Source organism: Sycon ciliatum, chromosome 4 (assembly GCF_964019385.1).
Source record: "Sycon ciliatum chromosome 4, ocSycCili1.1, whole genome shotgun sequence".
Taxonomy (NCBI): domain Eukaryota; kingdom Metazoa; phylum Porifera; class Calcarea; order Leucosolenida; family Sycettidae; genus Sycon; species Sycon ciliatum.
The window spans coordinates 5,435,973-5,579,809 of NC_088646.1; the positions used below are offsets into that span (position 1 = coordinate 5,435,973).

At 46.8% G+C, this 143,837-nt stretch overlaps 6 protein-coding genes, 1 long non-coding RNA gene and 3 other non-coding genes across 12 annotated transcripts; 5 read left to right on the top strand and 5 right to left on the bottom strand.

The window, feature by feature from the left end:
• The first annotated feature begins 445 nt into the window (after positions 1-445).
• On the top strand, positions 446-19,462 carry LOC135814078 (WD repeat-containing protein 75-like). Its single transcript, XM_065327138.1, has 23 exons — positions 446-647; positions 4,642-4,774; positions 5,277-5,339; positions 6,695-6,788; positions 7,543-7,688; positions 8,510-8,580; positions 9,070-9,162; positions 9,543-9,634; positions 10,067-10,228; positions 10,475-10,537; positions 11,059-11,195; positions 11,585-11,692; positions 12,004-12,080; positions 12,905-13,134; positions 13,500-13,609; positions 13,926-14,002; positions 14,453-14,544; positions 15,326-15,430; positions 15,693-15,883; positions 16,068-16,121; positions 17,962-18,028; positions 18,438-18,487; positions 19,173-19,462. Exons 1-23 carry the CDS (start codon positions 562-564, stop codon positions 19,269-19,271), a joined length of 2,400 nt encoding a protein of 799 aa, XP_065183210.1. The 5' UTR covers positions 446-561; the 3' UTR covers positions 19,272-19,462.
• LOC135813314 (uncharacterized) lies at positions 2,794-3,821 on the bottom strand. The gene is made up of 2 exons (XM_065326415.1): positions 3,411-3,821; positions 2,794-3,274 (listed from the first exon to the last, which is right to left on the bottom strand). Exons 1-2 carry the CDS (start codon positions 3,819-3,821, stop codon positions 3,086-3,088), a joined length of 600 nt encoding a protein of 199 aa, XP_065182487.1. The 3' UTR covers positions 2,794-3,085.
• A 9,360-nt stretch (positions 19,463-28,822) lies between the features above and the next one.
• Positions 28,823-35,712, top strand: LOC135814084 (tyrosine-protein kinase SRK2-like). The gene is made up of 5 exons (XM_065327146.1): positions 28,823-29,336; positions 30,537-31,203; positions 33,309-33,462; positions 34,103-34,263; positions 34,766-35,712. The coding sequence occupies exons 1-5, from the start codon at positions 28,975-28,977 to the stop codon at positions 34,937-34,939; spliced, it is 1,518 nt and encodes a 505-aa protein (XP_065183218.1). The 5' UTR covers positions 28,823-28,974; the 3' UTR covers positions 34,940-35,712.
• A 4,033-nt stretch (positions 35,713-39,745) lies between these two features.
• Positions 39,746-54,816, top strand: LOC135814082 (MAP/microtubule affinity-regulating kinase 3-like). The gene is made up of 18 exons (XM_065327142.1): positions 39,746-40,501; positions 41,664-42,119; positions 42,411-42,709; positions 43,014-43,072; positions 43,676-43,805; positions 44,173-44,217; positions 44,786-44,886; positions 45,459-45,613; positions 45,939-46,197; positions 46,347-46,416; positions 46,727-46,778; positions 47,237-47,458; positions 47,791-48,002; positions 48,682-48,916; positions 49,901-50,003; positions 50,562-50,698; positions 52,144-52,365; positions 53,927-54,816. Exons 1-18 carry the CDS (start codon positions 40,235-40,237, stop codon positions 54,068-54,070), a joined length of 3,168 nt encoding a protein of 1,055 aa, XP_065183214.1. The 5' UTR covers positions 39,746-40,234; the 3' UTR covers positions 54,071-54,816.
• On the bottom strand, positions 51,149-51,222 carry Trnai-aau (transfer RNA isoleucine (anticodon AAU)). The gene has a single exon. It is a non-coding gene; the product is annotated as a tRNA-Ile (tRNA).
• Positions 51,618-51,691, top strand: Trnai-aau (transfer RNA isoleucine (anticodon AAU)). The gene has a single exon. It is a non-coding gene; the product is annotated as a tRNA-Ile (tRNA).
• On the top strand, positions 51,781-51,854 carry Trnai-aau (transfer RNA isoleucine (anticodon AAU)). The gene has a single exon. It is a non-coding gene; the product is annotated as a tRNA-Ile (tRNA).
• A 10,834-nt stretch (positions 54,817-65,650) lies between the features above and the next one.
• On the bottom strand, positions 65,651-67,455 carry LOC135814079 (transcription factor Sox-7-like). Its single transcript, XM_065327140.1, has one exon. The coding sequence runs from the start codon at positions 67,361-67,363 to the stop codon at positions 66,020-66,022; it is 1,344 nt and encodes a 447-aa protein (XP_065183212.1). The 5' UTR covers positions 67,364-67,455; the 3' UTR covers positions 65,651-66,019.
• Positions 67,456-84,992: 17,537 nt separating this feature from the next.
• LOC135814083 (dual specificity mitogen-activated protein kinase kinase 5-like) lies at positions 84,993-114,141 on the bottom strand. Of its 3 annotated transcripts, none has more exons than XM_065327145.1 (24): positions 113,876-114,141; positions 112,295-112,387; positions 111,113-111,197; positions 108,474-108,525; positions 107,257-107,324; positions 106,548-106,608; positions 106,183-106,229; positions 104,803-104,855; positions 104,140-104,200; positions 103,830-103,894; positions 103,037-103,082; positions 102,151-102,219; positions 101,523-101,575; positions 100,929-100,957; positions 100,238-100,299; positions 99,944-100,001; positions 97,624-97,748; positions 96,679-96,750; positions 96,244-96,273; positions 95,593-95,619; positions 94,483-94,515; positions 93,703-93,764; positions 86,295-86,340; positions 84,993-85,777 (listed from the first exon to the last, which is right to left on the bottom strand). In XM_065327145.1, exons 5-24 carry the CDS (start codon positions 107,266-107,268, stop codon positions 85,388-85,390), a joined length of 1,401 nt encoding a protein of 466 aa, XP_065183217.1. In that variant the 5' UTR covers positions 107,269-107,324; positions 108,474-108,525; positions 111,113-111,197; positions 112,295-112,387; positions 113,876-114,141; the 3' UTR covers positions 84,993-85,387. The 3 variants fall into 3 exon arrangements, with proteins under 3 accessions (XP_065183217.1, XP_065183216.1, XP_065183215.1); XM_065327144.1 differs by having other exon boundaries at positions 112,295-112,392; XM_065327143.1 differs by lacking the exons at positions 111,113-111,197; positions 112,295-112,387; positions 113,876-114,141 and adding an exon at positions 108,645-109,315.
• Positions 114,142-136,435: 22,294 nt separating this feature from the next.
• LOC135814080 (uncharacterized) lies at positions 136,436-139,323 on the bottom strand. Its single transcript, XR_010553150.1, has 2 exons — positions 139,001-139,323; positions 136,436-137,139 (listed from the first exon to the last, which is right to left on the bottom strand). It is a non-coding gene; the product is annotated as an uncharacterized LOC135814080 (long non-coding RNA).
• Positions 139,324-143,837: the final 4,514 nt, after the last annotated feature.

Below are 143,837 nucleotides of genomic sequence, written 5' to 3' on the forward strand. Positions count from 1 at the left end.
TAATAATTATGTACTCTTATCTTGACAGTCTTGTTTTTACCTCACTCAGCATAGCTACCGTTGCTACAGCCTTAGCCTAAGGGCCTAGGGTCGGGAGGGAGTACAGTGTCAGTAGTAAAAATACAGTACAGTATTTTTATACTACCGGTACATGTACTATTTTTTTACTACACAGTATACAAGCTCCATCCACGTCCTCAATAAATCTGTCAGAAATTGAAAAAATTAATATTAATTTTCATGTACTTTTGATCTTGCCTCTTCTCTTATTGATCTTGCAGTGTAGAACTGTGAAGTACGTAGACTAGAACCATGGTGATTGCGCGTGCGTGCATAGACTTGGAATGGCGTCAGAAGATCAGGGGATTTTTGGTTCTGAACTTTTGCGAAAATCAATGATTTTCCTTGAGAACAGAAAAAAAAGCTTGCACCCAGAAATCCGAGAGATATGCAGCATGTTCAACGTCCATGGGCAAAATAATTGTTCACTCCACTATTTCGAGGAGACGGTGAGCATGAACGGTGCCAAGCTGTAACGATTTAGGGGAAAGTTGCTGTGGCATGGAGGAGGAACAGCAGTTCATTGCATCGGTACGAGGCGGCCAGTCCATCACTGCGCGACCACCAGTTTTCAGTGCAAACGCTGAGTAAGTTGAATGTGTATTGTGCTTTCAACCATTGAGTACTAGTACTTGGCCTTGATATTGATAATTCCTTCACTAAAAGCTGATAACTATGTTGAACGTAGTGTGAATTCTGGGATATCCTTGTAGCGTAGCCCTAATTCAACGATCCCTGGACAGTAGCGCATTGCTATGATTGTATGTGAACCACCGCACATCATGTTACAGTTACGTCTATCATCTATCAGTATAACCTACGATTTAGGCTACGAATCGCCCATATATTACTACACCGGTGCCTATTTGATGGGTACATGTTCTGCCTGCTCTAGGCTCATATAGGAATTGTGTATACTCGCTCAGCAGTATTCATGTAATAATAGCTGAATGTGACGAAAAACCGTTAATTTGAGGGAGGTGAAAAGGGATGAATGAATGTAATGACTTGGTGAAAAGCACAGGAAATAAAGTCAACAAAGCTGCCAGACATATCGGTTTGCTCTAGCCTATACATATCACCAGCAATCCAATACTGTTACTGTAGAGCCCTCGTGCGTATATGCATGGTAATCGTTTGATTGGACAGTGGTACCGGTCCACATACCGCTACATGTCCAGACGCTTATGTGTTGTGAACACGAACAACTAGGAACATGCAACTCTGCTACTGCTTCGAAAATTTCAAAAGCTTCTCTGCGGCCATAGCATGTTGTGCAAGACGGTGTCCTAGTACCTCCGCTAGTATGGGGAGTTATTACGGACCTTTCGCTAACGATTTTCGTTAATTTTCCTTTGGTCTGGATTACGTACCGAAGTTTCGTAAATTTTTCGTTTCGCTCGCATGTCCACATTTCGTTGCGTTGTTGTCGTAGCAACATATTTCTCACCGGCGGTGCGCAGTTCATGACCTGAACTTTGCACCCTTCTATTCCCCACGCTGGTTTTTTGATTTCCTCCTATCTCCACTCCATGATCACTCAAGCTACGACCGGTCTGTAATTGTATGCTATAGCCAGGATCTGACTCAATCATCAAAAATTCAAAATGCTTTTATCTCTGTTCCTTCTTGAGCACGAGAATGGAATGTTGGATGAAGAGGAGCTCCTACTTCTCATCCATTGCATAACTGAAGATACCTGTGCGAATCTCCCTCAGCATGTGGGTAATCGATTAAACTTTGAAAAAATTGATGAGGAGACATGTTCTCGCAGATATCGCTTCACGAAAGCACAGGTTATGGAGTTGCTTGAACGGCTCAGCCTCCCAGCGAGGTTTCGTGCTCCGTCACGACACTGTTGGACAGGATTGGAAGGGCTGCTGGTGGTTTTGAGGCGTCTTTCGTATCCTAACACTCTTGGTGATATGTGCGAAGAATTTGGGAGGTCCAAACCATCACTGAGCATCGTGTTCAATATCACCCTGCAATGGATTTTCAGGAATTGGGATGGTTTGTTGACTGATCCGTTTACCCACCAGTTCCTGACACCTGCCAGATTTGCCAAGTATTGCCAGGCAGTCCGACGAAAGACAAGTGTGCCACTGGATGTATGGGGCTTCATTGATGGCACAGTTAGGAGTGTTTGCAAGCCGTCTATTCACCAGCGCATATTCTACAATGGACATAAACGGGTTCATGCCCTCAAATACCAGTCCTGTGTCACACCAGATGGCTTGATTTGCCATTTATTTGGTCCCGTTGAAGGCAGACGGCATGATTCAGGTGTTCTCTTGGAAAGTGGTTTGCTGCCTAGGCTGCAACAGTTTGCCAGGAAACCAAATGGTCAGCCATGTGCACTGTATGGAGATCCCGCATACCCACTGTCGCCGTTTCTTATGAAGGGCTATCAAGGAGCTGCGTTAACAGCTGAGCAACAGGAATTCAATACAGCTATGAATTCTGCACGTATGGTGGTGGAATGGAGCTTTGGTGATGTCGTTGCACAGTGGGCGTTCAATGATTTCAAGAAGCAGCAGAAGATCATGCTTCAGCCCGTTGCTGCCTACTACAAGGTGTCTGCACTCCTCACAAATTGCCGTACCATCTGCCGAGAAGGCAACAAGACATCAAAGTATTTCAACTTATCTCCACCTACCTTAGCAGAGTATCTACAATGATGTCAGCACTACATCATTCTGTTGCTGTGCCATCTCTCCATTTTACAACAAACACTTAGACCATGAAAGAACTGTAAACATCTTGGCTGTGGATATTCCCTCTACTTAGCAGTTTTAAAAACAGACTACGTTTAGTCATTCATTCAATTATGGAATGGTGAAGACTCTGTTATATCTGTTCAATGAAATTCCATGGTGAAATTGGTCAAAAGGCATTGATAACACTGGTTAGAATGACGTTAACATTGGAATGGTTACAGGTATACAACTGTGAAGTGCTGGGTGAAAGCGGGACTAGTGGATAAGCTACAAAGCAAGGGCTGTTCCTTCGTGAAGAAGTGAAAAAGCTATTGCATTTTTTTGACAGTGGCTGCCATTAGCTGCAGAAACATACTGCGTTCCTCGCGGTCCTGTTCTGCCTTTTGCTTGCGATCTTGACGGTCATCTTCTGCTTTCTTGCTCTCTTCTTGTTCCTTTTTCTTTTTTGACGCAAGCTCGTCCCGTTGAGCCTCTTCCTTCAGGGCCATCTCCCTCTCCTGGGTAACATGAACAGAATCACCAACAGAAATCAGAAAATTCAATAAACAAAAAAACAATTGAACACATGAACAATTTGAAGCATTTTCTCTTGAAATTTATTCTATACAGCATGAAAGTAAAAATGGGTCATACCTGCAGCGCGAGTCTTCGCTCCTCCAGTGCGACTGCATTTGCACCATGAGAAGCAGCAAACTTCTCCTCCTCCAAATACACTTTTCTCTCCTCAATCTTGAGAAGAGCATCATTTTTCTTCTCGAGGTACGTAATAATAGGATCCGCTTGATCGTACGTGCTGCTCCGCTTGGTTTTCTGGGGCCGGTCTTCCGCTGAAGATTTCTCCGAAAGGGTCCTACAAGCATCGGCTCGCATCTGCTCGGCCACAGCCTTTTCCGCATGCTTGGCTGTCACCACTGCCACTGCGGCTTGCTCCTTCTCGGCCTTCAGCTCCTGTAGCTCGGTTAGAAGCACGTCTGCTTCGGAGAAGTCCTCTACAATACCAGAGGCCGATTTGCTTTTGCTATCTTTGGATTTCTGCTTCGACATCAGCAGGTGCAGCCTATCTGAAGCGCCTTTCTATTTTAAATTGCCGAATCGCCGGTCTTGTGAGGATAGTTCATCCACGACATCATCCATTACCGACGAACCACGGACAAAAGGATTTCCTGATCCACGAATCTGTCTGAGCAGGACCAAGTCCATGCCTGAGTCCCAAACTATCCGTTGCCTATCCGGTGTAATAGGTGTCGGAGGAACAGGTGCAGGTAAATTTGAAGCCATAGTACACTGACACGTTTACGGTTAGGGATAAGAGAAAGAGTAGAGGGAAAAGTCTGAAAAATCTGAAACAAATCCCGCCAAACAAGAACGAAAGCAATATTCGTTGAAAGTGGCTTTTTCCGTCCAGATCAGACGAACTTCCGTAAGATCTTCGTAACCTCGTTCCCGCACTACGAAAATGGTGTACGAAAATCGTTAGCGAAAGGTCTCTAGTGATGCCCATGCTGCTGGTAACGATCTTGAGTGTGTGTTGAGTGCTATCGGGGCAATTAATGCTGATGAGAAGAGTGCAGGTGGGGTTGTCGAGTATAATACTGGGTAAATTGTGTACCAACTGTGTCCCAATACACACTGGACTCCTCTAGTCGAATGCCCTGCAAATAATGCTCTTTCACATGTCTTGAACTCTGATAGTGAGCTCAAGACTTATTGTCGTGTGACTGTTGTTACTGTACATGTGTAGGATATATAACTGGACTTCTTTCTTTTCATTTGAATGCAAGGCGTTACCCAACCTTGGGCGTTATCTGTGCTATGATTTCTAAGTAATTATTTCTTGTATCATGCCCATACTGCTCTGTTACAGGTTTGTGTACTGCTGTTCGGGAAATACTGTTCGCGTCTATAGCGCCAAATCTGGTCGCTTTGTTCGCTCGTTGCGTGATGGCCACACGGGCTACGTAACCGGAATCACACTCAACCCTAGGAATTGTTTTCAAGTGAGTGCAGTTCTTAAAGTGGTTTTTGGCGAGTAGTGCGGGAGACAATGTTTGACACTGTATCACCGGAGAAGAAGTTTGGTAGTTCTGCCGTTACTTTTGTTGTGATGCCTGGTTAAGCCTGTAGCGCTGGTCATGGCTGCTTGGTGTTTGAACACTAGGTGTGTCTGTTGTCTTTTCCGTTTTGGATTTCCACTATGTTTAGCTTGCTGTGCCACACCACGTTTGGGTTTGAACTAACGTGTCGTTCAAGCTTACCATGTGTTTATTCGAAACGAAAAAGGTTTTCAGTTGAGGGTGTGGATGGATTTGGAGTTTTTTCTTCATTTCGATACTAATAATTAATGTACAGTAGTTATTGACTGCGCAAAACCCCGTCCCTTATCCACTTGCCAAGCGCCCATCACGCCCCTGGTTCTGTCATTGCTGGTATTTAGGCATCTGTGCACTGTTCTGAGCTATGTAAGATTGTGTCGAATTCCTGTCATTGCACTGTGTCCAGGTAATCACATGTGGCGAAGATGGCAATGTTGTTGTTTGGGACACCGATGGCGGTATCTTAAAAGTAAGCACGACCACTCTTTGTTGTGAGCATGTGTTAGCTTAGCACAGAGTTTAGGGTGAAGAGACGCATGCCACTAATGTAGTACAGTCAACTTCGCTTATAACGACACTCGGCGGGGCATCAAAAAGGTGTCCTTATTCGCGAAGTGTCGTTATACCCGAAGTCTTATTATATGTATTACACTTGTAAGGGACTTTGCTCTGGGCATGGACATGCTGTCGTTATTCGCGAATTGTCGTTATATCCGCAGCTGTATTAGCGAAGTTGACTGTAAGTGGCTGAATCATACCATATCTCTTTCCCTGCTGCTCATACGCAACATCGAATGGGAATTTCGTCCATGTTATAACTTGTTTTCTTGGGGACCAAGATACAATCACACTCAAGATAAGAACACGCTTCAGGCTCCTAACAATCAACACCTTCAAACTATTCCACTAGTACTTAGTACTTCACACTTGGGCCCTTTGGCAGGTGGGCAACAACTCGTTAGTTGTGTCCCTTGGTTGTCTATTTTTGTCACAGTACAGCACACTTCTGTTTCGTTTCTTCACAATTGCACCTTTTATTGTCACTCCTTCTATGTGTATGAGGCTATGCATTTTACCATGTTGTTTCTGGCGACTCCTCTTTGCGCTGTTGCTATCTCATCACTACTGTATAACATGCATTGTGCTTGGTCAGGTTCTTTTTGCCTGTATTCCATTTTACGAGAGGGCAATGAAAGTATGAGTGGATGTTGATTGTGAAGAGCCTGAAGCTTGTTCTATTCTCGAGAGTTTTAGCTTGGCTGATATATTGCTGGTTTTGACAATTAAACTAACTAATTTTTAAGTGCTATGATGTGAAGTTGCAGCATTGTGTGCTTTGGAAGTTGAATCATGACATTTTTGCTCCGAAATCATGTCAGCATTGCACTGACCTTGGATATTCATGGGAAGACGGATTCAAGTCGTATCTGGGGACTTGTGTGAGCCTTCACAAAAATTTTGAGATGGATGTAAGCAAAGAAAGCAAATGGCTGCTGAGGATGCAGTCTACTGGATAGTTCCAGCGCTGGAGCTGGGCTGCAGCGCTGGCTTCGTCACATGTGTCAACTTCAGTCTAGTCTCATCCTGTTCACTTTGGATAGATTTTGCCAGGAAGCCCAAGACTGTAAAAATCGGCCAAGATATACCAATGCTGGGACTCAAATAATTCTGAACTTTGCAGCGGATGTTCCGTGTGACGATTAATTGGCCAATAGCGGGTCAGTGTCAATAATGATTCTTGGTCAGTTGTTGTGGGTTGCATCACACCCATGCTCTGTGTGTGTGTGTGTTTCTGCCTGGCGTGGCTGCTGTCTGGTGCTGTAGGTTTCAGGTTTTGGTGAGCCGCTCACCGACATCGCCCTACTCAGCTCTGAGCAACAGGATCGTGTATTCTGTCTGCAGGAGAAATCGAACAATGGTTAGTTGTTCTACTCAACGTGGCTGTGCTGATGGCAGTGCTGCTCCCAGTCCTTGTAAGAGCAGTAGGCTCCATTAAACACACTCCCTGGCCTAGTGTTGATGAGCTGGTTGGGCCTGGTGAAGCATGGGTGCTGGCCGAACTGTCCACACCGACTGCGTGCATTGGATTGCAAGGCTGCTTGCTGAATACCGTATTTTCTCTAGTAAGAGCCCGGGGTTCTTATTTTTTCAGTGACAGCTCTACCCACGCTACTATTAGAGACTGGGCTATTATTGGAGACTGGGCTCTTATTTTTTTTCAATTGTCAACTATCAAGCCGACTCCAGTCTATACAGGCATAAACTGACCATATCAAGACTGATTTTTCAACCCTTAACTTAGGAATATTGTCAAAACAGATGTTTCACAGTAGCATTGGCGCCAGGAAGGAAGCAGTAGACCGAAATCTCCTTACAAATATGTTCTTGGCAGGTTGTACTGCTGTTTTATATGCAGTCAATATACTTGTTGCATACTCCAATTGTGACACGCGCTACTATTAGAGACTGTGCTCTTATTATTTCAAACCACCCTCACCCCGGGTCATTATTGGAGACTGGGCTATTATTGGAGACCTGGGCTTTTATTAGAGAAAATACGGTATGTGACTATCAGTGACAGCACTGTTACTAGCTATACATGCACAATGTAGCTTGTCTGCGCATCAGGGCATTCTTATGTATTCTGTCTGCACTTGGCCTGTCTTTGGTAGATTATTCGCTCTTCTGGTTTGACTTGGCCTCGATGACCATGAGCGCTGCATCGCCGTCCTCGGAGAAGATCACCGATGGCCCTAAAGCCAAGCATCTGTTTGACCTGCCCGAGCCCAGGCAGCAGAGAATAGTCGTAAATAAAGCGGTGAGATGTTTTGCTTCAAGCAGTGCACTGGTTATCGCATGCAGTCTCCATTCGTATCATTCACGCCGTATATGACATGTGCTTTGAAGTATAACGTGCCATATCGTACGTGTGCTACGCCCTCGTTGGCTGTACTAACTTCTCTGTAAACCTCATTGTCTCACTTTCCGTTCTTATGTTGTGGTTGTAACATGGTGTCAAAAGTGACGTTCAAACCCATGCCTACTTATACATAGAATGGCTAAGCTCTGCGGGCTGTCAACCTTTTTTTAGCACTTTGGTAGGTGGCTTGTGATTAGTTGTATACACACACACACACACACACGCACGCACACACACACACACGCACGCACACACACACACACGCACGCACGCACACACACACACACACACACACACACATGAATGTATTTTTATTTTTATACATTATGGTATGTCTTTGTGTTTTCATGTTGGTGGTTTGGCTGCTAGTACATGTCCAGTATATGCATGAGTAACTGTGCATAGTACTACCTATCTACTGGAATTTCACAAATTTTCGGTGTACTTTTATTTTCGGTACTTTCGGTGCATCTGTTTCATACCTATAATTTCAATACACCGAACAAACACTTCAATACACCGAACAAACACTAACACACACACAATCCAATAGGGAACTGCTTCTCTGTACCGAAAATTTCTGTTCACCTAACCTGGCCTGTTGCCCTCGTACCGAAAACTTCTGAAATTCGAGTACTTCGAAGTATGGCATTTGCTGTCCTCCTTCATTTGATTGTCTAGTAAGAGTATTCTGTTGTCTGATGATTGGCTTTTTGTAGACGTCATCCGTTGTAGTGTGTTCACGGAAGAATATCTACATGTGGAGCTGTGTGCGCCATCAACTAACAAAGTAAGTACCGTAGCTAAGCTGTTACTGTCCTAGGTCCTGAGCTACTTGGACTACATAGGCGGGTATTGAGAATAATAACCCAGCTCTATTTTATTCACACGGGAACTGCTGCTGCTGCTGCTGCTGTATAGCCTCAAGTCTAAAGACTTAGCAACTTCTCGCCGGCACTTGACTCGTTCGCTACGATTCCCCTCAGTATTTCTCACCGTGCTCCCCCTTATGTTCAGGCTGTAGTAATACGTGCAACTCAGAGTTGCGACCCAGCTTCCAATCTCTCTCTTGTGTATTAGTAGAATTATGCATACAGCAGTCACAGTGTGATGAGCATGTTGCCTCTGTGTATCATGTACATGTACTATCAAGTCATTTCCTGGAGTCTTTCAGAGCTAATCGATTGGTTGTCTACACTCCTGTTTGTCTGGCGTCTACATTTCACACCGATTTCGGCTTGTCGTTGTTTTTGTCCATCTATGTTTCCACAATGTTTAGGTTGAGTTCATCGTTTGGCATTACGTGCGTTGCATCACATCCTAGCCAAGCTTGCATTGCAACTGGCTGTGCAGGTGGTCAAATCAAGCTATGGTGAGATACAAGGTTGATCAGTTTGTTGCTAGCACTATTCTGGATATCACACTATGCAGTACTTTTCAACTTGGCCATGCAGTTTTCCATGGAGATCTCTACTTGAGGGTACACTACTGAAGCATTTAAAGTGATCCAATTCTTTCAATAACTCAGTATGTCTGTTCATTTCCCGAACATTCACAGCTGCTGTGCGCTTGTGTCATAATCTGTGTGTGTGCTTGTGTGTGTGTGTGTGTATGTGTGTGTGCGCGCGTGTGTGTGTGTGTGCGTGTGTGTGTGTGTGCGGCTGCGTGCGGCTGTGTGTGTGTGTGTGTGTGTGTGTGTGTGTGTGTGTGTGTGTGTGTGTGTGTGTGTGTGTGCGGGCGTGTGTATTACAGGTATAAAATTGCAGACGGTGCTTCGCAAGTCGAGTCTGTGGACTTCCATTGGCATTCGCACGCGGTGATGGACTTGGCATTCACGCACGATGGTAAATAGAAGCGCAGAGATATGATACTAACGTGGGGTGCCTTCTTGAATAGCCAAGCGTTGCATTTTTTAAAACAGTACTGTGTATTGGGAGAAGGGTACAGCTACACCTCCTGCTCTTGTGGGTTTAACGGAAAAAATAGTGCATGTGCTGCAAATCCAGAATATTTTGTGGGCATTTTAGTTTTCTGTATTTCGTATGCTGACTTTCCGTATGAAATTATCAGTGTCATTCGCACTGATGGAACACATCCTCTCTGTATGGATATTGTTTGAACATGAATGGTTCTGGAGGCTCATTGTACGGAATGTTTCGCGTGCGAGTATTTCTGGATTTACAGGTTCTGGGGGTTATTCAGGTACTCGTAACAATAAGCTAGCGTAGGAACGGGTTCTCTAATTGAGAATCTGTTGTTGTTGTTGTCCTTTGCAGGTTCTTACCTGCTGTCTGGTGGAGAGGAGTCCGTACTGGTTGCTTGGCGCTTAGAAGACGCTGGCTCCACGAAGAAGTTCTTGCCGCGTCTTGGTGCACCGCTGAAGCACATTACGTCCTCTCCGTCGGATGATCTCAGAGCCATCTCACACGCTGACAATGGTTCGTGTAGTCCCTACATGTAGTCCTGTATTACTAGTACTAGCTCTGGTTCTAAAACAGTCGCTTTATAATGCGTTTTTTCTTGCTGTGATTTTGGCATTCAGGGCCTGTTGCTTTGTTAACGCCTCGCTTCCTTGCATGTACATGTATTCCAGCTTCAATGTGCACCGCATGGGGCTGGCTGTACTGGCAACATGTTACTGATCATGCTGTGTTGCGTTGGTGTGCTGTGTCTTTTGGCTGCAGTCATTCGCATGGTGTCTGGAAACACGTGTAGTCCAATGTATGCAATTGGAGGACTGCTCAAAGGTATGTAACCAGTGTACATGTGTGGACGAGTAGTGTATTGTATGACTTGTTCTCTCAGTTGCCATGATGTGCTGCTGGAATTGCTTTGCGCTTATCGGCATGGCATCATGTTGTTGTCAGCTTTCTGGTGTCTTGTCTTGGCTGAGTTGGACTTCGTGCACTCTGCATGTGTTCTGCTCTGCATATGCTCTGCATGCACTTTCCACTGTATGCATTTTCTGCACTGTTTATCCCTTAGATGTATTTTGCATGTATGCACTACCAGCATCCACTTCATATGTTCTCCACAAATTTGTATCCTATGGGTGTGCACGTGCAGCGCTGATCTTTGCCCCCACAGGCATTTCTCTTTGTTACTTGTATGCTTATGCATGTATGGATGTTTTGTCTGTACCTGTCTGTCTGTCTGTACCTGTCTGTCTGTCTGTCTGTGCCTGTGGGTGAGTGTGTACGTTTGTGCTTGTGGGTGTGCGGGTGGGTGTACACTCATTTGTATGTTTGTGTGTATGTTTGTTCTGTAGTGTTTACTGGCGATAGGTATGGTAATCGGCTGCCCGCTGGTCTAGTGGTGCATCACTCTCAGTCGGGCCTGGTGCTCAACGGTGCATCGGGCATGCTGCAGATATACGATCCTTTCGCTGACAAGCCTTTCTTTGATGTGAGTCACCAGGAGTTTGCACTGCTACATTGTACTTGTACATTGTACACTGTGGTAGACTTGTGATTATTTCTGAGATGTGGAGCCACCCTTGTACAGCCGTTGAGCTTGAATCAGCACTGCTTAACTCAGTTACATCAACTTCATTTGGCACAAATGCGTGTGTGTGTGTGTGTGTGTGTGTGTGTGTGTGTGTGTGTGTGTGTGTGTGTGTGTGTGTGTGTGACTGTGTGCCTAATTATTGTGATATAGCCCGTGTAGTATGCTGCATGCCGTGATGCATTGTCAAAGGTACCACATTCAACGTGTTGCACCACCCCGGTCATAACGCGTCATTGTGCATTATGCTTACGACTGTGCATGAATTTTATTGTTTTTTTTTCTCTCAGGTCGATGTCGTATGTGCAAACTACGTTGCACCATCGCTGGAAAAGATTGTGCCGTTCCCCGTTGTAAATCATGTGGCGATGAGTGACGATGGCATGTGGCTAGCAACGGTACGGGCGTTTTGTATTTCAAGGCATCCCATTTTGACTGTTGTGGATGTTGTATTGGTCCTTTTATTAAGTTTGTTACCCTGCTTATTCGATGAGATTTCGTTTGTTTTCCGTGATTCTGTGGACTTAGCTTGTATGCATTGCCCCACTAGTGTCTTGTGCGTCAGTATGGCTGTTCATATTACTGTAGGATATTGGCTGCTACAGGTGAATCTCATGTTGACAACAGTTCGTAGGATATTGGCTGTTACAGGTGCATCTCATGTTGACAACAGTTTGCTGTTTAAACATGTCCATGCTGGTGCCTACAGGTGGAACACTGGCAGAGACCTGGCTTTGCACCCAGTCAACAGCTCAAGTTCTGGCACTTCTCGCGGAAGGCTGGCCAGTAAGTGTGGGGTTACCATGAAGTAGAACTGTTGGATTTGTCTCACTGGCTTTCGGTGTGCCTGAAGAATGCAGCGTTTGAGGCATTCTTTACGTGAGAACGTTCAACCCGGGTTGAAACTCAGCACGATTCAAAGACTTTGAGATGTTTACATGAAGAGGGTGACCCGAGGAGATCTCTAATATGCTGTCCCCTTGGAGGTTGTGTTGAGATTTCAGTTCAGGTCAAGCGTAATGCTGTGTGTAAACTAGGGGTGAAAGTTGGCACTGAGATCCCGAGTTCGAGTACTCTGATTTTCTCCGATCGAATATTCGAGTATTCTTCATCTCCTAAAAAGTGCACACCAAGGGCCTTAAAATGGCATGATACAACCCTGATTGAACTGAGTGGCAGTCATTTTTCTCGGGTATGTTGGTTGGTGGGTCATTTGGGCTCTCTCTACTCGGGAACAAATGTTTGCCACACAGTCTGCACATCAATATCTGCCGACTGCTGCTCTGAAACTGCAGATTTCTGTGGTAAATGCGTGCACCATGTATGAACGAGTACTCTGATTTATTCCGAGTACGTTTATTTTGGAAAAAAACCGAGCGAGTACTCGAGTATTCGGTATGATTGTTTCACCCCTAGTGTAAACCCTCCTGTCGATCTGTGTACGCGACAGGTTTAAAAAAATGCTCATGTAAACACAGCCTGACTGTGCAGGTTTTGGTGTTCGTACACACATGTGCACATTTCCGTTTATCTGTGTGCCACATTCGATCTCCCTGTCAAGAGCCGTCTCTATTCGTGGATGAACGTCTTTTTCCTATTCTCCCGTCCAGGTTCAAGCCGATATCTCATGTTGATGAATCTCTCGCTGGTCGTATCACATCTCTTCACTTTCAACCGAGTGCGGCGCAGTTGTCCTCAGGAATCTCGCCGGAGCCCATGGAAGTTGACGATCTGGAGCGTAGCAAGGAAGTCGTCAAGCCTGCCGAAGTGCTCTGTGTGACGTCTTACGACACTGGTGTTCACAAGTGCTGGGCTTCTGTGGGCGTCAGCACCAAGCAAGGTAACTGCTACTACATCCACATGAAAACAGGCTGCACTTTATGGCGTTGAGTAGATGTAAACGTGGACCTCTTTGAAAGGATCGTAGTGTGAACTCACTGGTGATGATGTTCTTTTCATTCATCCACCCTGTGCTTGTGCTTCACAGTGATTTTAGACCATCATGCTAGTCTCTTGAGCAAGTTGACCAGATATACCACATCAGACTAAATTCCTGGTGTGTATTGTGTGGCGAAGTGCTGATGTGGAGATCAGAACGTAGCTGGGAGAGCGATGTCCGTATCAGTAGGAGCAAAGAGAGTGGAGTGTCATTTGTTGCAACTGTTCTGTTTTAATATTTTCATATCTTCTGTGCTGCCTGTGTAGGAGAAAGAGTCATCTGGAAGTGCTGGTCCTCAACACATCACCGGCCCGCACCAGTTGTGGCCACTGCTTTCACAACTGATGGTACCCTGCTGGCCGTGGCGTACGCGAAGGTGTGTGGTTGTAGTTGTAGAGCCTCCTGGTGGTTGGTCCCTTTCTCTGGATGGCTGATGTACAGCCCTCTGTGTTGGTCATGTACTATTGTGCACACTTTGGCATATTTCAAAACACGGCCAACAGTGCGGTTTGTGGTGCGAAGCGTAATGCTTTTGATTGAGTCCCGGTTCTCTTGCTCCGAGTATGTCATCTTCTCCCTGACCTAACACAGTTGTACATTGTCTGTGTTTGATTGCGGCTGTCCACTGTGTGTGTGTGTGTGTGTGTACGCGTGTGTGTCTTTGTGTGTGTCTGTGTACGTGGTGCGTGCAGCTCATCACACTGTGGGATGTGGAGAGTGGTGATCTGCGCAGCACATTGGTCTTACCCCATGCTGATGATGCTATCCGGTGAGTAGCATTGTAGTGGTTTATTAGTACTGCCAGCTGGATACCATAGACACCCTTCAGTATCTGTACACATTTCTGACTGTAGCTTTTTGCTGTGATAAGAGCATTTGGTCCGATGACTCACCTGTCATCCACGTCTGCTTGGAGTAGAGCGACTAAGGTGTGCATGGTTGACGCAATCCCCCCCCCCCCCCCCCAAACCAAAAAAACAAATGTTCACATGTTTGATTTGAAAAGCTGTTTGCATCTCCACTGTGACATTCAAGTACATATACCTATGGTCATGAGGCTAATGTTACCTTGGCTTGTGACCATCTGGATGGAATCCTCTCAACTTCATGCTGAAATACAAATAGAATTGTAGCTTTGATTCCGTTGCTCTCTAAATCTGATGTGTGTGGGTACGCGTGTACGTGCATGCATATTTTGTGTATCTGTGCGTTTGTATAGGTTACTGGTATTTGGCAGCTTGTCTTCAACACGCTATCTGTTGGCTGCCACATCTCGCTATCTGATCTGCTGGGATGTTGTCACAGGATCCAGTACGTCGATAACTTACCATGCTTGGCCTTCAGCAGTGCCCATTATTGTACTGTGTGATAATTTACCATGCTTACTCGTCAGCAGTGCCCAGTGCTGTCCGGTGTCTTCCATGACCGTAAAAGTCCGTAAATAAGTACCTGCCCTCAATAAATACCCCCTTGTCCTTTTGACTCTGTCTGTTGAAGTCAAGTTTAACTCGATAAACGTACTGCCCGAAATAAGTACCGGTATGGTTTGCTCATGCAGCGCGTAGCATGTACGTCGACACAAAAATATGACTTCTCCACTACACACAAATCAGGTCCAAAAGTTAGTTTGTGTCCGAAAGTTAGTACGGGTGTGAGCACTAAATTTGAAAGTAAAGTACGTGCTGATTTGCGCACGTTTACGGTAGTAGTGGAACAGCATAACAACGGTGTGTGTGTGTGTGTGTGTGTGTGTGTGTGTGTGTGTGTGTGTGTGTGTGTGTGTGTGTGTGTTGTAGCGCTAGTGTATTGGTAGCTAGTAAAAAGTCAGTGCTGCTCCTAGTTCACACTGATCTCTTGAATGTGACTAGTAACCCCTATGTATGAGATAAGAGAGCTCCGTTGCTACAAGGTTTCGTTGTAAACAAATGTATTGTCTCAGCATAGCTTGTGCAATATTGCTACAATCGTGACCTTCAACTTTGAGGTTTTGAAACGGCAGCTGAGCCCAAGTCTGTGCGTGTTATGTCGTATAAATTGATGTGCTCAGTATGTTATTGTTCTCGCGTTGTGTCTCCTGGTTGGTTCTGGACAGTTGTCTCGACCGTTCAAGTATCGTTGGCTGTACTGACCGCTGACAGGCATAGTCCGTACGTAGCGGCCATCACCAAGTCCACACCAGCATACCCGCATGTGTCAGGTTAGTCTCCAGGCAATCAGTATGCGTGCACTTCCGTCTTCTAGCCATAGTGCTGATTTCTACTGAGGTAGAGAGGTCCCCGTTGCCTTCCCAGCCTGTACCAGGAAAGGAAGTATGGTGTATCTCGTGCACGGTGTTAGTCGGGCCTTACAACTGTGATCATCTCTATCTCGTGTAATGATCCTTGTTCATTGCTGCTTTTCCGGCACCAGCGAGTTGTTCGTCCAGCAACTAACTTTGAGTCTTTCTCCTTGTTATACAGCGTTTATCTTCAAGCCTGGAGATACGCGCACCGTGTGCAATGTCAGTTCGTTCAGCTCACAGCCCGTGGTCGGTGCTGCGTTTGTACCGCGCCCCAGCGCCACTGACAAGAATGCCGAGGAAGAGCAGACCGGACGTACGCTCGAGCCATGGCGACGGAAAAGCGAGCTCTTCGTGATCAACCAGGACCAGGTATGGCGTTGTGTGTATGTCTACCCACCCGTCCATTGTGTCGGTTGCTCGGTCTGTCTGTCTCTCTGTCTAGGTGCGATTTCATTGTTACATTTGGTTGGTGAGCGTGTTGTGGCATACTGCTGTGCCCTGTTCGTCATTCCGTTCATTCTTTGTGCTGTACTCTGTGCTGTTCTTGCTCCAGAAACTTCTGTATTTGCGCCGCTCAGATGAAGCAGAAGTGTCACTGGAGGAAGGGGTATGTGATACACATCTTTTCGACTTCAGATTTCACTTGATCCTTGCTTGTGCGGGATATGCACCGCTGTAATTGTTTTTATTCCCGTAGCTATGCAGAAGACGTTACTTCAGTAACGTCTGGCGCTAGCCAGGGTCCACACAGCTTTAATTTGGTATTTGTTTGTTTGTGTGTTTGTTTGTTTGTTTGTGTCACGCCTGGCGCTATCCCGTATCTGTCCCGTATCTGTGACTACAAAGGCTCTACAGGATTGTACATAACAGCTGTCCACAATATTTGCGGGCTCCTGTATCTGTCCCGTACCGTACCAATATTCGTCGTATTATGCATACGACTCCCTGATGTAGAGTGGGATTTGGAAAGAAATAGGGAGACGAGGAGGAAATTAAATTAGAATAGACGCCGATAAGGTGATAGGATGCGTCAGCATAAACATACTTTGGAAGAGAGATCCCGTCGTCTCCAAAATAAGCGTGAACGAGCGATTCAGTGCCGGTCACAGGAAACGTCGGAAGAGAGATCCCGTCGACTCCAGAACGCCCGTGGTCGGTAGAGTCCGGCGGTACCAGGCAACGTCAGGACAGACATCCCGTTGAGTCCAGAACGCCCGTGATCGGCAGAGTCTAAGCCGGTCCCAGGAAACGTCAGGACAGACATCCCGTCGAGTCCAGAACGCCGTGATCGGCAGAGTCAGCGCCGGTCCCAGTAAACGTCAGGACAGACATCCCGTCGACGCGCAGAAAAACAAAATCTGCAGCCTCTTTTGCCGTCGAACAGGATACGTATTTATATAGGAGACTGTAAAGTTATGTAATGTCCAAATTTCGACGTGAGCAGCAGGTCACTCGCGTTGATTTTTTCGACGTGCGAGCCAAATAACGCGAGCTGAACTTTCACTTCGCAGACATCCCGTCGACGCGCAGAAAAACTAAATCTGCAGCCTCTTTTGCCGTCGGACAGGATACGTATTTTAGGAGACTGTAAAGTTATGTAATGTGCTCCACAGGCAACCATGCATTCGGCGTCGTCATTGGCTCAACAGGTAAATGTAGATGTATTACTACAAAAAGGCCAGAAAATCCGATTCCTGTATTAAAATCAACTTATGTTCGCTGGCGATTTAATTTCGCTGATTTCGCCGCTTGGTACCAACCGGACAAAGTAAATCGCAGGCCAACGTTTGTCATATAGGCAAATGATGCATGATTGAGCAATGGATGCATGTGAGAGCAAAAATACCGATCGATTTCAAATTTGACGTGAAACTGCGCGTCACGTCGGAAATAACGTGCATCTTAACCTCTCTAATCGAGAGGTTTCTATTTCTCATCGGCCAAAATTTGTTGATTTACAATATAAGGAGATAAAAATTAAAGAAGGAGCAAAACAAAAGTAGATGATTATTAGAGAAACAACAATCCGCAATAAATTCTGCAAATACTTTTGCCTAACTCATAATATTCAAACCGATTGAAACGTTTTTGCAATACAGTGATGTGGCCAATGAACGGAAAAAGACAATTCCATCAGTTCTTATAACATGTACGATGAGCTAGGCAAAAAAGCATAAAAGCATAGCGTAGGGCCCTGAGCTTCCAAGCTCTCTCGTTATTGAGCTGCTGTTCCTGCTCCGTGTCTGCATTCTAAAAATGTGTTCTCGGTTAGAAAAGAGGCACATTGCACTGCACCTTCAGGTCAGCCTGGATTATGAGGCACGTGGCTACCTCCGATGTCCGACTGCAGGCTTGTCTCCAAACTGTGTTTTACTTGAGTACCTGGTGTGACATTATGCCACTGTTGATTCCTATCCTTCTTCTGTATCTCCTTGCAATGGCAACAGGAGGAAGAGCAGAATCAACCAACGGCGCTCGCCAAGTTCATTGAGGAGAAGTCTGTTGACGTGAAACGTAAGCTATCGTCAACCAATGCTGCTCATGATTATTAACTTTGATCATCCAGGGTAATCGGTCGGATAAGAATGCTATTGCCGTTGCACAGCTGTTTCCTGCCTGTGCGACATCTACTGCCGGTCTGTCTATAATAGCTTTGACTGTACTACTAGTTAGTACCTAGCTTCCCTTGGGCCAGTAGTGTATCTCTACTTGCTACTGCTGGTCTCGATGTACTAGTCGTACAACCACACGTGTGGCGGCATTGGTTGCTATAAAACTCGAGGATATCGGGGAGTTCAGCTTCCGACTTGCTGGTAGCTCAGTACATTGTCGTTTTCACGACAAGTCAACATGACACAAGTATGCTCACTGTGGCGTTCAAAGGAGATTTGGCTGCTTTATATGCTTCCCTTCTGTCGTGTAGAAGCACTACCATCACTGGAGAGTGGTCAGCGACAGCACACAGCACATTTGGTAAGTGTAAACTTTTAAAACAAGCGTGACAGGGGACGGGGTTTAATGTGTGTGCTATTTAGCTCCCGTGTCATGCTGCTTTTAAATCTGGTGTCGTTCAGGTGCATTGTTTCTGTGTATGTGTGTATGTGGGTATGTGTTGGGGGTCTGTCTGTGTGTGTGTGTGGGGGGGGGGGTATGTCTTCCTTTATGTGAGCGTTGTACTGCAGCGAATGTGGTACCTCATGTGAATAGGCCCTTATGGGGTATTCACACGGCAGGCAAATCCATGTGCACCGGAAAGTTGCTATGGTATTTTACCTGTGAACGAGAAAAGTGCCTGAAAGTGGCTGAAACGTCAAAGCGAGCTGGGGGCCCACTTTCACGATAATCGTGGCGTGCACGAGTACATTTACACCAAAAAGCGCGAAGCAAGACTTGATTTTTTACGCGGCTCTTTAGAGCATGATAATTATCGTATGTGTGTTTTGAAAATTTGAAATACCCATGGCTACTGGTCGGTGAAGCATTCAAAAATGCAAACGTGCCTGTCGTCAAGTGCAGCTGTGTGAATCCACAAAGTCACTTTTCTCGTATGTCACTCCCTTCAACTTTCCCGTGCACGTGGATTTGTCTGTCGTGTGAATACCCCATTACTGACTTCACGTATAACACTCTACTACGAACCCTGTGGTTGTATGTACAGGTTCTATCTGCTCCTGCCCACACTCTGCCCACCATGTCGTCACTGTGTACAACATTCCTGGAGTCACTTCTCCTACCCAAGGCAGAAGTCGCTCAGTGAGCAGCCAGGAGGAATGGGGGAGAGTGGAAGAGAACATCAACAATACGCAGGAGCACACATCTGTGTTGCTCCAACCAGTGCAATACCGTCGGCCTACGGTTTTAATCTTCTTTGCCATGCAAGTTAGTGCTGTCAAGCATCCATATCAAGATTTAATATGGGTCGTTGAGAAGAGAACTTCATGAACCGCATTCACTAGCTCTGGTCTGGCTGTGAGTAAGTGTACATGTGTGTCTGTCTGTTTGTTTGTCTTTGCATGTGTGTGTGTGTCTGTCTGTCTGCCTGGAAGCATCCCATGCGACTGTGCATGTGATGGGTATGGTAGTGTTCTCAACCTGTATTGAGTTCACTACATGTACTGTATTCAGTGTGTTGTTGGTTGTGCAAAAGAGTGTGATCGGAGAGGAGAGCACATGCCTGGGTATGCCTGGGTATGCCTGGGTATGCCTGGGTATGCCTGGGTAGGTCTGGGTATGCCTGGGTATGTCTGGGTATGTCTGGGTATGTCTGGACTAGGTTACTAGTATGTCTCCTACTGAAGCCTGGTTTTACGGGATGGACCATCGAGACATACATGTGGCCTGTATGTTTACAGCCATGCTACTGACAGATGCCTAGGGATGTGTTTGGTTGGTACAACCATGAACAGGATCCACTTGAACAGAGTGTGTGTTACTGATCTCATTCAGACCAGGTGCGGGACTACGCCTGTACTGGAGCGTCCAGAACATGTTCTGCTTGCTCCGGCCTCAAGGCCAGAGCAGTTTCACTGTTTCACAGTGAAACCTGGCAGGAACTTGCACTCTTTGCATCGCTTCATACGAAGTGGCTCGCACACACTTGTTGACGAATGCAAATTTGTTGCGCTTCTGGACAAATGTAAGGCTGCGCCCTGTGCTCCAGCTGTTCGATCCTGTTATAGATTGTACCAATCAAATGCACTCCAGCCCTCACGCTGGCTCAGACGAGAGTATTCCTGTCATTTATACACGGCTGTGTACACATGTGGAACAGGACAGTGTACTCTTCTGTGCACCAAAACTGAGGTAGGGTCCTAGGAGTGTGCAGCTTTCAAAAGTCACATTACGCGAGCTACAGCTAGCGTTGCTACATACCACTGCGGCCAGTCGATAATCCGGAACTGCCACCGATGTTATCCTCTTACCATCGCTGGGAGCTACGGTAATCTACCACATGTACATGTATATCAGGGGGCTGTAAGTTTGGGTGATGTTCCATGTTGTACACGTAGTCTCTTGCCGCCTGCTATAAAGTAAGGGCATATCTTGGATGCTTGCGCACAACGAGAGCACTGCACTACCGTAGAATCCCACGTATAATAAGCCCATGGGCTTATCTGTTTCACAAGGACATTTCGGTGGGCTTATACAAGAACATGGGCTTATACGCGGGCATGGGCTTATACGCTGACACCAACATCGTGCTATTGAAAGTACCAAGGAAGTGAGAAGTGCATTGCTGAAAGCCACTGTGCAAACAAAAAACAACCGATGATTGTGTTGAAATGTCAAAAAAACCCTACATGTACTACCTGTACATGTACATGGTACGACCAAGAGTCCATAATTTATGGACTCTTGGTACGACTTAGGCCCATGGGCTTGTACGACGAAGCCTTGTGATGTTCGAACTTTTCCTGTGCTTATGCGCGGGCATGGGCTTATACGGTACTTGTTGAATGTTCACCATCGGCATGTTATGAACCAGGGAGTATTGTACTACTCCCTGTTATGAACTGAAGAGTAGTTGTACATGATTGTACATGTATATAGCGCCTTGATCCTTGAAGGGTGGTGGCGTTCCTAGTACGTCCTACGGATGCGGAAAACTCGGCCTCTACTCTAGCCGAGTCTCATGCGAACGGTGAAAAAGAAGAAGAAGAAGAAAGCACAACCCAGACTGGAATGCTAATCCTGGTTGACCACTACTGCAATATTTTCCTTGTTCCTCACCACTTGCACATTACAGTATCACTGGGTGGGGGAGAGGAGTTATAACTTAAGCTCCTAGAAGATAGGAGCTTATAAACTCTTGATGGTACAGGTACACTGTGCATGCAGTGCTACATGGAACACATGGAAACATGGAAACATGGAAAACGCACTGGTGTTCCTCAATCTTGCTTCCAGCCTGGCACAGTCTTTTGAAAATTTCAATGTCTTTTTGGCTGGATGTTTTTCGGTACAGTCGTCCCTCTCTAATCCGGCACCTTTTGCTACGGCGTTTTCTGCTGGATTAAGAAATCCTGCCCTCTGACCCGGCCCTACCCAATTGCATGCATGTATCATACGTCAAAACGCAGGGTTTTTCCGTTTCAACCCAAGTATTTGGTGCACGGCTTTATGTTCTCAACTGTTCTCCAGGAATATACACAGTGATAAAGTGATAAAGTAAAACAGAGAACATGTTCACATGTACTCTTGCACACACACGCACACACACACACCTACCCCTTGCTGTCAGCAAATTGTGAAAATATAGCAGTCAGGTCTGCAGTGATTGTGGCACCGCAACTCCAGTCAACTGAACTGAACTCTGAAGTGGCCCCGCGCGCGCGGCACTGACCAGACTGGCCTAGCCTGGCCTGGCAAGGAGTGCACCTGTACGGTACGCGATTTACGACCGCCGGATTATGAAATTAAACTACGTGCAGTTTGAGAAATTCGTTTCAAAAAGTCACTCTTGGAGGCGGAATTCAAGTGCCGGATTAAGATGTAGGAATCGAACGAAAAAAATCGTTTTCGTCAGAAAGTGCGCCGGTTGGCAAGGGTTCCGGATAAACAAGTGCCGGATTAGAGAGGGACGACTGTACATGTAATGAGTAATGTTACTGTATCACTATCATACATCGATTCGACGAAGCTAGTTCCTGGCCCTATTTCCGTATAAAGATCATGAGTACACATCTGCCCATATAAGGGTGATTGCCCCTATATAAAATAGCCTCCCAAAATAGTACCTTATCACTCCCTTAGTATTGACTGCCATAGATTTTTGCCATACCTAAGCAGTCAAATATTCCTGCATATTTCACTCCTTAGGGCTATATTGACCGCTTATATTTGACTCCTTTTTAGCGATTGAACACAGGCTTTGGCTAGTCGTGATAAATCTAATATTGACTTCGTACTTGGTCAGTATAGGAAATAAAAGACCTCGTAAAAGACCTCGGCTTTTATTTCCTATGTTGACCTCGTACTCAGTCAATATTAGATACGTAAAAGCCTGTGTATAGGCCCTGGGCGTATAGAATAGCAGCCTCGATTTCCTGGGCAAGGGCATGGGCGTTATTTTGGACCCGGGCGTATACTTGGAATAGGGATAGCAGTAGGTTTTGGGTATCAACTCCTGTACATGGGCTGGTGTTGGCGGCATGCCTGGGCATGGGCATGGGCGCTATTTTGAAACAAAAGTGTTGACTTCCCCTGACTGGGCGTGTACATGGAGGGTGGGCGTAATTTCGAGTGGGCGTATACAGAGGCTTTTACGGTAATAACACTACTTTCACTTTAGCTCATACATGACATGTACATGTACATGTACATCCTTCAAAGCGGTGAACCCCTTGATAGGCGACAAGCCTCTGGGTCATCCTAATAAAGATATTATTATTATTATTATTTTAGAATTGCGATCAACAGAACGAGCTGAACCGACATTTCACAAAGGCTTTTATTGTATTCAAAAAACGAATGGATACGAAGGCAGTGAAAAACATGGAAGAAAGAAAAAATGTGATATGGAGAAAATGATGAACAAAAAATCGTACTTCGAACTAGTTTTCGCACAACACTCCTCAGGAAGCTACGTTGTACTAATAAAAAACAATCCAGAAAGATACTAATAAAGAGAAATGGAGTGAGAAGAAACAACACCTATGAAAATGATAATCCTAGCACTAAGGTAATAACACTTAACAGGAAAAACTGCGAAAGCACTTAACGAACTTGTAAAGACTACTAGTATACTGTGACACAAGATATGACACCATGGCCAACCAGAGTGTTGTGCGAAAACTAGTTCGAAGTACGATTTTTTGTTCATCATTTTCTCCATATCACATTTTTTCTTTCTTCCATGTTTTTCACTGCCTTCGTATCCACTCGTTTTTTGAATACAATAAAAGCCTTTGTGAAATGTCGGTTCAGCTCGTTCTGTTGATCGCAATTCTAAAACTATTGTCGCCTCGACGCCTATTTATTTATTATTATAATTATTGTTCCCGTAGCTATGCAGAAGACGTTACTTCAGTAACGTCTGGCGCTAGCCAGAGTCCACACAGCTTTAGGCTGTGTTTACACGACAACGATTGAAAACGATTTGCGTTTACACGACAACGAAATACGACCTAAACGGAACGAAATCGTTGCGTTTACTACTATCGTCTACACGACAACGCCCAAAAACGATACCTAAACGGAACGAAATGGAAACGCACTTCAAAGTGTTTTGAAACGTTTTCAAAACGTTTCCGTTCTCGTGTAAACGGTGAAAACAGTGAAAACGATTGGAAACGGAGCGCGGTCATGGAAACCATTCCGTACTGGAGTATATTTCGCGGGAAATACCCAATCCTTGCGACCACCAGCACGTACCAACTCCAACTAACGTGTTACTTTCCGCCCTTGCGCCAAGCCAGCACGTGCTAACTCCAGCCTGATCGCCCGTTTTCCGTTTTCGTGTAAACGGTTCACAACGATTTGCCGTTCTCGTGTAAAAGGTTTGAAAACGATTCGAGGCCAGCCTGTTTTCGTTCCGTTTCGTTTCGTTTCATTTCGTCTCCGTGTAAACGCAGCCTTAATTTGGTATTTGTTTGTGTCACGCCTGGCGCTATCCCCTATCAAACACAGCTGGCCACAAAATTCAAATAGGGCTTTCAAACGCAAGATCATAACGTGAAGCAACTTGGAAGAATGAGTATGAATGTGAAGTGTATTATATAGAACCCCAAAAACTCCTCTTGTACGGGCAAAATAAACACAATTACGAGTGCAACCTCAACAGCACCGGAAGAAAAACGAGCAAAAATGGCTGTGAAAACAGTCGAGAGAGCAAAAATGGCTGTGAAAACAGTCGAGAGAGCAAAAATGGCTGTCAAACAGTCGATAGAGCAAAGTGGCTGTGAAAATAGTCTAGTATGGAGCCTCGGGAGGGAGCTTTAACCGATGCTGCTCATGGCAACCGCAAATCGGGCTGAGTCGTTTGCATCTGAGGGCACTCGGTGCCAATGGCCGAAGTGTATTATTATGGTATCGATATATCGGGGAATGAATGTAGGGCGCTTGTGCGGGCCGCGGGTTCGAATCCCAGGTTATGCCTTGAAAAAAATAGGAGAATTGAAAAATTTATAACATCCCTATGCTTTATTTTGTCTAGGTCATCAAGGCAAAAAAAGCATAGCGTAGGGCCCTGAGCTTCCAAGCTCTCTCGTTATCGACTTCGCCAGTCGACTAGTCATCAGCTGTCTTTCACTTTTCAGCTGTTGTCTTCCTTACATGGGATTTTCCTCCAGCCAGGTAACCGTTTGCTGAAAATGAATTGATGCAAACGAAGGCTAGCATGTCCTTTGGGATTGTACCGGAAGGCACTGCAGTGGAACTCCCCTTATGCAGGCTTAGCTAGCCTTTGGCGGATAATGGCAGCAGAAAACGGGCAGAATTTTGCACTTTTCTGGTACATGTATATTCCATGCGTGTTTGATACGTGCATGTGGATAGAGAAGAGGTGCTATCATACTGCTGCTGTTGTTGTTTTTGTTTTTGTTGATATGTTTATTTTACTTGGGGACCTAAATAGCAGTCTTACAGGCTGCTCCAGGAATTCAGTGCATTTACCGCCTCCCGGTGTTGTATTCTAACGTTAACGTTATTCATTGACTGAGCGTTCTTTGCTTTGTACTACACCCTGCTATCATGTTAGGCTATTTCCTACAATATTTTACTGTTTCCATTCGCTTCCTTGTAATTGGGCGACACCGCCCGTTTGGTTCTGCGAATTCAAATAAAAATGCACCTACCTACATGTTCACAGGACACAGGTGATAAAATTATTTCGAAGTAAAACTCATACATAGATGTAACACAAGCGGGCAGAGGATGGCAGCTTGTTCCATGAATCTGCAGATGAAAATGATAGACGCTTCAGACCACTAGAGCTAGTGGTAGATGTTCCACACGACTACTGGCTCTTGTTTCTACCCCCAGTGTGTGTACTCTGCAGATGATCCGGACCGTCCGGATAGCTGTGACTAGAGGCGTCTACGTAGTACAGTCAAGCCTGAATGTATGTGCCGGCCGGGGAGCCCTACAACTACGTATGTTTTTCGATTTTGACAGCATGTTAGGGCGAGGACGCGTAGTGCTCCTGACTACAACCATAACCCGGTTGGCAGAGTCCCGGTCGAAAAACATGTTAAACTACCAAGCAAGGCTTCTGTATATAACTACGTACATGTACATGTACTTCAAAAAGTATGTGTAGGGCTCCCTGCCACCCTGGTAGCCCTTGGCGGATTATGCCGGCATAATATTTGGCATAATCTTGGGATTTCGTCAAAAAATTATGTGCTATAGGGCCTAGGGGGCAAAACCAGTCCCAGAGACCCACGAATAATGGCTCTGGTCAGTGGGGGGAGAGGACGGGTAAGCGCTTGGCAACACCGAGATGAAACCCGGCTAACGGTGTGCGACTATGCAGTACACATTATGGTGGGGGCGGGCTGAGATTGGACGAATAAAAAATTAATGCATTGTTTCATGAACACATAGTACTAGTGCACCCTCGATCTCTTTTCCCGTCCCTGGCGTCCGGATATACATGTACTTGTGCATTCCAAGAGAGGAAACACCAGGGAGTTCGACTGACTTGGATAATCTGGATTACAGTGATACGATTGTGGTAATGATAAGCACTGAGGAAGTTGTGAAATACGGTTCCCTGATGATAAGGACCCACACACGTACAGTGAAAACTGTCTAAGACGACCGCTCAAAGGACCTTCAAAACGTGGTCCCTGTTACCAGGTGGTCTCCTTATCCAGGCTCATTTGACTGGACATAGCATCCCATGATCTCCTGGTTTCAGTGGTCTTCTAGGACAGGTGACCACCTTATCCGAGTGGTCGCCTTGACAGGTTTTACTGTACATGATTGTACTTGTGGAGAATCCTTCACTAAAATTAATATTATCAGAATGAGAAGGTTTTTTTTACAGAATGCACCTCCTACTGATAGACCATAACAAAGAGAGGAGAAGAAGAAGACAAAAGAAAATAATGATCGAGACAACAAAGGAGAAAGACAGACAATGTACTAGTAGGGGCTCTCAAGGAGCCTGTGCCGGTGAGGCGGGACTAGCAACGCCGACCTAGGGTCTCGGCGTTAGCGCTATCCAGCGCACCATGGACGGGATTACGAAACACATGTAAATAGATAAGTGAGGGGGAGGGAGTTGATTGTGGATATATGGGGTGTTACAGCGAGTCTGTAGCCCAATACCAGCGGCTTTGTCGTAGGTGCTGATGCACCTTGCCCTCGAACGACTGGAGGGACGTCAGGCGTGGCAGAGACTGCAGCACAGTTGGGGGCAAGTTGTTCCGCTCATCATTGATGCTGTAGGGGAAGCAGCGTCGCATGTAATCAGGAGAGGAAGCCGGGAGGACGTTCTGTAGCTGAGACTCGTGGCCGGACCGAGTTCGAGGTCATGTTCGTGGAGGAAGCTGTGGGGGGACCAGCGACGTTAGTTGCGGTGGCCCTGCCAGACACATCAGTTTATACATATAGCTGAGGGCGGCGACCAATCTCCTTGCTGCCAAACTCTGGAGGAGGACATCAGGGCCAAGAATGTGGAGGGCTCGTCTCTGCACTCGATCGAGAAGGCGCAGATGGCTTGAAGCTGCTCCCATCAATACCAATGGCGCATACTCTAGGACTGGCCTCACAAAACCTCTGTAGATGGTTCGTTTACCAGCACCATCGAGTTGATTTGCCCCGCCAAGTCTCCGGACGAAGCCGGACGGGTTCAGATGCACGATTTTCGGAACTGAACCTAGCCAGCTTCATGCATGACATCGTTGTTGACCAGCAATTATGCTTGTAATGCCAATTTTGCATGCGAAATGGTGTTATAATGCCAGCATTATGCCACCTGGAAAAAAGGGACTATAATGCCAGCCATAATGCTAGCTAGCATTACCATTACTTTTCTTCTTTTATTCACCATGGTTGGTTAACACCCACATCTCCCGTACTGGCTGATTTTCTTTTCATGCCATGAGGTGTTGTATTGGTATTGGTATTGATTTATTTGAATTCGGTATCTCAACAGTACATTGTACAACTTGGGAAGATCCGAATGACATGTGTTGTCTATAATAATAATAATTACCCGCCCATGCCTACTTGCCTCACCAGCACAGGTTCCTTCTTGGAGCCCTACGTTTCCCATTGTTGTGTTGTCCTGCAGCAGTGCTACTTCTCTCCTCTCTTCTTACCAGTATAGTAGGTTGTGTCTTCACTCTTCAGTCAATACAAAAAACAAAAAAGCAAAACAACAACGACATGACGAAGAGCGCACTTTTCGGTTGGACAGTTTCCGCGGCGGCCGGTATAAACAACGTCGTTACAAGAAATCACTTGCACTGGAGGTTCACCTGGTTCAGTGTGGTTCATGCGAGAGTCGACGGGCTTGTTGTAGACAGGGAATAACGTTAGTACACGGTATTGTACTACTCCCTGGTTGTAGATATCTACGTTGTGCCGCATTATGTGCGTGTGTGCATGTACAAAATAATCCTTTTTTTTATTTACTATGTGCACATCCCTACAAAGTAATAGGGGTAATAATTTAAAAGAGACAAAGACAACAAAGGAGTAGGAGGTGCTACAAGAGCTGTGCTGGTCAGGCGCAGTGCACTCCTCCGACCATTTCGGTCTCGGAATCGACATGGACTGTGCGGGCCAAGGGGGCATACCCCTGCCATCAAGAGTCCATAACCAACCAAACCCTCCTTGCTCGTAGTCTGTCTCATTTTGCCCTGAGATGTTTTGATGCATAGAGTCACTGATTATGAGTCTTTTATGACGCTCATCATTCGCTCCCTTGTCACTGGACAGTTCTGTCCGTTTGGTTTTAGCGAATTCAAATAAAGAAAACAACAACAACAAACCACTATTGGCCCTAGCCTAGGCCCTTGCCCTTGGGCCAAGTATTAGTTGGGGTTATGGACTCTTGCTGCCATGCATGTACGACCGCGTACCGGTCGACCTCAAATTCCCCAATGCGCCCTCGAGTGGCCTGAAGTCCTATCCTTTTATCACTCAGAATTAGAAATCAGTTAGAATAGCACGTGATGCGGAGTGCACTAGTGCTAGTGCCTAGTGGTAGATACGGCGTGACATCATCTCACAAGCATGTGATCGGGATAAACTGGTACGGGATACGGGATGGGTTGACCACACTAGTACAGTACACTGTGCTCAGGTCTTTGGCCATTCCGCGGATCCAACGGGATCATGATATGCCTAGAGAGTCTACAAGCAAGACCATTCGACAGCCGCCGCAAAGGTTTCGGTTTAGTTTTTTCGTTTGTTCTGGAGGAAAGAGATACAGCAGCCACTTTCCACTGCTGCAGTGTCATATCATGGTGTATTGGGGTTTGGCGAGATAAGTTCTGCCCGCAGTGATGGGTTGCTGCTGTAGCGCCCCGAATGAGGCCAAGAAAAAAGAAGAGTCTCGTCCTGCCGAGCCAGTCAATCAGCAACAGTCTTTCGGCAAGCCGGGCGGACCTGGTGGCCAAGGAGCTTTACCCCCTGCCCCTCGAGCAGCTGCAGCTACTCCCACACCACGACAGCAGGACATTTTTATTGCCCTGTATGATTACGATGCAAGAACAACAGAGGATCTGACTTTCAAGAAGGGTGACTCCCTTCAAGTCTTGAATAACCAGGATGGAGATTGGTGGCAAGCAAGATCGTTGGTCACAGGAACTACTGGTTACATTCCCAGCAATTATGTCGCTCCACAAGAAAGCATGGAAGCTGAAGAGTGAGTGTCTTTAGTATGTTTGGTCATGTTCCTCTTTTGCTTGTCTACACGTTCGGCATAATCCAATGAAGTCCTTCTTCATGCCATAGTTTACCCGCGCCCCGTTGTCTCGACGGTTGATTTAGTATGCATTGGTAGGCTTCCCGCTCGAGACACGCCACCATACACCATGCATGGATATGCGAGTGTTTCATGTCGTGTTTCCTGTGTCTGCTCGCTCTATGACTTTGTAATGCTGGTCTGCACGTACATTCGCAGGCGGCATTCTTCGTGTGTCGTTGGTCTGCGGGACTTCGGCATCACCTCCTGGTTGATTTCAGTGCATACTGTAAAGATATTCTCCGAACATCTGTGCTACGTCGTGCTCACAAGCCATTGCTCATGGCAATTAGGTCACAATATCAATCCACACAACACGCAAAGCCCTCCAATTGTCTGCTCGACTGCCGATGTCTGGTGCAGTTTCCAGAATTCTTCCTTTTGGCCCCACCAATTTTGGCAGATTGAGCCATATTTCGAAGATACATGTACATGCACGCGTTATGACATGCTTTGGTGTACTACAAAAGCGTAGAGTTGCTTGCTCTTGATGTAGAATTTCATGTCTCCCGAACAACAGACTTGCAATAGTAATCAGCACCCAGCTTGGTTTGATTCCATATTGTGATAATTCATTCCACATGTAGGATTGGGCACACAGGTGATGAGGTTGCCATGACTGCTTGATGCAGGCAGTGCAAAAAGATGAAAATTGGACTATAGGACAGGGGCGTCGGAAGGTATTCAACATTGGTGGGACCATGAAGATGTGGGAGCACCCCCCCCCCCCCCCCCCCCCACCAGGGAAAATGTTTAGAAAACTGGGCACAAAAGGCCCATATTTTATTGCTTCAAAAATCACAAGAATTAAAATGATGGTACGGCCAAAGGTTCCGACGTCCCTGCAGCATCACAAGAGTACAAAAGCCAGAGAGGTGGATAAAAAATCAGCGCTCAGTCCTACGTGCTGATGTTGAGCAGAATCTGATGCAGGCTGCCCGTACCAGGCTCTGAGGCGGAGAATTGACGAGTGTTCAGTTCCTTTGAGGCTGATATAGTCGATTACAGCAGCTTTATTGATGCTGAAGAAGAATGTACGTCCGTTGTTTGATGTTCCTTTTCTTCTCTGCTTCCCTCCTCCACCTCTTATTCTCCCTTTAGGTGGTTCTTTGGCAGAATCAAGCGTGCTGATGCTGAAAAGAAGCTGCTGGCACCTGGAAATCCCCACGGTACTTTCCTCGTCCGTGAGTCAGAAAGCCAGCCCGGAAACTATTCCCTCTCTATCAGAGAAGCAGATTCAGTGAAGCACTACCGCATCAGAAGTATGGACTCTGGAGAGTTCTACATTGCCAGCCGTGCCGTGTTCCGTAACCTTAAGGATCTTGTCCAGCATTACAGCAATACTGCTGATGGCCTGTGCTCGACGCTCACTAAGATCTGTCCTAAGAATGACCAGCCCACTATGCATAGTCTGTCACATAACACAAAGGATCAGTGGGAAATTTCACGGTCTTCACTGCAGCTGCGGCAGCGTCTTGGTGCGGGTCAGTTTGGAGAAGTATGGGCTGGTATTTGGAATGGCACGACAGCCGTGGCTGTCAAGACGCTCAAACCGGGCAGCATGACACCGGAGGCTTTCCTCGAAGAAGCTCAGATCATGAAAAAGCTGCGGCATGAAAAGCTTGTACAGCTTTTTGCCGTCTGTTCACAGGAAGAGCCCCTGTACATCGTAACTGAGTTGATGCCAAATGGATCACTCTTGGACTACTTGCAGAAGGGCGAGGGCCGATTCTTGAAGCTTCCCATTCTCATCGATATGGCCGCACAGGTAAGGGCACATTTGTGTCCGGGTTCTGTACATTGTAAACTGTGGGTATGGTGGCACCTGTTTTTAGCCACCTTTCACTTGACAACCTTGCATTTGGATAGTTGAAAGACCGGGCGAATCCGATGATATTCAGCAAAGATCTGTTAGGCGTGAAGTTCTGCTCTACATACGCATAACATGGAGTCACAATAGAGTCTAGTGAACTGCAAAGCATTTTATAGTGGCTCAAAACAGCAAAGTCAACTTGCCAGACTCACACAGAGCATGAAGAATGCAGATGAGGACTGCAGGAAACGTCTATGTACGTTGGACACGATAATGGACGATTACACATTCGTCATCATAGAGGGCGAGACAGCCTACGTACATGTAGGATGATTTTTTTCAGTTTTCACACTATTCTTCATTTCACAAACTGAGCAGCCTTCGAGAGACTGCGCACACTACCTACATTGGCCACAGCAATGTACTCAAATCGATCACTCCACAGCTTTTCTGCAGCTTTCTCCATAGTACCTTCACATGTACAGTTGAGGACCGTGAAAAGTTCATGTGGGAGGTATGCATCCAAGATGGCCACCGTCTTCTTGTGGGTGGGTAACATGTTCCATAGCTGGCAGGTACAGCCAGCTCTACAATTTAGAGTATGGCTGTACACATATCGTGACCCTTGGTGCAGGGCCTAGGGGGCCAGGTTACTTTCACAGTGTGTATGGTTGTACGCGATGCGAAGTCAGAGTGTGATGCAAACGCCTGAAATACCATTCACAGAAGAAGTCAAAGAAACGATAATTATCACCTTGCTGATTTGTGTCAAAGTGCAATGCAGCGGTGTTTACCTCCCTGACATTCACAAAGCTGGGTACAATCAAGAGTACATGTAGTACCTAAGCTCCCAGCAGTGTGCAACATTGCATACCCTTTCTAGAGTGGACTCCGACGGCAACACTCACATCACGTATGTAGTGTTCCCGTCGTACGTTCCCAGCCCGGTTTTTAGCGAGCAGTGGAGTTGAAACGCTCTCCTGACAGAAATCCACTCAGGTTTTGCGAGTCATCAGCAGATATTCGGACTGCGCACACACTAGCCTTCATTGTACAGGGTACAAATCGTACCTGAAACACGTGATGTGAATTTTCGCCGTCGGAGACCCTAGCTATACTCAGAGTTGCATACTTTTGGGGGCTTGTTTACTCTTAGTACAATTAGTACGAATCCACGGATTCCTGTAATAGGGAGGTTTCGCTCTACGTAATTAGTATGAAAATAACGTAAGAACTGCACATAACTTTCATACGTAAAACTTAGTGTTGAAAGGATCTCACCAGGTACTTGTTAGCTCGCTCGCCAGAAACTCGGCTCATTTGCGCGGAGAGCTTGTTTGCACCAACGAGCACTGTATACAGTACAGCATGCACTGTATACAGTCAGTGTATCTAGTGAACTCTCCGTTTGACCGATATCCACGCTTAGTCGTGTGGAAGTTTGTTCCCGCAACGTAACAAAGAACAAGGCTACTTGCAATCTTTGCAAAACGGTCTATTTTACCATGGCTGCTCAACGAAGGCGCAGGAAAGACATCTCGACAAATGAATACCCATCTGAAGTGAAGCCAGTCGAAAGCAGCAGCAACCCCAGCGCGAGCAATGAAAAACCGAGGCATTTGCCAATTTGAAAAATCAAAAAATCATCTTTGTCGCATCAGTGAAACTCGTCAACTCGCTCGTTAGTGGAGCTGTTCGCTCGTTTGTTACAGTTTGACGAAAGTTATGATGGGAGAATTCTTCCATTGATATCTGTTGTATTCTTTCGTTTTGATCTTAGTAGCAAGTACAGCACAAGTACAGCTACGCCTTCACTCCAGCATCTACTAGTACATGTACATACATACCTCTCTCTCTCTCTCTCTCTCTCTCTCCTCTCTCTCTCTCTCTCTCTCTCTCTCTCTCTCTCTCTCTCTCTCTCTCTCTCTCTCTCTCTCTCTCTCTCGCTATCTCGCTATCTCGCTATCTATCTCTATCTATCTATCTCTGTGTCAACATGCCCCGTCACTTTTCTTTTCCCTCGTGTGATGTGTTTGTGTGTCTTTGCCTCCTATTTCCAGGTTGCATGCGGCATGGCTTACCTGGAGACACAAAACTATATCCATCGTGATTTGGCTGCAAGAAACATTCTAGTCGGACATCAAAACCTTTGCAAGGTTGCTGACTTTGGTTTAGCACGTGTGATCCAGGATGATGAATATTGTGCAAGAGAAGGTAAGTCATATCTTGCAATGGGCCCTGCAGAGACCTACTGCCATTCTTTGTAACACATTCATGCCGCCTGCTCCTCATTTCCTTGTAAGAACGACTGGCTTTTGGAATCTGGGTGCGTATACAGCTATTTTGATGCTCTTGGAGACTTAGGCTTAGAGATCCCAGATCCATTGGATCCCTCGGAAATCAGAATCAATTGGTCATGTTTTGTTTGCAATCGCTACTGTGATTGTGTTGACGTAGAAAAATAACAATCTAAATGTCCCTCCAGGGTTCCTACTAGTCGTACTCACCTGCATGGTGCAACGCTTATCCACGTGTATGTGCACTCGTGCTGTGGACATTGAAATCCGGTGGAATGACTGGGGCCAGCGCCCTTACTGCTACTTTTGTACACTCACTGTAGTTCACATTCCCACCGCAACTACCTTTTACTTATGAAAATTACGTGCAGTTCCTATGTTATTTTCATACAAGTACGTAATTGCGTAGAGCTAATACATGTATTGTGCTATGCACAGAAATGCATGTTTGTGACGTCACTCTTGTGCCTTACTGTCTGCTTTGCTTCGTTGGAAATTTTATAATAAATATGGCTTATTAAAATTGTTACATTGCTTTTGTTTTGCATGCCATCCAGGTACTAAGTTCCCCATCAAGTGGACAGCGCCTGAAGCTGCTCTTTACAACAGATTCTCCATCAAGTCTGATGTTTGGTCATTCGGAATCTTCCTGACGGAGTTAGTAACGCATGGTCGTGTGCCATACCCCGGAATGACCAATGCTGAGGTTCTCAGACAGGTAGGAATTGCTCTTATCTCTGCCGTGGCCAATCTTTGTTGTATGCCGTGTATGCTCCTCACGGTTTTCCGCTGAACTGCATAATGTTGAACAATGTCAGTACGAAATAATCTCACTTGCGATCAGCCTGAGAACACCTGTGAGGCTATTACTCGTATTTGTACCTGGTTTGAAAGTTTACACCCACACTGGGTTCTATAGTCAATCAGATGTGAATTGCGTTTCTTGGCACACACCTTTTGACCTTTGGCCTTTTGAGTAAGAGAGAGAGAGAAGTTTTGACGTTTTGACTACAGCAGAAGCCATAACAACTTGTGCTGGGATGGCACCATTCAACAGCTTGCAAGGCTGAAGAATTGACCGCCACTATTGAGCCTGGTCTACACCACACAGCTATAGAAGTGGCTCACACACATACACATTCTCTCTCTCTCTCTTTCTCTTCATTGATGTGTATTAGTGAGCACACTGTTGAACCGAATTTGTTTTCTGTTTTCTTTAGGTTGACCGAGGCTATCGCATGCCAACGCCGCCAGGCTGCCCAGATCCCCTCTACCAGATCATGCTCGACTGCTGGAAGAAGGACGAGCAGGAAAGACCTACATTCGAATACCTCAAATATCGCTTGGAGGATTACTTCGTTGCTTCTGAGGCTGCTTACAAGGAGATGTGCTGAGTAACACACCAACATAACTTTTGACGACCACACAATGCATCATGCGGCCCTTATGCGGTGCTTGATGTTGCATACCAGCTACAGTCAATACAACGACATATCAATAAAATCATATAGCTCATTTATTACAGTGCTTTTATTTTGAGACGCATACTGTTCCATTCCCATTCCATAGTTTCCCAGCGGGAGTTGTAATAGTGGGGTCTCGTTCGGTCCACTTTCTTCCTCATTCTTCCTCCTATACTTTTTTCTCCTACTCCCGCTTTGCATCAGCGGGGTGTCACTAAACATATCATTAACTGGGATCAGTGTGCGTGTGCTACATAATATGCACTGTTTTTTTTTTCCTTTCTTTTTTTGCTTCTGTTTTCTGGTGTCTGTCCCCCACACAGCCTTACTAAGTTTCCCTAATCTTTTATCTATTGGGCTGATTTCCCTCCACTCTTCGCTGAACTAAAGCTAACTCAATGCAGATGCTTCTTCAGAATACAGTACCTGTTGTCATTAATTTTATGATTCAGCTCTCCATGACTATGCCACTATGTGCTGTCGTGTGTATACACATAGTGGCAAGATGGCATTGTGTGCTGCGCTTCAAAGTTTCTCATGGTATCAATATGGTAGCTGATTTTTTTTGGTTTTGTAGCTAGAAAGTGTTCCCGCTCCTCCTTCAATGTCAACAGCGTGCATATTTAAAAGTTAAAAACCCTTCATAATCAGCATGTGCGCTTGCTTCCTTGGGTTCCAGATGATATCGCTAAGCTTCAACAATGTTCGTCCATGTCCTGAGTGCAATGACGGGTGGTGGGTGGTCTTTTCAATCCGTCCCATTTCTTTACATTGGTGTGGGTTCAATGCCGCTGGTGTTTAGGCAAGTGTGTTACTTCAAGCCCGGGAATCCTAAAACACTTCCTAAAAATGTAGGCTGGACTGGCTGGTGTGTTTCTGAACCCAATTGTATAGCTGGTTGTAACGCGGATGTGCGAACTTTACTTTACATGTATGTATCACAAAAGCTGCCAGAAAACCAATGCCAACATTCTTAACTTTAGGCTGTGATGTTCTTAGTACTGTAGTTCAGACTGGATGGTCTTGGGCTCCATAATCTTTGACACGCAACTACTGTGCTAACCTTTACCAATCACTAAGGGGCCGTCCAAGGTTACCAATAATATTTTCAAAACGAAATGTTTTCGTTTGTGGGTGGGTGGGTTTGATGGAGTTTCGTTTTGAAAATAATTATTGAATGCTGATGGAGAATGCCCAGTTACTTCTGGATGTCGAAAATTGACATCAATATTTTATTGGAATTCGTTTTACCTGCAGAAAAGGTGGGTCGGTGGGTGGGGGCTGAAAAATACTAAAACTTTTCGTTTAGTAAAAACAATCGGTAACCCCGGACGGCCCCTAAGGGGCCGGTCACACTGAGGGAAAATTTGAAAAAAATCCGTGGTTACCATGGACATTTGCCGCTGTGCAGGAGATTTGAGAGATTTAATCCACTCGAGGCCTTGCTTTTCCGCCGAAGATTATAAATTTTATAATCATCTGCGGCTTCCACTGGATTTCTTTGAGTTTCCTTGTTTTTGATTGCGTTATGAAGTGGAGCGATACTATAGAGGCTGTGCTGATGCAGCTCTGGCCCAGGAGCGGGGCTGACAGACTGCCAGAAGCGAATGGTGAAAAAAATTGCTCGCGTGAGTGGGATTTTTTTCATTATGCAGTGTGGCCGTGATGAAAAGCAGAAAAAAAGTATTCCCGGTTTATAATCTGAGGATTGTTCCCTCAATGTGACCGGCCCCTATACTAATCACGGCCGCACTGCATACGCACAATGAAAAAATCTCACTCACGCGAGCAATTTTGTTGTCACCATTCCCTCCTGGCAGTCTGTCAGCCCCACTCCTGGGCCAGAGCTGCATCAGCACAGCCTCTATAGTATCGCTCCTCATAACGCAATAAAAAAACCCAAGGAAACTCAAAGAAATCCTGTGGAAGCCGCGGATGATTATAATCTTCGGCGGAAAAGCGAGGCCTCGAGCTGATTTTCATCGAGTGGATTAAATCTTTCAAATCTCCCGCACAGCGGCAAATGTCCAAGGTAACCACGGATTTTTTTTCAAATTTTCCCTCAGTGTGACCGGCCCCTCTAACCTGATAAAGCCGGTAAAGGAAAGTAGAATCCACACCATGGGGCTAATCTAATAGTTATTTTGCCAGTTTTGATTGACCGAGGTCTCTAAAACCATGCAGGGTGACCGGCCTTGCCCGTTCAACATGTTATGCTACATGCTACATGCAGCTCACAACAACACTCCGAGAAAAAAGCGTCCACGGGTGGAAAATCTCAAATTTGTGCAATTTGGCATGATTTGCATTGAATTTGGGGCCAAGCTGCTGGGAATGATTGAAGTTATTTGGCAAGTAGAGTAACAATCTACTGGGTCGTGTGCCAGATAATCCGACGGTCCTTCTTTCTCGACAAAAGAACAGGGAGTAGAAATGGAAACAAAAGCCCAGTATCTTCAGGGTATTATGCTCTTTGACAGCCAAAAGGACTGGTCAAGTTTGGTGCATGATTTGCACATTGACTACTAAACATCGTATTTCTGGAATCGCAATGTCCCCCCGGGGCCAAGCAGAACAAGATCCGGCCTATGAATAAACACAGAGAGTCTCAGCATCACTACATTGTAGAACACTGAGCTAGGCTGTGGACTCCGAGGCCAATGCACCATATGCATTACTAACACGCAACATAATTCTAAGGCTGGAACAATCCAGTCCGCTTCCAAAGAACTTGTTCGACCATACACATCCGGCTGATCGCAGAGTCTGTCCCATTGTCCTGGAAGTTCATCTCTTCTACCGACGCCTCCGTACAGCGTACGTTTTTGTAAGTTCCAGCGTTCTGATACTAGCTGTTGTAGACAACCATTTGCAAATACATTTGTACTGTACTATGCCCCGGTATGATTGTATAGGTGACAATGTGACACGTCTCCATCTCCTTACGCGGGTTTAAAAGCCTGATTTGAGTACAAGCCTGATTGGCAAGATGCACTGGCGGCACATAAGCCTGGGTTCAGTGCTGACATACATGTGACTACCTAGTTGGAATAGAAGCCTCTCTTGACCGGCTAGATACCTAGCAGTTACATCGGTTTCTACAGGAAGAAGCCTGGTTCGTGACATCGCGGTAAATTTAGGATTATTATAATAACATTACGTGCAAATACAAGGGAACTGTTACACTCAGTTAGTCACACAGCTGGACTTGAGTTGAAGCAGACATGCATGTATGGCACCGTACATGCGAAGGTGTATCATGATTCAACACGGTCTCTTTGCCTCTGACATATTGATTATTATGCAGCTGCATGTACCAGAACGCTAGTAAACAGCAATGCAGCTAGCCTACATGCGAGTGAGTAGCAAACTTCAAACCCAAATTCACACTGACTACCCGACACACACGTACTGTACCTACAGAGGTAGGCCTACATGCCTGCACTAACTTACTCGTACAAACTGGTCTACCATTCGCCCATCACCTGCTATTCCAGCGGCCATTTTGGCATACCGATGTCCCAATACTCAATGGTGCCATGTAGTATGCTCACATTATTATACTCACACTACCCTTACAATGCCATCACTGATGTATCACAAACGTAAAGAAGAACTTGCTGTTGTAACATGTGCTGTTTTATTCAGTATGGGCAACAACACGATATTGTAACTGGTCGTGTAATACGAGACACATCACCTCGCCAAATGCAAGCTGTCAGTTCAGGTACAGCAATTCCACCTCAGATCTGATTGTATGTCCAGTATAATTATGCATGCGCCTATTCCCAGTGCATGGATGTGCATGTGACTGACATGCTGGAGGTAACCTCGCAATGCAGTCCTCGCAATGCACTCCTCGCAATGCAGTCCTCGCAATGCAGTCATGCATAGGTTACTTACATTGTTCGATGACAGCGAATGACGATGGATGGCGATTCATACCCAGGAATTCCACACTTCAGTCTCTGGAGTGTTCTCCATGGTTCGCCGTGTATAGGCATCAGAATTCTCTCTCCGTAGTCATCATCGTAATGCGCAGCCATGCTACAATGGATAGTTCACGTAGCAGTCGTCAATGCTCACTGTCAAGTCCAGGGTGCACAACAGGCATAGATCTACCATGTCTACGGCTTCCAGCGGCCTGGGATTAGGATCCGATGTCGCACTTAGCCGTGAGCTAGGACCATGAGGGCTGCACCCACCCTCAGCACCTGAAGGCTACACCCCCAGTGCAGCTAGCCACTGAACAGAGTCAGTACATGACAATGAGTGTGTTCATAGCATCAGTTGCATCAGTGGCATCCACTCAGCAAAGCCATCACGATCACTGCATGGACAGGGAGATCCAACGCTAGATTCGTGTCATCTGTCCAGGTCTAGTCTGGACTTGATCCCTACCTGAGTACCTGTACTGTCCGGACACGTATTTTGTAAATGTGATTATTTTGAACGGCTCATGATGGTATCTGCACAGCCAAGTCCGTATAAGCTCAGAGGGTAAGATTCTCACGTGTTTGAAGGGATCAACAGCTTCGCGTCAGCGGCCACCGGCCAACCGCAGACCAAGCATTACCTGCCAGCGTGCCTAGCCAACCTGCTACCCTCTGGCACTGCATGTCAGACGTCGGGGTGGTCCGCTGCTTTGAAGTTACGCCACTGGAATGCCAACGGTGATTTCCTCGCAGCGCAAGACCTTTCTGCTTCTGCCCGGCTGCATCTACTTGCGTTTTAGTATTACAAGTCAGCATGAAGGCCACAGGGCCTAGGGCTGGCACTTTCCTGAGACCACCCGCACGATCTCACCAAGCCTATTCCATTCCAAAAAATGTCTCACTTTTCTCACATACCAGCCACTGGTTTTCAGTCAGACTCTGGTTTGAGTCATAATGAAAATGCCTGTGACTTGTTGATCATCATCACTCATCACCAGATCACCGTCCTCGATCTCTGCTTTGCGGCTACTGCTTCTGATATCACGGACGTCGACGCCAAGGTCATTTATCATTTAGCACCGCCAACTTATGCATGAGTCTATGCATAGAATCGGTGAGGGATTTTGTATCTTTGAAAGGAGCGTTTCCCAGGGCCAAGGTAAACAGAGAATCGCCATCAGGATTCGAGGAACGTCTTCGGCGTCCTTGTTCGGTGGTTTTAGCTTTGGAAGTCTTTCGTTTGGATAGGCGCAGGCTGTTTGGGACGAAGCGCTCTCCAAGATAAACGAGGATGATGACGGTGGATAGCGGAGATCAGTCCCGCTCGTCCAGTGTAGCCGGTCCGACTCTTACGCACCTCCAGCGGCACGGATCCACAGCGTCGGAAACTGCACGCTCCGGCTATTCGTCTTCGCTCTACAGCAGTGGCTACAGCAGCGGCAGTTGCGGAGGCAGCGCTGGACCGTACAACCAGCATCACATAGCCGCAGTAATGTCGGGTGCTGCTACGACCATCGGAGCTGGGGATGTGGATGGATTTGAACCAGTGTCAGAAGAGGTACATGAACGCCCTTGTTTCAATGCATCTGTTTGCTGTCTGAATGTATGAGTGGCTGGGTTCCACAATGACTGGATTGATGCCCGTGTACCCGGTTATTTTACTGAAGATAACTTCGAGTCACACACCAAAAGTGAAGACATCAGCTTTATAGGTGATGGGTGTTTTCACAACAGGATTGCCATCCCCTCGCATGGGCAGAAACATACCCTCCTCTCTTGCAAGAACAACCCCACCCCCACCCCGCTTTCTCATTGAAGCAGTATGACCCGAAGACCCAAGTCCTTCCAATCAAATTGCTGGCCAGTAGTTCATGACCTGGGGCTGTACATTTTATATTCCAGATCTTGTTGCTTTGCAGTGCTGGCATAGAGCCAGTCCATACAAGGAAGCATACATAACACAAATGTGGCAATATCGCCTGTACCGGCCATTATACCCGTCGAGACTTTCCTCATCAACACAACATCGCATACCAACTAATGAGAAATGACTGATGTCTTTACGATTGCTCTAGCATGCTAAGAAATGCACCGTGTTTTCCGGAGTATAAGCCGTACTGGAGTATAAGCCACACCCCCATTTTCTTGCCACGAAACACAGACATCTACCCTGTTTATCACCATTAATTTGATCATAAGCCGCACTCCCTTTTTTGGGGTGAATTTTGAGGGTTCAAAATGCGGCTTACGCTCCGGATAATACAGTAGTTTCGCTGTTTAAAGCACGTGCAATTTCGCCAGCGAGAATTCCGTAGGCATCTACTGGGGTAGAGCCGTGTACGGAACATGCCATCTTTACTTCAACTTTAGATAGAAGTACACGCAGATCTGCTGTATCCTCTTGCAGCATAGAGCATCACCCAACACATGGTCATATATAGGTTTTTTTAATGCTATACATGTGTGTGTGTGGGCTATGCTATATGCTGCAAGAGGATGCAACAGATCTGCATATTTTAAAAATACTGTAATGATGATGAAACACATTGACCGCACGCCATATTATATTGCTACTGCTCGCAGTACTATAGGCACAGATATAGAGATTGTCCTAAACCAGAATTGAATGTGCGGGCCTCGTGAAGGTTGGTCAATGTATTTTAATGTGTGTGTGTGTGTGTGTGTGTGTGTATGTACTGCATGCACTACTTATTTTCCAGCCTGCAGCATCGACACACGTACCCGAGACAACCCACGCCGCAATACATGATGATGTGGGCTTGGCTGACATTCCCACTAGCGGCAGACACACAAGCGAGCATAGTGTACGCGATTCAAAACTGCTGGATAGCGGTAGCATGGGCAACAGCAAGACACGGAGCACATCGGACGAATCCAGCGAAGCTAAGAGTATGGGCACTGACGATGCTCTGGATAAGCGGCGCTCACAGCCGGAGAAAAGCAACAACGTGTTGGATTCAGCCGCAACACCAGTTCTTGAGAAGGCAGCAGCAACGCAGTCCACTGCGCGCAGCTCTACTCCGCCGGCAACGCCACCAACACAGAGCGAACACCGAGTGAAGAGAATTGGCCGTTACCTACTGCCGGGTAAAACACTTGGCAAGGGGAACTTTGCTCGTGTCGAGGTGGCAAAGCACGCGCACATCCAAGCCAAGGTGAGCATCCCTGAAATACAGTGTAGAAAGTAGAGTTGGCTAGAGTTGAAAGGAACATGAAGCGAATAGTACACGGAACACGTCTGCTCTGCGTATTGATTCCTTGATTCCTTGTGTGTGTGTGTGGGGGGGGGGGGGGGGGGCAGATGAACCTTCCATTTGCTGCAGGTGTAGCATGGATGTACTTAAAAATTGCTTGTCAGCACATTACTAAAATCCTACATATCCTGGAGTTCCAGAGTTAAATCCCTGTTATAACTGATCCCACCATGTCATGTTTCTCTGCTGCAGGTTGCCATTAAGATCATCCAAACCGACCGAATCAAGGAAGACTATGTCAAGCGTAACTTACTGCGCGAGTCTGCCATCATGCGCCAGTTGAACCATCCCAACATCATCCGTCTCTACGAGACCATGAAGACAAGCACGCTCTACTGTATTGTCACGGAATGTGCCGAGGGCGGGGAGCTGCTGCAGTTCGTCAAGAACGAGTGTCCCAACCGGTGCATGGCCGAGCCACTGGCAAGGCATTTCATCCGCCAGCTCATCTCAGCGCTTTTCTACATGCACGAGCATGGAATTGTTCATAGGTAAGTTAGTTGAATGTGGGGAGGGGGGGGGGGGGGGGGGCACTGTACAGGGGTATGTCCTTGAAAACTGCTTCTCTGAACCTCTGCTGCTTCTGCGTTCAATGTTATCGGACTGTTCATCTGTGTTCTCTGACGCCGTCAGCGCGGCGTGTGGCAGCTGAACATTGTTTTCCATGTCATCATAGTCACCACATGACATCACGACCCCCTATTCCATGCAAGGCATTGTTGTATAGCTGTACTTGGCTAACTCAGTGAAATTGGCATGTGAATGCTTTTTCTTGTTTGTGTTGCTGATATGCAGGGACTTGAAAATGGAGAACATTTTGCTGGACAAGGAAAAGCACAATATCAAAATCATTGGTAAGGGTGATGGCGAGTGAGCAAGCAGAAAATACAGATTTTCTTCACCTATTAAAAGTACAGTCCATTTCAAAACTATAGACGCGTACCTAGGCAAAAACCGTTATGCCAGCATCTATACCACATAAAATCTGTGATCACTTTGTGCATAAATTTTTCCAAATTGGGCGTCTGTTATCCAATCCTTTAGAAACTATATGAGAGTAATTGTGGAGCGATCCTGAGCAATATTCCGAAAACTATTCTCAAAAAGGTTCAGCCAAATTTGAAATATTTCAAAAACCCTACGCGTCTATTGTTTTGAAATGCACTGTAGGTGACGCATATGGCGGTAAAGATACACCTGACAAAATGGTGGTAAATGCACGCCTCCCTCCCCCCACCCACACACACACGCACTCTTTTAGCGCCATTTCATCAGCCGGGTATGTCTTTACCACCACTTGCATCAAACATAGTGCAGCTATAGAGGAGTCTTCAACTTCATTTTCCAACTACATGTACATGTACTTGCAACACTTTGCTGTTTCCTCCTAACGTAGTTCTTGGTATTTTTAACTACCGGTAACACATCACAATGGATGCTCTTCTCCTGATCTGTAGACTTTGGTCTCAGCAATTGCCATGAGCCGGGAGAGTTCTTAGCCACGCACTGCGGATCACCAGAGTATGCTGCCCCAGAGCTGTTCGTCCCAGGACAGGTGTACGGACAAGAGGTGGATGTTTGGAGTTTGTAAGTTCAGTCAGAGAAACGCTATACCAGCTAGGGTAACTGGCTGCTGTCTGTATTATAAGCAGGGATGGCTGTGCATGGCTACATAATTGCTAAGGCTGGCCTTCGATTTAACATGTGCACGTCTTTGTCAGGCAGTGGTGTTGCACACATTCCTAATCAAAACAGTGTGCATGAAAGGCTCTTGGTGTTGTAGGACCTGCAAGCCGCTTTGAAGGAGATTGCTCATGCCAATCGCGACTTCGGGCTGTGTGTCAAGCAATGCATGGTTCAGGCATGGTTCAATTGGATTGTGGCGCTAATGTGTGTGTGTGTGTGTGTGTGTGCACGTGTGCGTGCATGTTTGTGTTTGCTATTCTGCTGGCAGGGGTGTCAACATGTTTGCCATGTTAGCAGGCAAGCTGCCATTCCGGTGAGTGCAAAGTAGAACTGCAATCGAGCACATTGGTGTGCTGTTTCCATCACTAGTTCATGTTATGATGTACGGTCAGTCATGGTACCCTGGCTAGGGCTGAAATACAGTCTGTCACATAGTGATAAAGGCATACTGAACATCCACAGGCTCTATCTTGCTGCAAATACTTGTGTTACATCTTGCAAGTCCATCTTCTCTCACCATGACCATCAGGTTGCGCCTCGCTTGCTCTATGCTCTATACAGAGCTGCACGTGGAGTCTCTGCCTAGCATACTCTAAATACCAGTCATGTGGGTATTGGGAAAGTTGCTGGACATTTTGAAGTAGTGCCAAGGAAAATGTTGAACGGTCGCTACTGGGGTGACAACCACACCATAGTGGTAGAGCATCGCTAGCTACAAGCGAGGGTCCATGGTTCCAGTCCTGGTGGTAACAGTCAATTTTTTCTTCAGACTTTTCCCGTTCGCCACTTTCCCTCAACGTAATGAATAGTGCAACATTTTTTCTGTGTTTGTATGGGCAATGAATGCTTACCACTTTTCTCTGCCGGCATGTATTGTTCAGTGTGCCCAAGCAAGGCGCAAACCGGCGCAAGCGTCTCCTGGATCAGATCACCGCTGGCATTGGGCAGCAACAGGAGGAAGAATCGGCACACTTCTCAGCCAGTAGGTCTTGCCACTGCACTCTCTACTCTCTACTCGCTACTCTATACTCTGTACTCTGTTGATGATGTGCATGATGTGCTGGAGTTCTACTTGGGATTTGAGAAATAAGTAGTTCTGTGAATACACATAGCTGCTGTATTCGGACAACCGGCCAAACACCTCCGTCGGTGACTATACACTACAGAATGCTTCATATCAAATATGGTTTGTCAAGTTTTGATCAAGTCAAGCTGGCAGGAATATGCACTTGCTCCCATGTTTAAAGTCGCTCTTGCCTTCCGTAATTTGCTTTTAAGTTAAAAAAAAAACTGAGCTGTTGCGACTTCAGCAGTAATTGTAGAAGAAGCCGCCTTCTTCTACGAGTTAAAGAAGCATGAAGAACAGATTAGCCCAGCAGGTACATGCCCTGTATATGAGGCACTTTATGTTGAGATAAAGCATGGGTAGTATTGGGTACTATGTGCACATGTATATGATGATGACAGTAGGCAGCTGCTCTTCAATTCTCCAAACAAGACAGACACACCTTGGTGCATTTGCGTTTGTTATTGCCCTGTGATGCTGTCACGCAGGTGCGATGGATCTGGTGCGGTGTCTTCTGCAACCGGATCCCAGTCAACGGTGCAATCTGCGACAGGCTATGTTGCACCCGTGGATAACGTCAGATGCTTCGCAGCCTCTCCTGCCATACCAAGCGCCGGTAGAGAATGCAGCATCAAGGGACAGGGTAAGGTGGGATGAGATGAAACTTTTCCACAAGTGTTGAAATTGATAGCTCTGTCGAAACTGCTCCCTTTCTGCTACTGCCTTTCAATCCAGACACATTTCAGTCAAACATGACAAGTGGGAAAGTATGATTTAGTACTGACTTATTTAGTGCAGTGAAGTTTCCCATGATGTAACATTACATGTCCCCGAGCAAGAAACAGTCCGGTGTACAGATATCAGTGCCAGTGCATTGGTTAGGTTGGGTGGCCACCTTAGCCGGACTAGGTTATTACTGGCAACAGATGTATTTCTAATTCTAATTAAATTATTGCCTTTGCGTCCAGATTGTCGATCTGATGTGTGCACGCCTGGACGTCCAACGCACCAATGTTGTCCGAAGCATCAAGGAAAACAAATGCGACTGGATGGCGGCCATCTTTCATTTGCTCAATGATCAGCCGGAGACGCAGACAGTGCTAAGAGATATGAATCGCACCGACGTCACCTCTTCACCACACCGTCGACGTGCCCCGCCCACCTCACCACCGTCCACTGAGAGTCAAGCCACGCCGCAGACCTCCATTACGGCCGTCATGAGACAGTGTAAGTGGTAAACCGTGGCGAGCAATCCCCCTCCCCCCCCCCCCCAAACACCACCACCGCCACCACGTACGCACATTTGATTGTGTTCCTTCAACGCATATGTACAGGTATCTTACGTAAGATTTTGCATATTCTTCTTTTGGTTGCAGTGGAGGTGGCTGCTGGAAAGCCTCTGACGCAGACGAAAGGCGTGCAACGTCACCAGTCACTAGGAACAGCGTAAGCGATCTACACATTGTTTGTAATCTGCCACTCAAGTTTGACTGGCACACTCAGAAGTCAGAACACTGGTAGTTCCTTTCCCATTCAGTACTTTGCTCTGACTGTAGTTGTAAGTGCCTTGAAACCGACGAGTTTAGGCGTGCGTTCCTCGTTGGAGCAAGCAACTTCATCACTAATGCCGCCAAAGTCGCACCTTCTAAGACCGATGAGTATGTTGCTGCCAAGCCGCTGCTTGTTGCCACCGTTTGCCTGTCCGTTATCGCTTCGATCTTTAATATTCTGTGTTGCGCCCTTGCTGACTGTACAGGGATAGAGAGTTACAGAAGAAGAAGCCAGTCGACGACTCCGTGAATGAAAAGGTGAGTTCAGCCTACAGTGGCCAGGAGAAGTCCCCGATGAGGCGACGATCAGCCAATATTGCATTCCGATTGCTGTCAAATACCTACTGTATCCAGGGCAGGCGTAGGTAAAGGCCAAGCCCCGCTAATACCAACAGGGGCGTCGCACACGGTACGGTCACCACGGTATTGACCGTACCACTATTTGCCCCAAGTACCCCGTGAATCAATAAAATGCACTGATTTGGGCTCTAAATTTCCAAATTTTTCGGCTCAGCCCACGAGTAAATTTTACTTCAGATGGCTGACCGTACCAAACTAAAATACATTCCGACGTCCCTGTACCAAGCTGGGCGTCTTGCCCTGGGTCAGCACCTTGCTATGTTGGTATTGTTTGTTGCCATGCTCGGCTTAAAGGCATCAATACTGACATGCTTGATTCTGCGTTGTTCTTCTATATTCTATCTTCTACCTGAAAGATGCCGACCCAGGCACCGCCTCGCTCTGGATTCCGCAATCGCTTCTCGCTCGCTCGCCGTAGCAATCGGCAAAAGACGAGTGTACCGACAAACCAGAAGTCCAGCTCTGTGCCCACCACACCCACGGTCGCCGCAGCGTACGCTGATGACAGGTTTGCCGATAGGAACGATTCTGGCCTTGTCGGCTCTCCCATCCGCTCTGCTCTGAACAATAGGTCAATGGTGAGAGAGTAGCTTATATGGATGAACATACGATTCAAATTATATCTGATTGAAAGAAACTTCAGTCCGAATTGGAAACAGCAAAATGCTCACAGAATAAATTGACATCACTCTGCTATAGTAATACCCAATGGGTAGATGCACTTGTACATAAGTCAACACGTTTTAATCCTCTTTCAGGAATCCTTGTCAAGCAGTCAACCTATGTGGAAGGCTGTGAAAGCATCGGAGGCAGTGCACGTTCAAGCTAAATGTGGAAATGGCATAGTGTGGCAAAATGGCTTCGGCTGAAGTTTGCACTTACCGGCTGTGTCTTGTTGTGCCCTCTGTAGTCGCAGAATTCAAGAAGCCTGTCATCAGGTGCTGTGCCATTGACCTCCCGTCACCTGCAACAGCAAGCCTTTACTGACTCAAGTGTCGCCGGAGGTGACCAGCGTCGTCATTCATCATCCATGAGTCCTGTTCGTGCACATCAAGAGGCAACGCAGCAGGATGCTGGCGAGCAGGAGACTTCCCAGAATGGTGGCACCTTCCTCAGGAAGCGGTGGGTGCAGTGGATTTAAGTGTGTGTGTGTGTGTGTGCGCGCACGTGTGTGTGTGCACGTGTAAGTAAGCGTGCGAGTGTTTTTACATTTCAGGGCCGCCGGAAGCAGTTTTGATTGGTCCGGCCATACCATAACCTTTCATACAGTTTGTGTATGATATGGCGGCAGGTACTCATGACCTCCCCAGCAGTAAACATGAGTTGTTGGCCAACAAGGTGGTCTGGTGATGACCTGACCAACCAGACCGTTTCCCTCGGGCCTCCATTTTGATGGAATTTGTCCAAAATGCCAGTCTTTCTGGAAATAATAGATTGAATATTAAATTCGGCTGTAACTTGTACCCACTGCGGGTGTTTTGCAGATCTAAAAAATACTGAATAGTGAATACACAGCCAGGTTTGGACCTATAACTTGATTATAAACTATGCTCCCGTGGGACATATCCAAGCCATCTTCTCAACTGGAGGACGCGTTCTTCCTACAGAATGGAGTGTCCTGCAGCAACGGTGCGGTCTCCGCGGTGCAAGTAGTACTGTACAAGACTAAGTCACTAAGTAGATGAACTGCGGCATTAAATTTTATATCTGCTTTATGTGCACCATGGCAAGAGGCACTTGTGGAATGTTTTTGTCTGATTTATTGTCTCTATTTTTTGTATGCTCCTTGTCTTATCTTTAGACCGGCCAGTGCAGGTTTGCAAAGGTTATCTGATGCTAAGCGTGCTCAGCAATCTGCAGAAACCAAAGCAGCCAGTGCTGCCAGCGGCGACGCGGCTGGAGCACAAGACTCGCACACGCTGAAGAAGCGGAGGAAAGGAAGTCTGTTTGGCTCACTGCGTGGCAAGGATAAGCTGTCCAAGAGCGCATCGGTCGATGACATTCCTCACTTGAAAGACACGGATACGAGCAAGAAGGTGAGAGGACATTGCCTGTATGGTTTACACGACTCCCAGCCGGACACATTCCATTGAATAACCCAGATCAAACTTAAAAAGAGAGGACCAAAGGTATTTATACAAGTTTTATTTTAATCATTGGCTCTCCATCCGAGTCTGATAACCCAGATCACAGGGCATTCATCACAGGCCCACAGCTTCGTACATGATCTCTTGCTTCTATGGTTGCCGTGACATAAATGTTAGATTTTAATTTCCTGTCCCTTTTGCGCACTTGCATAATGGGGTGCATTAGCTGCCGGGCTGCCAATTCACAAACTACCGTAATGTCGCGTGCATAAGCCGGATTTGTGCATAAGCCTGTCTCGTGTAGAAGCATGAAATCTGCAACAGCTTTTCGCGTACAAGCCTGGCGCATGCATAAGCCGGGCCAGTACACGAGACGCGCCACGTGTCGCGTGCGTAAGCCGGGCTACTACGCAAGACTGGTGAGCGCGCCTTTTACATGTTCATGTTTGCATGGTACCGTACACTTGCACACGCGGAAAACGTGGGAAGATGCGGAAATCAACACCAAAAGTCAGCAGTTTGCGCATACAAGCCTGGTCATTGAGTGGTGCTTGTCATAATTATAAGCCTGTCTCGTGTATAAGCCTGTCTTGTGTACAAGCCTGACTCCATCACCGGCTTATAGGCATATAAGCCCCGGCTAATGCACGCGACATTACGGTATGAGGCATGATGCCGGTACTAGTATTGGATGGTAGGCTTGGGTGAACAAACACATTCAGGTAGTGATGGTGGGCTTGGTAACCAAACCTATTGCAGTGATGGCGGTACCGTGACAGTCATAGGTGCCAGAGGGTGCAAGTGCTGCTTCAGCAGTGTCAATGGGGTAAATTTGTGACTTTGCTCCTGGGATATTCGTACTGGGCACACATGCCGAAGGTACTAGTATAATATTATGTGCATCGCAATGGCCGTGTTGCTCGTGCCTTACAGGGTTCCAAGGTTACCGCTGCCACACAATTGCCGGCTGCCAACACGTCATCTCTGTCGCGATCATTTGCTCTCAAACCGCACGCTATGTCAACCGACGGGGCGGGTAAGTTCTTCCACATGGTTATTAGATCTGTAACTGGACCATGTTGAAGTGTTGATACTCATGGGCAGTTTGTGTCGGCAATTGTGTCCAGAGGCTATGCCAGCCTTACTCTTGTTCTTTACCATGTCGCGAATCACAATAATCCGTACACGTGTGAATTCTATCATGGATCACTGCCATACTTCTATGTGGATATTGCATACTCTATCTGGATATGGCATACATGTATTGAGTTTTCACACTACACGAGCAAGACCCACCAGAAAACATTATAGACTACTCATTGTATACATACAGTCAACTTCGCTTATAACGACACTCTGCGGGGCATCAGAAAAGTGTCCTTATTCGCGAAGTGTCGTTATACCCGAAGTCTCATTATATGTATTACAGTTGGATGGGACTTTGCTCTGGGCATGGACATTCTGTCGTTATTCGCGAATTGTCGTTATATCCGCAGTCGTTATTAGCAAAGTTGACTGTACATCGAGCCGAGTTCTTCCCCGCTCCCTTTTCCTCATTGCCACTGGTTGTCATGCATGTTGTTTGCCCTCTCAGGCACTCCGGTTGCCCAGCATCGTCCACACACGCTGCAGCCAAGAAGCAGCAGCGACTACACGGAGAGGTTTGGACAAGCCGTGCCGCAGTATGAACTCAGCATGCCGTGGATGGGACCTGTGTTCCCCGGCTATGCTGTAAGTACCAAGCAGTAGTCACCGAGGGTCTATGCAGTTCTATGCAGTTCTATGCAGTTCCAATACCAAGAGTACATGTACATAAGGAGCGTCCATCTTGTGACTTTTCGGCATGGGTGTCTGTCACGGCGATATTCCTGGATTACATCATAGTTTTCATTAGTCTGAGGGAAATACATCATAGTTGGTGCAGATAAGCAACGGGAAGTGGGGTAGTGCATGACAATTTACAACTGAGCTGCAGGTGTACAGCAGGAGATTTGCTTGAATCCTGCTTGTATGTGCTACGTCACTAAAAATGATAATGATAATGGTAATGCGGGAATTTTGCCTTGCCAGCAACCCATTCGCCGGAGCTGCACACTGGGTTTCCTTCCCTCTTGCCAAATACGGTCCTACGAGTACACTGAAATCTAACTTCTCAAATGAAGAAACAAAAAAAAAAGAGCGTGCTCCCAGCAGGGCTCGAACCTGCGACATTCGCGTTATTAGCACGACGCTCTAACCGACTGAGCTATGGGAGCTCACAGTCATAGAGTTCGTTTGGCATCATTGGATCATGGAGTATTTGCAAAGGAAGATCCAAATCTTCACACGCTTGTTATTCGTTCAAAAAGCTGGTGACATGTTTGAGAATCACAGTACATGCTCTGTGAGCAGTGGTTATCAAAATGCCGGTGGTCAATGGACCTAATGCATGGTGTGCACGGGCAATGACAGTGACTGAATCTCACAAGGACTGTGCTCAGCTGTTGGCTAGATGCACCTGTGGTACAACTACCAAACAACACCATCAGCACTAGCCGCATACAAAACAGATGACGTAATCACGTATTCTCCATATGAATAATACACCCAGGCTTCCCAGGCTTTGCCATGTTGATGTCGAATTTCTCTCATTCGTCCCAGAGAGATATGAGCTCCCATAGCTCAGTCGGTTAGAGCGTCGTGCTAATAACGCGAATGTCGCAGGTTCGAGCCCTGCTGGGAGCACGCTCATTTTTTTACTTTTACCTTTTCTTTTTGGTAAACCCGACATCAACTCAATGCTACCACAACTCATTCGTCCCAGAGAGATATGAGCTCCCATAGCTCAGTCGGTTAGAGCGTCGTGCTAATAACGCGAATGTTGCAGGTTCGAGCCCTGCTGGGAGCACGCTCATTTTTTACTTTTACCTTTTCTTTTCGGTAAACCCGACATCAACTCAATGCTACCACAACTGTCCAGTACGAGAAGAAGCATTGAATTTCAGTGCTGCGTTTCTGTGTTTCCTTCTTGTTCTCACTTGTTGTTGAACTTGAATAAAGATATTGTGGCCAGCATTCATTCACCTCGTTTTCTCGTTATTTTCATGACGACGACAATGTCTTTACACACACAGTGCTTTTCTGGCCTGACATCACTTTAATTTCGTGTTTTGTATGTTGCTTGCTTCCCTTACCAGTCACAGGGTATGGACGGCAGCATGGGGGCATCTCCACGGCGACCAAGCAGTCGTCGCCAGTCTAGCCGTAGCCGTGGTAGCAGCATGGGCGATGCCCTCACCGGCTACACACCGGCCTACTTGCAAGCATCGCCGTTCGGTGGCGGCAACGATTACCACGACAGGTCTAGTTACTATGGTGACCTCGCACAGCCTGCCAACTTCAGTATGCTTTCAGGGCAGGTAAGATCACACTCTATGCTGTTGTTTAGTAGGGTTACATGTAGCTGATGAAGAAATTCTCTTTTTCAAACAATCTTGTTTGGGGGTGGGTTGGGAGTGGGGGGGGCATTGGCGAAAGCGATATTATAAATTGCCGGTAGGTTTTTTCAAGCAGGCGTACTAGTACTGTGTGTGCCTCTCTTGGTCTTTAGCTATCTGCACTAGTACTGTGTGTGCCTGTCTTGGTCCGACTTTAGCTATTAATCTGAGAAGCAAAACTCCTATGAATGTGTAGCCTTTTGACCATGCAGACCTTCTTCATTCTCTTTAAAAATCGTGCTTCGAAAAGTACATCAGATTTTTGACAGGATCAAGTACTGTTCAATACAGTACTGTAAATATAAAAAAATTCGGCAGCTATTTAATTTCGGCTATATTCGGCACCGACCCAAAACGCCTAAATTAAAACGCCGATGAAATTTTTCACAGCATCTGTTGCACTATACCATGCCCTCTACCCCACGCCGAAAATAAATCGCCGCCGAAATGTCAAAAATCGTGAAGTGCCGAAATTTTGTATATTTACAGTACTATCGGGCGCTGAAGAGCAGAGTGCCGAAGAACGGACAGGCTAGAATTTCACCAAGCACAGTATACTACAGTCCATTTCAAAACTATAGACGCGTGAACTCATACGTACGAGCCGTACGTACTGTAACGCACGACAGCCGTGAGTTTTGCATGAGTGTTTTCTGGTTTTCAGATGTGTTTTTCAGGTTTTTCTTCGTCGCCGCAGGAAATACAAAAGATGCAAAACACGCAAAGTCGCAAATGAAAAGGTGTGAGGAAAGTCTCAAAAGAAATGAAAGTCTCAAATGAATCTTCTTCTTGCTTGCATTTTCTGAGTGCCTGACTGTAATGGCTTCCAAGGCCCGTAAGAATCTCAGTGATGCCGAGAAAGATATGATTAGCCGTGTTCATTGTTTCTTCGAACAAGAGCTGGATTTTGATTGACGCTTGAGTATCCGAAATCCTCGTCGTCGAACTCACCTTGCAACTGGCGTGAGTGAAACCACTGTCACTCGTTTTGTCAGGCGAAGGGAACAGGGAGGCTCAAATCAAATCAAAAAGAGGAAATATAATTATCATCTCTACTGTATTTCACCCAACAAGATCCAAAACATATGCAGAAAAGAAGAGAAAAAAGGCAGGAGGCGTGATGGGATTCGAATGCCCCACACTTGTACTGGAAATCACGGATCGAAACCACGAGGCTACCAGGACCCGTACAAAAATGCACCCGCGCGCCGCGATAGTCTGGGCGCAGCACTGTCTCAGCAGGAGCAAAAATCCCGGAAACAAACTGGTCAAACCCTTAAAACAAACTGGTCAAACCCTTAAAACAAACTGGTCAAACCCTTCAAAACAGAAATTACATGTAAAACCGGAAAACCTGGCCTAAAAATAAAAGGAAAAAAAGAACGGTCTCGGCTACGAGGGCTGGTCCCCTACTTGCTCGGCGACCGACAATACTGTACTCACTGATTGACTCTATCGCTTGTGTCTGCGTCTCTGTCTGCAGCCGCGCTCTAGCCAGCGGAGAGCAAGCAGTGGTAGTGTGTCGCTTGCATCACCAGCCGCCGCTGCGACCTCTACCACAGGAAGCAAGAACAATGCGCTAGGCCTCCTGCGGCGATCGTTCCGCCGACGGAACTCGCAGGCATAACGTTAGTTTCCACGCAAATGAACGTCTTGATGCATCGTAATGAAGATATTCCCAATATTGTTGCTATGCACAGCCAGCATATTTTGTTATTTGTTTGCATTTCCCTGCGCACCGATTTCTAGCCTGAAACATGCCGTAGCTTACTCATTCCTGTCTACCATTGCTTGATTCCATTTTGTAATGGCCACTACACTGTACATCTAAATACAGACACAGATCTTGTCAGTCACCAGTCCCACGATTATATTCATGCACAGCAATTAGTATGGTAATGATGCAAACATGCAATTGACCAAGGCAGTGCATGCACTGTAGGCTCACTCCCCAGCTGGTATTGGGTGTTTTCCCATGATCTCAGCGCATGTACATGTGGCTGTGCTGACCAAAGCATTCTGTGACTTCTCTGTTCTACCATCTTGATGACCTTAGCAGCTGAACACGTTTATACAGTAGGACAGTAGTAAATATTCTTGTTTGGGACTCAGTTCTCACGTTTCTTGGAGTGTGCTCATCAGCCAATACTACAATATTTTAAAACCTATCTTATCATGTACTTTTTTTGGAAGTACATCTGTAGGTGCATAACGTGTTAGTATATCGTTTTAACACCACTTCTCTCTAGCGTACTAACTACTTTCCGCTTTCTGCTACTTCTCACTTGATAGCCAACGTTAGAGTTCAAGTTGTTGATCACGGACGTTCTGGCTTTTGCCAGGACGAACCAGCCACAGCTGCTGTGACCGCTACTCTCAGGCTGAGTTTGTGGTGTTCAGTGTAGTAGCTGATCTTTATCGGTACTGCTATGAATGGGTATGCCATCCTCTGCACAATACATGTACATGTATGTGTAGTCAATCGAGTCATTCCTGTAGTAGGTGATATCATTGGATCTCAGGGATTTTAAGTTGAAAATTTGGCCAAATGCAGACTCATAAATCAAAATGCACTTTTGGTGTGAAAAAATTCTTCATTCGGTGATTCAGATCTGTTTCTCCTAAAGCATTTTGAAATTGTTTATTGTGCTGGATATCTTTAATCTCATCTACACTCATACCTCGTTTATCTGGGAGGTCAGTGAACGGGCACTGCCCGTAACTTTGAAATGTCCGTAACTCCGAATCACATACATTTTGATGGGGAAGAGCCATAGATATGGCAAGTGACGTCACTATTTCCACAAAAATTTAATGACAAAAGAGTAGTGACATTTCCACTGAAACTCGCCCAAAGGGTGCCCGGGCCCGGCCCGGTGGACGTCTAGACCGAAGAACTACGGGGTCGGGTGAACCGAGCTAGGTATGAGTATATCTCATGTACATGCATGTATAACCAGGGAGCCCTACACATACGTAGGGCTCCCTGTGTAGGGCTCCCTGTGTATAACCAAGAGTTCATAACCCCCAAGAGTGTGCAACGGGCATAGACCCAGCGCTCGGCGAAATTCCTACATTACGTCATGCGCAGCTTGTCATCCGAGGTAAATTTGGGTTCTTTGCGATTTCTGGAAAGTACACCCTGAACCGCTCCTAACTCAAGGCTGTAGCCTCGACTTTTCGAAGCTTTTTTTGAAGACATTTCGGACGTACAAGTCGTAGATCTACATGTACGAGGTGAATTGCTAATTCTGGACATTGTACATTTCTGGACATTTCGAGTAAAATAATTTTTCGTCGCGTGCAGAGTCAAGTCAGTCAGGTTGATGTAGTTTTTTCTTGTTGTAGTTGGCAGCTGAGCTGTTGTAGTTTCTCCTTGTGTCGGTGCCTTGTTGATAGCCTTTTCTTGGGAGGCATTTCAACGAGTTTTGTGAGACTATGTCGCATGAGAATTTTGAATTTTGAGTAAAATAAGAAGTAAGGCCGAGTAAAAAAAATTACTAGATGATCGTCCTTTTTTTTGGAAAAATCGGGGAGGGCGGGAGGATTTTATTTTTATTTTTTTACTTTTTACCCTCTCATGCACACAGTGTACACAACAACATCAAGGTTTTTTTTCTCTTTTTTTCTTTTTTTTTCTTTTTTTCTTTTTCTTTCTTCAGCAGATCGATACTGACGTTGTGATAATACTAGTAGTATGTGGTCCATATAGTAAAGAAAGTATTAAACAAAGCGTGCACATGTTTCCTGCATCCGCGATCGGTAAAAAACCAACGATTTCGGCAAAAACTCACGATTTAAAAAATAAAATATTTCTTGGGGCGCTGACAAAAACTGGGGCGGACGGGGACGATCATCTAGCTTTTTTTTTTACTTGGCCTAATGGACGAATCGTTGGCTTCCCCATGTGCACTCCACTTCAGGCGCTGTACAGTCTTGGACCTGTTGGCTGGAAGTGTAAAGAGGCCAACTGCAGTCCACCAATAGAAAAAATAACAAAAATGGTGCAGTATAGGATGCCTATTGACGCTATTTTACTTTCATGTCCAGAATTCCATACAGTGAAATTTAGGCCAAAAAATTGGCCTGTCGAAAACAACCTGCTATAAAGTCTCTGGGTTCACAGCATGAGCAATTGTCACATATTTGGAAAGATGAAGGATTAGGCCATACAATAGATACAAAAGGATATGAAAAATGTAAAACACATAGCCAGTGGGCCTCTATTTTATTTTCATGTCCAGAAATTGCTATTCACCTCGTACTTTCTCAAAAACAAACTCTTTCTCAGCCAAGCATCCATGGACATCGCGACAGGAAGAAGTGAGGACGCTGTTAAAAATATTGCATTGCCGTCGAGGACAATCATTCTGATAGCTGTGTAACTCAGCCGAAAAATGCTCCTTCGACGTATTCTCTCAAGTTCCTCAACCATTTGAAATCATCTTCGAGGAAAGCACCGGAAATATGCCGATGGCCTGGGGAAGAAATTGTTCTTGAAGAGACTGAATAAAAGAAGAAGGGGATGAAGAGTCACCATTGCATCGAAAAAATAAATAGTTTTGTCTTTAGGATCGTGTGCTTTGTTTCACTTTTGCTTCTTGAGACTCAGAGTCAGACTAGAATCGATCGCAGTTTAGGCAGTTTACCCTGGGGAGCATCCTGGTTTGACTGTAAATCTTAGAAGAATTCATCGGCGTGACTCATCGCACTGCACCAAAAATGACGCAATGAAGGAATTCCGCCGAGCGGGCTTCCATACAGGGACTGATCAGGAGTTGCACACTCTTGGGGGTTATGAACTCTTGGTATAACCGTAGTCTTTTCCGACCCTGAATATGGCAAGGAAGGATTAGGTGCACTGCCCTAGCTAGGCTCAGGGCTAGCTAGTAAGTGACTGGTTTGCTTGCTCCACTTTCACATCAAGTTCAGTTTGTTGCCTGATATAATAATTATTATGATGTAGCCTAGTAGTATATCGCCAGCAACACACCGCTCTATCTATGCACAATACTATAATATACATGCTTGTAAATGTACTGTGTATAATTATGGTGACTATATACAGAGGTTGAGGGACGAACAAAGACGTATTGAGGAAGAATTGAACACGATACACTGTGGCGTGTTCTTAGAAGGAACTGGAGGAGTTGACAACATGACACTGTGCTACTTCAAAGCACAGTCATGATACTTGACGTACATGTATCACCTCAGCCATCCACATGAATGTAGAGGACTCAACAGGGGACTTGGTCGGATACTCTCTGATGCCGACATTCCCCTCGTTGCTTCTCTCAGATGCACCCCCCCCCCCCCCCCCACGAGGTGTTGTAAACCCGCGTGTGGTGACAACTACCGCACAAGGACGACGGCCAAGGCCGACCATGGTGACATGACAAGCACATAACGGGCCTGACCCTGGCCTGGACAGGCTGCTGTAGTGGGGGCTGGTGTGGTGACCCAGGCCCATGGCCATGGGCCGTGGAAAGCATCAGGGAGTCGAAAAATAGCGATATTTTAATGCATCCTGGTGAATATGGATTGTGATTGTGATGGTCAAATCTTTGTGTGTGTGTGTGTGTGTGTGTGTGTGTGTGTGTGTGTGTATGTGTGTGTGTGTGTGTGTGTGTGTGTGTGTGTGTGTGTGTGTGTGTGTGCGTGTGTGCGTGCGCGTTGTCCAACCTGTCGGAAGGCTACCATCTTGCCAAAGCATTTGGAAGTTTGGACTAGTTTCGGCTCCACAATCCAGTGTGTCGTTAATAATAGCTTTCATGGCTGAGGTTGTTGGTAGGTCTGTTGGCTCTGGGTTCCCAGTACTCAGTAGCCGAGGCTGGTTGGTAAAGTAACTCCAATTTCACTTCAAGGTACCAGTGCATCTAGTGTCTGCTTCTATCAAAGCAGCGTGCTGTAAGTGTAGGGTGTGCATAGGTAACTGTCTTGGCCGTTTTATGCCGATGTACTCCGTGTGGTGTAGACCAGGTGTGCATTGGTGGTCGATTCACATGGCTTCGCCAGTTGTGTGGATTCGACAGTTATCTGGCGCAAGTCTTGATCTGTCTCGTTCAGATCTTGTTCGCTATCGTTGCTATAAGAGAAAATCTGTGGGTGCACATCCAGTGCATTTGCAGATTTGCGTGCTTCTCTTGCGACGGGCGTATACATGGTACATGGTACATGGTGCGTGCGTGTGTGTTAGGGACCGGCGGATTCTGCTTGAAAAGGTGGCAGATTCTGCTCGAAAAGCAGTGAAATTGGCAGAACCATACAAACCTTATGGCAGGCAATTCCTCGAATTCTGCTCCATTTTTTTTATCCACATACCAAACATGCATGAAACTTACCAGAAAAAGTACCGAATTCTGCCAATTTTTCTGCCGGCAGAATCCGCCGGACCCTAGTGTGTGTGTGTGTGTGTGTGTGTGTGTGTGTGTGTGTGTGTGTGTGTGTGTGTCGTAATCGACAAGAGCTACGAGCATGAGCAGAAGTGTTTCTTCATCTTCATTGACCTGAAGAAAGCCTATGACTCAGTTCCGCGAGAGTGTCTGTGGTTAGTACTGCGAAAAGCTGGCGTCCCCGAGAAGCTGATCGCTGTTATCCGTGCATTCCATGACGGCATGACCGCAACTCTCCGTCTGTCGAATGTTGAAGCTGACCCCATCCCTGTGACGAACGGCTTGCGGCAGGGATGTTGCATGGCCCCTGTCCTATTCAACATCTTCATGTGGGCAGTGATGCATTGTTGGCGCCAGCACGTGCAGCCTATCCCTGGTGTAGGCGCAAAGGTCTTCTTCGAGCCAGATGGGAAGCTACTCCACCACCGTAGCCGCCGTGATAGATCCCTGGAGCTGACAGAGTGTCAGTTTGCTGATGATTCCGCTCTTGTGGCCGCGACACGCCAGGCCGCAGTTTCAGCCTTGGAGGTATTTGTGGATGTATGCAGCGATTTTGGCCTCACCGTCAGTGCCACCAAAACCAAGTTCATGGTCTCTGGCCCCAACATCTCTAACGACGATCTAGAGCCGCTCGCGATTCGAACTATGGAGATTGCCCATGTGTCGTCTTTTCGTTACCTTGGATCCAACATACACAGCAACGGCCGATGTCATGATGATGTCACAACCCGGATTGCACAAGCTGCCAAAGCGTTTGGCGCTCTGAAGAAATCGATATTCCACGATGTAACACTGACAATATCCATCAAACGGTCAGTGTACAATGCTTGTGTGCTGTCGACTCTGCTCTATGGGTCCGAATGCTGGGTACCGCTACAGGCTGATGTTCATGCGTTGTCTGTCTTTCATCTCCGTTGTGTCCGCACCATTCTGGGCATCAGTCGTCAAGATGTATGGAATGACAGGATAACTAATGTTGAAGTTCTGGAGCGCTGGGGAGATACCTTGGACATGGAGTGTCGTCTCAGCAGACGTCGCCTTGAGTGGCTTGGTCATGTGGCAAGGATGGAGGATGAGCGCATCCCGAAGGCTCTACTGTTCGGTTCGTTTCCAAACAAGAGACCTGCCCATGGTCCGCGGAAAAGGTGGCGAGACTGTGTTCGGAGTGACGTCAAACCACTTGACGACTGGTATGAAGTGGCCACCTCTTCTCGCTCCAAATGGCGCCAGGCTTACCGTTGTCTGCCAGACAAGCAGAACAGACCTCGACCATCACCGGTTGTGTGCCAAACTTGTCACCGCTCCTTCAGTCGTGTAAGTGACAGGAAGCGACACAAGTGTACAGCTACGCGTGCCCTACCCGTAAGCCAACAGCCAGGAAGCTGTCACTGCGATCAGTGCGACAGATGGTTCCGGAGCAAGGGTGGATTTGCCCGACACAAGTGCTCGCCAGCAACATCACCAGCAGAGGCATCTTCTGACACACTTGAGTCACCGGTTACAAACAATATGTCCTGCGAACGCTGCAGCTTCCACTGCGCCCGCTGCAACCGCTGTGTGCTATCGCGCCAAGGCATGAAACGTCACAAGTGCAGCCGTGGCTCGGCCAGAGGAACCAACACAGACCGTAGCTCCTTCTGTATCGTTTGCAATTGCGGTCGGCGTTTCAGTAGACCACAGGACCTATCCCGTCATCGCCCCTACTGTTCCGAACCTGCTCAACCCCCCATGGGGTCCGCATAGCCAGAATATGGCAGCGCGTCCAAGGTCCAAGGTGTGTGTGTGTGTGTGTGTGTGTGCGTCTGTGTGTGTGTGTGTGTGTGTGTGTGTGTGTGAAAAAAATTAGTGGCGGTCAATTCATCAGCCTTGCAAGCTGTTGAATGGTTTAATCCCAGCACAAATTGCTATGTCTAACATAGCTGTTCGCTACAGTGTCTGCTCCAGCGCCGGGTGAGCCGGGTAATCCACCCGGTTGGGCGGCGCTTGGACCCGGTTGAAAATATAGTACCGGGTCACCTGTGACCCGGTTGGTACTTTACACTTTCCGGAACTTTGAAAGGACTGACTACATGGCTTGTATGTGTCAGATTATCCGACTCAGATACTTCTTCTTCTTTCGTAATTATTTTTTCTAATTCCTGTCCTCTCTTTCTAAATGCGGCTTATCCATTCGCCTTTATATCATTGGGCCTAGTTCCCGTTTATTGTCCGAATTAAAATAAACCAACCAACCAGTTAAAGCATGTGACTCGGCTGGTGAGACAGCGCCAGGTACATGTATGCCCGGCTCCGACCCGGTTGAAATGGTTGCGCCAGGTACACGTGTACCCGGCTGTCCTACAATCCTAGAGCAGACACTGCCGCGCTATCATCGCTTCCGCGATGGGCATGCCTGAGTCTGAGTGTGTGTGTGTGTGTGTGTGTGTGTGTGTGTGTGTGTGTGTGTGTGTGTGTGTGTGTGTGTGTGTGTGTGTGTGTGTAAATTAGTGGCGGTCAATTCATCAGCCTTGTAAGCTGTTGCCGGAATAGTGCAATCCCAGCACAAGTTGCTATGTCTAACATAGCTGTTCGCTATCATCGCTTCTGCGATGGGCAGGTCTGAGGTGTGAGGTGTGTGTGTGTGTGTGTGTGTGTGTGTGTGTGTGTGTGTGTGACTGTGCGTGTGTGCGTGTGTGCGTGTGTGTATGTAGCACGCATGCGCACTTCGTGCTAGTAGTCTTATTGTTGTCGCCAAACCGGGAATCTGACCTCGCCTTGCGAAGACCCCGCCAGTTTGCATTACACATTGAATTTGTATAGGACGAGTAAGCTTGTAGTACTTTCAGCGGTGCTGTAGCAGATCTTGAGGCCGAGGGCAAGCCGGCATGATAAGCGCAGTACAAAGTATTTCGGCAAACCTTGTCCACCTAGTGCCTAGGCCCACCCGCTTCCTCCTCTGACTGCTGACTCCTCCAACCAGTGTAGCAGCAAGAGTATAATAACCCTTATACTCTTGAGTCTTGGTACCAGGCGTATGATGACTGCAGTCTGCAGGCGTATGATGACTGCAGTCTGCAGGCAGAAGAAGATGGCAAACCGTTTCGTTTTAACTCCGAGTTTCACGCACGAGGCGATCATTAGACAACAGTGCTTTGAGCAAGACAACAGTGCTGCTGGCTTATAAGTTATATATCCACAAAGTAAAGGTGTGAATCATAGCAGCGGTGAACAATTGCATTACTGTGTGAATAATATTTTCCGTTTGTAACTTTCCATCAAAACTAATGAATATTTCAAGTGACAAGCATTGGAGCAGGTTGTCTGCCACTTGATTAGGTGATGCATGTTGGTGGAACGAAGTTCCGAACCGAAGGTAGTACGTGTACTGATTCTCGTGGCGGCCTTTGACACAAGTTCTCTCCTCTTGTTGAGAGAATGGTGCTTGCGCGATTGCCAATTTTTCCGCAAGGTATACATGTAGGTTGCACCTTTGCTCTTCTTGCTGTAAGCCACTACTTTGCGGTGCACTGTCCATTGAATGCTGCATGCCTTCCCTTCACATTTCTTTGCCCAAGTGTATTGTGATAGGCGCGTGCTCTTCTGGTGTTGTCTGTTGCGCAGAGATGATTGGTGGTTATAGTAGCGTTGTTTGAATGTTGTTGCTGTTAGCCCAGTGTATTCCTTCTTCTCTGCATCTTAGCACACGAAGAGACGAAGCCAGTTGTAAATCTGCTGAGGCCTTTCGTACCATTACTTCTCAAATCCGCACATGGTGATAATGTGCCGATATGTTTCCGTCCGACTAAGTCTTTATTCTCTGTATCTGTGGTGACATATATGTGCATGTACTGACACTATAATGTACGTATGTAGGTATGTATTGTACATATCCATGCTGACATACCGGTGTGTACATTGTACAATCTACTGTCAGCATCCTCGTCCTCAGCGGCTCTTGTACCTCGAGTGTCGGCTCAGATATGCAGTGTCCTACGCTGGATGCAAACATGGCGACTTAGACCCAACCTGACTAAAACCGAAACGAGAGAGCTTGGAAGCTCAGGGCCCTACGCTATGCTTTGTTACTTAGCTCATCGTGCATGTTGTGGGAACTGATGGAAATGTTTCCTGGGAAGGCGCTGACTCTGCCGAGCACGCGCGTTCTGGAGTCGACGGGATCACTCTGGCAACGTTTCCTGTGACCGGCGCTGACTCGCCCGTTCACGCCTATTTTGGAGACGACGGGATCTCTCTTCCAAAGTATGTTTTTGCTGACGCATCCTTTCACCTATTCGGCAACTAACATCCATTCTAATTTCATTTCCTCCTCGTCTCCCTATTTCTTTCCAGAAAGTCTCTCTATACATCAGGGAGTCGTACTGTATTGGCAGCTACCCTAACGGGTCACGCCGCCCACCACCCAAGCATGGGTATGATGAGGGACAGTGGCAACAGAAACAAAAATACAGCAAGCAGGGAGAGAAAGCAAGAGAAAGACGGCGATAGTAGTACATCTGGTGTGCGACGTATAGAAAAGAGAGATGACAAGAGATGCGCACAAAATAGGAAACAATAATTATTTTTGCAGTTCCGAAACAATCAACCAGGTGATGGAGTGTGGGCACCTGAAGTCCCACCTGGACTCCACTGGAAGAACATCCCACGCAGGGATATCAGCGATAGGCCAAGCGTTGAAAAACAGCCATGAGGACACATCGTCTAGAAGTCCACCGCGCTCGAACTGAAATTGCAGGTTTAAACAATTTCCCACGCGGCGTCAGGCAGCGTAACTCTTCTCCCTGCATCACCATCCATCTCCAGCAACCGTCTCCACTCACAGCTCATGCCTCTGCCACCACTGTACTCCTCCGAGCTTCGCAGTTTGAAACCATTCGGGGGTCAGCTACACCACCGCGAATGGAGAGACGAGGACGACAACGGTCGTGACTGAAAAGACACTGCCTTGGCGACCGCGTCGCGGAACCCTCGCCCCAGCAAATTCAGAAATACGCCAGGGGCAACTCTGGTGGACCCAGAGCCACCCCCTTGGCAAGACTAGTAAGAGGAACGACTGAAAACTCAGATAAAACAGAGCTACAAAAATGCAACCGTCCCCTTCAAGCACAGTTGCAACACACAGGGAGTCGTATACATGTACATGTACATAATATTGTGGCCAGCTGTTTGTAGCCAGCTGTGTTTGATGGTACGGTACGGTACGGGACAGATACGGGAGCCAGCAAATGGCCAGCTGTGCGATACGGTACGGGACAGATACGGGATAGCGCCAGGCGTGACACAAACAAACAAACAAACACCAAATTAAAGCTGTGTGGACCCTGGCTAGCGCCAGACGTTACTGAAGTAACGTCTTCTGCATAGCTACGGGAATAATGTTCCTTCCCCCAATCTCATCCATGTCACTTTTACACCATCCTGATTTCCCAGAACCCATAAAGGTTGTTTCCAACCATAAACACCTGGGAATAATGCTTGATGATCGTCTCTCTTGGTCTTTCCATATTGATGCTCTTTGCAGCCGTTCAAGCTCTGCCCTAGGTGTTATACGTCCCCATTGCTTCCATCTTCCTTTCAAATGTAAAATTTTGTTTTACAAACTGTACATCCTGCCTCTTTTCCTGTACGCTGCTGTTAGCTGGTGTGGCTTGTCCTTGGTTCTCGCTGAGCATCTCGAAATCCACCATAGAAAACTTCTTCGTATCCTGTTTAGTCTACCCCCTCTCTACTCTTCTGCTTCCCTGTATGTCCTTGCAAATGCTTGCCCACTGTCGACCCACCGTCAAAAATTAATTTGCACTTTTACTCACAAATTTAAACTAGCTCTACATCCTCCTCATCTTAACGTGTATAACTGGTTCCGAATCACAGATGGCTCCCAGACAAGATGCTCTGTTGCCCTCCCCTTGGCTAAAACGTCCTCCCTTGTACGCTCTCCACTCTTTGTGGCTTACTCTGCTTGGCTTGCGCTGCCCGCTACTACGCGCAATGCCAGTACCCTGGACGCATTTAAATCTGCTCACTAGATTCACCATCACCTGTCCCTCCCATGCTTCTCCGTCTTGACCATTACTTTTCATCTTTTATCCACCATGGTTGGTTAACACCCACATCTCCCGTACTGGCTGATTTTCTTCTCATGCCATGAGGTGTTAATAATAATAATAATGTCATGCTTGTTTGAACATTCTAAAAAGAGACTTCAGATTCCTCAACAACAACCGTTGAAAAAGTTTCTCTACTTGTGAAACATTTCAAGAATATGTTGTTGAGGGACCTGAACTGTTTGCTCTTCTAAAGCATTATAATATCTCCGAGGACACTTTTGCATGCTTGTTTGCTAGGCAATCATCTACGCACTCGCTGTACATGTACATGATCCAACGTTTAGAATCGCGCAGAGCCCCCCCCCCCCCCTCGAACTTGAACATGACTGTACGCCGCCCAAAATACTAACTATCCATGAAATGGATGGCGGGGGCGGGGGGGGGGGGGTACAATATGATCAGATGTTATCATGATGAATATGATTGTACAGGTATGCCCACAGGGTCGAAATGTCTGGTGGCCAAAGGGGGGGGGGGGGGGGGGATCTGACCTGCTGTACCCCAACTCTTATCACAACACCATCACATGCCGTCAGCACTGGTATTACATAGCATGTAGTAGGTTTTGTTCATTTCTTTCACTGTCCGGTGCAGGCATCATTGCATCAAGCACTCTTTGACAATACCCTGTGGAAGGGAGGAGTCCTCTTGCAACACTGCTTCGTATTCACAGCGCCCACACTATATTTATATCAGGTACACAGTTCATTGGTTTTTAGGGGTGATGAACGCCATTTTTTCTCTTTCGTTGTCTTGTCCTTGTGTTGAAGATAAACATGTTTGTACATGCGCGTGAAGATAACTGTTAGTAAAGCAATTGAATAAAGCAGAAAACAGGGAGATGAGTTGAATCGTCTATGATAAACCATGCGTAAGCATAATAAGAGCAACAGCATATTTTCAGGTCTTGTTCCTTGGGTTTTTTAATATTCGAGATATGACATTATGAACTAATCCGGTTGATTGTACGGCCTAGGCTGCGTGTTGCGAGCATAATTTTGAAATTTGAAAATAGATTTGCAATAGCTACAGCAAACAATTGCTAATTGCTATGGGTCTAAATTGGTTTGGATAGGACTAAAACAGAAAGCTTGAGTCAGTGACACTTGGCCAGTAATCGTCCATGCCAGCGAAGGAAGTCGAGTCGAGCTGACCCAGGGAAGCGAAGAATTGGTCACTTGCTGCCGATGGAGTGGCTTGCCAAGTTGGCGACGCGTCGCACGATTTGCACAGTTCATCTAACCAGGACTTCTCCAGTGGACTAAGCAAGGACGTGGAGGTCATTGATGGTGTCGACGTTGATGTAGCATCGGAGTCGTAGCCCACACTCGACACGTCCGACGCTCGCTCAAACTGTAGAGGTGAGAATGAGGTGGCACCACTTCTGCCACTATCTAGAACTTGTACGTGCTCAACGGACGTCGAAAGGTCAGCCAGCAACTCGCTGCTCGTGTGAGCCGCTTGCTGGTTGAGCGTCTTCAGACTAAACAGATCGGACTTGGTCTCGCAATCGGCGAGCGAATACGGTGACAGTCGCTGACACTGTTGACCGCCCTGGGTATGGGTTGCACCAACAGCGCTAGGCAGTTCTACTTTGACATGATGTGGCGTCATTGGAGGTGTGTTGCAGGCGGAGGGAGGGGAAATCCCGGAGCGAGGACAAGGGTGACAATGCAGCGTGGCAGGTGCCGTCAACTGCTGGTGTCCTGCCGCTGTAGACGGGTCAAGCTCTAGACAGGTGGTGGTCGGACGTGTGAGAACGCGATGATTGCGAATCTGTGCACTGGCCGAATGTATGGACCTGTCCTGCAGCTCCTGACTGATTACAGTGGCTGGTACTGCTGCTGGCGACTCTTGCTCTTTCTTGACTACTGCGTCTACGGCACTTTCACCTTTGCGTGACCGTTTAGGGGTCTTGGTTTTGCGTTTCTTCTCCGCCAGTCCCACGTACTGGGTGATTTCTTGTTGAGACAGGAGCTTGAAAACACGGCTAATCTCTTCCTGCTTGATCCGCCGGCCTCGTACCCGTCTGGCGGCTGGGTCCTTCTTTCTTGGCTTGTATTTGTAGTCGGGGTGTTGCAGCCGATGCAGCTCTGCTATTCTAATTGCCTCCGCCTTGTAGGGTTGCTTCTCGCTGTCATCCATCTTGTTCCAGTTCTGCCCCAGCAGGCGACTTAGCTCAGCATTGTGAATACCAGGGTGTATTGCGGAGAGACGCGGTCGTTCCTGCTGCGCCCAGACCATAAAGGGGTTCATGGGCCTCTTCACTCTGTTGTCCAGGCTCTCGCCCGGGCTGCTAACGCCGCTGTCACTGCCCGGGCTGGCGGCGGACGATGTTGGCTGCATTGCTAATGGAGGTGAAGGTGGTGGCGAAAGTATCACGGGGGCGGAGGAAAAGTTTCTTCTCATTGGGACCTTCATCGTTACCACTTACAGTCGGAGCGTTGAGACGGGAGGATAATATTGGCAAAACGTCTCTCGGTCGAGGAAGATTGAATTGCATGGTGATGATGGAAGTCAATCCAATTTATTCATCGTCTCAAAACTGCGTATGACCTGTGAGATGAGGTACACGTCGCAACGTCGTGCATGGCTTCGACTTGTTTTCGTCTTGCGCTGTCAACTGTCAACGTGACAGAGTGTACAAGTTAGGGTGAAAACTGGAGTGGAGCTGGACTCACGTGGACGGATCTGACAGCTTGTTGAACGCTCCTACCGCGTCGTGGTGTATGAGTCTATGACTAAGCCAGCACGTGCTAGGTTGCTGGCCAGGCCAGCAGGGACAGACTTGCATGTACTGATCTACTGGACAGACATGCACAACTAGCTCATTTCGGAGGCAGGCCGTGCACGTGTTGGCCATGCTGGCGCCGGAGAGTCTCTTGTGTTGACGTTCGGTCAGTTTGTGCTCGGGGGCCCGAGACCGTTCACTCACACGGCGTCGCGGAACAGTGATGGTGCGATCCACATCGGAACAGCAGTTACTAGCAAAACCCGTTTCTTATCATTCGTCAGACGGAATGCACGTGCAGCTCAACTCTGTCCTGGCCATGCGCAGGCTCGTGTCCTAGCCGCCAAGGTCTGGACTGCTGGACTGCGCATACTTCACAATGCACAAGATCATCACAGGATGGTTGCATGCCCTCCGAATGTTGTCCTTGGCACAGAGAAGATGAAGTTGGAACTGTGCCAAGAGAAGAGACAGAATTGAGGAACATGCACAGAACTGACATTCATCCGTCGTCAGGCGACAAAACAGTCACATTCATTGTCAGTGCGTCTTTGTTTAGAACTAAATGACTTCTCAAAACAAGAACGAAAGCTCGTTGGGGTTAAAGTGTTCACACTTTCGTGCAGTGTCGATGTTGCGTCTCATCTCTGATTGTGCAACGCTTAGCTCAATCTACAAAATGTGCCTAGTACTAGTATACCGGTATCTATCCAGCAATGGTACACAGTGAACCAGTAGTGTGTATGCACGTGGATGTCTCCCTACAATCTAGACCATTTTAAATTTTCACGATTCTGAGCTGGTCTGTCCAGTTTGTCTTGTTTACAGTTGTGCAACTCTTTCTCTGGGATCATACCATATCCAAATCGGCTTCCCCAATTTACCACTAATATCTAAGTGTTCGTCACCTGATCAACCCCATACCAGTACCCTGGCATTGAACAGTCTTATCGGACGTTGATTACTCAGCTCTACTCGTGCAGATTCATCATTACCACCATGAATCGTTGTCTTTTGGGACACACTCGGGCGGAGCGTGCAGGAAGAGCACGCTGTTACAGGGATTGGCGCCTCCACAGAACCGCCGCAGCCTGTTCGATGACAATTTAGGCGCTGTTCACGAGTCGACGTTGCCGGGCTAGTCCGCTGCTCGCTTACAACACGCAGTGTTTGGTCGCACGGTTTCGGTGCAGAGTTGAGTCTGAGGTAAACTGCATGCAGTGAGTGGTCTGTCTGTCTGTCTGTACCGTGTGGATGAAGTGTCCGTACTGAGTGATAGCACGCACTTGAAGTTGAAGGCAGTCCAGTGTTGCCCGAAGGTTTTAGGGTTGACACGTCGTGGATTGACAGGTTCTGATCGATATGACACACTTACACTTTTACAGCAATCCAACTAGCTGTCACAGGTCTGTCTGCTTGGGCGGCACATCGCTCCTGCCCTACACCGGTGAAGTGCGCATGGCTGTAATGTATCTGCAGTCTGGGTGATAGTGGCTTGCTGGCTGGTTCGGGGAGGAGCAAGGTCGAATCGAAGACTGATACTGTGAATGTGATTCATGCTGATGACTACTAGTATCAACTATCACGAACGTACATATGGCAAGGGAGCAAGAGTAGTAGATCTACGTGTCGATCTATCCGCCAGCACACTATGCTGGTACCTGCTGTCCTCAACTCCAGTCAACTCACTGTCAACGACTTTGGTCACGTTGCGTTGCCCCACAAGGCCACAGCAGCCTCTTGCCCAGTCTTGGTACACAGACACGTGTATGTGCGGTAGGCAGCAAGAGCTTCATAGCAGCTGCAGCAATCAGCCTTGGCGTCCCCTTCGTGACCTTTGGAGTAGTTGTTTACTAGTAACCGACAACCAGAGGCCAACCGTGAGACTTGAGACTTGGCGATCGTGCAAGTAGCGACAGAAGTAGCAGCACACGGTCGCAGGCCTGTAGCCTGTAGGAGCAACGCCTGCTTTTATCTTGTGTCTTACGACTGGCAACAGCCAGCAGCACTCTTACGACTTTTCCGTACTGTTCGTGCCGCGGCCATTGTGCTTTTTGTGGGATTGAATGAAGGGGAAAGCCGCGAGTGTACGTGTGCCTCCTGGACAGTGCGTGGAGAACCTGCTCCAGGCGCCAGTAACTCGTCATCGGAGACTGCCAACACGAGGGCAGCAGTACACGGGCTGAAAGCATGGTCGCCATGTTCGCACATGGGTCGCACATGCATGCTTAATTGTCTCCTCATACATGTATATCCTGCTCGAAACCATTGTTCTATAATCATCTACAAGCTTCTGATGTAATTGGCGCTGACTGTTCATACTGGCAACGAAAACTAATCTCGAAGATTCAAAATCCATCGCTGTCTCCATGTTTTCCCTTTCCTCAGTCCTCACTGACTAGCCTGAAGACGCAGTATCGCTATGCATGTACATTGTACATGTACCTATATGAATCGCACCTGAGTCGTAGCACTCCTTATTATCGTCCAAATCTATTCTATGGCGCTATAGATAATATTCGCTGTAGGAACTCCTCCAATAGGACAGGAGTCTCTGTATAAAAAAGGAATCTTTGGCGGACATGCCCAAGCAGTGCACAATGCAGTCAACATAAGTGCTTGTCCTCAGGCTTCGTTCAGAGAGTCGTTGCAACGTTTTACCTGCTACAATACACGTAACATGTCGCTGTTTCAGGGTTGGTAATCATGATGACGTTGTCTTCATGACAAACTATTACTAATCAGCAATGATCTATAAATATCTGTATGAGATGGACGTAGCGCAGGACTGGCATAATACCGGAACAGCATATAAACAGACTAACACTATCGGACCACAGCACCAATACGGGTGCTAGGAGTTGAGATGGTAGACGTGATTGTATCATTTCTTTAGAGCTCGAAAAGCATTCCTTAACACGAGCGAAGGACTTGCAAGCCCCGAATAGATAGCCGCGATAACGTTGCGCACGGGCCGACAAAAGAGAGTACTTTATCTCCTCCATCCAAAGGGGGGGGGGGGGGGGGGGCATCAATCCCTTCCAGAAAGTGCACAGTCAGTGCATGTCGTTTATTGGTAGATCTACATGTACATGTTATTTTGATCAGTTGGTACTGTTTTAGATGTGGGACAGTCACACTGGACTGGAAGCAACACTGCACACTTTTTTAATCCACTGACCACGTGACGATGTTACCTGGAAAAGTATAGTAAAACTCTCCAACTTTGTTACTAAGGCTTTGTACGGCTCTGTTCATGGTGGAAGAAAGAATGAGAGTGGCTAACCTATGGCTTGTCCATCCTTACTGCACACTGCATGCCTCTGTGACAGAGCTACATGTGGAGAGTAGAGTAGAGGCGGGATCCGTCATTGTAGACAGTTCAACTCCTATTGACGTCACTCTTCTCTTCCGTTACCAAACTAACTTACCATGGACACAGGACTGAGAGTCTGTGGACACCTACATGTAGATCTACATGTACTATACAATCGTCATGTACATGTATATGGCTCGTAGATCTACGATGCATGTACAAGTGACATAATTGTTGGTTGACACCAAGCATGTTACCAGGCGGAGGACCACTGTGTTCGGAAGTAGTGGCCTAATAGTATCTACAACCAACCACGGTTGGCAGAGCCCCGGTCTTGCGACCATCTGAACCGTAGATCGGTTGAACTTCTATGGGTATTAGCCCTGGTTCTGACCCTCACTATAATAGGGAGTTGTTTGAGTCCTCCTGCCATTGCAATGTCAGCCGTGTATTCCCTTTTCGCTCCTACAAAGTTTATAAGGACTGAGCATCAAGAAGAAGACATCCAGGAGCGAACAGAGAATACACGGCTGACATTGCAATGGCAGGAGAACTCAAACAACTCCCTATTATAGTGAGGGTCACAACCAGGGCTAACACCCATACGGTTCAGATGGTCGCAAGACTGGGGCTCTGCCAACCGTGGTTGGTTGTAGAACGGTCCCTGTTTCCGAACACAGTGGTCCTCCGCCTTGTAACATGCTGTCAACCAACAACGTTGTGTTTTTAACAATACAAGGTTTATCTAAATGATTGCATGTACTTGTATACCTCACTGCATATTCACCTAAATACAAAATTAATAGCCATCTACAGACTACATAAAATAGTGAATATTGCTCAATACTCGCCGTTTATATTCACCAATGCTTTAACACCCCACCACCACCACCACCACCAAAAAAGTGATCCGTGTCCCGTCGCGAGGTGATGCGAAGTAGTGAGATCTCAGGTATGTGGTGCGAACTGGACGATCCAGAAGCAGTCACCGACCGTCGATCCGTTCACACCTCCGCGTGGCGCGTTGACCATGGCATTAGCCGGAGGAGTTGCTACCTACACTACGTACCGAACACTGTACTGTAGTACTACCCCACACCGGCTACAGTGTCAGTGGTTCAGAGGGACTAGTCATTTGCCTGTGCAAACTCTGTCTCAGTCAGTGTGCCGGTGAAGACCGAGCTCGGTTGGCCGGTGGAAAATGGCTCTGAGTCATTCCGGCCAGCTCCACTTGGCTTATCTCCAAACCTCTGCCGTGGTCCAGGAAGAAGGCTTTCTCAGCCAACGCGTCTACCGAAGGCCACGTTCTATCCGGCCTTGACGCCTCTGCAGCGGATGGGCTGGTGTGCACTCTACCCAGCCTTTCTGAGTGAAGCGAAGTCCTTGTTCCGGCTACCCGACTTCAAAATGTTGTATCGCTGTGAAGCAGAATCTCCAGGTAAGGATTTGTGGACGTGCATGAGAGACGAATGGATTTGGCATACCAGTAGTTGGGTTTGGGCAACGTTGAGGTTGTTCATGGCTTTCGCTGGTCTAGCGCAGACCACTGCTTGTGGTCGCATTCACGGTTCGCGTTCTGTATCGTGGCCTTGTGAATAGTTGCTCCTATTCATGTCCTTTCACGAAACTCGCTCTGATGGGATTTGCCAACTGGAGTATTGACAATTTCAAGTTCGAGCACACTAAAGCCGCCGTCGGAGCGCCGGTCTGGCGCTTTTTTTCCGGCCAATATGACTAGTACTATAGTATTGACTTCGTCTTGGGGATTAGGCATGGGGAGGTTGCCACACTGGGGTGGTGAGCCCGCCTTTCGTCTGGTGCTTGACCACGATCCTTTATCGGAAGTACGAGAGTATACACACAATGTATTGTCTTTGTGGTCCACTTTCACGACAATATTAGAGAGGTTTCGTTTCACGTTGTTCTGCACTACACCGTGAAATTTCACGTCGGTGTGGCAAATTTTGGCGTCGAAACTCCCGTTCATGACGTGAGCTGAGGTCAACTCACGTTCGACGTGAACGCGATCGCGCGAGTTTCACGGTGTAGTGCAGAACAACGTGCAACGAAACCTCTCTAATAACACACACACACAGAAGTCTCTGCTGCGAGCACGGTTGCTCGGCAATGGTGGCTCGCAGATTACGGTGAGCATTATTGTCAACAGGATGTGGTCTAATTATTTTTTTCTGAGCTGTTGCTTCTATTTGGGAGAACGTGAGTGGGAGCATTGAAAGTCCATAGCGGTAATGTGTCTAGCCTCCTGTTCACAGTTCACTTTCCTGAAATGATACGTTGTAGATATCTGCCTGTATTTCCAAGAACATGTAGCAGTCAGTTGTTTGTTGTGCGTGCATATGCGTGCGTGCACATGTGCACGTGTCGCGGCTGGAACCAAGGGACAAGTGGACCAACACGGCACGGCAACGGTGAAACGCTCCGGCTCCGCAACCACAATCGTCCTAGGATTGTACTGGTGAAAGGCAGGTGCACACCTCTGCTGACCTCTGCTGACCGAATGACCCTGCATCCCATAATCAGTGTGGTTGTTGGGAGTGACTGTGGGGCAATGAAACTGACAAAGTCCAAAGATAGTCCAAACCGGGGTGAACACAAAGCTTACACTGGTCAGGTGGTATCTTGGTCCAGTGATCGTGAGGCGATCTATAGCCCCTTGGCGGATTATGCTGGCATGATTTCTGGCACCTCTTCGAAATTATGCCCTGGCAAAAAAGGACTTCTCAGATCAGACGGTTGGCACAACCTTACGATGCTGGCTGAAGATTAATGCTCCAGGCATATTTAGGCATGTTGCAGGAAATAACCTGGTGAATGTTACCCCTTTTAAGCCGTGCTGTCATGGTGCCAGAGTCGTTGCAAAGTGCAACAAGAATGCAAGGGGATACTGTACTACAGTATAGCACTGAATCATTGGCACAGTGCATAACAGAAGATGACACTGATGAGCACACTGCTTGTTTTTGGACTACACAATGATACATGTAAGTAGTGGATAACCCAGCGCCTCCAAAGTTACACTCCTTTCCATCTACACTCCAGTCCTCACTACATTGATGTAAAGGAGTGTAAACTGTTACTTTGAAGGTACATGTATTTACCCTACTACTTTTAGTATACCCTAGCTAGCTGTGCAGCTAGACTGGCAATGTTGTTAGCTGCTATAGCTGTGCAGCTAGACTGGCAATGTTGTTAGCTGCTATAGCTGTGCAGCTAGACTGGCAATGTTGTTAGCTGCTATAGCTGTGCAGCTAGACTGGCAATGTTGTTAGCTGCTATAGCTGTGCAGCTAGACTGGCAATGTTGTTAGCTGCTATAGCTGTGCAGCTAGACTGGCAATGTTGTTAGCTGCTATAGCTGTGCAGCTAGACTGGCAATGTTGTTAGCTGCTATAGCTGTGCAGCTAGACTGGCAATGTTGTTAGCTGCTATAGCTGTGCAGCTAGACTGGCAATGTTGTTAGCTGCTATAGCTGTGCAGCTAGACTGGCAATGTTGTTAGCTGCTATAGCTGTGCAGCTAGACTGGCAATGTTGTTAGCTGCTATAGCTGTGCAGCTAGACTGGCAATGTTGTTAGCTGCTATAGCTGTGCAGCTAGACTGGCAATGTTGTTAGCTGCTATAGCTGTGCAGCTAGACTGGCAATGTTGTTAGCTGCTATAGCTGTGCAGCTAGACTGGCAATGTTGTTAGCTGTGCAGCTAGGGTATTACATGGTAAGCATATTACTCCGCACAAGAACTTTCGGGCATTTTATGAGCTGATCAAGAATGCTGAATTGTATTGTATAGCCAGCGTTTTCATGCAGCTCTACATGTGGTCCCTGAACCAACCTTGTGTTGGTTACTAGTACAGTCGTCCCTCTCTAATCCGGCACTTTATAATCCAGCACCCTCGATAAACCAGCACAATTTTCAGTAGCCAAAATGTCCTCTTCATGCACATTGCAGCAGTAAATCAGATTTGTTAATCCAGCACCCTCCCTAATCCAGCAGATTTTCGTGGCACAAATGGTGCCGGATTATAGAGGGACCACTGTATTCCACACTGGCAGCTTGCAATGCGTTTGAAGTAGGGCATTGGTATAGTGCTCTGTACATCGTGGAATGGGTTGAGCTTCCCCTGGAACAGCCTTGCCTTTGTGTCAGTTTCGTAACTTATGGTTTCTCTTGTGTCACGTGATTACAAAATGCTTGTGATGTGCTTCCTGTCTCCTCTAGTGCACTCCCAACAATGGCCGTCACATTGGGTACAGCTCTGAACAGTAGGTAGTGCCCCTGCACGAATACGGCAGAGTCAAGGTAGGGGTTTGATCAATATTTTAGTAATTATAAGTATTTACAGTCAAATTTTCAGTATACCCAACTCGCAACACACTAACAGTCCTTGGCTACACCACGTACAGTTGAAATATTTACAGTCAACTTCGCTTATAACGACACTCGGCAGGGCATCAGGAAAGTGTTGTTCGTATTTTCTACTCACACGCACACGAACCCTTCGAAGACTGTATATTCATGCACTCGAGTACTCATACACTCGAATCATCACACAAACTGTGGGGCTTGATCTGTCTTACAACGTTCTTGCAAGACGATACAACAACAGCTCCTGTTCTCTACAATTCCTTACACACACACACTAAAAACACTATCAACTAAAACCAGCTAATTTATGCACAGAACATATCCTGAAAAGCAGCGAAACAAAGGAAGCCAAAGCAGCAGGCATGGAAAGATCCCGTACGCACTATGAACTCTTGCACTCTAGATATGTGCAGCGTACGATACTAGTTCAGCGGCTACTAACACTAGCATGACAGACATGAATGAAACCGCAGCCAAGTGAGCGTGACACAGATTACGAAGGTAATGAAAAGAACCAGACTGTCATCGCACAACCGCCTATTGTCGGCTCACACACAGAAACCAGATAGTCTAGCAATATATGAAATGCGACGGAACATAATCCCCCTCTCACACGAAGGTTATAAGACTGAGTGTGATACCAACAGTAACGATAGAACATGAAAAGACAAAGAACTAAAAGGAAATGTGCAGGTCCATTCTATGCTGCTACTGTCACTACGGTGGGCTAAGGCACTGAATTCCTCAGCCACTATCTGCACACAATGGAACAAGCTGGTGAACACTCCGGCGCTTGATCTTGTCGGCGATCTTCACGTCCACTACCCTTACATGACCATCGGCTCCTGGATGGGTTCCTACGACTCTGCCTAGTGGCCACTGGCCACGTGTCACATCCGGACTTGAGCACAGCACCAAGTCGCCTTTCTGCAGCTCTCTTCTCTCTGCTCTCCATTTCTTCCTGAGGTTCAATAGCGGAACCAGTTCCTTCATCCAGCGGGTCCATACATGACACACATGCTGCTGTACTACTTGCCAACGCTTCCGCGGGTGGACAGCGTCAGAGGCATTCACTTCCATCTCCAAATCAAGTGGTTGCACTATGCGGCCAACGAGGAAATGATTCGGGGTCAGCACATCGGCATCCTGCGGGTCAGTGCTGAGCTGTGTGAGAGGACGGGAATTCAGGATATTCTCAACCTCGGTGAAGGCAGTGACGAGCTCCTCATCAGTCAAGCTGGCCTTGCCCAGCACATGAGTGAGTGCACGCTTTGCTGCTTTCACTACTGCTTCGAAGATACCGCCAAAGTGGGGAGAACGTGGTGGATTGAAACGCCATTTGATACCATCATCGGCGGACCGACGTTCTACCTTCTGCCAATCAATCTGCTCGGCAGCTTCACGAAGCTCTCTCTCAGCGGCAACGAAATTGGTGCCATTGTCGGATATCATGACGGATGGATTTCCCCGACGCTTTACGAATCTAGAGAACGCCATCAAGAAGCTGTCTGCGTTCAACGATGTCGCCATCTCTAGGTGACAGGCCCGGGTCTCCACACAAGTGAAGACGCACAGATAGCGTTTCTGCTGTGCCCGACTGCGGCCTTGTTTCGTGAGAAATGGGCCCGCGAAGTCGACTCCACAATTGCTGAAGGGTTTGAACGACTGAGTTGTTCGTACACTGGGCACAGGTCCCATCAGCTGTTCTGCTGGTTTAGCATTCATCCGCTGGCACCTCACACAGCTTCGGCGTGCGCGTTTTACAGCTGCAAGGCCGTTCACGATCCAGAACCTCTGCCCGAGATTCGCCAGTAGGTGTTGGGACCCTGCAGAATGGTGGCATTGTTGATCCTCTTGCATGATCAACAGCTGTGTCACCCGATGGTTTGGTGGCAGCAACATGGGCTGCTGTAGACCACGGCCGAGATGTGCCGATTCCTTTAGTCGTCCACTCAGTGTCAGTATAGGAACACCTTCAATTGCGAGCAACACCGGATTCAACCGTTGTAGCGGGTCGGATGCCGGCAGAGTCTTTCCAAGTGCAAGTCGCTGGATTGTGCCTCCATAGGTGTCGACTTGAGCCGCTCTAATCCAGTGTAGTTCCGCATTCTGCAGTTCTTGCGGCGACAACTCCTCCGTAGCGTGTTGTTCTGTGGAGTTGCTGGCTGCACTCTTTGCAGACGTCCCGTCAGTCTGTTGCAATGGTACCACTACCGCGCTGGTGGGAACCGCTCGCCCCCTCGTGATCCTTGCTCTCAGGTTGCCTAGGAATCGCAAGCACCATGCCGTGATGCGTACTAGCCGCGACCAGGACGAGTACGTAGATGGGCTTAGCCTGATCTGTTCATGTTCGACGGCGAACGTGATGGCTGGCTTCTTCTTCAGTTGTCCGGGGAGCTGAGCTGGCACAGTGAGGTTGGTTTTCGGCCATTCTGCCGGTGCCGACTGCAGAAACTGGGGTCCTCTCCACCAGGTATCGTTCCGTATGAAGTCGGCTGCGCGCTCGCCACGGGTGCCGAGGTCGGCTGGATTGACTTTGCCTGGCACATGGCGCCATTGATCGGCTGTAGTACTCTTCTGGATCTCAACAATACGAGTGGCAATGTCGCTCCGGAAGTTCTTGGCGTTGCTGCGCAGCCAGTACAGAACGTTGGTTGAGTCAGTCCAGTATACATGCTTCTCTACTGGTATGTCTAGCGCTCGAGCTACGACTTGACTCGCACGTACTCCCAGGGCTGCGCCACGAAGTTCAAGCTTCGGGATGGTGGTTGGCTTGATTGGCGCGGTCTTGGCTTTGGCGAATGCGAGCGTGACTTTCACGAAGCCATCAGGGTACTCGCAGCGCACGTATACTACTGTAGCGACTGCATGCGATGACGCATCGGTGAAGACGTGCACTGAGAGTGCCGCGGACTCTGGAGGACGACGTGCATCCTTGAAACATCGATCTGCCTTGATCTCTGCCAGCAATGGTAATTCCGCAAACCACCGCTGCCACTTAGAGCTCTGTTCATCAGACAGTGCGGCGTCCCAATCCTTCTGCTGCGTACATAGCTCTTGGAACATCAGCCGTGCACGGATAGTGAAGGGTGACAGCTGACCTCGTGGATCATAGATGGTAGCCATCTTGGACAACACTGATCGTTTCGTGAGTTGCTGCGGTGATGTTGCTTTGTAAACGAAGGTGAACACATCATCTCTCGCATTCCAAGCTACGCCGAGTGTCTTGACTGGATTGGAGATGGTGTCGTTGCTACTGAGATGCAGTAGCGAATCTGTAGCACGGTCAGCCTCGGGTATAGCCTCCAGCACTTGGCGGTCGTTGCTCCGCCATTTGCGCAGGTGGAATGAACCATGTTGCAGGAGGGACTGGACTTCCCGCTGAGTGGTGATAGCGCTATCAGTTGTAGGACAGGAGTTGAGCAGGTCGTCCACGTACAGAGACCGGTCGATAGCACTACGAGCCATGTCACTGTAGTTAGAGCCAAATCTGCTTCCAACCTCCTTGACGGCACGGCAGGCTAGATATGGCGACGCCTTGAGGCCAAATACCAATCGGTTGAATTCAAACGCTTCCATGGTAGATTGTGGGGACTCTCGCCACAAGAATCTCACATACCGCCTATCTGCGGGTTTGAGGCCGACTTGCAGGAACATCTCAGCGATGTCGCCGACGAGTGCAACAGGTTCCTGACAGAATCCTAGCAGGACCTCCACCAGGTCTTGCTGTAGTTTCGGCCCAGCATACATATGGTCATTCAGTGACTGGCCGTCGTAGGTGGCTGCAGCGTCAAAGACCATACGCACTTTCGTTGTCTCCTTGTCCTGCCGCACTATTGGAAAATGGGGCAGGAACCACTGGTCTGGCTCGGTGAGAACGTCGGCATCGCACCTCGTGATGTAACCCTTCTCTAGATGTTGAGCTACAAGCTGACGGTACTGGTCGTATACTGGTGGGCGCCGAGCTAGCGAGCGCTCCAGGTTGAATAAGCGGCTCTTGGCTGTCGCGATGTTGCTTGTCAGTTGCGGCCGACCACCGTCACTCGTCCATGGGATGCCAGTGACGATCCGAGTACCATCGTGCGTAGTCATCTCACGTACCAGACGGTCGGCTTCGATTTCAGCCTGGGTGAGGGTAGACTGTGTCACGGTCCCAACATCGTCCCACAACCAGAACTTCTCCACAATAGCGTCCAATCGCTGCTGTGGTGTCATGTCATCTGCTGGCGTGACGGCTGTGGTCATCGAGCACTGTGAGGGCGTCACTACTGGTCCAAAGCACACCCAGCCTAATGGTAGGCGACGAGCGATTGGGTCACCATCATTGCCAACGACTTCTTCCAGTGTAGTATGTGCTCCCGGCACATTCAGGCCTACTAGTAGCTCCGGAGTGCGGGTGTTGGTTGGTGGTAATGGAATATCTCTCAGGTGCTCATAACAGCATTTGATCTTGTCCCAGTTGACCGGTGCTGTGTGGGTGGTAATCTGTGGCTGGGTCCACACCTCGAGGTCCGCACTGTAGTTGCCATCCACACTTCCCATAGTGACCTCGACACACTGGTGTTGTCCTGTCACTGTCTTACCGCCCAGAACAGTTGTCTGGAGCGACTGGGGCTTGCCGACTATGCCAAGCTTACTCGCAGCGTCATCCGTCAGAAAGCTGGTAGTAGAGGCTGGGTCCAGCAATGCGGTGACGCGCTGTTGGCGACCCTCATACTCCAGCACTACTGGCACAGTCATGAAGGCAATCTGATCTCCCATCGATGCACTGGTTTGATGGTTGGTCGCTGCCTGGGGCTGTGTTCCGTCAGTGTTCGAGCCCTCTCGTGCTCCACTCGTTCCGTCAGTCGTCGAGCCCCCTCGTGCTCCACTAGTCCGCTGGGTACGCTCTTGGTGGAGCAGAGTGTGGTGCCTGGCTGGACAACGTTCGCATCCTCCCGACTGACACGCTGCCCTCCAGTGCCCGGACCTCAGGCAGCAGGTGCATAGCTTCCATTCGTATACTAATTCCCGGCGCTGTTTCACTGGCAGTGCCTTGAAGCTTCGGCACCAGGTGATGCAGTGGCTGCCGTTGCAATTCCGGCAGGACCGAACTGGTTTGTCTCGCCTGGCCTCGTTTGCAGATGAGCTGGCGGCGTGCAGTGCTGTCTGCCCGCGAGGCTTGTACGTTGTCGTTGGTTGTGCAAGGCTCTTGGCTGGCGCCACCAGCGCTGCAGCCTCAGCTCGCTCTCCCAGCCAGGACGAGAACGTGTCGAGTCCGAGCTGATCGGTCGTCAACCCTTGCGTCTTTAGATACTCTCCCCATTGCATCCGTTGAGCTGGTGGTAACTTCGTGACCAACTCGTTGCGCAATGCAGGGTTGGTCAGGTGGCCCTGGCTGTTGAGCAGCTTCATTGTCAGCACGATGTTGTTGATGGCCGTTGCCAGTCCGATCAAGCTGTCGGGGTCGTCTGCCCTCACGGGTTTGAGTGATTTGGCTTGCTCGATCAGCTCAGTGACGACGAGCTCCGGCCTGCCAAACCGTCGCTCGAGCGTCTGCACGGCCTGCTCCACATTGTCGGGCACGGAGAGCATCAGCTGTACCGCATCCCGTGCTTTGCCCTTCAGGCACGCTTGCAGGCGTTGAACGTTCTCGGCATTGCTGAATCCGCACTGCTTGGTGCTGCTCCTGTATGTGCTGATGAACGTTGGCCATTCCTCAGGTCTCCCAGAGAACGTGGGCAGCTTGGTGTTGATGGAGCTGTGTCGGGCTGCTAGCTGGTGTAGGCCAGTGTCAGAGTCAGGAGTAGTACTGTGGCTGGTGGTGGTGTTGTTGCCACTACTCCGTAGTGCTGCTGTCAAAGCACCCATAAACTCCTGTGCCATGTTGGCGATGCCTATGGTGCCCTGGCCAGTACACTGGTCTGAGTCAGCATTGCCAGCTGTACTGCTACAATCATTACTAGAGTCACTGCTGGCTGGCACAGGCACTTGACTGCTGGCCTCATCTCTGACCACTCGACTGTGACTGCCACTCATCTGACAGGCAGACAGCCCGTGCGTTACACACTTGGCACCATCACGACTGTCTGTAGAGGAGACGGCTCGATACCGGGACGTTTTGACAGCCAAATTTGTATAGACCCAAACCGATCATCAGCGTTGATTTTTCACTCGAAATATGTTTGTGGAAGGAAACTGGCATGTTGAAGTTTGCTCTGGGGCCAGAGTCAATCGAACTGAGCCACTCCTTTGTGTTGACCCATTGCCTCCAAGTTGCCCAATTTTTCGCTTCAAAAAAGTTCAAATCAGAGGTGGCTCCAAACCGGACACGTTTTAGAGTGCCCGTCAAATTCACTCTGGGTCTGAAATTAGGTAATTGCTATCGCTCCACGACGGCCAGTACAGAGTAACAATAAGCCTTGTGTGTGCTTCCATTAGTTTTGATTGGTATGCGGTGCTTTATTGTCGAGAGGCGAGCCGCTGTTTACCTGCGACAAGAAGTTGATTTTTCGAAAGTCGTAAAACTCAAGTCGCAGTGCGAAGCAACACGTCAAAAACTCACCTGCTTGATATGGCGCTTCTGATCATCGCAGAGCCATGAAATTTTGGCTCGGAGTATAACACATCGTAGTCTCACTGTGACATATGTTTTCTAATCAAAATACCAAGAGAGAAAGTGAATATTGAGTCCGTTCCGGTTTGCAACCGGTGTCCTATTTGAAACCGTCCCCTCTACTATTCACGGATTGAGGACGTGATGCAACTACAGCTGTGGACTCGTCACATACCTGGCTGTGCGCATACTGCACGCGCCGCTCCATCTCCGCGAGTTCGTGCCGCGCTTGCTCCAGCTCACTGTACATGCTCTTCTCCTTTTCGTAGCTGGTTTGCAACAGGTCTCGATTCTCCCGCTGTGCGACCCTAAGCTTGCTTTCGGCGACCTCCAGCTTCTGGACGATCGATTGAGCACGGTCTTTCACCCTTCTCGACTCCTTTCGGCACTCGTTCAACTGCTCGCCGAGGTAGCCGATTTCCTGCTGGTACCTGAGTTCCTTCAGCTGGAACTCGCGTCGGAGGTGACTTTCGGCGTCCGACTCTATCTCCTGGACGTGTCCTGCTACGTCCCCGACATCTCCTGCAACCAGTCCGACGACTACTGCGTCCGGTTGAGAGTTGTCGTGTGGCTCTCCTTGTGGTGCCTCCTCGCCTGCATCAAGCACTTCTGCGGCCTCCGCAAACACTTGTTGTTGCATCCCGAGAGACGGGGACCTCCCTGTCCCGGAGCCTGGCGAACGAACACTACTTGTCCTTACAAGAGTTTCCGCTGCCAATTCAGATTCTCGCAGTTCCAACTGCGCCTTTGCGACTCGAATCTCAGCTTCCAACACTGCTCGTCGCGAGCTACCACTGTGCTGGGCTGATGATGTCCGCGATCGAGCACTCACAGCTCGACTTCCATTGCCGGACGTCGGCACTGCTCCTTGCTGGTCACGATTACCTTCGACAGCTTCGGTTTCGAAACCCCATCGCTGAGGAGGTACACCTATCGTGGAACGGCTGCTCCTACGCATACCAGGATCCGACTCCATGCCACGATCCGGCTCGAAGGACCAGATATGTTCGTATTTTCTACTCACACGCACACGAACCCTTCGAAGACTGTATATTCATGCACTCGAGTACTCATACACTCGAATCATCACACAAACTGTGGGGCTTGATCTGTCTTACAACGTTCTTGCAAGACGATACAACAACAGCTCCTGTTCTCTACAATTCCTTACACACACACACTAAAAACACTATCAACTAAAACCAGCTAATTTATGCACAGAACATATCCTGAAAAGCAGCGAAACAAAGGAAGCCAAAGCAGCAGGCATGGAAAGATCCCGTACGCACTATGAACTCTTGCACTCTAGATATGTGCAGCGTACGATACTAGTTCAGCGGCTACTAACACTAGCATGACAGACATGAATGAAACCGCAGCCAAGTGAGCGTGACACAGATTACGAAGGTAATGAAAAGAACCAGACTGTCATCGCACAACCGCCTATTGTCGGCTCACACACAGAAACCAGATAGTCTAGCAATATATGAAATGCGACGGAACAAGTGTCCTTATTTGCGAAGTGTCGTTATACCCGAAGTCTCATTATTATGTGTTACAGTTGGATGGGATTTTGCTCTGGGCATGGAAGTTCTGTCGTTATTCGCGAATTGTCGTTATATCCGCAATCGTTATTAGCGAAGTTGACTGTACATTCTACATGATCCACCTAGCTCGAAAGCATAATATAGTTTTGAGCTAGGTGGATTTTGGAACGCAAATTGATCTAAGTACTGCAGTATGAAAAGTTCATGGAACTCCTGAGCTAAACTTTGATTACCATGTCAAATAGATGCCCTATGGTAAGAAAAGAACAGGGATTGTTTGTTGTTACCATAGCAATATGGCTAAGCTACCCTTTGCCCGGATTTTGCCAAGCTTCTCTAAGTAGTATGACTACCTTGACTAGCCTAACTCACAACTATGCGTATTCTGTACTTCAAGTGTACATGACAAAGTACATTATTGTCCTATCAAAAGGTAATGTTCTCGATTTTGAAATAATCTACGTGGAGATAATAATTTCAATAAAGCTATGAATAGGATCCGATGAAGGCCGCAGACATCACGCAACTACGTTACTTGTTTGACATGTATTACTGTGTATTTTATAACAAAAATATTATTGAAAACCCACTGTTTTCAATAATATTTTTGTTATAAAATACACAGTAATACATGTCAAACAAGTAACGTAGTTGCGTGATGTCTGCGGCCTTCATCCTATTCATAGCTTTATTCTCGATTTTCAATTGCCTTTTTTGAATATCTGGATCACTGCCGGACATTGTACGTAGGTATACTCGCACCACTTTCCAGCAATAAGAATTAACATTAATTTTGTGATATCTGAGCAAGCGTTGTAACAACATTATTTTGGCAATCACTATGACTGTGGAAGTAAGCACAACGCCTGGCTTATGCGACACAACGCACCTTCAAAACACCCCAGTGTTGCTATTAGTGTAAGACCACTAGTATTATTACTTGACTACTGGACTGCACTAGTGCATGAAGTTTTCCTTCCGAATTGCATACTCTGAGTATTCCCCGGCGTTTCAAATAGAGCAATAAAACATGATGCAAACGCAAATCGAACAGCACTGGAGATTCAGCACTGGAGATTCAGCACTGGAGATTCAGCACTGGAGATTCAGCACTGGAGATTCAGCACTGGAGATTCAGCACTGGAGATTCAGCACTGGAGATTCAGCACTGGAGATTCAGCACTGGAGATTCAGCACTGGAGATTCAGCACTGGAGATTCAGCACTGGAGATTCAGCACTGGAGATTCAGCACTGGAGATTCAGCACTGGAGATTCAGCACTGGAGATTCAGCACTGGAGATTCAGCACTGGAGATTCAGCACTGGAGATTCAGCACTGGAGATTCAGCAGAGACCCAAATACCTTGTAGTCGGATCTGCAGAGGACCGCACTTCGACCAGCAGAGGACCGCACTTCGACCAGCAACCCATCCAAATAATCAGCTGCTGCACACGTACACAAACATCTTATTGTGACTGTTGACGGTGGAGAATCTGAAACTGTGATCCGCTTGCATAATTGTTCATTAGTTTGAAACATTAAATTAAAAATAGCCTTGCAAAAATCACTGTACGTAAGTTTCGTTAGTTTCATACATCCGTCGAGTCTTCTGTCAATGCTACCTTCATTTAATTTGAATAGAGGAAGTGTGCATGTGCACAAAAAATGGAATCAAAATTTCAGTTGTTCATCTACCTCAAAAGCAGAACTATGTTTTCAAGAACTCTCAAGCTGTCATCCTACATTTCAGCTGCAAGAATTCGTAATGCACACAGGAAAAAAATAGGAAAATATATAAATAGTCCTCAACGTCGTCGGCAGCAGCACGAATATAGATACCCTTTCAAGTCTCATCATCAAGTTCACAGAACTATTACGTCATAGCCTGCTCTTCTGGCAGTGGATGTGCTTGGTTGATAGCGTCTCCCAGTGCCAAACTGTTATCCGTCGTCACCGTCCCCGCACTATCCAAAGCATCGTCGTCCGTGTCCGTTGTCGCCATAGCTATGACAGGCGTTGCGGAGCCTTGCTCTCGTCGTTGCTGTGGTGAGTACATAGGTGGAAGACCACCGTAAGGTGCCGCAGCAGCCGCAGCAGCAGCACCTCCCATTTCCATTTGTTGCTGTTGTTGCCGGTGCTCCTGTTGCTGTTGGAGTAGGTAGCGTTGGGCCATGGCCGCACCACCATACTCCTGGTGATCTCTTACAAACAAAGCAATGATCTCCGTGTTGCTATCACTCATGTTCTGCATGAAGGGATGATTCTGCACACACACCAACACCCAACATGCACACGAACACACATGCACATACGCACACATAGTATGCACTCTTGTTGTTTCTGCTTGAGGAATCTTGTTGTGTTCTTTGCTTGAGTAAAATTCTACTGGAGAAGAAAATCTAAAATTTCTAGCCATCCAAAACCCCGACCACCATCCCCTCCTGGAATGATTGCTTTTATAGCCTACCCTGACTGTGAACTTCACGCCTGAAATGATTGTTCAACAGCTCTCGGCCAATCAGAGTTCAGCAAGTGTTTTCTTGTGCACGTGCAAGCGCATGTACTGGGGTGGAGGCCCGGGTGTACACTCCCCCTGGCCACTATTCCGGGTTTACACCCCCTGGCCACTATTCTGATTCAGCACGAGGAAGGGAGGGGTTGGAAAATTGCAAAATCTGATGTGGCCCGCTGTAGATGACTTGATCACAATTGTGGTTAGGAAACAGCAGGGGTTTCATCATTCGCTACCAGCTTTCTTTCAGGCATGCATGTAAACTTACCAGAAGCTCTCCAAGGCCAATGCGCTGCTCCGGCCGCTTCCTCATACTGTGAGCACCATACAAAGAGAAATGCAGGCAAATGTGGTACATAAAATCATGTATCACACACACACACACGCACGCACGCACCTTGTCCTCACCCACTTACTGAGGTGTGGTGAGCCCATAAGTGGGATTAGCCCCATCCCTCACACAAACAAGTCAACAAAGAGGCATCTTTGGATTGAGGAGTGCTGGTTTCGAAACAACTGGTTTGAAGCTCAAAGTAGAGCTGGCGTTAGCTCAGAGCAGAGCTGCTGTTAGCTCAGAGCAGAGCTGCTGTTAGCTCAAAGTAGAGCTGCTGTTAGCTCAAAGTAGAGCTGCGGTTAGCTCAAAGTAGAGCTGCTGTTAGCTCAAAGTAGAGCTGCGGTTAGCTCAAAGTAGAGCTGCTGTTAGCTCAAAGTAGAGCTGCTGTTAGCTCAAAGTAGAGCTGCTGTTAGCTCAAGGTAGAGCTGCTGTTAGCTCAAAGTAGAGCTGCTGTTAGCTCAAAGTAGAGCTGCGGTTAGCTCAAAGTAGAGCTGCGGTTAGCTCAAAGTAGAGCTGCTGTTAGCTCAAAGTAGAGCTGCGGTTAGCTCAAAGTAGAGCTGCTGTTAGCTCAAAGTAGAGCTGCTGTTAGCTCAAAGTAGAGCTGCTGTTAGCTCAAAGTAGAGCTGCTGTTAGCTCAACGTAGAGCTGCAATGCTAAATGGATGTAATATAGCGCAAGGCAGAGCCGCAGCAAATAGCTAGATAACACCAGTTGTGAGAGTGGACCCGATTAGTGGGTACGATAATTATGATGGTGCGAATAAGTTGGATAGGGAGGGATGGCGGGAAAAGAAACACTGCTGAAGCACGATCCGTTGTCTGGAAGAGCACAACAGGGCAAGCAAGATTTGTTTTTCTTTTCGGCAAAATGGGCTGGTGCCATTTGTGATTACGCAGCAAAACAAAGCGCATGACGTCAGTCTTGAATGCAGTACAAAGCAATGCAGTGCAGTGTGTGCGCTAGTTCGGATTGTTGCTAACAAGTACTAGCACAGCTAGTACACCATTAGCCCCATCCCTCACACAAACAAGTCAACAAAGAGGCATCTTTGGATTGAGGAGTGCTGGTTTCGAAACAACTGGTTTGAAGCTCAAAGTAGAGCTGGCGTTAGCTCAGAGCAGAGCTGCTGTTAGCTCAGAGCAGAGCTGCTGTTAGCTCAAAGTAGAGCTGCTGTTAGCTCAAAGTAGAGCTGCGGTTAGCTCAAAGTAGAGCTGCTGTTAGCTCAAAGTAGAGCTGCGGTTAGCTCAAAGTAGAGCTGCTGTTAGCTCAAAGTAGAGCTGCTGTTAGCTCAAAGTAGAGCTGCTGTTAGCTCAAGGTAGAGCTGCTGTTAGCTCAAAGTAGAGCTGCTGTTAGCTCAAAGTAGAGCTGCGGTTAGCTCAAAGTAGAGCTGCGGTTAGCTCAAAGTAGAGCTGCTGTTAGCTCAAAGTAGAGCTGCGGTTAGCTCAAAGTAGAGCTGCTGTTAGCTCAAAGTAGAGCTGCTGTTAGCTCAAAGTAGAGCTGCTGTTAGCTCAAAGTAGAGCTGCTGTTAGCTCAACGTAGAGCTGCAATGCTAAATGGATGTAATATAGCGCAAGGCAGAGCCGCAGCAAATAGCTAGATAACACCAGTTGTGAGAGTGGACCCATGAAACCAGCACTCCGTTAGCTAAGCACTATTGACGCACAGCAAGGGTCAATTTATGTCAGCACAGGCAAGCATTGCGCAGCTAGAGTTCAGTAGCTCATTACTCACCCGAGTTGGGGATCATGGCATCCATGGCACGGCAGCAAGCCGGGACGATAGCTGGCGCTTAGCGCTTGTTGTAGTCCGGATGTAGCATAGACACGCATCGCTCTTTCCACTGACCTGCCACTCGGAAGAAGGAGTCGGGGCACTAGCCATAGCAGCGGTGGTGGCTGCACCAATGTAGACCGAATGCCCGGAGTAGTTCGACTGGGATGGTACACCGGCCGCAGCGACAAGAGACCATACTGTTACTGTGAATGACTGCCTGGTCAGCTGCTGTCTGTTCGAGAGTACGAACAAGAGTTGCTCTGGTCCCTCGCGACGAGTGACAAATGGGTAGCTAACAATGGCACGGACCGGGCAGTACGGCGGTACAGACGGGCCAATGTCACTAGTAACGCCTTTACCGAATGGGTCCGTCTTGGATGAAAGCAGGAAGAGTTGCAAGCGTCCGTCACCAGGGGAGCTAGTACAGCCCCGTGTGATGCCATTAGTGAATTCACCACACCGAAGAAATCCAAAGAAGCAGCATGGCGGCTTGGTAGAGCAGCTTGTCATGGCCATTCAGGATACTACTTTTCCGGCGTGCATCCGTCAGGTGTCGTAGGATTGGCATAGTTATAGGAAGGCGAGGGGTGAGTACAGCCGTACCATGGCATCGCTGGATGCCCTTCAACACCCTCTCCAGAAGCCACGCATCTACTAAGGGGCCGGCAAACCCATTCTCAAGGTGGGCTTTATGCACCGCACTCGCATACACAGATACAGTTCAGGGCACGCTGATCATAGTTCACGCATGAATGTGTGTCCAGGAACAATGACTCGGGCAGCAAAAGTGAGCTTCCCCAGGAGGGACTCGAGTTGACGCTGGCCGATGCTGAGCTCGCTGATAGTAGCCATGAGTAGCGCACGGATCTCGGACAGCTTGTCCTCTGGTAGCCGCAGTCTAGGAAAATACCAAGGTCAATGATGGTGATGGCCCTCGAGCTGGGATGGAGCAAAGAGGAGTGCCGAGATACGTGAATGCCCGGAGGGGGGTGGTGAGTTGCTGGTTGGCTGCAGCCAAACCAGTGGAGATATCGAGAAAGTCATCGAGGTAATGAAGCCGGTGATCTATAGCAAACTCGTGCTGCATGATCCAGTTGACTGCTGTGGCTACTGAGTCAAAGACGGCTGGGCTGGAGCGGAGGCCGAAAGGCAGAAAGCGCTCGTAGTAGTAGGAGCCTTCCCAGCGAAGTCCTGACGGCGGACTGGGATCTGCCGAAATGCACTGCGTACATCGAGCTTGGACAAATACACAGGCTGTGGGCATGACATGATGATGTTGATCGCGTTGTCAATGCTCGCGTAGTGCAGAGAGAGCGGCTCGGCAGGAATGCTGTCGTTCGCGCCGGTGCCTTCCGGACTAGACAGATGGTGGATCATTCGCAGCTTGCCGTTCTTTTTTGGGGATGGCACCAATACCAGAGCGGCGCATGAACTGAAATGGAGGTGACGGAAATGGGCCTGTGGTCTCGCTGCGGGCGCAGGAAGCAGCTAATTGCTCGGATATAAATGCCGAGTGAGTGAAAGCCAAGGGTAGATTATTAGAGAAAACCGAAATGTCGTGTTGGCCGGCAGATCCAAGAGTAAAGCCACGGCGCAGCCCATGGAGAACATACGCAACGCATTATTGATATGAGTGGTTACGTAACAGGCGGGCAAAGTGGTCAGCTAGCAGTGTGGTGTCTGCAGAGTGTATAGGAAAGAAGCTACGTACCGAGTCAAGCTATTCAGTAGCCATTCTGCTAGGAGCGGCAGGGTGGCCGATTGGCTCCGCGCTGCTGCTGGTTGCACATGATGCATGGGTGGTCCTTGCCACACTGGCTGCAGGTGTGGGAGAAGCGGCACGACGACGAAGAACAGCGACCTCCATTGAAGTTGCGGCAGATTTCTTGGCTGTCGCTAGTATGGTTGCGACCACTGGAGGTAAATGCTGCTGGCTTGGGGACGAAAAGGACACAAACCGCCCCTGGATGGGCCGTCTTACATTGAGCGCATTTTGGGTGTGCATGGCCTGTGACAGCTATCTGCCATAGGTTCACGTCGATGGTGTCCAACCTCTTCGTGCCTGGTTACTGGGCCACGAGCAGCCGCAGCTGGCGGTCGTACTCTACCCAGGCGCTTGGGAAGAACTGGCGGTTAGCAGTCAGGATCAACTGCTGGTACGCAATCAGTTCAGCAGTTCAGCAGTGCGGTGTAGGGCAGCAGCCGTGATAACAGACATGTATGTGGTCCATGCCTCGAGCCGGGTAGTTACATGTATAATTATCGTGAACCTTGCGACGCACCTGCTTCGCGTACGGTCATCCGACTCAACGATATTTAGCTGGCTATCGTTATTCGGGCTGTGCACCAGCCGGAATGTTGGGCCGGAAGTGTGCAAGAATTTCAGGCAACCAACTTGAAAAATCTACGAACTCCCCTCGCAAGATACGTTCTTGCACAGCCTTGGGCACAGCTGGTGCAGGTGGCTGATCGGGTGGGTTACAAGGGCTTGGCCTGGCGTAGTGGCGGCAGCAGCCGCATTGCCTTGGCCTTGGGTGAGGAGCGGCACAATGCTCTCCGATAATAATAAAATGGCGGCCGACAAAGCCGACTACACCTCGTCACGTAGATCTACGGGAGCGCAGATCCCATGTTGAGCCCGCGTCACCTGAGCTGGCGGAGGAGGCATTGGTGCAAGTCGGGCTTCTGGGCTCGCGAGCCGTGTCCGCACTGTCATGTTGCTGGTTCTCCTGGCCGGAGCAGACCTCACTACCAAGGGCTAGTTGTGCCAGCAAACGGTCCTGTAAAATACTTTTACTAAGTATTAGTTTCCTTTCGGATTCAAGCCGCGCTGAGAAGGCTCGCCGCGGGGGCTTGGCAAGGCATTGCCTTGACAGTGTCGACAGTTAGGTCAGACATACTGAAGAAATACAGTGTCGAGGTGACACTCGGGCTGGCAGCAAAGCTACGAAAGGAAAAGAAACACTGCTGAAGCACGATCCGTTGTCTGGAAGAGCACAACAGGGCAAGCAAGATTTGTTTTTCTTTTCGGCAAAATGGGCTGGTGCCATTTGTGATTACGCAGCAAAACAAAGCGCATGACGTCAGTCTTGAATGCAGTACAAAGCAATGCAGTGCAGTGTGTGCGCTAGTTCGGATTGTTGCTAACAAGTACTAGCACAGCTAGTACACCATCATTTGTGCCACCCAGAGTTTTAGGGATTTCAGGGGGTGTCGGCCGTTGGGCGGTTCGATAACCAGTTGAGTCATCTTTCCAAGATTCCTTTTGAGTCTCTCTCTCCCCTCTCCCGGCGGAGGGACTCACGTGACCAGTTTTGGCAGTGAGCAACACGTACAGTGTGTGTGTATGTGTGTGTGTGTGTGTGTGTGTGTGTGTGTGTGTGTGTGTGTGTGTGTGTGTGTGTGTGTGTGTGGCCTTGAAAAAGGATTGACGGCATCAGGGTATCCGTCCCGGGATCCAACTGCAGTTACCCCTGCCCCCAGTGAAGGTAATACTTCCTACTAGCGTGAGTGGCTAAAATCAGAGTGGATCTGATATAAGCTTCACCGTAGCACCATTGATTACAGAAGAGTTAATCTACCCAGAAGTAGTCCATGGTCCACAGGTATGCATACTTCAAATAGAAAGTATATGAACCCTGAAACCAACAAAGGTGGCAGGTACAACATTACACCTTCAAGCAGCCGAGCCTGTTGGCAACAGACCCAACACAATCAGGCATAAGTGTACCTACCAACCGAACTAGGTCACACACACTCAGACTCAGACATGCCCATCGCGGAAGCGATGATAGCGAACAGCTATGTTAGACATAGCAACTTGTGCTGGGATTACACCATTCAACAGCTTGCAAGAATGAAGTTGAAGACCCCACTGCAGCTGTACTTATGGTTGATAAATATGGCCATATTGCCAGGTGTGTCTTTACCACCATATTTATCAAACAGCTTGCAAGGCTGATGAATTGACCGCCACTAAGTTTAGCCTGGTATCCACCACACAGCTGATTGAAGTGGCTTTTGGCCAGTGAATACCTATTTTTCATTTTTTTCTTCATTTTTTCATTTTTTTCGACACACACGCCACACCACATACTCCGCATACACTGGCTGTTGGTAACCACCCAGGAGAATGAAAGAAGAGCTAGGAGAATGAGAAAGAGAAGAAAGACGTGTGCGACCATTAATCCTCGGGAATTGAACCCGCAACCTCTCGATTGGAAATTGACTGCAAATCGACACACACACACACACACACACACACACGCCCCAACAGGCTGTGTCCTCACGCCGCACCTGCTCGTGGGGTACGATGGGTCTAGGGTTCGAGCCATAGCCAGGCGCCAATGTTGCAACAGAAGGACCGTGGGCGGGATTTGAACCCACCACCCCTGTCCACCCGGAGCATCACCCTATCAAATAGGCCAGTGGTGGCGTTCCTACGGATGTAGAACCTCCGTCCGACTGGGTCTCACGAGAACCAGGAATGTTTGCTGGGACTCATATCGAGGTGGTGTGCCTATGTACCTGGGGAGGATGGAGGCTGGGAGCCTCCCTGCTTCAGCCTTAGCTAGATCTCATGAATCACTGCAGCTCAACAACGCACCCATGCACCACTGTGTGTAGTGCCGGAAACAATGGTGTACGAGCTGCAGACGCAACAGTACAAAGCCATGCTGGTGGCCTGCGTACAGATGGAGAAGGTCGACGCGACCAGTCGATCCTCCGTCACCTCTCCATTTTTCCGGAGTAAAGCACACACTGTACTTCAACCCTTGGAAGTGGAGGACGTACTGAAGTCGTCCATCGACCACATTATTCAGAAGCTGGAAGCCTGGATTCGTGAAGGATCCGGTTGGGTGGTAATCCAAGTGAAGAGCGTCCACTTGGACATTGCTCGCTACCGACCGATGCGGATCTCATCCTATCTGCCAATATCAAAAACTATAGCCGCATCGAGAGCAGTCGTCAACGTGAGGAACCATGACGATCAATGTCTGAAGTGGGCTATTCTATCAGCACTACACCCGGCAGCCGATCACGTTGATTGAGTAACCAACTATATCAGCGGAAGAAGAAGGCATGAGTTCATTTCTGCATGCGTTGCCTCTCTTCACACAACAGTGTCGAGACGCTCGAACGACACCAACAGTACTGCAAAGATGCAAAGTTTGCTGTCGTTGAAATGCCAGAGCTGGGTGAGAAATTGATGTTCAAGGATATCGTCAAGGTGATGAAAATGCCCTACGTCATCTACGCTGACACTGAATGCCTGGTGACGCCATGTTCGGCGCAGCATGGCCCACGCACCGTTCGAGATGCTGAGCATGTTCCGTGTGGCGTGTCATACGTCACAGTGAGAAGTGATGGAAGGCTGATGAACCGCTTCATGTACAGAGGTAAGATCACACCTCCAAAGAAAGACTAGTCTGACTTAGATCAATCAACAGTAATATGTTTATAAGCCTGATGATGAGCAGTTTTCTACCCCATTTTTCTTGAAAGTCCGCATACACCATGCTAACACTAGGCAGGAGCATACACACAAGGAACACAGAGCATTACTGACCATTGGGAACAGAAGTCCGAGAACAGCATCGAGAACTCAGGCACAGGCAAAGCCGGTGGATCCTGCGACACATAACAATGTATATACAAGAACACATGTGTTACATGCATATCATGTGTGCACTTGATCCAAACCAACAACTTTTTTCCCCTTCCACACTCTACCATACATACACACTGTGACATGAGCACACACACACACACACACACACACACACACACACACACACACACACACACACACACACACACACACACACACACACACACACACACGTGCACACACACACGTGCACACACACGTGCACACACCCACACACACATACACACACCCACACACACACACATGCACACACACACACATACACACACACACACACACACACACACACACACACACACACACACACACAGTGTATACTTGGTGCCATCCTGCCACAGAATGAGATGGTAATGAGATGGTATGTTGCGGGGCAAAACAAGTAAAAAAAACAGGCTCCAACTACACTAGGACAACCACTAACAGAGTTGTGACAAGTGAAATCTGGACCCGTTCATACGTGCAACATGGGAGACCACTTAGCAGTAACATCCTGAGCACTTTCTTTGGCAAGCAAACATATGAATACAGATGAGAGGCTCTGAAAGCACACCATGATCAGTTCCGGTTTGACTAGGTATAAATGTAGATCAATATGGTTAAGGGATGCCGGCATGTTCATGGTATGCCACCGTACTGATTTAGTAGTACTGACTAAGTGGCATGCAGTCTACAACTTACCTCGTACACGACCATTTGAAGAAGTTCAATAGCCTGAAATCAACGGATAGAAACATACACGCATGTTACGTGCTAGCAAGAATGCGCAACTTCCCAAAGAGTGTGTAACGCCACACATGGCTCTCCGTCGGCAAACACATCACATCATGTGATCCACATACACTGCAAGTATATTTCTTACTGCATGTACATACAACGGAGAGGAGCAAGTGCACAATCAGGATCTGCTGGCAGAGATATTGTCCACTTCCTGTCAGCGAGTACACTGTACAATTTTCAATTTTTCATTACCATTGCTTACTAAGCATACACATACGAGAATGTGGACACTGCTCTGTGTGGTGAGGCTATTCATTGTCAGCAGTGCCCACAGCAAAACCATGCAAAGTTAGGAATATCTTATCCCGGTGGGAAACTAGCACACTCAACAGAAGTTGCTGGTGGCCAGGAGTGGAAGGAGCGGGGAACCAAGCTGGATTGCTTTCCTTTGCTACAGAGTGGGGTGGGGGTAGTGGGGTGGGGCGGCGGAGGTGGTGGGGTGGGGTGGCGGGGGTAGTGGGGTGGGGTGGGGGTAGTTGGTTGTATGGGGTGCGGGGTAGCTTTGAGAAACTAGTGGATCTTTATGAGAAGCTACCCCAAAGAAGCAATTTACACAAAATTGTCTTCTACGGTGCTGAGTGTTCATTGGTCCAGGGCTACACAGCGCCTGGCGTGTACTTCCACGTATTGGACAGTCACATGACTGGCATTCACTGAGCAGCACAATGTAACTGATAGTGCATTCACTGAGCGGCACAGTGTAGCGGTTAGTGCGGCTGTACGCAGAGTACTTGATGCATGTACATGTACATGGTGTTAGTAGGACCGTACGAGTACTTAATACATGTACAAGGTACAGTGAAACCTGTCTAAGACGACCGCTCAAGGGACCTTCAAAATGTGGTCTCTGTCGGCACCAGGTGGTCGCCTTATCCAGGGTCAATTGACTGGAAATAGCACCCCTTGGTCCCGGTTGCAGTGGTCTTCTAGAACAGGTGGTCGCCTTATCCGAGTGGTCGCCCTGACAGGTTTTACTGTACAAGGTACTGGATACATGTAAAGGCTACTTACCAACACAGGTGGCTGTTCCGCACTGTTCTGTTGGCAGCAGGAAGAAAATAAACGAACAGCAAACACAGACATGTTGATACGGCGGACTATACATTCCTGAACGCAGAGTTGATGTGGCTGGCTAGTGCACATTGGTCAATACAGGCATGTTGCAGCACTGCTTCATACATGGCATGAATTTGGTATGGTATGGTATTGATTTATTTGAATTCGGTATATCAACAGTACATTGTACAACTTGGGAAGATCCGAATGACATATAATTTCACCGGCCGGGTCTGTGCATGAACATATACATCAATTTGGAGTTTAGAGGCACTGGCGACAGTCCAGCTGCGGTGTCTACTTATACATGTACACTGGTTTTGGAGCACCATGGGTGGTCACTTAGGTCCAACACAGCACTTCTCACTGGCTTTGTATTAACACGGAGGTATGGGCGCGGAGCATATTCATGGATACGTTGTACAATCTCCACAGAGCTAACGTTTTATGCAGTATGATACATCAGCAGCACACAAACTTGGTCATGGAACTGAAGGCTGACTAGAATTATAAAGGTAAGTGGTCAAATGCATGCACCTGTTAATTTTGTCATACACATTAACAGTTAGAAGTCAATCCTGAACTGCATGAACTAGCACTACTTACTGCTGGATATGGGAATCTTCCGATTGCCATCTAACCAAAAAACATCACACCCGCACACATCCGCGCACACACCCACGCACACACACACACGCATACACATACACACACACACACACACACACACACACACACGCACACACACACACACACACACACACACACACACACGCACACACACACATGCATACACACATACACCATGTACCACACACAACAACAAAACACATACGCGCACACACATGCACACACACGTGAGGCCATGGATATAGATTAGAGAACAACTTGGAGAGATGCCTAATTCTAGTAGGTATTGCACCCAATGGAGCATAGGCATGATGGCAATAAATCAGTATCACACTACAGCAAAAGTGTAACAGGTGTGATGAGGATCTAACAATGTGTACAATGATCATGGGTAGCTTTTAGTGTGTGTACCTCTACAATTGAGATTCCCAGGCTCCAAATCTCAGAGTTGATGCTGTACGGTTCACCCTGTATTCGCTCAGGCTGCAAATATCAGAAAGAGCAAGAAAAGCGACGAAAACATTGACATAGCCACGTGGTAAGTATAGACGTTGCATTTTTTCCGCAGACTGTGCGGATACAGTACTTGTGTCTGGCAACAAAGCATGCCCACGGTACTCTCGTATCCCTGGTTAGCAATCCCCGTGGGCATGGCTAAGTTCAAACACTGCACAGTGGCAGCAACAGGAACCTGCCCTGCTGTTCCATATTTCAGGAAACAACACCATTCTTAGGAAGTTGCTTGCAACGTCCAAGCTCTCAATTTTCCCGCCAACGAGACTTAATATATAGCACTTGGCCGACTCACGACCGCCATTAATAGCCGTAAACCTGCCAAAAAGCACCACTTTGGCTCAACTGGAGTGGTGCTGTCTTGCACGTCTGCTGAGTCAAAGGTTTCAGGGAGGTAGGGCACGAACGGGGGGAGGGGGGGGGGGGGGGGTCCCATCGCAAAGAGACCAGGTCCCTCTAAATAGAAGCTAACATGTATACTGCTGACATATACCTGTACTTCTCTCTCTCTCTGTACATACAGTTCGGGTGTTGCCAAAACTATAAGAGAAAGGTGAGGTCGGTGTGAAGTTGACGAACGTCACAGACGCTACTTGTCAGAGTGACCAGTGACCAGTTGTCACACTTTCTAGGTGTTCATTATCTGCACGGCTCAATTGATGGATTGTCATTCGGAACTCGTACCCACGTGTTCTTTCTTTGTACATGTCATAAAAAATATCTGGGGAAATCCCGTTTGATAACCCCAGCTACATGCCGGATACAGTTACAACAATGCGGGTTTCATGATAGCCAGGCAAAGACTGAACAGGGAAAGTCCCTAGAAAATAAATTGTAACTTACTGCCATGTAAGCGTTGGTGCCAACAAAGGTACGCGCGATGGAATTCACCAGCTGTACACTCACACCAAAGTCGCACAGCTTGACGGCACCATTGAGATTGACTAGGATATTGGAGGGCTTGATATCTGCACACAAACACGTTCGGAATGAAACGCAGGTGAGAGCCGGCAGACAGGTTTAGCTACAGATCACCGACAGCTAAGTCCATCGGATAGAATCCACTGTTTGCCATTCACAACAAGAGCTAAGGTGAACGCGCAAGGGTGCAGTTCAAGAATTGATGTTACTACTGATAGGGCAATTGGCAGTCATCCCGAACAACAGAGGCCAGTATGGCATGGATATTGCACATGACCCACAGCCCAAGTCAGTGCGGTCTATACTACAGCGGCCAAATGAATGGTGATACAGTAAAACCTGGTTTAACCCTTTGCGTGCTGAGTACGAGTTAACTCGCACTTTATGCATGACCTGATCCACTACGTACGAGTTAAAGGGGAAGTTAAGGCAAAAATTAAAATTTCAACAGTTGTAGTCTTCGGGGTGCTGACTCGAATGGTCTTGGTCCGAGAAAGCTGAGACGCTCCCTTCCTACTTGAATCCCAATCGAACTCGCGCACTTCCACCGAAACTGGGTAACTGCGCCCTACTAGATGGGGATTTGTATGCAAAATGTCACTAAAAGCGCCATTTCGTTCTTATAAAAGCACGGATGACCGCGATTGGCCCATATGTTGTAGTCTTTTGGACGCTGAGTCGATTGGTTTTGGTCCGAAAAGGCTGCGATGCAGCGTTCCTCCTTTATTCCCAATCGAACATGGTTGCACAAGCGGTCACGTGCTCCTGCGTACACCAGTCACCTGGTCACCGTGCCTGCAGGGTACAACTTACTAGCCTGTTTGACCTTTTTTGGGTGCAGTCCTGTCACTCGAGTTGAACCTTGGTGTGAAAGTTGTTGCCTGCTGGCGTGGTGACCAGGTGATTTGGGCACCCAGGAGCACGTGACCGCTTGTTCAACCATGTTCGATTGGGAATAAAGCAGGAACGCTGCATCGCAGCCTTTTCGGACCAAAACCAATCGACTCAGCGTCCAAAAGACTACAACATATGGGCCAATCGCGGTCATCCGTGCTTTTATAAGAACGAAATGGCGCTTTTAGTGACATTTTGCATACAAATCCCCATCTAGTAGGGCGCAGTCACCCAGTTTCGGTGGAAGTGCGCGAGTTCGATTGGGATTCAAGTAGGAAGGGAGCGTCTCAGCTTTCTCGGACCAAGACCATTCGACTCAGCACCCCGAAGACTACAACTGGTGAAATTTTAATTTTTGCCTTAACTTCCCCTTTAACTCGCAAAAATATCGCGCGATATATTGCAGTGCATAGACCAGTGTACAAACTTCCGTAACTTCGCCAAACATAAACGCATCGCGACAATCAATACACCGTTGGAAAGATCTTGACCTCATCTTTCAGGAGATATAAAGTTCTTTGCGATAGGATAAGAATTCATTGAGCGGCGACAAGATGAACACGGAAATCACGGCCCAGAGTGAACCCGAACTTTTTTGTTCATGACTTCTTCTTGTTGAGGAGCGTGTCAGGGGATTTCCCTTTGGCACGGCGCATGCGTGATCGACATCAAATGAAGCGCTTGGATCTGAGCTTTGCAGCGCAGTTTGAATTGTGAAAATCTGTTGAATTTGGGCAAGAAGGCGAACAAGAATGTGAACTTGAGTTGTTGTACCGTTCCGAGGCATGGTGGAGTAGTTTGGAGAGGACGTGGAAGTGGACCTGATGTGGCCATGGAGCTGATAGCTGCCAGGATGGATTTGCTTGGTCCTGATCTTTCCAACGAGCCCAGGACGATGAAAATCCATCAAGGTGGAGAAAAATGAGAATAAATTTCGTTCGGAGCTGTGCGTGCATACTCCACCAAGAGAGTCAGTGCGCTGGAAAGCCAGTGGATTGGAGAAAAGGGGCTCAGCATGCAAAGGGTTAAGCGACCACCCCACAGTGCACCACCCACACGGTGCAAGGAAAAGCGGTCGTTAAAGACAGGTGGTCTTTAGAACCACGTCCCACAGTGTGTGTGTAGAACTGTCTGTGCATGGAAAAACGGTCGTTAAGAGCAGGTGGTCGCTTAAACCACGTTTTACTGGATACTAGTATAGGGTAGATGCGTTCGTGACACAATATCTGGTTGCAGCTTAAACTCCAGAAAATACGGTATGTCGCTCAAATTAGGTAAGGTTGAACAACAGTACTGTGTCTGTGTGGATACCAACTTGTAGCAGCACTACCCACTGCCCACTACCTACCTCTGTGCATGATAGGACCATTTCCCTGGTGCCATAGATACACCATGCCCTTCACAACCTGCAGATCACACACACACGCACACACGCGCACGCACGCGCATGCGCGCGCACACACACACACACACACACACACACACACACAAACACACACACGCGCATGCACACACACAAACCACATTTAAGACAGTTGACAGTAGCGCAAGCGCCAATCAATCGGGACAACAAGGACACGCATCCCAGCAGCATATGAGAGTACACACATCTTCAGACATACCGGTATCCCAAACCATTTACCTGCACTGCAACTCTGCCCAGAACATTCTCCGGAATGGGAACATATCGATCTAAGGAACCACCTGTGCAAACACAGCATACAGTCACACGACACGACCATGCCTGTCATTACATTGATGAGAAAATTCAAGCGCAGATGACGGCTGGAGCTGGCCACGAGACAGACAGAATCGGGCGCTCACAGCTAGAATTATTATTATCACACAGTACAATTAAGTGTAGACCAGAGCTGCTCATGTGTACATCAGTGAGCCATAACATCTAGGGGGACAACACAGGTGACTGTAACGGTGATAAATAGATCATGTGGGTTTCGACCCCGGGCTGCCCGCCACAGTCGCCCCCGGGGCAAGGCTGATATATACACGCTCGTATATAGCTTGGTGTCAGCGGGCCAACGCCGCGAACGCACTCGCAAGTTGCATACGAGTAGACCACTCTTTGGGCAAATACAGACCTATTTCGGGTACTACAATCTGGTGTTGTCACCCTTGGTGCTTGATGCCCCGCGGGGGAAAGTAATCAGAGTTTTCGGCCAACAGGGTACGTTTTAGTGCTCTTCAGGCGCTCTGGGTGGACCACCCTGGACGAAAAGTGGTACGACCATGGTGATACTGGTTGTACCGTGTGTGATGCCCCTGCTACTCTGCTGTGTTAGAAAATGTGGCTATAATGCTACAAGCAGACTCACCATCCATGTACTCTGTGCATATTGATATTCTACAGAACACACACACACATACACATACACACAGCAGAGTGACAAAGAATCCAGATGGAAAATTGATCACGGCTGCTCAGGCCTGAACCATTGATGCTTTCCAGTGAGTTGCTGCACTGGTCATACCATGTCCATGTGGCGGGCAAATAGTCACACCATATACATGTAGATCCAGCAGAAGAGTCACATCCATGTGTGACAGTGATTCACATTGTACTGTTACTTTGTAATACTTGAGGGTGGTGGCGTTCCCACGGGTGCGGAAACCTCGGCCTAACTGAGTCCCACACGAGCCGTGCAATATTTCTTGAAATACAACGTTACAGAGTATAGGTAAGAATGGCCAGATGCTACTTCCTCGCAGGATTGATAGTTGATCAGCAACTCATGACAAGAGAAATAATAACCTTGTACATGTCAATGCCCACAAACATACACACACACACACACATACACACACACACACACACACACACACACACACACAAACACACACACACAAACATACACACACACACAAACATACACACACACAAACCAAGTACATTCCTAAACGCCGCTGACCTGTTTTCGGTGAAGAATGCTCCAAAGAAGTGAATGACGTACTCGCTCTTGCACTGCAGTAGGACGCGGATCAAGCAACAAAGCACAAAATCCTGTTATAAGCCTATCAGTAAGCAGCAATACTATACAGAATACCATGTACAGCACAGTGCCCCTGCATGCAGGCATTGGCCAACAACTTCTGGAGTGAAGGCCAGGCCAGCCTTGCTGCTGCGAACCACGGCATAGCCTCTATTAAATATCCAACAGAGTGGATAGGCAGCCAGTAGTACACTCTATGCTGCACTGGCGGAGAAACCACGCACGTAACAATTCCAAGCAAGGCAACAGCACAACACACACACACACACACACACACACACACACACACACACACACACACAAGCCGTCTTTGTACTCCAGCCGTTCAGCACACTACAGTACGACACACAGTAGCATATCCAGTTGCTGGCAATCGCAAAGTAAGCAGATCAAAACGAGACTTGTACCACAATCACTTCATCACATGCAAACCAAGAAGCCGCTGTCCTTTTATCGATAACCACCCACAACCCGTCCCAATAGCTATGCTCAGAACAGAAAGTGCTTATAACAGATAGTCCGTGGATATGTGAGACACAGTATGTACCTGGTGCAGAATTGCCAACTCGGACATGATCTGCTGTTGTACTTCCTCGGTCACATCCACAGGAATGAGCTGAAACAGACAATGAGGAATAGAAGGCAATGCAGAGGGCGAGGTTTACCAGAACAACAGCCACCAGCTGCCTACAGGATCGTACTGGAAGCAATGTATACCTGCACTGCTAGTCCGGCATGTACCAGGCATTGCTATTCCTATGCAGGCTACTATACTATCGTAATACTCCTTAATGAAACCCCAGGGGCGACAATTTGGAGACTAATTAAATTGCAATTGCAGTGGAAGACCTTGGTTGTGAAGGTGTTGGAGAGATAACAAGCTACTGTCCTTGCAACAATGGACTCTAGACAAAGGAAACCCGATAAGCCTGTGCTACAGTCCAGGATGCTCATGTTCGTCGATGATCACCATTCTTGTGAAGGGTAGCCTGCCCAACGGAGGGTCAGTCCGTTTCGAACGGCAGTGGTCTGCCTAGGCAGAACTTAGGAGTCGTGAGTGTATGCTGGCATTTGAAACCAACCAATGCTAATATTACCCAACCGACAGTTATTCGGTTGAGCCGACCGGTGCTGACTATTTCCCTGCTCTATGTATCAGAACTCAGTGTAATGGCAATTGCTAGCAGGTCAACCAGATAACTACAGCCACCTTGATCACAACTAACACAGTTATGCTCATCATCGATCACGTCCGTGCTATACGCTAGCTCCTCAGTGGTATTGACATGCCGGGTATGGCAGGACATTACGGTTCCAACATACTGCTACATGTATCTGTGTGTGTGCGTGTGTGTGTGTGTGTGTGTGTGTGTGTGTGTGTGTGTGTGTGTGTGTGTGTGTGTGTGTGCGTGTGTGTGTGTGTGTGTACTAACCTTCACTGCCATGTTGAAAGGTGGCGGTATTCTCCGGTGGTGAGCACTACACCAGAACATGCAAACACAACAGCCAGCCAGGTAAGTAGAGGATAGGCATGTTAGAGGGCATCTGCAGGCATCGAAAAATTAAGAATCAGTTTTAGTGTAAAACGTCCTGTAACCTCCCCCCACATTTTCAGGCAGAGTTGCCACAGCAGGTCGAGAGGTACTTTATTTTCCACATTTGTAGGTTGTACTAGGTCCCCAACGTTCTTTCTGCTGCCGGGAAGTGCTCAATGTGTTCCACTTGGCCATGAGCACCGCGCGAATCACTTCCCTGTCTTCTGGCTCGATCGCTTCAGTGGGCTGTGCTGAAAACGTGACCTCCGGCTATGCTGTCACCAGTACTCTGTACCCAGTACGCCATACACCATCACACTAATCATGTAGCGTATCTACAGTGTTCAGCGTCACGCAACCAATTGACAACCGTGCCTGCGAACCACAACGGTGCTCGACTCTACGCTGTGCCTGATCTTCGTCCTGCAACCAGCTAGATCAGAGCAATAACGTACTACGTTCACACAGCCGACCCTGACTATGTCCTTCCCCTCAGGCATGGAGTAAATCTGTAGCTGTATGAGTATGGAAACATAAGTCGATGCAATCCCTTCATGCACCACAAGCAGCCAGGGTCAGCAACACAAGCAGGATCATTACATGATGCATACTTTAAACGGCATGGGCCTAAGCCAATGAATGCACGGTAGTAAACACACCGGGAGGATGAAAGTCACCCAATATAACTCACCGATAAACCGTGCCCCCATTGCCATGGCCAAGAATCTCAAGATATTGAATATCACTTGGTTCGATCTAGAATGAAAAACACACACACAACACACTGCAGTGAAACGAGACACTGACAAAACTGATCAAATACTCCAGAAGGGACTTAGCATTCATACGCTCTAATTTACACGGCCCATTGAAACTACGGGCAACTGGTGCACACACTGACAAAGAATGTGCCATGCCACAATGGAGATAATCACCAGCAGGCAACACAAGAACTTGGGACAAAACAGAGATGCGAAAGCCAGAACAGCGCAGTATCTTACAGGTGCTGACTGCAAGATTTCCATGATGTCGACGGCATTGGAGCGTTCACTGCGAGGCGGTCTAGAGGGAAACAAAGCAAATAAATTAAAAAAATGAATTGTGCATATTGAAGACTGATTTCCATGGGCATGTGAGTCAAGCAGGGCTGCCGGTTTGGTTGGTGTTGAATTTTTGATTTGCTTTCCTCCAACCAAGAATCAATTCAGAATTTCCTGACACATGCTCACAATGCACAAAGACGTTTGCGTAAGGGGTCGTCGCAAAAGTTTTTTGTCGTCCCTGAAACGAACATGATTCATTGGGGGGGGGGGGGGGGGGGGAGGGGTGTGAGCCAAAATCGCAAGTCGACCGACACTGTACATATGACATGTACATGAATGCGATTTCCGTCGTCCAGCATAGCAAGCTGTGTTCGTTTCAGAGGGAGGGGAGGGGTCCGAGTACAAAATGAACGATGTTCGTTTCAGGGACGACAAAAAACTTTTACGACGACCCCTAAGCAACTTGCACTGAATACAATTGAGAGAAATGCTGATACTGACTGGAATTCGGGCATACAGTGAGTTCATTCTGTGGTACACACACACACACACACACACACACACACATGTCCAGTCCTCGGTTTTCTTCATAGTAAGCATGGTCATGTGAGGAACACTTACGGCCGGACTTCTCTGACAACGGGTGTCGGACGCGGTGGTGCTGCTGGGTTTACCTGCAGGAACAGTTAGAAACAAGAGAGCAGCACACACGCACAATGACCACAGTACCCACACACACACGATGACCATAGTACCCCCCCCCCCACACACACACACACACAATGACCATAGTACCCCCCCCCCCCCCCAACACACACACACACACACAATGACCATAGTACCCCCCCCCACACACACACACACAATGACCATAGTACCCCCCCCCCCCCCAACACACACACACACACACACACACACACACAATGACCATAGTGACGAGGACATTACCACACACACAATGACCACAGAACCACGAACAACAAGAGGATTAAAACATTCACGGAGCGGGTGAGGCTCGGTTAGACTGACTTTTCCGCAACCGTCAGAGCGCCACCAGCCGCAAGGATCAGAACAACACCACCAGCAAGGATCAAGGCACATGCACCTCCTAAAGTGACAGCCAATGGGAAGTGGATAAATTTCACCCTCTAAACGGTTATGGCTATGCGACATTGAGCCGAGCAAAAACTACATCCCAAGGTTCCACGGAATGCTTGCTTAGGACGATGACTGGACGACACAACCATTGGATGGTACACTTACCACAGCTAGACGACGCAAAAGCAACAACCACCCAACCTCGGAGGCTTAACACAGGTACAGTCAAACGTCTTCGAATACCAAGGACTAATGGTATTTATTCGCAATAACGGGAGTTCTTCTTATCCATATTCTATACCCAGTGGATACACAGTGGTTATCGGATAGAGTTATGAACACTAGTTCTTCTAAAGCGAAAGTCACCGTTGTCTTATTAGTGTTCTTCTTAACCAGCTTTCACTGTATTTGCACAACTATGCAGACCATCAGGGTCGTGTGTTGATGTCTGCAACCCTGATACTCTCCACAGTTTGTAAAGATTCGTTGGATGCAAATCTTTCTGAGGAGAACTGAAAGAAACATTGGTATGCTTCGATATGGATATTAAGATTTCACAATAACGTTAACCTTCACTCGCACAATACTGGCCGAAAGCCCCGGCTCTTCATCCAGGCATGGGCATAACAAATTCAAACTAAGTCTACACAGATACCGTAGTGTCTTGTATTAAAGCCTGTTTCGTGTAGACGCCGGTGTAGACGCCTGTTTTGAATACAAGCCTGATTTTAGTATTGACATACATAGAACTACCTGGTTTGAATACAAGCCCGATGTGAATATAAGCCTAGCCCTGACATCGTCTTCTTCAGGAAAAGGCCCGCTGTAATACGCGACATTACGGTAGTTGCAAGAAATGATGGACGGATGAGTGTAGACTCAGTGCCTCATACACACACTTACCGTCAGACCAAGCGGATTGCGTCTCTCAGTCGTGCTGAACAGCTGGCCTAATACACACAGGAGTCGCAGAAAGGTAGCAAAATACACGTATATTGCCGGCATTTCGGGCGGAGTATATTTTACTACTACTTTTTGAGGAATCCCATACAAAAATACACAGTCCATGTTTCGGAGTGTGGGATTGCCATACAAGTAAAAAGTCCATGTCTTGAGGTATGAATGGACAAAAGAAATTTTGCCTGGTACCCTGCTTAATATGTTCCATAATTTTCAATGCAGCCATTTCTCAGTACGGTGACTAGCACCTTTGCTCTGCCCACACAGTACGGTGACTAGACATAACAGTACATGACTATTGTACTCACGTGGATAGTGAGGGTATATCTGCAGAGAATATTCTCCTTGCCGCTGACACTCCCAGAAGTACTGCAAGAAACACACACACACACACACACACACACACACCATGTACATTGTAGGTGGGGCAGGACTGATGAGAACTATTCATTGCTAGCATGAAAGAAACACTGTCACTCAGATGCAGGACAATAGTGCTTACTCGACTTCACACCTGGATCCTGTGACTAAATTTGTGCAGAGAGGAAGCATGGCATGTGGAGAGTGGAACAAACACGGCTGTCCCGTATGGTCATGTGATTGGTGTGAAACCACTCTATAGCAAGAACTTGTTCGAACCCATATAGCCTGTCCAGTGCCATGCAGCATCATACCAACAATACAAGCAGCACCATGGAATGGTGAAAAAGCAATACAGCATGCCTTAACTTACTATGTACTGAAACCGAGTTGATAGCAAACTTCAAGCATCAGAATAGAATTGTCAATACCGGTACTCCAGAAATCTGCTTTTAAGTGGCTAGTGATGGTATGACTGATAACGCCTGCATTGGTGTATTGTCCTGGTGCACAGCTTAAAGATTCCCCTGGAATGTTTTCCTGACTAACATGAATCCTAGCAGTGTCTGCTGTTGGTATGATGGTCGATCTGGGGAGCACTACAATTGGTCTATAAGTGGTAGTAGATGCTGCTGCCATGCTAACTGAGGAACCTACCGCTGCAGTCATAGCAGTCACTTCATCGTCACTTCGGACTGTCACTCGATCATTCTCATCATCCAAATCTGCAAGCAGAAACAGAGGAATCAGTTAGCATACTCTAGTACATGTTAACATGTTACTGATTGTAAATGCACTTCCAAGCATCAAACCTAAACTAAAGACAGCTTAGGATAGCATCCCAGTGCCATAGTAGAGCAGCTGTGCAAGTCAGAACCTTGCAAAACTAATTTCGGCCGCAACAAATTTTAGGCCAAAATAGTCGAAAATAAATTTGCGCCGAATATTTGTTGATTTACAGTTCACATTCCCCTTGCAACAGACATACACCGGACAAGAAGCGAGGAGTGTACGAGGAGAGCTTATCAGTACTTCCACGCAAATGTAGTCAGCTGCAAACTGAATACTAGTGCTAGTATTCAATGAACGCTGGAGTTGGTAAAAGCAGGTAGGGCCATGGCCGTGACCTGGCCTGCCAGTGGCGCCAGCCCTGAATCACCTTGACTGCTATGCGGAGTTTACACCATGCAGCCAGAGTCCGGAAATAACTAGGAACCACTTCAAATTCACCGCTGCCTATGGCCCTGTAGTACATCCTGAACCGCCAACCTCACACCTCACAGCCCATGAAAAACCTAGAGTAATGTACTGAAAGTTGCAAGCGGTGTAAACAAATTCAGGACAATCGGTACGAACATCGGCATAATAATACTCACTGCACAATAATGTGTACTGCAATGCCAGCTTGCCTAAGCCAGATGTGGGAGGTATGTACACACCACTCGCAATACGCATTTAACCACAACAGCAGGAGTCGGCCGCTTCCGAATTCGCTGGGCGATGCCGTCAGGCCTCTACAGCCTCAACCAGTGCATGTGTCAGGTGCGGCCACATAATGGCGGTGTGGCAGCACAGTGCCAGCTACTGGAACCTACTTCTGCAGATTTTCAGAGTTCATGAACGCTGTAGTACTGTGTGCTGGGTGTGTGCTGGTATGCTCTGCCGCCGAAATAACGAACTGAACACTCGCACCATGCCTGGATCTTGTGGAGCCGTACGAAATTTCCAAAAACTACGAGATAGATCGGCTGAAACTGATCACTGCATTCGGCAACTGCCGGGCCGATTCGCTTCAACACCCCACAATCCCCCCCCCCCCCCGACACCCAATCCAGCAAAGTGCAGTAAGCGTTCAGCACAGGTGAATGACTTACAATCGAAGGCATTGGGCTTTTCCGCAGTAACACTAACACGTTCCAGGAGACCCTACAGGAAAAAAAATACACCAACCATGAGACTCGGCAGCAAAGTGATCGACCAGCAAAAAGGGTACAACCAGGATGGGGAGGTAATTACAAAACAAAATCACTTGTTCCATCACGTACCAGGACTTGCCCGAAAGACACGGGCTTGCTAACGTTGTAATCATAGGCGATCGTGTCGCCACTGCTCTGAACCACGATCTGCAGGCGCATAGGATGCGGAAACGTCTCCTGTGCCTGATGATCGCCCATGGCTGAGCGCTGTGAAGACTACGCTGCACGCTTTCCAAGCACAACTCCGTTTCCCACACAGCTCACATGCACGAGATTATGTTGACTGGCCTCACTGCCTAGTCATAACCAGACCGCTCAAGACGACCTGAGCCGAGCTGCTCAGTGCTGCCCTTGGCCTGGCGAAACGCAAGAAGTCTAGCTGTAGGCTGTAGATCTCAGACTACGATTTTTGTAGTGTTGATTTGATTGCTCTCCTGTCCGTCGGACCACTTCGACAGAGCGTGGACGAATAACTAATAACACTTATCGCGAGCACTCGATGGACCAGCGCTAGCTAGCGATTGAACATTGAAATATCTAGGCAAGTAGGAGTCCAGTCCACCGATATCCAGCAGAGAGCTTCATCAATCCGCAACTACTACTAGTACTAGTATTTTAAAACTTCGCATTCTGATGTGATAATGTTCTTGGCATTATTTTATGAAAATACTACCGTACTATACTGGGTAGTCTACATGATGTAGACTCACAGTAGAGTCTCGAGGACGTTTCTTACAACTCGTCGACTTTTCCGTACAGATCTACTATCTAGCATATTTTCAAGTATTTGAGGCATTCGCTAGTTTGATCGACTTGCGCGCAAACAGCGTTGACCGTCTTTTCGCGCGGCCGCGTGAAGCATCGACGATGCCGCGCATACTCGTACCGCCGGTAGTCTACACTCAGTCTGACAGTGACACTGCACTGTGACTGTGCCTCAGCGTGGATCTACGACAGTGCGAGTCGTAGAAGTACATGTGGATCAGGCCATGCAGGGCCATAAATCAGACATGTCATTATCTGACTGCCTGCAGGTCATGTCAGTACAGAGTCACTGGATAAAACGCATGGTAAATCTCAGCTCAGATAATTCAATACACAGAGCTAGAGCCAGTCATTACAACAAACAAAACCTATTTGGCGATTGTTTGTTACGATGACTACAATAATTATGGTCATGTGTGTTGGCAAGCGCTCAGTGCAGACAAGTCATAACCATGCTAACCATGATAACGCTAGAGCGATGATCCATTAGGGTCAAAACAGTTCATTCAGTTAGCCTTGATGTTAAAATGTGATGGGTGCGTACCCCGTCACAGACACAGACAGTCCTTGGCACTTTCGTTATGTTCGCTTCCTTGTTGTTGAGCATCTCTTCTCGTTTGGTTACTGCGTTCCAGTGTAATGGCTGTATGACCAAGGCTGAACAGTACAATACAATCATGTACTCTAACTGTGCAATCATGTACATATACATGTACAGTCATTTACACATTGTACATGACTGAGTCTGTACATTGTACGTGACTGAGTCTGTACATTGTACGTGACCATGGTGACTGAGTCTGTACATTGTACGTGACTGAGTCAGTACATTGTAAGATGAGCTCAGGATGAGGGGTTGTTTTTTTTTAACCCTAGCGAACAGAGCCCTCCAGTACGAAACCCATTCCTAAACACAGCCCTACTATCAGGGAAAGAGGACAACTGAAGTGACACGATAATGACTGAAGTGACACTGGAGAGCAAGACAAAGGGGAGTGGGAGCGATGTACCGATGTGGTTGGCGAGGCTCATGCGACCTGAAGTACAAAGTACATTGTTACAATGTACTTTTACATGATGTGGCTTACTCATGAGTCATGGCCCATGCGTGAAGTCTCCAAGTGTGGCGTAATCATGGTAATGCCGACGAGTCTGGATTTACGGACCACAAGCTTTGCACGGTTCAATGCTTCTCAGCAGGAGTAGTAAAATACCGGTATTTTACTACTCCCTTCTCGGTTTTGTTGTTGTTGTTGTTGTTGTTGTTGTTGACTTTTATTTTACTTCGCCAATTGCACAGGCATGATTGCCTTCTCACCGTCCGGCCATAGGTTCGGTTTTCACAAAGATGAAGGAGTTTTCGACCAGAATCTGTCAATGTTTTGGAGCATTTTCCGCTAAGGCCCACTGCAGGGCGAACACATTGCGAGCCCATCATCATTATGACGTTCTGGAGACCCACACCTTCCCCTACCCCCTCCCCCTGGGAAGACCCCACTCGCCCGCCTGCCCCACCCCCATCCCCCACCCGCCCCAGTTCATCATGTACAGTACATTCAACACTGTGCATCTTGGATGGCGAAGTAAATCACCACAGGCACAGAGTTAGTTTTAGCAAAACTACTGATACCGGGCCACTAGGCAATACCAGTAGTAGTAGATCTACAATAATTACGTACGGGTACTTCAACGTGCCACATGAATTGGTATGGCGCTACAGTTGGCCGCACCATTAGAGTGTCGTCCATACTATTGTAGTGTTTGCTACTCACCAGTCATATCAGAGGCGTGGCGCGCCTTTGAGCACCAGCCTTCTAGATCCTTCCCGGTCTTGCAGTGGACGCTGAGGCCACCGCCCTGTAGCCGAAAATAGCACAGCAAGCCGATGGCAAACAGAGATGACGCAGGAGTGTGACAGACGACAGACATGTCAATCTCGCGCATGCCACCTGCCTCCTTGTGGCCAGTGGCCTTGACAGTAGGTCGGGGAACCACGAGATCCTTGGCAAACTCCCCATGGCCAAAACCCAAAACGGTCCGCAAGCATGCCAATGTGATAATCATAAACAGCTGGATTAACATCACTTAATCGTCTTGTCTGGTGAACTGTATGTTATGATTGTTACACAACGTACATAGAATTGTACTCAATAAGTTTCATGGGGAAACATTGGTATTGAAGTCGATGTCCGTACAGTCTATTGGTTCATACTTCTCCATGTCGCAAACTGTCTAGTAGATGCTCTGTAGTGGATTTGGCGAGGAAAGCACTGGTCGGTTGAGTTCGACAAGCAGAAGTAAATAGGTATAATATGCCCTTACTGAAGGTTGCGCAGCAGCCAAACAAATTGTTGGCCTATTTCAGGCAGCAATGTTTCTTTGAGTTCCCCGCACTCCCTTCACTATGTACAAGAGATGATGCACTGCAACAAACTGTGACCTCACTGGTTCCTTCTGGGATTGATGTAATGACATAAAAACAAGCTCTGATCGATGCACTGAGCATGAATCGTTATGGGAAACCCAGTCGACGAGGCAGAACATAGAGCATTAATTATTTTGTAGATTCACCTGTACCCGGCATGATCAATGATGATGCGCCTTTGATAATGGTGCGAAGGTATCTAGACTTATGCTGGGTTTGACCCATCCTTAGGTAGTGTATGCATAAGAATATTCTATGCAAACGCGACGAATAAAATGTGTTCATGGGGACTGTCCCTTACTCTGGGATCTATTTGCTCCAGGAGAATTGCTCAAATAAGTATCGGAACGGATTGCTAGAATGACACAGCCCAGAGGACATAACAGTTGGTAAGGATGGGCAGTTTTCGAAACTCAACAGTAAATTAACCTTCATGAGACTCATTCGGTCAGCTACCTCCACTGTATTATCTTATTTTTTAAGCGAGGCCAATGCAGTTGCCCATGCCATACAACAAGTAAGCTCCTACCATCTTTGGTCCACCGGCAAACAGGTGTTGAGCTCTTACTGCACGGTGGTTATGTTGTCCATGTTTCACGAGAAAATTGCTCCATTACTCGCTCTGTTCTGCAAACACGTCCAGGGGGAGGGGGGGGGGGGGGGGAAGAGAAGAATCACAAGGAGACAAGTACATGTATGGTTGTATTATGTAATTGCACAGGGGACAGAGGGCATGGGCACGAAGCAAGAGACCTTGCCCCAAAACGATCTCAGGCCTTGTAGTGTATGGCCTGATGCCCAGTTCAGGACAGCAAACACTCTAGCTAGACAATCCTTCGTCAAAGTCCTTGGCATATTGCGTTGCACTGCAAGGCAACGCATCTAACAATCACCTCATACACACAGTTGTGCGTCGTCTTCCACTCAAATACCGGTAGCTGAAATACTATCAAGTCTCCCGTGCAGAAGAACGGAAGCTTGTAAATTTGTCACCACAACACGTAGAGGTGTAATCATGGTTATTGGGGACTATTCTGTCAATACTGTGCTCTCCATCTGACCCTTGCAAACGAGCTCAGTAATGGTTCATAGCATATTACATTTTAGTGCGTTAGAACACTTCAGACATGAATTGCGCCCATGGTAGGTGGGGGAGAAGCGAAGAGTTTGGCACGACTTCGCAGCCTTGAGACACAGATAGCATATGTAGCACAGTTACTGCGTATAAACGTTAGAGCAAATGTGGGTGAGAACTAACTTGAAGTGACAATTCTATAGTTCCTTTAGATTAGCGGTGCGGATCTAAATTTACACTGCTATAGTGTTCCCAATCGGTTGCCCCAATCTCCTTGGCCGGTATTTTTTGCAGATGAGTGGGAATTGACATCGTGCAGGGTTTTCTGCTCCTGGAGCACCCGCAAGTACCGCCACACATTATTGTTGTCTTGAATTGTATGGCTACCAGCACATCACCTGCAGATCTCCCAGGCCGTGAAAGTCGGAGTGGTAACTATAATTTCCCTCCCCCTCCCCCCTCCTGTGCATTGTCTTGAATACACATTTGCATGTAAGCATGCAGATAATCGTATTTCAGCTTAGCATGTTCGTGAAGATCGCGGATGTGTCGTGACACTCACACATTCGCGAGATTTAGAAAGCGCAATTATTCAGAAGCTCTCAGGATGGTCTTCAGCAGATAAACATGTGTCTCCTTGTAGTGATATGCTGCCTGTGTCCCTGGAAATCTCCCCCGGGGTCCTTCCCTCTTTCCTAACAGTCCTCACAGTCCTCTCCCTAGGCCTGCAGTATGTTGACAACCAAACCACTCCATGTAAGGAATGTGTTTATAAATTTCCATTCGGTGATGAAGGGATACGAGTAGAAAATACGCGCACAGTTGCTTGTAACCGTTGGGACCGTCATGTGTGACCGTTGGAGAAGAAGGTGGAGCATTGCCACTTCACCGCTGCCAGCTAAATCGTACGAGTAGAGACTCCTGTTGGCATGATATCGTTCCGCATAACACAGTGAGATAATACAGATGCTCCAAACAGAGCAGCGTGGCACTGACCGTGAGCCCTGAACCCTTGCCCAGGCTCAACACGCTTACCTGACTCCATGATGATGCGATATTATACGCGTTTCGAACTTCCGTAACATAGACAACCAAGACCTTGTTCACAGAATTATTCCTGCGTCAACCAACTCGCCTGACTACAGGTCGGAAGCTACTACTAGTTTATGTTGTCATCGTCCTTCTATGCCAGCGACCATTCCTCGGATTTTTCAGAAAATACGGTTAATACTACCAGAGCCTCACGGGTCACTTGAAAGAGTCGAAAAGGCAAAATCTAGCGATGAAATTCTGCTTTGATGTTGACCCATTTCAAGTCACCGCACACAGTTATAAAGGACTGCGCGTGTCAAATACCGCCTCGATTGCATGGTTGTGTCCACACCCTTGCAAGTTGCGTATATTCCTGCAAGGGAGCGGCCACTAGAAGTACTAACATCCACAGCAGCAGCTGTGTAACAACAACGCTGTGAGCCGGGGGGTGGAGGTGCGCGTGAGTTACGGCAAGGAATGAACGACCCTGATGAGAAAGCCGTCCAATTATCACCGTACACCACACCCAGCTTGCATTGCCTTGACTCATCCTACTTGAACGTTCGTCTGTGCTCTCCCCGGATCTGCCGGGCTCAGGACTAACGGCAGATATCTTTTAGTTGTACCAGTAGTCCGCATTTTCCAACCAGCACCCTTCCTTCAGTTACCTACCTTGAGTCGGCCTATTTTAGGCACACCCTCACGTGACCAGCTCGAGTTGGGTGCGGACATTAGAAGCCCGGAGATGAAAATGGGAACTGCTTGGTGAGTCCCCTATATTACCGGTACCGACGACTGCATGTACATGTACATTTTACATTTAGTAGTATCGCGGTGCTCTTAGAAAAGCCAGCACGCATATCCCTCAGCAAGACTGCGTGCGCTGTGTTGGGACCATTCGCCTCTCCTCAGGAGCACATTGATTTTATGATTATGCTCTAGGCTAGCTTGGTAGGGCAGCCTCGCTAGGTCCTGAGCGTCTGCATGAGGGATTGACGGTACGTATAAAACTATAAATCACCTACTGTCGTCAATCGATCTCTACTTGACTAGCACTTTCTAAAGCCAGCATCCTCCATGAGCTAGCAGGATTTTTCAATAAAAAATATTGTTCCACTGATGCACATTTCCTTTTTTCTTAAAATTAAATCAGAATTCCGAACACGCAACACATGGTCTCTGTGCTGCAGAATAAAAGTGCAGATGTCACTTCAGGGTCACCAAAATTTGGGCGTGGCCCATTATCAGGGTAAAACAACAAAACGTTTCTATGCACATATCAACAGAAAAAAGTATTTTGGCTTTGGAAATTTATTTTTCATTGCTATCAGGCAAGTTCGGCTCATTTCCCCTGTGCTGCGCTGATGAGTCAACAAAGGACGAAACAGTTCTGTCCGCAGATTGAGTATTTCGCTCCTGCTCTTGTAGCAGTTGAGCACTCTCGTGTGAGGTAGTGCCTTTGCTGTTTGCGTTATGCAGAGCTCACTGACTTGTCAGTTTGAGCATTCTGGCAAGGTACGTTCGGGCCTGGTTTAAAAATCTGGCTTTGGAAAATTTATTTTTCATCGGTATCAGGTTCGGCCTCATTTCCTCTGTGCTGCGCTGATGAGTGTTTTCATGCGCATTATTATCTCTCCTTTATTCACTTCTTTCGAAGGCGATAAGCCAGACCCACCGGGAAATATTTCCATGGGTGGGACAGCAAAAAGAAAGTGAAAAAACAAAGAAAAATAAATAAATAAATAAAACCTAAAAACCAAAGGGACAAGAAATAGTTGAAGGAAGAGGAAGAAAGGAAAGAAACTCAATCCGAACTCCAACATCAAAACAATAATAAAGAATTTGCAGCGACAGGCAAAATACATCAACCAATGAAGGGAGTAACAAAGGAAATATCAGTCTTTATCAGTCGTTATTCAAGTCTCTTAGCTATTGAACATGCAAACGCAGCAGAGGTGCATCTACATGTTAAGGATAGTTCTTAGTATTTTAATCGAACCTTGTATAGCCTCCTGTTGTACAATTATTATTATTATTATTTAAAAATTCGACGAGGAGACAATAATTTTAATATGGCAATAAGTAGGACGAGCTGAAGCGACATGTGGACTACTTTATTAACACTGTAAGCGATGGAGACGATGCAAGAAACAACCTAAAGGGTAAGGAAAAATACATGTAAGAAGAAAAAGGGCTGATAAATATGGTGGTAAAGACACACCTGGCAATATGGCGGTAAACACACGCCTGCCCACACACGCTCTCTAGGCTTCATTCTCCCAAGAGAAAGGGCAATGGAAAAAAAAAGATGATTCGAACAAGTTTTCGTACAACACTCTTCAGGAATCACCGTTGTACTAAAGAACAAAATGAGAACAAAGGAAATAATAATTTATAGCAATCAAGGTAGGGTGACACGATACAATGACAGCACTGGAATATCGAGGTGCGATTTCTCACAAAAGTGTGCAGAAAACAAGGGTATACAAGTAAGAACTAAGCGTGACAAGTGTGTATCAGCAACAAAAACAAAAAAGTGAGAACGAATGATAATAATAACAATACCAGTTAATATTTTATGACTTGGGGCTCCCCGCGTGCTAGTTTGTACGTGAAGTGTGTGGGTTACAGTGAGGGCTGCGTCCCACCCGCCTGTGTGGATTCACAGGAAGTGTGAGTTACGAAGTCTGAAGAAAATGTTGAACGGCCTCTGCTGGGATGACGACTACACCATAGCTCAGTGGTTAGAGCATCGCTGGCTACAAGCGAGGGTCCCTGGTTCGAGTCCTGGTGGTGACAGTCAACTTTTTCTTCGGACTTTTCCCGTTTGTCTCTTTCCCGCAAACCAGTTAATATTATTATTATTATTATTATTGTTTGAAACTCGGATGTTGAGCCATAAATAAATGTGGAAGAGAAAAGGACATATGGATACGAGTTAAGAGTAACTCTCCATCACTGTAACATGATACTATATACAGTCAGAAAGTGCAATAACTAGGCACAAAACTGACAGAGTACTGAAACATTCGACGTCCTGACACCTAGCTTCAACACATCTCCGTAGCGCTAACCGACAGCCTTCCAACTTGGAAGGTTCAAGGTTATGGAAAAGACCAAAGAGGGGAAGGCAAGCGCAACGAAAACGAGCAAAAGCTACAGTCCCAACGTTGCGCTTGCCTTCCCCTCTTTGGTCTTTTCCATAGCCTTGAACCTTCCAAGTTGGAAGGCTGTCGGTTAGCGCTACGGAGATGTGTTGAAGCTAGGTGTCAGGACGTCGAATGTTTCAGTACTCTGTCAGTTTTGTGCCTAGTTATTGCACTTTCTGACTGTATATAGTATCATGTTACAGTGATGGAGAGTTACTCTTAACTCGTATCCAATTATGTCCTTTTCTCTTCCACATTATTATTGTTGTTGTTGTTATTGTAGAAAGGAAAAGGACATATGGATACGAGTTAACTTGTTAGTCCCTACCCCTTTTTAAAGTTGCCATAAAAGCAGTTGTTATTGCTTGTTAGTGAAGTTGTTACTGCACAGTACAGCACGAGTACCGTGCATGCTACTTGTGCATGTAGCTGTACATGTATTTGGCGCTGAAATATAATTATGGCATGGAATCATCTGGACTATACCAATGAATACGGCAAGAAACCCAAGCGACCAGTGCATCATTGATGCATGGATCCACGGATTCGTCTTGCCTCCAGTTGGTTTCTTTGCTGTTTATATTGTCGGCTGAATTTCTCGATGTGGATAGTCGCTGGCTTGTTGTTGTTGTGTTTATTTTAATTCGCAAACCAAACGGGCAGATCTGCCCAATGAAAAGGTGGCGAATGCAGATAGAAAGCAGTAATAAATGAAATTGGGGACTGATGTAATTAGGATAGAGGTGGAGAAAAACTAAGCCAGCTGATCATCAAACAGGACGTTTGGTACTCTAAGTACTAAGGCCAGTAAGTGTGTGCGGGATCATGCTGGCGCGGAACTGGCGGAGCGTGGAGATGGCACGTACATCGCTGGGTAATGTGTTCCACAGCTGGGCGCCCCGGAACGCGAGGCAACCCTTGCCGAACCTGGTGGAAACTGGCGGTTGGCGCAGACCCATGGTGGAGTGCAACCTAGTAGGGCCAGCTGACGAAGGAACTAGGAGGGCTTGCAGTTCAGAACTTGCGTGCTCATTCCGAGACCTCCAGACCAGAACGATGAACTTCTGCCTGAATATCTCGGATACTCTGTAGGTGTCCAATTGCAGCAGGAGGGTACGCGCGGAGGTGTGATTCCAGGAGTAACTCTGTGATTTAAACTTATTTTCTCCATTCCAGCTCTTCTCTCCGCCTGCGTTGACCCGTTAGAGATTGCCCTACGGTACTGATCCATTGCAACTATAATGTACACACTTCGTTGACAAAGGGACAGATGACAGGAACTCCAGGTGAACTCCAGCTGACTATCATTTCCAGTGCATACACACATTTTTCCTTTTTTTTCTCTCTCTCTCTTTTTTTCTTCCCTCTTCGCTCGCGCTATATATGCTACCTTTGGCAAGAAATTCCAGTTTGGATTTTGCGAAGTAAAACAAACTAAAAATACACAAAACTCCAGTACATTGTATGTGAGTGATTGACAAATACAACTTCTTCTTCTTCTTCTTCTTCTTCTTCTTCTTCTTCTTCTTCTTCTTCTTCTTCTTCTTCTTCTTCTTCTTCTTCTTCTTCCCGTTACTGTCTAAAAAGCAGTCGAAACGGTTTTTATCCACCATTTGATGGTGAGCATTTCCCTTCTTCTTCTTCTTCTTCTTCTTCTTCTTCTTCTTCTTCTTCTTCTTCTTCTTCTTCTTCTTCTTCTTCTTCTTCTTCTTCTTCTTCTTCTTCTTCTTCTTCTTCTTCTTCTTCTTCTTCTTCTTCTTCTTCTTCTTCTTCTTCTTCTTCTTCTTCTTCTTCTTCTTCTTCTTCTTCTTCTTCTTCTTCTTCTTCTTCTTCTTCTTCTTCTTCTTCTTCTTCTTCTTCTTCTTCTTCTTCTTCTTCTTCTTCTTCTTCTTCTTCTTCTTCTTCTTCTTCTTATAATATTATGAAAATGACTGTGAGAGTACAGTGTACATTATAGCAATAAAAACTGCTTTATGGCAGTTTTCTAAAAAAAGTTATTGTGTTCTAGTCCATGGACCCCGTCTAAAAAGTAAGAAATTAACGAAATGTGATAGCCGAAAATTAAAATTTCACACAAAACCTCACAATAATCACAACACTTGAAATGCTGCTTTCAACACTAAACTTGTACTGCACCAACAATTGGACACATGCATGCATAGGAAAGAGGATCACAAGGAGAAAAGGTCTTCTACGGTACATGTAGCTTTTCATTCTGTGTGTGATTATTGTGAGGTTTTGTGTGAAATTTTAATTTTCGGCTATCACATTTCGTTAATTTCTTACTTTTTAGACGGGGTCCATGGACTAGAACACAATAACTTTTTTTAGAAAACTGCCATAAAGCAGTTTTTATTGCTATAATTTCTTTTGTTTTTTCTGTCACCAATTAATGGAATGCCCTATATCAAGAGTGCATAAACAGTTTATGGACTCTTGCCTATATCAATATGGAAATGATGGCCTTCACATCAATACCGTATTATACGCGCATGATGTGCAAGCCTTTTCTTGCAGAAAATGGCACTAGCATAATGCATGTTCTTCGGCAGGGAAACATGTGAGTCGTGGTCTGGTGGTGGTGATACTTTTTTTATACGGAGGTCATTCTGTGCATGTTGCAACTTGCTGTTGCAGAATTTCATGACTCTGTCATAAAATTGTCTTGACTTTCAGATATTTCAGATTTCCCCACCCTCGATCAGATTTATTTGAGAAATGTAGCCAGGTGCGTGTCGCAGATGTTTTTGTTGATTCTGTGTTCATAATGGTTTATACCGTATATTCTCTATTATAAGCGCCGTGCTTATATATTTTCAACACCCCTCTACCCCGTGCTTATATTGGAGACCGCGCTTATATTGGAGACCGTGCTTATATTTTTTTCAACCAATACATCCATAGAGAGCAAGAAGAAATACATGCTGGATATCATGCATGCAGCATTGATTTCCACCAAGACCGTGCTAATAATAGAGACTGTGCTTATAATGTTTCGAAAGGTGCTCACAGTGTGCTAGTATTAGAGACTGTGCTAGTAATGGAGACCTGTGCTTATAATAGAGAATATACGGTAATCATGGGTTATCGTGATAAGGTCATCCTGCATCATATTGCACTGAAATGGTAATCCTGTTGATGCCGATACAACTTTTGGAAGTAGTTCAATGACTTTAAACTGTTAGTCCACGATTTTCTAAAACAACACAGCAAAGGAGGAACAATAAACATGTATTAAAATGTAAACGAATACATTGCTGAGTCCAAAACCTCGTTCCAACAACTACACTGATCCTGAGGAGAAAAGGGGCAAGGCTATGGTTGGAGGTACTCAGAGATAAACAAGGCACTCCACAATAATAAAATCTGACACATCTTTTGGTGAGTATGAATGATATCCAGTCGAACCTCTTTAGGACGAACACCAAGGGACCGATGGTATTTATTCTGTGATCTTAACCTATTTTATAACCAGAGAATACAATAGACATACGAATAGATTTCTTCTACAGCGAAAGATTCTAAGCCACACAGACTCATTGACTCGTCTCGTATGAAACAATTGAGTCACTAGAGAGATTCTGCAAAACGAAAATGCGTACAAACTTTCGCTCTACATCATGAAGTGCGAAACTTCGCACCTTTGGACGCGAAACTTGCAGGGAACGCGAAATAAACTGTCGTAGGAAAGTTCGTGAGATCGGGTCATGGCGTACGTGCACTTGGCCCGCGCAAACTACGAAAATGTGCAGAACGCAAAGTTCGTGCAAAAATTCGCACACACTTTCGCAAGGACTGTCGCGAAACTTCGTTCGAATTTTCGTTTTGCAGAACCTCTCTACTGAACCTTTCTCTAGCAACATGACGGCAACTGAAACAGCAACAGAGAAAGTACGATACATGTACTCCACATTCTTACAGGTACTACAAACAGATTGCAGATCGTAATTCTTGCTTTGGCGGCACGAAACATTATTTGGGGCAGTGCAATCTCGGCAGTACTCACAAATCAAACAGCCCAGACTTGAGTAAACAAATCCAATCATAAAAGTACGAGATTTTCACGAGACGAGACTGCACCCATTGGCTTGTTTCGTATGAAACAAACAAGTTACTAAACCTCTCCACAATAGAGATTTCCCCTGATATGCGAATTTATTTTGCAAACTCGGTCAATTGGTACTTGAACCTTTCCCTCCAGATTCGGAACTGCCAACGATAGTATGCCACTGACCAGTGCCTTACTTGTAACGTACCAATGTACAATGAATATGAGTATTTCGACAACACATCTAACATAAGCCTTACCGTCAAGAAGTTGAATTCGCGTTCTTCGCACACTGTAGACAAGGGCAAAGAGATAAAAATGGATCTAAATCCGAATAAAATCAGCACACGTTTCCGTAAATGAAAGGTGAACATAAGCAAATGAATCGAAGGAAACCGGTCAACTTAGAGATCACCTGTCATCGTCTCATCGAGTACCGGTTCCGTAAAAGGAGGCCTCGCAGCTCGGCAGCAGAAAAGCAAAATTTAGAAAAGAGATCCTGTCAACTTTTCCATTATTTATTGCATTCCGCCCCCAAATCAGCACACTTTTCCTGAATGAAAGAGTCAACACAAGCAAATGAATGAAAGGCAACTGGTCAACTCACCTGTCATTGAGTAATATTCCGCTAAAGGAGGTCTCAGCAGCGCCGAAACGAAAATAATCATTAGACGAAATATCCGAAACAGCTCATGCAAGAAGCAGTTCCAAAGAAGGAAGTTCCTCGCGCATGCACATCCGAACACACGGATCCGCGGACTGCATGCACTGAACACAATGTCTGCCGTGCACGCGCACAGCACACGGCTACCACGCGTTGGTAGATCTATTACCGAGCACCTTACGTAGAGACTTACGTAGCCTAAGTGAAATACCGAGCACCTTACGTAGAAACTTACGTAGCATAGCGATGTCGTTTTTTCTGCCATGTGAACACAATAATAGAAAAGCTGACAGGATCGCTTTTCTAAATGTAGTAGAAACTTAGATCAGTTTCTCCAGTTGCAAGAACTGGATAGCTTCTGATGGTTGTGTGAGAATTGCCTCCCTGACTGACGTGAAGGTACATAGACGTGTACCTGCTCGACTGCTGTGTCTGGCAGGGCAAGCTAGCAGGAGGTGGGCAGCATCATCAACTGTTCCAGGACAGTGAGCGCAATCAGGTGAAGGTGCCGCCTCAATCTGGAACAAGTACTTGTTCAGCAGGCTGCAGTGGCCAGTGAGGAGCTGATTGAGGATGGTGGTCTCATGCCGGGACGGAGGGCTGCGGAACTTGCTGGTGTTGAGTAATGGCCGGGGGTATGCGGTTGCAGACCGAATTGAAGCCTTGGCAGCTTGGATAGGTAGCTTAACCTGGGCCTGTACACACTGTGTTCCATTCCGGGCAAGGCGATCCGCCTTGTCATTGAGAGCAACACCGCAGTGGCTGCTGATCCAGACAAGGTTTATGGAATGAGCCTTCCGAGCAACCTCTGTCAGAGCATCGAACGCAGCAATGGTGTCTGGGCTGATCCTGTATGGGTCTCCACGGAGGGCATCTACGAGGGAGAGGCTGTCAGTGACCAGCACAACGTCCGTCTCCATGGTGGTAAGGTCGTAGACTGCTCTCAGGCCAGCTGCTGCTGCCGCTACTTCGGCAGTGAAGGATGTTGCGACAGCGCCAGCTGGTAGACACCCAGACAGTATCTCTGACCGCTGGGTTGCAGTGGTTTCCATGACAAGAAAACCACCTCCACCAGCGTTGGTGTCAGGGACACTGCCATCTGTCCAAATGTCTAGACGCCGCGAGGAACAACAGGAGCGATAGGCTTCCTCCAGGCATACTAGTGCCTCTACAAGTCGTACAGTAGGAGGGTCAGACCGGGTGCAAGCGGACTTGAACACAGATAGGTTCGGAACGGAGGACCAGGGTGGAGGACGGGATGGCAGAGGTGCAAGGGATGGTGGAAGATGCCGCTCTGCCATTTGTCTCCATGTCTCCTTGGTTTTGCGGATCCGAACAGGGGTATGTTGACTGCAACACGGCACTAGCTGGTGTAGGAGCACTATGACGCTTCGCGATATTAGCTAGGCCGCCTGGCGCTCGACTTTCAGCTGGATAGTTGGTGCACCAGCTATTTCACGGAGTTGATTCGTAGGTGTTGTCTTCGTGCACCCAGTGGAGAGGCGGAGGCAGCTATTGTAGGCAACATCAAGATGATGCTGACCTTGCTTGGTGGCAAGACCATACAAATACAACGTACATGTACATGATTGTAGTTCCCATTTCCAGTGTACACTCTGGATTGACACTCAGTGTCAAATTCAGGAACGGTCGATGCTCCTGGTGTTGTTGTCGGAGTGTGTGATGGTGAATCGTCGGTACAGGTATTGGCAAGAGTATAATAACTCCCCAAGAGTGTGCAACTCCTGATACCCTTTCTATGGGGTACGCCAACGGCGAAAACTCACATCACGTGGTGCATTGTCTCAGTTTTACGTTTCCAGCCCGTTTTTAGCGAGCAGGTTATAATTATACTCTTGGTATTGGTTGTTGAGATGGGCAACAAACCGGCCCAGAGCCACAAGTCCACGTCGCCACAGCATGATTATATCATCGATGTAGCGCTTGAAAATGCAGGCGTTGGCGGATGTACATGTACATGTATGTGCTTGTCCTGGAAGTGGAGTTGGAAAGTGCTAAGGAAATGTACAGTCTACACTGGAATATGCAAGCAATGCTTATGTACACAGTCTGCGACAACATGAATGATTCTCTCACCCGCATCTCTCCCCGTTCATTGCGCACTGTATTTGGCTACCCACCCACCGCAGATGTCCAGTGTATTCTGTCTCGAAACAACCTCACACCCATCCTTTTCTGCCTTCGTGCCAATTCTGAGGCACGTAGCCGCACCTGCACAAGGTCTCAAGTCTCGCTTGGACTTGTACTGTCACGAGCCTCCTCTCGGTTTGGTTATTCCTCTCTTTCTTATTTAGCCGCTGACCACTGGAACTCAGTTCCGGCATCGGTCCGCCTTGCTGCTTCACCAAGTCAATTTCGTATCGCAATCCTAGATTGGCTAGGGTACCCCGTAAGGAGACCATATAGGTCTGTGGGGACTGCCCTAGAGAAATATGTATCTATTATTGCACGATTAAAGAGGTCTATATATGAAATATAGAACGAGTAAAAGACCGAGGTCCCCCGAGGTCTTTTACGAGGTCTATATTTCATATATTGACCGATTATGAGGGCAATAATAGATTTATCACGACATAGCATACCTAAAACTGTTTTTGCTTTGCTATAGGAAGAAAGGAATACTATTGTAATAGTAGAATAGTATGTACATGTACATATGCCGTGTACATTGGACATTACTTCTGTGTAAACCAAAGTTTCCAGTTGTCTCTTGTAGTATATTCCCCAAGTTCTTTGACTGAGAATCTGACAGTTTGGGTTCAAATCCCAGCATTTGGCTTCAGATTTTCTTCTTTCAGTTCTGATTTTTTTCTAAGTTGAGGAAAAAGTTCTAAGTCCTCGGGCTAAGTGGTAAATAATAAGTGGTCAATATAAGCAGTCAATATATGCTGATATTTGACCGCTTAGAGATCACAAGTTTCTGTGGGGGTCAATAATAAGAGAGTGATAAGAATATTTATCACTCTCTTATTATTGACCCCCACAGAAACTTGTGATCTCTAAGCGGTCAAATATCAGCATTTAGAATCAACTCGTAAAAACTCCAAGTCAATCTCCCATTGACACAAACCTCGTTTATTCAACATAATTATAGCAATAAAAACTGCTTTATGGCAGTTTTCTAAAAAAAGTTATTGTGTTCTAGTCCATGGACCCCGTCTAAAAAGTAAGAAATTAACGAAATGTGATAGCCGAAAATTAAAATTTCACACAAAACCTCACAATAATCACGACACTTGAAGATCTTATAGTACGGCACTTGTTTATTCCGACACTTGTACTTGTACAAGTACATGGACTGCGCCAACATGCTTGCATGTGAAAGAGGACCACGAGGGGAAAAGGTCGTCTCGCATCCTGTGTGTGATTATTGTGAGGTTTTGTGTGAAATTTTAATTTTCGGCTATCACATTTCGTTAATTTCTTACTTTTTAGACGGGGTCCATGGACTAGAACACAATAACTTTTTTTAGAAAACTGCCATAAAGCAGTTTTTATTGCTATAATTTCTTTTGTTTTTTTGGCTCAAGGATATTATTATTATTATTATTTTATTTATTTTACTAGGGTGTTTCCCACAGACCTATGGTCTTCTTACGGGAGCCCCTATGTACTACATGTACGTGTATCATATCAAATTCAATACCGTATTATACGCATTGATGTGCAAGCCTTTTCTTGCGGAAAATGGAACTAGTCTTGCGTATGATGACAGATGTACACTGTATTCAGGTTCTTCTGCCGGGGAATCATATGGGTAGTGCAGTGGCGGTGATAATAATAATAATAATAATAATAATAATAATAATAATATCTTTATTAGGATGACCCGATACCTTTTTTATACGCAGGTCATTCTGTGGATGTTGCAGAATTTCATGACTCTGTCATAAAATTGTCTTGTCTTTCAGAAAATTCAGATGTCCACACCCTAAATCACATTTACATGAGAATTGTAACCAGGTGCGTGCCGCAGATGTTTTTGTTGATTCTGTGTTTATAATTGTAGTCATGGGTTGTCGTGATAAGGTCATCCGGCATCATATTGTAGTGAAATCGTAATCCTGTTGATGTCGATAACACTTTTGGAAGCAGTTCAATGACTTCAAAGTGTTACAAGTCCACGATTGTCTAAAACAACACAGCAAAGTAGGAACAATAAACATGTATTAAAATGTAAACAAATACATTGCTGAGTCCGACACCTTGTTCCAACAACTACACTGATCCTGAGGATATAAGGGGCAAGGATATATGGTTGGAGGTACTGAGAGATAAACAAGGCACTCCATAATAATAAAATGTTACACGACTTTGGGGGAGTATGAATGATATCCAGTCAAACCCCCTTAGGACGAACATGAAGGGACCGATGGCATTTGCTCTGTGAGTTTGTCTTAACCCTATTTTATAACGAGTGAATACAATTATTTCTCCAATAGAGACACGAATAGATTTCTTCTAAAGCGAAAGATTCTAAGCCAGACCAAACCATTGACTCGTCTTTTATGAAACAAATGAGTCACTGAACCTTTCTTTAGGAACATGACGGCAACTGAAACAACAACAGAGAAAATACGATACATGTACAGCACATTCTTGCAGGTACAACAAACAGATTGCAGATCGTAATTCTTGCTCTACCGGCACGCAACTTTATTTGGGGCAGTGCAATCTCAGCGCTACTCACAAATCAAACAGCCCAGACTCGAGTAAACAAATCCAATCGTACGAGATTTTCACGAGACGAGACTGCACCCAGTAGGGAGGTTCTGCTCTACGTTTTGGGAACGCGACGCAAAGAATCACGCGAACTTTCTTCGCGTTCCCGTAACGTAAAGAAATGCTGTTCTGCTCTACGTTTCACCTAGAGAAGTCACGTGGAATGTGTACTGGGAATTTTCCCTTCCATTTGGCAGTTTTCTGCATGCAGTTGATCGATACCCAGCAAATTTTCTCTGCGTGTGCCACAACGTAGAGAACCCCATCTCCGCGTAGAAATCTGGAGCCAAAACACGCGAAGCCGTAGACTCTAACCCAGACACCTGCTCTCTACGTGATTTCTCTACGTTTCACGTATAGCAGAACCTCCCTATTGGCTTGTTTCGTATGAAGCAAACAAGTCACTGAATGCATGAACCTCTCCATAATGGAGATTTTCCCTGATATGCGAATTTATCTTGCATACTAGTCCTGGGCCAATGCGTCCTTGAACCTTCCCCTACAGATTGGGAACTGCCAACGATGCTATGCCACTGCAAAATTCAGATTCTACCCTATGATCGGGGCACGGAATGCCGGAAGCAATCATGACCAGTGCCTTACTTGTAACGTACCAATGTACAATGAACATGAGTATTTCGACAACACATCTAAGCCTCAGCAGCAACATACAATGTAAGCCTTACCGTCAAGAAGGTGAACTCGCGTTCTTCGCACACTGTTGGCAAGGGCAAAGAGATACGAATGGATCTAAATCCGAATAAAATCAGCACACGTTTCCGTAAATGAAAGGGTGAGCATAAGCAAATGAATCGAAGGAAACTGGTCAACTCAGAGATCACTTGTCATTGAGTATTCCGTAAAAGGAGGCCTCGACAGCAGAAAAGCTAAATTTAGAAAAGAGATCCTGTCAGCTTTTCCATTATTTATTGTATTCCACCTAAAATCAGCACACTTTTCGTAAATGAAAGAGTCAACACAAGCAAATGAATCAAAGGGAACTGGTCAACTCACCTGTCATTGAGTAATATTCCGTGAAAAGAGGTCTCAGCAGAGCCGAAGCGAAATAAGCCAGGACACGAAATATCCGAAACAGCTCATGCAAGAAGCAGTTCCAAAGAAGGAAGTTCCTCGCGCATGCACATTCGAAAACGGACTGCATTGCATGCAACACAATGTCTGCCGTGCACGTGCACAGCACGCGGCTACCACCCGTTGGTAGATCTAATACCGAGCACCTTACGTAGAAACTTACGTAGCCTAAGTGAAGTACCGAGCACCTTACGTAGAAACTTACGTAGCATAGCGGTGTCGTTTTTTCTGCCATGTGAACACAATAATAGAAAAGCTGACAGGATCGCTTTTCTAAATCATATCCTATCCAATAAAAACAGTTCATAAAAGCAGTTCATAAAAACAGCTTTTTAGGATCGGACCCAGTCCGCATAACCAAGAGAGCTAGCTCCCTTGGCTGCTGTTGGAATATGCAAGAATGGGCCTTCCAGATAAGGTCTAACAAGGAGCAGTGGCTATAGTTATGAAATGAACACCGGTAACCATGGAGACAGACCACACTCTCATTATAGATACTGGTTATAAATAGACCGAATAAGGAAAATGATCTGATAGCCTATGAAGACTAAAAGAAATTGAACCAATGACAACAAATACTCGTCCAGCACACGGGTTGTCATAGCAACACAAATAACAGCTGTCCGCTAATTTTGTTGTTGGAGATTGAGTAGGAGTTTTTACTGGTTGATTCTAAATACAATAAATGCTCCGGCCTTGGGTTTATGACTAGGGCTCAAACGGTCACGGTTTTACCCCTGACGATTAACTGCTAAGCTAACGGTCGGTTAACCGGTTATAACCAAGAGTCCATAACCCAAGAGTATGCAACTGTGATCTCTTTTCTATGGGCCAGATGCGCGGCGCGCTGCCTTCATTACATCATTCAGCTGTAGTCCGCGCACTGCGGAAAATCAAACACCGCACTTTCCCTCCAGTTTGAAATGAACTTTCGTACGGAACTGGAGTTCACGCGCCAGAATTCAGAGATCGTGTAGGTACTGGAACGAATCGAACAAAAACGGATGGGCTCGTGCGAGAAATTGAGAGTTTGAATGCATACTTTCAGAGCGTGATGAAGGCAAGTTACGTAATGAAGGCAGCGCGCCACGCATGCAGGCATAATCACAGTTGCATACTCTTGGGTTATGGACTCTTGTTATAACCTATAAGCCACGGCAATCCTGCGGACTCTTTTTTAACCGTATATTTGACTATACTCATTCAAAAAATGTACCCTGTTCAGTACAACGCGCACTTGTGCATTCTCTTGCATGCTCATTCATACATATAGCAATAAAAACTGCTTCATGGCAGTTTTCTAAAAAAAGTTATTGTGTTCTAGTCCATGGCCCCCGTCTAAAAAGTAAGAAATTAACGAAATGTGATAGCCGAAAATTAAAATTTCACACAAAACCTCACAATAATCACAACACTTGAAATGCTGCTTTCAACACGAAACTTGTACTGCACCAACAATTGGCAACATGCAGTCATGCATGCATAGGAAAGAGGATCACGAGGGGAAAAGGTCTTCTACATGTAGCTTTTCATTCTGTGTGTGATTATTGTGAGGTTTTGTGTGAAATTTTAATTTTCGGCTATCACATTTCGTTAATTTCTTACTTTTTAGACGGGGGCCATGGACTAGAACACAATAACTTTTTTTAGAAAACTGCCATGAAGCAGTTTTTATTGCTATAATTTCTTTTGTTTTTTTCTGTCAGTGTCACCAATCAATGGAATGCCCTATATCTATTCAAAATTTAATAATAATAATAAATGATGGCCTTCACATCATATCAATACCGTATTATACGCAGTGATGTGCAAGCCTTTTCTTGTAGAAAATGGCACTAGCATGTTCTGCTGCGAGGAAACATGTGAATAGTGGTGGACCGTGGTTATACTTTTTTATACGGAGGTCATTCTGTGCATGACTGCATGTTGCTGTAGCAGAATTTCATTTATTTAAGATTTCCCCACCCTCGATCAGATTAATTTGAGAAATGTAACCAGGTGCGTGTCGCAGATGTTTTTGTTGATTCTGTGTGTATAATGGTTTATAATAACGGGTTATCGTGATAAGGTCATCCTGCATCATATTGCACTGAAATCGTAATCCTGTTGATGTCGATACAACTTTTGGAAGTAGTTCAATGACTTCAAACTGTTAGTCCACGATTTTCTAAAACAACACAGCAAAGGAGGAACAATAAACATGTATTAAAATGTGAACAAATACATTGTCGAGTCCGACACCTCGTTCCAACAACTACACTGATCCTGAGGATAAAAGGGGCAAGGCTATGGTTGGAGGTACTGAGAAATAACAAGGCACTACATAATAATAAAATCTTACACATCTTTTGGTGAGCATGAATGATATCCAGTCGAACCTCTTTAGGACGAACACCAAGGGACCGATGGTATTTATTCTGTGAGTTTGTCTTAACCTATTTTATAACCAGTGAATACAATTATTTCTCCAATAGACATACGAATAGATTTCTTCTACAGCGAAAGATTTTAAGCCACAACAACTCATTGACTCGTCTCGTATGAAACAAATGAGTCACTAGAGAGGTTTTGCAAAACGAAAATGCGTACAAACTTTCGTTCTACGTCATGAAGTGCGAAACTTCGCACGAACTTTCTCAACTTTGGACGCGAAACTTGCAGAGAACGCGAAATGAACTGTTGTACACATTTTCGTGAGATCGGGTCATGGCGTACGTGCACTTGGCCCGCGCAAACCACGAACATGTGCAGAACGCAAAGTTTGTGCAAAAATTCGTACACACTTTCGCAAGGACTGTCGCGAAACTTCGTTCGAATTTTCGTTTTGCAGAACCTCTCTACTGAACCCTTCTTTAGCAACATGAGGGCAACTGAAACAACATCAGAGAAAGTACGATACATGTACAGCACATTCTTCCAGGCACTACAAACAGATTGCAGATCGTAATTCTTGCTTTTGGCGGCACGAAACTTTATTTTGGGCAGTGCAATCTCGGCGGTACTCACAAATAATAAATCAAACAGCCCAGACTCGAGTAAACAAATCCAGTCATACAAGTACGATATCTTCACGAGATGAGACTGCACCCATTGGCTTGTTTCGTATGAAACAAACAAGTCTACTGAACCTCTCCACAATGGAGATTTTCCCTGATACGCGAATTTATTTTGCAAACTCGGTCAATGGGTCCTTGAACCTTTCCCTCCAGATCGGGAACTGCCAACGATAGTATGACCAGTGCCTTACTTGTAACATACCAATGTACATGTACAATGAATGTGAGAATTTCGACAACACATCTAACATAAGCCTTACCATCAAGAAGGTGAACTCGCGTTCTTCGCACACTGTAGACAAGGGCAAAGAGATAAAAATGGATCTAAATCCAAATAAAATCAGCACACGTTTCCGTACATGAAAGGGTGAGCATAAGCAAAATTAATGAATCGAAGGAAATCGGTCAACTCAGAGATCACCTGTCATCGAGTATTCCGTAAAAGGAGACCTCGGCAGCGGAAAAAGCTAAATTTAGAAAAGAGATCCTGTCAGCTTTTCCATTATTTATTGCATTCCGCCCAAAATCAGCACACTTTTCGTAAATGAAAGAGTCAACACAAGCAAATGAATCAAAGGAAACTGGTCAACTCACCTGTCATTGAGTAATATTCCGCGAAAGGAGGTCTCAGCAGCGCCGAAACGAAATAAGCCAGGCCAGGAGACGAAATATCCGAAACAGCTCATACAAGAAGCAGTTCCAAAGGAGGAAGTTCCTCGCGCATGCACATCCGAACACGGACTGCACTGCAAGCATGCAACACAATGTCTGCCGTGCACGTGCACAGCACGCGGCTACCACCCGTTGGTAGATCTAATACCGAGCACCTTACGTAGAGACTTACGTAGCCTAAGTGAAATACCGAGCACCTTACGTAGAAACTTACGTAGCATAGCGGTGTCGTTTTTCTTGCCATGTGAACACAATAATAGAAAAGCTGACGGGATCGCTTTTCTAAAATTAATACTCTCACAGCAAGTGACCAGATATGACCGAGTTGACAGCCCAGAAATTGCGTACCCGTGCGACAGCCCGCGAAAGTGCACACTTTGCAACGACCTGATACTTGAAAAATTGACTGAAAAGTTACTGCGCAACCGTTATCTTTATCGGTTAACCGTTAATTCTTCGTAACCGGTCTGAAACCGGTTAATCGGACTAATCGTTTGAGCCCTATTTATGACCAATAAAAACTAATTATAAAAACCTCGGGGGACCTCGGTTTTTATAAGTATCTATTATTGCACGATTTAAAGAGGTCAATATATGAAATATAGAACGAGTAAAAGACCGAGGTCCCCCGAGGTCTTTTACGAGGTCTATATTTCATATATTGACCGATTATGAGGGCAATAATAGATTTATCACGACATAGCATACCTAAAACTGTTTTTGCTTTGCTATAGGAAGAAAGGAATACTATTGTAATAGTAGAATAGTATGTACATGTACATATGCCGTTTACATTGGACATTACTTCTGTGTAAACCAAAGTTTCCAGTTGTCTCTTGTAGTATATTCCCCAAGTTCTTTGACTGAGAATCTGACAGTTTGGGTTCAAATCCCAGCATTTGGCTTCAGATTTTTCTTCTTTCAGTTCTGATTTTTTTCTAAGTTGAGGAAAAAGTTCTAAGTCCTCGGGCTAAGTGGTCAATAATAAGTGGTCATTAGGGAGGTTTCGCTCTACGTAATTACTAATTACGTATGAAAATCCGTATGTCGTACGCGCCGGGGATCGAGGGCAACTTTCATACGTAAATCTCTCTACGGATTTCCGTAGGAAAGCTCTTTCCTAGATCCTACGTTAAGCGTTGGGTCCTCCGTAGGACTTTTTGAAATATCTTTCGCATTTTCCGCATTTGTCCATGGCAACGTTCAAGCCGCGCGAAACACAAGGTACACACACCGTACACCATGGTACACCACGTGCAAAATAAGATGGAAAACGCGGTTTCGGTTCATGGTGCACGCGGTGGGCGCATGCAGCCAACGCGTCTCCAAAGCAACAACGCATGTTTAGCAGTCGTGGAGAAATCACGTAGAACGAAACCCAACAGCTCTGATTTTGACGTATGAAAATTCCGTGCAGTTCCTACGTTATTTTCATACGTAATTCCGTAGAGCGAAACCTCCCTAATATAAGCGGTCAATATATGCTGATATTTGACCGCTTAGAGATCACACGTTTCTGTGGGGGTCAATAATAAGAGAGTGAGGCCAAACTAAAGAAGGTGTGTGGTTCGACTCACCCGACCGACCGTACAATTTCAGCCCGACCGTAACTTTTTTTCGGCGGGCTGTCGTGTGACTGACGTACGTGGACTGAACACGTCCACGTCTACGTGCTGTGCGGCGTGAGTCTGCGGACGCTAGGCGGCTCCTTTTGGACTTGACTTGTAGTTGTACTGCAGTGCAGTGCAGTGAGTGGTACGACTGCTGCCTTGTGCTGGTAGTACTAGTAGAGTCTACTCGATACGCGTACGGTATACAGTGTATTTACATGTACTAAAAAATATATTAAAAAAAAAAAAATCCGCCCGCCCGCCCGTAAAAAAAATGTCCATGTTAGTCGAACCACACACCTTCTTTAGTTTGGCCTGATAATAGTTTTTATTGGTCATAAACCCTCGGCCTCCTCATTTATTGTATACATATTGAACGCTTATATTGACCACTTATTATTGACCACTTAGCCCGAGGACTTAGAACTTTTTCCTCAACTTAGAAAAAAATCAGAACTGAAAGAAGAAAAATCTGAAGCCAAATGCTGGGATTTGAACCCAAACTTTCAGATTCTCAGTCAAAGAACTTGGGGAACATACTACAAGAGACAACTGAAAACTTCGGTTTACACAGAAGTAATGTCCAATGTAAACGGCATATGTACATACTATTATACTATTACAATAGTATTCCTTTCTTCCTATAGCAAAGCAAAAACAGTTTTAGGTATGCTATGTCGTGATAAATCTATTATTGCCCTCATAATCGGTCAATATATGAAATATAGACCTCGTAAAAGACCTCGGGGGGACCTCGGTCTTTTACTCGTTCTATATTTCATATATTGACCTCTTTAATCGTGCAATAATAGATACATACTATAAACATTTAGACACGCTAGAACTAGGGGAGGATTTGTGAGTAGTTTGTTTAGCTCCTGGAGGACAACATCTAGCTTCCCTTGATGCAGCAATACAATCGTGGCTGGCTCAGCACTACTCCTTGAAGGATAGGGCTGTAAGCCAGGTACAGCCTGCACCCTGCCAGTAGTTACAGATACACATATTGGTCGAGCCTGGCATACCCATGACACAGTCCAACCTGTAATACATTAAGTTAAAAACCGTCATAATGATAAGTTTAGCTGGTCCATGATCTATTCCAAGTTCATTCCTATAGGCAGTTGTGTTTCCACGACCTTGCTTCTTCAAGTAGATGATCCTGGGTGCACTGTTACTCACTGGAGCATTGTTAGAGCGTGGGTAATGAGTAGCAATCACAAATACGGACTAAAGTTGAAAGCAGACTGGTTTGCCTGCTTCTTCATTAACCATCATCTTCACTAGAACCCGGCTCGGTGCATTGCCTAGAACGAGTATCAAAGTATCGGCCGAACATTTCTCATCCATGTAGTGAATAAAACCTGGTTCATCACGCAGGCTCACTCCTGTTGAGTTTGCAAGTCCTCCCACCATGGCATCCTCAACGCGACCAGGAAGACCATCGCCATCCATAATGTACTGCAGCGCGTCCTGCACAATCAGTGAAACCACGTCACGAGAAAGCATATACGCAAAGCCTGCTGCAAAAGGAGCGTAAGTGCTTCTGCCTTTCAGGAAAGCTGGGAGTTTCTTGATGCAGTTTGGATTTCGTGGATCAGCTGAGCATAATACAACAGGAACTAAATTATTATTTCCATGCCGATGTCCTGAGTAGAGACCTTGTCTAGGCTGACGCAACAGCCACGGTAGGAGCTGACGGAACACTATGTATGTATCATCATCAACCAGCATGATGTAATCGTATGGCTTCTCCCTTTGAAGACTCCACAGCAGTGTCCACTGTGTTTTGGCCGTCATCCTGTGATAATTATCCACGAACGGTGCCAGAAATATGTCACCTTTGGTCTCTTTCTCCTTTCGCAGTGCTTCCATGACATCTTTCTTCTCTGAAACTCCAGCAAGGAACAGACACTCCACATTCACATCCTTTAGAAGCTGGTGTTCTGTCCAGTTTAGAGACTTACTGTCACCAAAGAGATCACCGCTGGTACATCTAGAGAACCACAGGTCCCGTGTGATTTGTCGTCGCTTGAAGTAGCCAGGACCTGTCTTCACGATGAGTAGGACAGACAGAATTGAGCCATCCGGTCGAATATGACGCCTGCCTTCTTTTGACATCACATTTCGTTCTTCCCATTTTCCAGTACTGTTCCTCGACTGCTGAAGGCCAATCCTTGTTTCCAGTTGGCATAGAGCAGATTCCAGCGGTGATGTTACGTGTAGCAGTTTCCGTCCGACACTGAAGAAAGCGAGTACCGGAAAAATGCAGACCAAACACAGCAGAGCAGTTACTGTTCTTTTGACTCCTAGGTCCATGTCGTCAGCTGCAGTGAAATGTCGCCTTCTATGTCTACTATATTGACGAAACAGTTGAAGGAAATCCAAGAAGAATTGTCTTAGCTACAAAATCCCACCATTGTTGCAGGCTCGAAGGCTCGAGTCGAAGCGCCCACCATCAGGGAGCCCTACATGTACACATACATGTACCATAATTATTAGTACCGTAAAGTACCGTTGATCCGCCCCCTCTCTAATTCCCGCCCCCTGTCGATTTTCTCCTTGTGAAGCGACTTCGGCGTATACAACGAAATACGATGTTGAACCGACGCATACACTGCTGTACACAATACTTGCCAATCCAGGATCAAAATGTGCACAATCCAGCACATTGAGACTGATCCTCTACGTTGTTGTACATCGTACTGCACTTGACAGCCTTGATCTAATTCCCGCCCCCTGCCGAAAACCCAGCTGGGAAGCGACATGGCGTGGGGGCGGATCAACGGTACTTTACGGTATATTACCATCAAGAGTACTTGACTGTACTCGTGTGTGGTTGTACAATGTAGGGCTCCCTGCCGGCGCGCCACCCTCAACCCCGAGGAAGCGACGAGGCCAAAGTACTGTCAGTCCGTGCGCCAAATTCAAAAAAGTCGTCTAGAAGTTGCACTTTTATTTGCAACCGCGGGAAATTTGAGAGGTCTGGAGAAGAAAATTCTCAATGGGACTCAAAATTGACAAACAAGACGACGACCAGCGCTCGAGCATAGTACCTTTTCGCCATTCCTTCGTGCATGATACCTATTCTTATTGATAAACACTACCCTCATGTTTCGTTTCATGCGCAACGGACGAAGCGAAGTGTCTTTTTTCGTCCACGAAAGAAAGGTAAGGAAATTGTCGTCTTCGCGACACCCTTCGGATTATTTAGTGGGGCATTGTGGGCCAAGGATATTTTTTCTTTTTCTTTACAACTGTCCCCAGGTACTGAGACGGCGCTGATATCCTAGGAGTTCTGTTAGTGCAAAATGCCAGGTTACTGACTTATGGCGAGGTTTGTCCACCCAAAAATATGGGAGATTTCTTGGATAACATACACACATAATACAGTGAATGGTATTGCAGTGGGCATCCGAAACGGTTGAACCAAACAAATATGGTATGATACCTAGAGGCTAGGCACACAAAAATCACTCAGGAATTGGACGCAAGTCCCGGGACCTTGGTGCGTCATTACACCCGGACATTGAATGTTTGCCGGCACACGGCTTTTGCTCCACCACTTCATACAAGTTTACGCACTCACTCAATTCGAAAGACTGGAACGAGACCAAACCGAATGTGACAACTAAGAGCGAGTTGTGCATTTGTTGGAACAACGTTCGGGCATTGCGAGAAGGATATCAGCAGGGTCCAACAATGGCAGCAACAGCACCAGGTGATTATGGAGTACCAAGGAGCTTGTATCATGCACATTACAGTGAGCAACAAGAGAAACCGTACTGTGGTACGTGAAATCAGAGCCTGGGCAGGATGATCGACACTGTACACTGTGCTACAGCGCCTCAATTGTGCGAGAGAAAACAAACAGACCAGCAAGCACAGATCATGAACTGGTACACAACATTGACAAAGCACAAACCGCACAGCAAAGTTACAGGGCATAGCCGAGCGTTTTGTTGCCAATGAATTGCTTGAGAAGGGAGCAGTGTTCCTTGTAACATTGCATGGAGTAAACGAGAACGCAGAGTCAGAACCAGGCGTAACAAGGCAAGACGGCTACTGTACAGGGGCAGGCTTGACGATCACTTGCATACTCGCAATTTTGGTACAACCAGGAAATTAGGCATCACGTCATACCGAAGTGGCTTCAACACGCTACATTGCATTCATAGCTGTACGGTGAACCTGTTACACGAGCTTCTGTGAAACATACAGCATGCCAATGACCTGCAAGCACCAACAAATGCAGCCGGTAAAACAAACGCAGCCGGTAAAACAAACGCTACATAACTGCCCAACATAAACTTGTACATGCTGATGAAAAGCAAGAATGTGCTTGATGTTGGAAGTTATGCTCGCATATTCAAAAACATGCATGGAAAAACATCAATGACATTGTTCACGAATACAACAGAAACATCATACAGGGAGAGTAAGTAATCCTTCCTCCGTTTTGTATACGCGCACGCGCGCGCGTGTGGTAGATAAATCCGTTTGGCATGACTTTCGATCGAGGTTGCGTTCACCGTAGAGATAGGTGAACTCGAAGCCAACACCTCTCACTTTCGCTCTACTGCCCCTTTGGGGCCGATGCGATCCTTGTGCTAAGTTGTGGTAGTGGCTCAACAGAACAGGACAGGTGTGTGTGTGTGTGCACACGCGCGGGTGCGCGCATGTGTGTGTGTGTGTGTGTGTGCGTGCGTGTGTATGTGTAAGTGTGGTTTCTGAACTTTTCTCACAATCGTATAAGTTTCAAATTTTCGTGAAAACCCAGCTACACTGTGACCGGTACAATCGCATGTCGTTTACTAGTATCGGGCGGTCAGTCACATGGCATGTCGGGTATCCAACAGCACCGCACTGACAGCTTATAGACCTTATATTTAGTATTTATAGTCCTACTTCAAGTAAATGTAGACAGTCAGCATCATGAAAGTTGCCATTACGTAGAGTTAAATACAAGCCAGTCTCTAGAGATGAGCACGACTGTCTCAGGGTAATACTAGTGATAAATACAGGTACTTCGAAGTACTGTCTTTTTTATCTGTTAAGTTAACACAAGATGGCTTTGTAGCTTCAGTCGTCCAGAATATTCATTTTATTCCGCGGTTGCCGCATAATCGACACGCAACTGTACTTGTGCAAATCTCCAAACGCTACGTAATTGGCCGACATTTACTTGTCCACGGTGATGAGAAGCACGGCTCCTAATTTTTAAATCATGAAAGGATTACATATGCAGGTACATGCATACAATGTGCACTATCCTGAAGTCGTGCGCAAATATTCAAAATCATTCACCGAACACAGAGAGGCGCACATACCGTAAAGTACCGCGAGAGCGCCCCACCTTGATTTTGCTGCGACAGATTTATATAATACAGCCAGGGAAAGGAAAATCGTGTGGCAGAGTGCAACGAAGTTCGTACGGTGTGAGCAACTTAGTGTACTAAGGTCACACTAAGCAGGTTTTTGTGTGGAGCTCGTGTCCGCTCGAAGGCACAGATTGTCTGCAGAACGTGCAATATGTGTACAAAAATCGTGTCGTATAACCTACAGACCGGAGACCACCCCCACAATACGACCCCGAAAGGACGAGATGGTGGGGCGCTCTGGCGGTACTTTACGGTACATGTAAATACGAAGGAACCACATGCGCAGCAAGGAGATTAGTCATTACTTTACTTATGAGTTGATGGATAGAAGTTTCCTTTCAGCTGACCATTACCACTCATGAAAGCAATAGTGAGTGCTGTTGTTCTGATTCACAGGTATATATTCGGCACTTAGCGCAATGTGTTTTCGAAGCTAGGCACACGATTTGCATGAGGAAATCATGCAAAGATGTGGCATAAGGCCCTACAAACATGACCTAGGTAAAGGGATGCTATTATTTGCATTTGCAGTACTTTGCCATAGGATAATTTGTGTATGATTGTGTTGATCAATTTCACATAATTTCACGACAGGTCATAGTTTATTTAGTGGGGTGTTGTGGGCCAAGGATCTACGACCATGTCTTTTGCATTTCGAACAAGTAGACACTTTCAACAATTCATACAAAAAATGCCTTCAGTGCAAAACATACCGTTCGGACACACCAGGCAGTCCTTTCCAGCCTTGATTTTCAAGTGCAGACGTATCCACGATGACCTTCGAGTGAACTGCGGCTTGGAACACTTTGAATACGAACCACACACTCAAACTAACTAGACCACCGCATAGCTAGTGTATTCACGGAGCCAAAGAAGTCTCCTTCTGCCCCCACAGGGTCTTGGTTAGTTCTCTAGAAGGGACGAGAGCCATACCTAAATTCAATAAATTCTCCAATTCCAAAAGCCTCAAATGAAGGCGTCTTGGTGACTTCGTTTCCCGCGGTTGCAAATAAAATCAGCCCTTGAGTACCCCTTGGCGCACGGACTGCTGTAGACGCACTTCAAGTAACTACTTAGTTCAAAGTACCGTACTGGCAATATATGTTGCCGCAATGAGGCCATGAAGCGTTACATTGGCACATGTTTGCCGCACGCAGGGCGTTACATGCAAAGTCGCACAGGAGCCGTTACACAGGTTTCTATATTGCCGCAGTCCTTTTTTGGCTATTGCCGCATCACTTTTTTTCTATTGCCGCATCATTTTTTTCTTTTCAAAAAAAAAAGATCGCCGCACCCCGCCGGATGGCGGACGCGCGTTACGAACTGAACGAAAATTTGTCGCACTAGCCTGGTCGCGCGTTACGCCGCACCCCCCTGCGTTACGCGTTACGCGGCAACATATATTGCCAGTACGGTGAAGTAAGCCTCTTGAGTCTTGTACGGAATCATAGAGGTCTGCTGATCTGGCAGGACTTTACGGCTGAATCAAGGCCGAGTGCGTACGGCCAAGGAGCGTAGCGCCGAGGCCTGCGCCCGCGGCCGTACGCACGAGGCCTTGATGAAGGCGAAAAGTCCTGCCAGACCTCTACGATTTTTTTTTTTTAGACCTCTATGTATATGATGGTGTTTCAGGTTTTGTCTTTCGCTTTTCTGGTATAAAAGCAAGACACGTATAGGCAAGAGTACATAACCCCCCAGAGTGTGCAACGCCTGATCCAGCTCTGCATAGGGTCTTGGCCGAGCGGAATCGGATCTTTGCGTCATAATACCGTACACATCTGAGGGGAACCCGGGGAGTCGCGGGTACTCTTGCAGTCTTGGATCAAAAACAATGGTGCCCTGCCTCGAGACCAGCCTTGCGCGGGTGTGAAGTGTACGCATGACATCAGAAGATCCGATTCCGCTCGACCAAGACCCTATGCAGAGCTGGATCGGCGTTGCACACTCTGGGGGGGGGGGGGGGGGGGTTATGTACTCTTGGTATAGGGGTGGTGGTCGGGGACGTGGTGGATTCAGCTTTATTATTATTATTAATATTATGAAATGACCCAAAGGCAATGTGCCTATCGAGGGGTTCCGCTTGTGAGTTTCAGCTCCTTCAGCTTGTGAGTTTCAGGTCCATCTGCTTCTCATGGATGGGATGATCCTTGGTCCATGATCTTTCGCTTCCTCAAAATTATCAGAAAAGTTCGGCAACTCGTCAACTCCTTTTTTTAGTACCGCTACATGTAGAACAGAAAGTGGAAAACTGATCGCGATGTTTGCCACTTATTTCAGCTCTTTTATGCTCTTTCGCTTATTCACAACTATCGTAAAATTTCATCTCCACTCACGACAACAAGAACTTGAGTTGAAAACTGACCACGATGTGTAGACACTTTTCATGTTGCCGTTTTCGGACAGGCTGTTTCCAGGTACCAGAGCATGTTCACAGTCGAATGTGAGGTGCGAACTGAGCTGACAACGAAAAACTGCCACAGACCCCTGCAGAGCTAGGCTGACAGAGTACGGGGTGCCATTGACGACGGGCTTTATTGCTACCGTATTTTTTCCGTATCCATTGACCACGGGCTTTATCAGCTCATCAAGGCCACCGCGGGAACGTCGCTCATTGGCTACAACCATAGAAACGGTACGGTAAAAACCTGAACTTGCGTTCACTGTACTTGAATACTTTCATCTCAAAAGTGGAAAGTCCTGACCAAACAAATCTGTTTGTGATGGACATTGCACACAATGTGACATTGCGGCATGTTGCCATTGCCAAGGCTTTTTTTTCTCTTTGAACATCTCCATATATGTGGGCCTTATCTGAACCGCAATCCTACACAGTTGCATCGGGCATGACGCTCTGATCAGGCCCTCGGTCATGTGAGTGATCTTGCCCGCGGTCGCGACGCCCTCGGGGCTACGCCCCTTGGGCGTCGCGACCTCGGGCGTCGCGACCTCGGGCAAGATCACTCACAGACCTCGGGCCTGATCAGAGCGTCATGCCCTCGCAACTGTGTAGGATTATGTATCTCTTGACCTTTTATTTAGAAAAGCGATCCTGTCAGCTTTTCTATTATTGTGTTCACATGGCAGAAAAAACGACATCGCTATGCTACGTAAGTTTCTACGTAAGGTGCTCGGTATTTCACTTAGGCTACGTAAGTCTCTACGTAAGGTGCTCGGTATTAGATCTACCAACGCGTGGTAGCCGTGTGCTGTGCACGTGCACGGCAGACATTGTGTTCAGTGCATGCAGTCCGCGGATCCGTGTTCGGATGTGCATGCGCGAGGAACTTCCTTCTTTGGAACTGCTTCTTGCATGAGCTGTTTCGGATATTTCGTCTCATGGCCTGGTGTATTTCGTTTCGGCGCTGCTGAGACCTCCTTTCGCGGAATATTACTCAATGACAAGTGAGTTGACCAGTTGCCTTTGATTCATTTGCTTGTGTTGACTCTTTCATTCAGGGAAAGTGTGCCGATTTTGGGGCGGAATGCAATAAATAATGGAAAAGTTGACAGGATCTCTTTTCTAAATTTTGCTTTTCTGCTGCCGAGCTGCGAGGCCTCCTTTTACGGAATACTCGATGACAGGTGATCTTAGTTGACCGGTTTCCTTCGATTCATTTGCTTATGTTCACCTTTCATTTACGGAAACGTGTGCTGATTTTATTCGGATTTAGATCCATTTTTATCTCTTTGCCCTTGTCTACAGTGTGCGAAGAACGCGAGTACAACTTCTTGACGGTAAAGCTTATGTTAGATATATAGATGTGTTGTCGTAATACTCATGTTCATTGTACATTGGTACGTTACAAGTAAGGCACTGGTCAGTGGCATACTATCGTTGGCAGTTCCCAATCTGGAGGGAAAGGTTCAAGTACCAATTGACAGAGTTTGCAAAATAAATTCGCTTATCAGGGGAAATCTCTATTGTGGAGAGGTTCAGTAACTTGTTTGTTTCGTACGAAACAAGCCAATGGGTGCAGTCTCGTCTCGTGAAAATCTCGTACTTGTATGATTGGATTTGTTTACTCAAGTCTGGGCTGTTTGATTTGTGAGTACCACCGAGATTGCACTGCCTCAAATAAAGTTTCGTGCCGCCAAAGCAAGAATTACGATCTGCAATCTGTTTGTAGTACCAAGAGTCCATAACCCATGGGTTATGGACTCTTGGTAGTACCTGTAAGAATGTGGAGTACATGTATCGTACTCTCTGTTGCTGTTTCAGTTGCCGTCATGTTGCAAAAGAAAGGTTAAGTAGAGAGGTTCTGCAAAACGAAAATTCGAACGAAGTTTCGCGACAGTCCTTGCGAAAGTGTGTGCGAATATTTGCACGAACTTTGCGTTCTGCACATTTTCGTAGTTTGCGCGGGCCAAGTGCACTTACGCCATGACCCGATCTCACGAAATTTCCTAGGGCAGTTCATTTCGCGTTCCCTGCAAGTTTCGCGTCCAAAGGTGCGAAATTTCGCATTTCATGATGTAGAGCTAAAGTTTGTACGCATTTTCGTTTTGCAGAATCTCTCTAGTGACTCATTTGTTTCATACGAGACGAGTCAATGAGTCAGTGTGGCTTAGAGTCTTTCGCTGTAGAAGAAATCTATTCGTATGTCTATTGGAGATATAATTGTATTCTCTGGTTATAAAATAGGTTAAGCTCACAGAATAAATACCATCGGTCCCTTGGTGTTCATCCTAAAGAGGTTCAACTGGATATCATTCATACTCACCAAAAGATGTGTAAGATTTTATTATTGTGGAGTGCCTTGTTTATCTCTCAGTACCTCCAACCATAGCCTTGCCCCTTTTATCCTCAGGATCAGTGTAGTTGTTGGAACGAGGTGTCGGACTCAGCAATGTATTAGTTTACATTTTAATACATGTTTATTGTTCCTCCTTTGCTGTGTTGTTTTAGACAGTCGTGGACTAACAGTTTGAAGTCATTGAACTACTTCCAAAAGTTGTATTGACATCAACAGGATTACGATTTCAGTTTCAATATGATGCTGGATGACCTTATCACGATAACCCATGACTATAAACCATTATGAACACAGAATCAACAAAAACATCTGCGACACGCGCATGGCTACATTTCTCAAATAAATCTGATTGAGGGTGGAGAAATCTGAAATATCTGAAAGGCAAGACAATTTTATGACAGAGTCATGAAATTCTGCAACAGCAACATGCACAGAATGACCTCCGTTTAAAAAAAGTATCACCACCACTGCTCACATGTTTCCCCGCAGAAGAACATGCATTATGCTAGTGCCATTTTCTGCAAGAAAAGGCTTGCACATCAATGCGTATAATATGGTATTGGTATGATCAAGAGTACATAAACTCTTGGTATGATGTGAAGGCCATCATTTACATATTGATATAGGGCATTCCTTTGATTGGTGACAGAAAAAACAAAAGAAATTATAGCAATAAAAACTGCTTTATGGCAGTTTTCTAAAAAAAGTTATTGTGTTCTAGTCCATGGACCCCGTCTAAAAAGTAAGAAATTAACGAAATGTGATAGCTGAAAATTAAAATTTCACACAAAACCTC

Coding starts and splice junctions, on each gene's coding strand:
- LOC135813314 (XM_065326415.1), bottom strand. CDS start 3,821: ATGTCGAAGCAGAAATCCAAAGATAGCAAAAGCAAATCGGCCTCTGGT. Junction 3,275..3,410: donor AGCGAAGACTCGCGCTGCAG/GTATGACCCATT, acceptor CATGTTACCCAG/GAGAGGGAGATGGCCCTGAA.
- LOC135814079 (XM_065327140.1), bottom strand. CDS start 67,363: ATGAAGGTCCCAATGAGAAGAAACTTTTCCTCCGCCCCCGTGATACTT.
- LOC135814083 (XM_065327143.1), bottom strand. CDS start 108,773: ATGGGCGATCATCAGGCACAGGAGACGTTTCCGCATCCTATGCGCCTG. Junction 97,749..99,943: donor TGGTCCTATCATGCACAGAG/GTAGGTAGTGGG, acceptor GTTTGTGTGCAG/ATATCAAGCCCTCCAATATC. Junction 86,341..93,702: donor TCGGACTTCTGTTCCCAATG/GTCAGTAATGCT, acceptor TGGTGCTCACAG/TATGAGGAAGCGGCCGGAGC.
- LOC135814082 (XM_065327142.1), top strand. CDS start 40,235: ATGATGACGGTGGATAGCGGAGATCAGTCCCGCTCGTCCAGTGTAGCC. Junction 43,806..44,172: donor GAGGTGGATGTTTGGAGTTT/GTAAGTTCAGTC, acceptor TTCTGCTGGCAG/GGGTGTCAACATGTTTGCCA. Junction 45,614..45,938: donor ATGCAGCATCAAGGGACAGG/GTAAGGTGGGAT, acceptor CTTTGCGTCCAG/ATTGTCGATCTGATGTGTGC.
- LOC135814078 (XM_065327138.1), top strand. CDS start 562: ATGGAGGAGGAACAGCAGTTCATTGCATCGGTACGAGGCGGCCAGTCC. Junction 5,340..6,694: donor CCGATGGCGGTATCTTAAAA/GTAAGCACGACC, acceptor CTGGTGCTGTAG/GTTTCAGGTTTTGGTGAGCC. Junction 7,689..8,509: donor GAATAGTCGTAAATAAAGCG/GTGAGATGTTTT, acceptor GGCTTTTTGTAG/ACGTCATCCGTTGTAGTGTG.
- LOC135814084 (XM_065327146.1), top strand. CDS start 28,975: ATGGGTTGCTGCTGTAGCGCCCCGAATGAGGCCAAGAAAAAAGAAGAG. Junction 33,463..34,102: donor TGAATATTGTGCAAGAGAAG/GTAAGTCATATC, acceptor CATGCCATCCAG/GTACTAAGTTCCCCATCAAG. Junction 34,264..34,765: donor ATGCTGAGGTTCTCAGACAG/GTAGGAATTGCT, acceptor TGTTTTCTTTAG/GTTGACCGAGGCTATCGCAT.